The sequence below is a fragment of the Crinia signifera genome, chromosome 2, assembly GCF_055691185.1.
Source record: "Crinia signifera chromosome 2, ASM5569118v1, whole genome shotgun sequence".
Taxonomy (NCBI): domain Eukaryota; kingdom Metazoa; phylum Chordata; class Amphibia; order Anura; family Myobatrachidae; genus Crinia; species Crinia signifera.
Window position 1 is genome coordinate 67,651,722 of NC_139218.1, and position 144,179 is coordinate 67,795,900.

A 144,179-nucleotide genomic window follows, 5' to 3' on the forward strand; every position below is an offset into this window, starting at 1 on the left:
TAATTATAACCTGTCAGTCAGCGCTCAATTACAGAGTCCAGGATACAAAAATCTTAACATATTGCTGTAGAAGCACCTATTTAAATGAGGAATCCCTATTATACCTCGTCTCAGCCTGAGGGACACTGCCCTGACCTCATAAAATTCACCACAACACAGAGCTATTGCCGTGTAATCTGGGACACTCGCTTTTACATTACCAGACAAAAGGAATGTGATTATTGCTTAAATAAAACAGATTCCCTAAATGCCCACCTCTTAATTTGTGTCCATAATGAAATAACATTTATTTATTTACACGGTGAATTATATCATTCCTGCTGTAAATGGGCTGCTCAGTGATGCTGGGGAGAAAAAGACACTTTAAGTCAAATAAATTGTACGGATTCCTTAGAACTTTGAATCAATTCAAATTTGGGGACCAATTTATCAACGTGTGATAAAACTCAATGTAAATGATACTTGTTGCGCATGGTAAATGGTACTCTAGACCAGGGGTGTCAAACTCAAATTCATCGGGGGCCGCATCAGCAGTTTGGTCACCCCCAAAGGGCCGGTTGTATCTGTAGGTCCCCCTGTATAATTATAATGCCATGACACCACAGGCTGCTCCCCCTGTATAATATAAAATGAATGCCATGACACCACAGGCTGCTCCCCCTGTATAATAATAATGCCATGACACCACAGACCGCTCCCCCTGTATAATATAATAAAAGTAATGCCATGACACATAAATGATTATACAGGAGAAGCAGCCTGTGGTGTCATGGCATTATTATTATTATACACGGGGACACCTCAGGAAACAGCAGATATATATATATATTTTTTTTATTGTGAGTGTGATCCTCATCCTCACTTACTGTTTCTCCGTCTGTCCTGCAGCTGCTGCGGCTTCCAGCTTTTCTTCACTGCTTGCTGCGGCCACACTGTCCCCGACTCCCGATTCAGCTTCCCTGCCTGCTCCTACTTCTCTACAGATGCATGGGCGGGCGGCGTCATCATCATGACGTCCCCACCCAGTGTCTGTCACTGCCGGGCATCAGAGGGAACAGGCGGCCGGGCCCTCCTCCACGTAGCCGTGGAGGCCGGCGGCCATGTTTCTGTAGCCGCATACATATGTGCCTACAGGAACATGGCCGCCGACAGTGGAGGAACAGGTAAGGCGGCCGCGGACGTGGACGTGGCCCGCAGCACTCCTGTTTTAGACACACTGCCCCTGCGTGCTATCTCCTCGCGCGGGCCACATGACGAGGTCTGGCGGGCCGGATTTGGCCCGCGGGCCTTGTGTTTGACACCCGTGCTCTAGACAATCAGCTCACAGCTGTAATTTTTTAAATACATGACAGTTAGAAGCAGATTGACTGGGGTAAAATTTATCATATGCAATGAGTTTTAGTATATACACTGAGTTTTAACACTTGTTGATAAATGAGCGCCCTTATCTTCAGAGGTCATTGGGAAATTGTACACTTCAGGTACTGTCTATTGCATGCTTTCTGGTTACCAACTTGGCCAGAGGTGTAGCTATGGTACATGGTTCCCGGACAGGGGTATGTTTCGGCACCCCCACCCCTAGTCATTTTTTCTTCTTATAGTAATTCCCCTTACACATTATGCCACAAAAACTGTAACTGTAACACATTATTCCCATCTGTTGTGCCACTTTAAAAATTAAAAATGGCTAAAATCGCTGAATTTGGATGCTTTTTTTATCCTATGCTATTGTTAACCTCAATAACATAAATTTCCACTCATTTGGTAGCTGGATGACTATGCTAAGGGACACAAGTGGGCTGCACAAACAGGTGGCCCATCTAGGAGTGGCACTGCAGTGGCAGACAGGATGGCAGTTTAAAAAACTAGGCTTAAAAGAGCACATAATGCAAAAAAAAAGAAAAAGTTGTACAAGATGGAATTGTCCCTGGGCCCTCCCACGCAGGGCCAGCGCTACCCGCTCAGCACAGCCTGCAGAGCAGGTAGGCGTCGGCCCTGAGAGGCGCTCTCCCCCAGCCTCTGCCACTATTGCTGCTAGCTGTGGCAGCCTGCACCTGTCACAATGTACCGCACATAGATTGGGCATAATTGTTCCCAATGCTAAAGTGGGTCCAAATGCCGAAGGCCACTCCCAGTATTGAATCACCCTTCTTGAATGACAGACAGGACACCAGAACTAACACACAACGCTCCCGCTTGGACCTGCAGCCTGTCACACATCTGCCTGACTCTCCCTACACAACAGTTGGCAGCTAAACACCAACACTGGCATTGAAGTGGAGGAGGAAGGTCCCGACACAGGGCCCTGTTTGCAGAGCTCGGGTAAGTGCCTAGGTAAATTGGAGTACTCGGAGTGGGAAGCTTCAGTGGTGGGGATTAGAGCTGCCATGAGGCAGAGCTGGGCCTGAGAGTTCTCTGCCACAATTCCCAGCTGCAGGTGCTTCCAGCACAGGGCAGGCCCACATTGTCCTAATTAAAAGCCAGTACTGTGGTCCCCATGTCCCCCAGCAGCCCACTTAACCAGTTCTCTGCAGTATGACTGGCCGTTGTGCACCCTATTATTGACAACCCTCTGTGATATATGCAGGGCCGGTGCTAGGCACCGGAGCGCCCCAGGCGAGAGGGGTGCCGCGGCGCTCAACTGCTGCAGGGGGAGGGGTGCGCGATGTGTCTGCCCGGCCGTGGGGGGGCAGGGGGGGTGTCCGCAATGTGGGGGGGAGGCAGGGGGGGTGCACGTGGTGTGTCTGCAGTCTGTGCGGCCGTGGGGGGGGGTGTCCGCGATGTGGGGGGGGGAGGGGTGCGCGATGTGGCCGCTGTGCTGCTGGGGGTGAGGGAGGGAGTGTTCACTCAACGAACACCTGCTCCTTCCTCCGGCTCTCTCTCCTGCTCCTCTGCTGCTGCTGATGCGGTCGTAGAGCTTTCCAGCTCACTACCGCCCTCCAGTGGCCGGCACCCTAGGCAAATGCCTAGACCTGCCTAGTGGTGGCGCCGGCCCTGGATATATGTACTAATACATACTGGCCCTGATTCGAATTGATTCACTCCCCTGTGCGATTTTTAGAGACTGGCCATGCGCATAAGCATTTATGCACATGTGCAGCCTCTTTGTACGAGTGGGCACAGCTAATTGATTATTCTCCAGATGCTTGCACAAAGCAGTAAATTAGCCAATTCGGCTGATAGTAAATTGGCCGTACAAGTGTTTTTTAGGACCGTATTTGAGATGCGCTATATAAGAAATAGTAAATAAATTAAATAAATAAAACCATCTAACGTGTCCCATATTCCTAGTGACCCAATCTGCCCCGGAATATATGTTTGGCAATACTGGAAGTATTTTTGGGAAATACATAACTAGGGTAACAGTATGTATCTCGTTATTACATCTCTTTCCACCAAACTGTACATGACAGCTATGTATCTTTTTGACTTTGCTATGCAGAGCTAAATATTTATTATGAATATGATTAAATATTTAAGTCTATGAATGGGATATGAAGTGTGTAATTTCCCAGGCAAATAGATGACACAATGTTATGACATTTTAATATTTGCTTTTTATATTGAGGATGGGTTGATATTGCCTATTTGTTTCTGAAGAAGCCATATGGTAGCAATGCTTGTTGGATCGTTACAGCAGTAATGTGTTCTGCTTTAGCACAAGACAAACTGCTCCCCCTGGGCACGCAGAGTCCTACACAAAGAAAAAAGAGAAGTGATCAGCACCTAATGATCTAAAACAGAAACAATTGCAGGTGATTATGAAGAGATGTTCCTTAAAGAGCTCTTTCTCCCTTTCCTAGATGTTTTACCCACCTTTGATGTGAAGTTCAGCCCATTTGCACCCCTCCGGCACTACGCCCCTGATTTATTGGGTTGTTACAGCTTAGACACTGATATTATTTTCCTCTTCAAAGAGCTGGGAAAGGGGACTCTAATATATAGTTGTTCTAGCACTAATTGTATCACTTGATAATACTGTATTTTAGATAATCGGATTGTCTTAAAAATACATTTCCGACCTATGATTTCTTACTCTTAGGTATTTTATTAGGAGAAATTAATTTGTCAGGAAATGCAATTACTTATTTTAATTTAAAACTTTTATTTGAAAACATTGAAGTAAATCAAATGTGCTTGTTTAAAGTGACAGAGAATGCAACTGCTTATTATATTTTTATATATTATAGTTGCTGACTTTTCTGGAGGGGGCCAGGTGGACTATGTAAGGTGCGCGGCTATGTCAAGTGGGAAGTGTGGGTCTTATTCAGACCTGTTCATCTAGCTTAGTGAACCTGTAAGCGCCACCCCGCCGAACATAAGGCCCCCTCCCTGCGCTGCCGAATCTCGCACACATCCCCTCACAAGCAGCCGAAGGAGAGAGAAATAATTTTTTTTCCCTTCGGTAATAGAAGTCAGTCTAAACTAACTTATTTCTGCCGTTGACGAATACAGGGCAGGCACTGACTTTGCAACACTTTACTTTGGGGGCAATGCTGGACTGTTATGTCATAAGACCCCACCCTACAATGGGGAAATGCCCGCGATTTGCGGGTCCGTGGGTAGGAGGTGTGGGCTAAAGGATGTCATTCCTGTCTTTTAGCCCCACCCCTTTGGATTGCTGCAGGGTTTACTCTGCTTTTATCATTATTCTGTCCACTTCTCAAGGAACGGCAAAGAATGTGGGAGAGTCACCTACCCTTCGGTGCTGTATGAGACTACCCTAAAAATTGAGAACCTCCTACTTTTGGGAGGGTAAGCAAATATGCTCTTTAGACTGTATAAGAAGGACCTTATGACCAGGAACTTCTTGCAGATGTATCCTCATATACCCATCATATATCTGCTATACGAATGATCAACTCCAAGAGGTCGCCCTTGATCTTGCATTCCTAGAGGTACTGTTTGGTGCAACTTAAGGCACAGCAGAGGCGGAACTACCATTGGTGCAGCAGGTGCATTGCACCGAGGGCCCTGAGGACTAAGGTGCTCACTGATGTGTGGCATATTGTGAACTTGGGTTGGAGTGGCTAAGGGGGCCTCAAATTACATTTTTGCACCTACAGTAGGCTAACCACTCACAAGTTCCGCCACTGAGGCACAGTGTATAAGAAAACATCTATATTTCTTATTATCCAGTCCTGTTTTATGACTGTTTTGTTCTCAATTACAAAGTGCAGTGGAATAAGGTATGAAAGTAACTGTATTGTAATACGAAACATGATAGGACAATGGAACACAAAAGTTCCACAACATAATGTATATCATATAATCATTTTTGTATATTATATTATTAGGGATTTCTACATAATGGATGCAAGGTTGGACTGGCCAACAAGGGAAACAGGGGAAACTCCCAATGGGCCCTACTGCCTGAGGGGCCCACCTCATCCTTTTGGGAATCAGGTTCCAGCCTGTGCACTTTAAATATAAGTTTTTTTTGTACAGTACATTGCTGTTATTAATCAGGGAAATTATAATGCATGTACTAGCATATTTAATATATATATATTTATCAAAGGGCACAGACCATGCATTCCTTATCAAAGAGTACAGACCATTCAGTCTGTAATGGTTAGCCAAGGCTGTAAACATAGGCCCCTGCCACTGTATTCCCCCAGTGGACCCTTCCTGCTCCAGTCTGACACCGAATGGATGTAGTTTACATAAAGTACACCTCCCGGCCCAATTAAAAAATGCTAAAATCTGCCCTGCCCCTATGTTGGCACCTCCCTAACATAGCCTGCTGGTGCTCGCCCACCTGCCAGCTGCAGTGTCCCAAGGGGGGGGGGGGGGTTGCTTTAGAGTTGCAGGAAAATTGTCACCTATAGGTGAATAGATATCATGAGTGCTAACAATGCCCTCTACACTGATGAAGAGGCGATACATTTCAAGGAAATGCCCCCTTTTTGTGCCCACATCCCCTTTTTGGGCACCTCAGAGGAGTCCGAATAGTGCCCTGCTAATGGCAAAGCTTCCTGCCTCACTGAGACCATGTTCAAAACACTACTGTACCTGTATAACCTGAAACAATTGACACCCACATTCTGTGGAAATATTGTGACTAGTTCACGTAGTTGCTTTTGTATTGGTGATGTAGTAAACATGACAGGCACATATCATAGCATACAGTATATTTTAACTAATGCTAATTTTTGTGTTAGGCTGTGAAATGGGATAAAAGACATTTCAGGAATACTAATGTAAATTAATCAAATTAATCTTAGGTGTAAAATACTGTATAGGACACAATTACATACTTTAATTTGTCTCAGAGTCAGACGTTGAAGGTAGGCACACGGAAATTGGCATGTCATTGGGCAACAATTAGCTTCGGGACTTAAAAACAACATTTTATAGCAGGCTTGTAACATCGTGACTAGAATTGTCATAAGGCGGCAACATTTCTGTATACAGTATGTAGTGTAAATCCTGAAGCTATGTTCTTGCGTGCCTATGACTGATTGTGATCATTTGCTTCAGTTGAAGGATCTGAGGAAAACGCTGTTGCAGTACATTTGATAAATGTGGTGCACAAGAACAACCTAAATTGAACACCTACTTCACACATCTTTTACGAAACTTGTACAAGCATACTATACCATATTTCATATTTAATATACTGTTTTACGTTGTATTCTCAAATAAAAGGTGATAACAAAATATACAAATAATTTGTATTTACATGATTACCACTATTCTGTATAATATATTAACAGTTTTTTTTAATTCAACTTTATATTTGACATTTTTATCATATCTGGCAATTCATTTTTACAAATGTTATAACTATGAATTTTTTACATCAGATTTGATTTGATATTTGTGTAAAAAAAACCTCAGATAACATGGAGGTGTAATGTCATTGTTATTAGATTGTAATAAACAAGCATTTGAAGGCAGTATATTAGCAATGCGGTTTCATTCCTTGGCTTGCTCTTCCATGTTTCAGCGTTTTTAATGGTTAAATAAAATATGAGCTAATTTTGCAAGGTTCATTAACATATACGTTTTCCATCTTTTTGTGCACAGAAATTACATATCTAGTTTAATTTATCAAATTTATTTTGTATATAAAATAAAGATATTTATCAAATGTAATTCTACCACAAAAGTATTTCAACAACACAAAATTGATTTTCTAACACATTAATTTTGAAATATATATGTTTTTTTGTGCCAAGCTCTATATGTAACTCTGGGGCAGATTTATTAAGCTCGGTGAAGTGATAAAGTGTCTGGTTTTTATCACCGGCCAATCAGCTCCAAACTGTGAAGTAACAGGCTTGGTTTGAAAAATGACAGGTAGGAGCTGATTGGCTGGTGATAAAAACCAGACACCTTATCACTTCACAGAGCTTAATAAATCTACCCCTCAGAACCCAGCAGAATAGGAAATTAAGGATAGGCCCTAAGATGCTACTTATATTTGTCAGTTAAAAACCATTGCAGCTGAGTATATCAATGAACCGGTTAGCCACCCATTTAATCCCCTGCACCCTCACACTACATATATCTTCTCGGTTCAGAGTAATGGGAATGACTGCACTATAATAGATCATGGGTTCAAGTCAAAGCTAAGACATTGTTTTGAAATGAGTGCCTTAAATAAAGGATAATGTGAATGGAGGTGCTTTTGGAAACAAGACAGAAGATCCCAGGGATCAACAAGAAACCTACATGTGATTAAATTAAACAAAAAATTGACAGGAACCACCTAAAACCCTCTGTCTTGCTGCACTCTAGTTATGGCCCAACCCAAGACTGAAGTATAGGCCGAGCTCAAGCTTTCAAACTCAATAAATAAATAAATGCTAGCACTATGGGGTCTGATTCTGAGATAGGCGCAGCAGGGGCACAATAATGTTCTGTACTGAATTAGGTCAATAGTCCTAGATTTTACTGCATGTACAAACCACAGGGGTGGTTGATAATGACCCAGGGGAGCATGAAAACAATATAAGGGTTATTCAGAGCTGATCACTCTTGTGCAAATTTGGTGATCAATTATCGAACGACATGCATACAGATCGTAGCGCACATGCGTGAGGCCAAGCAGCGCCAAAAGTCAGTGATTATTTTTTTAGCAATGCCCTTGACTAAAAGTCAGCCGGAGTTTATGGGTGTCACCCGGCCCTTTTCAGGGAGTGCCAGGAAAAACACAGGCGTGCCCAGGTGTTTTCAGGGAGGTCTGTGTCAGCTCCGGCCTCGATCAGCCTGATTCTGTCGCACAGTTGTGTAGGGGCCGAGTTATGCACACCTGTACAGGCTGGTAAAATCATTTGATGGTGAGTGAGTTGCGTATGGATTTGCAGCTGGTTGGTGATCAGCGATCCATTGGTAAGCCTTTCACAGACTTGCACAGGGTGGCTTTTCACTCTGGTCAGCGACTATTGCATCAATCGCAGGCCTCTGCAAATTCTGGTAGCAATAAGTAAAAAAGGAAGCAAGTTTCTGCGCTTAACCTTCACCGCTGAATGTATGGATAAATCAGTGGCGTATCTACGTTTTGGGCGCCCCCCCGCCGTTAGGGGGGGGGGCGCCCATACCCACCCCCCGCCGCCGCTCCGTCAAGCACCCCCCCGCCGCCTATGCTAACCCCCTCTCCCGCAGTCTTACCTATCGCGCTGGTCCCGGCGGCTCCGTCCGTTCATCTGCTGAGGACCACCACAAATGGCCGCCCCCGTACAGCAGACAGTTTCAGAGAACTGTTTGCTATATGGGGGGCGGCCATTTTGTTGTGGTCCTCATCAACAGAATGGAGCCACCGGGACCAGCAAGATACGTAAGTCTGCGGGGGGATTGGGGGGTAGGTAACTATAGCACCGCAGCCCCCGGCGCCCCCACATGCGTGCCCAGGTGTTTTCAGGGAGGTCTGTGTCAGCTCCGGCCTCGATCAGCCTGATTCTGTCGCACAGTTGTGTAGGGGCCGAGTTATGCACACCTGTACAGGCTGGTAAAATCATTTGATGGTGAGTGAGTTGCGTATGGATTTGCAGCTGGTCGGTGATCAGCGATCCATTGGTAAGCCTTTCACAGACTTGCACAGGGTGGCTTTTCACTCTGGTCAGCGACTATTGCATCAATCGCAGGCCTCTGCAAATTCTGGTAGCAATAAGTAAAAAAGGAAGCAAGTTTCTGCGCTTAACCTTCACCGCTGAATGTATGGATAAATCAGTGGCGTATCTACGTTTTGGGCGCCCCCCCGCCGTTAGGGGGGGGGGCGCCCATACCCACCCCCCGCCGCCGCTCCGTCAAGCACCCCCCCGCCGCCTATGCTAACCCCCTCTCCCGCAGTCTTACCTATCGCGCTGGTCCCGGCGGCTCCGTCCGTTCATCTGCTGAGGACCACCACAAATGGCCGCCCCCGTACAGCAGACAGTTTCAGAGAACTGTTTGCTATATGGGGGGCGGCCATTTTGTTGTGGTCCTCATCAACAGAATGGAGCCACCGGGACCAGCAAGATACGTAAGTCTGCGGGGGGATTGGGGGGTAGGTAACTATAGCACCGCAGCCCCCGGCGCCCCCACATGCGTGCCCAGGTGTTTTCAGGGAGGTCTGTGTCAGCTCCGGCCTCGATCAGCCTGATTCTGTCGCACAGTTGTGTAGGGGCCGAGTTATGCACACCTGTACAGGCTGGTAAAATCATTTGATGGTGAGTGAGTTGCGTATGGATTTGCAGCTGGTCGGTGATCAGCGATCCATTGGTAAGCCTTTCACAGACTTGCACAGGGTGGCTTTTCACTCTGGTCAGCGACTATTGCATCAATCGCAGGCCTCTGCAAATTCTGGTAGCAATAAGTAAAAAAGGAAGCAAGTTTCTGTGCTTAACCTTCACCGCTGAATGTATGGATAAATCAGTGGCGTATCTACGTTTTGGGCGCCCCCCCGCCGTTAGGGGGGGGGGGGCGCCCATACCCACCCCCCGCCGCCGCCCCGTCAAGCACCCCCCCGCCCCGCCGCCTATGCTAACCCCCTACCCCGCAGTCTTACCTATCGCGCTGGTCCCGGCGGCTCCGTCCGTTCATCTGCTGAGGACCACCACAAAATGGCCGCCCCCGTACAGCAGACAGTTTCAGAGAACTGTTTGCTATATGGGGGGCGGCCATTTTGTTGTGGTCCTCATCAACAGAATGGAGCCACCGGGACCAGCAAGATACGTAAGTCTGCGGGGGATTGGGGGGTAGGTAACTATAGCACCGCAGCCCCCGGCGCCCCCACATGCATGCCCAGGTGTTTTCAGGGAGGTCTGTGTCAGCTCCGGCCTCGATCAGCCTGATTCTGTCGCACAGTTGTGTAGGGGCCGAGTTATGCACACCTGTACAGGCTGGTAAAATCATTTGATGGTGAGTGAGTTGCGTATGGATTTGCAGCTGGTCGGTGATCAGCGATCCATTGGTAAGCCTTTCACAGACTTGCACAGGGTGGCTTTTCACTCTGGTCAGCGACTATTGCATCAATCGCAGGCCTCTGCAAATTCTGGTAGCAATAAGTAAAAAAGGAAGCAAGTTTCTGCGCTTAACCTTCACCGCTGAATGTATGGATAAATCAGTGGCGTATCTACGTTTTGGGCGCCCCCCCGCCGTTAGGGGGGGGGCGCCCATACCCACCCCCCGCCGCCGCCCCGTCAAGCACCCCCCCGCCCCGCCGCCTATGCTAACCCCCTACCCCGCAGTCTTACCTATCGCGCTGGTCCCGGCGGCTCCGTCCGTTCATCTGCTGAGGACCACCACAAAATGGCCGCCCCCGTACAGCAGACAGTTTCAGAGAACTGTTTGCTATATGGGGGAGGCCATTTTGTTGTGGTCCTCATCAACAGAATGGAGCCGCCGGGACCAGCAAGATACGTAAGTCTGCGGGGGATTGGGGGGTAGGTAACTATAGCACCGCAGCCCCCGGCGCCCCCACATGCGTGCTATAGTTACGCCCCTGGGATAAATCAATCAATATATGCACTTATATGCAAAACAAATATATATTTATTGAAGAAGATCATATAAAAAAAGGCATAACCTTGAATGATGTTTGAAAAATAGTGACAGTGCTAAAAAGGATTACCTAATACCGGTATAACATGACAAACAAACACATATTGTATACAGTAAAAAAGAACAAATTTGGTCGGGGAAGATGGGTATAAAACACTGAGGTAAAAGTTCCGGGTTAATACCCCAAAAACCTTTGAAATAATGTTGAATTCCTGATGAAGCCTGTTACACAGGTGAAACGCGTTTATACGCAGAAGCCACCGACACAGCGCAGTCTTCCCCTTTTTTGCTATATCTCTGCAAATTTTTAAAGCAGCAATCAGGTCACATAAACATCCAATCGCATGTCAGTGGGAACCTTCCACATCTTTCCATGATCGCCGACCGACGAAAGATGTGGAAGGTGCATGCATATGTAAGGTTGCTCTGAGCAACCTTACATATGCATGCACGTTCAGGAGGAAGTGTGTTGTTGTTGTCAGCTGCCAACCCCTGCATGTCCATCATGGCTGCATTAGCATGATAACGCCCAGCGTTCTCATGTTAACCAAGGGTGTTCCCTTATGCTAATGAGCAAGCCTGCCGCCCCGCCCTGCAAACAGTTTGTTCACCATGAGCGCACGCACATGCTCAGAAATGCGCAAAGTAAAAACATCGGCCCCATGCGAACGGACCAGAATAAGGACCTATGTGTGTGCTATATACAGTACATAACTGTTAATAAATAATAACGCTTTCTCCAACACCTCTCCCCATTATCATGCGACAGATGCATATCAATGTGTATATAATGGATTACCATATCACTGATAGAGATGACAGAAGAGCAATCACTGATAACATTGCTATCTGATAATATCGCTATGCTGTCACATGTTTGTATGATTGCAAGCTGTGTCTACACAGGGTACAGATTTTCCCTATGCCACAGAGGTGTGAATTGCTTTGCCTGCTCTGTGAATGTATGCATTATGGGCCCCTCTGGCAGTACAAGTTTGAAGGTGATCAGCCAGAATAGATTAAGAGGAAATACCTGTAATTTGTTGTAAGAGGAGAAAATACATGTGCTGTATAATTTTGCAGATCAGTATGTCAGAGTACTAACTACAGGCATTTGCATGTTTTCTATGATCTTTTTTAAAACTATCAAACCAAGCCCTGTCTACCTGGAGGCAGGTAATAAAAGTTAGGTACTAGGTACCTGTTATAGGTATAATAAAACAAGTAGACAAGTAGTACTTACATTGTAGGCTGCCCGTGTAGGGAGTGACTTTGAGAGGGAGTGGAGGGCCCAAACACAAGATCTTTAAAAGCTGAGCTGGAAGAGAAATCCAAGTTAAACTAATCTCAAGGCTGGAGCTGAGCAGTGAGGACAGCTGCAATGAGTCTCATTGAGTCAGACTTCTCAGAAGATGAGCAAGAGATGGAAGATGGGACAGACGAGAGAAGTCTGGGGGAATTTGACAGACTTGAAAGTGAGAGTGAGGTTGAAGAGGCCAAGCCCAAGAAGAGGACCAGGCCAGTGAGGTCCAAGGCCAGACGAGTAGCAGCCAATGTCAGAGAAAGGAAGAGGATCCTGGACTACAACCAGGCATTCAATGCCCTCCGAATGACCCTTAAACATGATTTGAGTGGCAAGCGGCTATCCAAGATAGCAACACTCAAGAGAGCCATCAATAGAATATCTACGCTATCCATGTTCCTGCACTCAAACTCTTCACAGAAATGGACATGCAGTCACACTGAGTGCCACAGTCAGCATGATGGGCACAGGCAGCCAGAGGTCAGTGACAGCAATCCCCAGGCCTACTCAGTGCCAGCACAGACTCCTCAAGATGTACCTTTAAATCCCAGCTATGGGGCAGCTGCACATCTTCAGCTTGGTCACTCTCCTTACTACACTAGACAGTCACCAGATGCTCCCCATTTGCAGTGCCAATATGGAAGTCCAGCAGAGGACAATTCAGTGCCAGGCACACCTTATTACAGACATGGGAGTTACAGCATTGGTGTCAGGAGCACCTGCTATCCCAATCACATGGACAATCTTACAGAGCATGCTCATGGACCATTCACTTGGCAGTTTGGATGTTTACAGGGATCAAGCTACCAACAATCACTTTCCATGCACTAGCTGCACAGAGCTTCCTACAATATGGTTCCATGGGCAGGTTGGCAGACACAAAAGTACTGTCCTGTAGAACCAGTAGGATCTAACAGACACAGACTGATCTAAGGTTTTAAATACAAATGTATCATGTGACTGTGTACTCTACGGCGTCTGTACTAGAGTGAGAACATTTGCTGAACTGGTAAATCTCAGGGGCTAATAGGTTATTGTGCATTCTTTTTGCATTGTGGACATTTTTCAAAAGAAGTACAGCAGGATAAAGTAAACCATGAAGAGAGATAAAATATCAATCAGCTCTTAACTGTCATGTTTCATACACAGCTTGTAACATGGTGCTGATTTGTTTGTACTTAGTATCTCTGTCCACTTTATCTCTCACCAAATTTTTATAAATCTCATGCATGCTTGGAAAGGCTGTTCCAGCAGTGTCATTAAATACATAAGTATTTTTCCAAATTGGTCACCATGTTTTTTGTTATTGTTTTTGTTGTTGTTGTTGTTTGTCTGCTTTTAATCTAAAGCCAACCACTGGAAAAAGTATTATAGTAAGCAGTACTGAATTCTAAAATATGCCTAATACATTGGGTAGAATATTCCAATATTATCTACAGTATGGAAGTTTTGAAAGTCCACATTTAACTCGTGCATATGCAGAATGGGACTACTGGCTTTCAGTCAATGTTGTATCTTATCATATTCATAAAACAGAAACTGTCAGCTCTTCTTCCCAGGAGCACGTATAGAGACTGAGTAGTGTGTTTTGTTCTAATAAAATAGTTACATAATTTCCTCTTTTCAGAATTAATTGTATTATGTATGAATCTACATGTCAGTCATGTGAGCAATAGTTCACTATCAGTATTAAGCCAATTGTTCCGTTACAAAACTGCAGGGTTATCTTTCTATTTACAAATGGAAGAAATCTATTAAATTAGGATTACACAGCCTGTGCATGGTTGTTGCATTACTGTTGTGCATACTTGAATTTGTAGTTCAGTGTAAACTATGTATTACTGTATATTCACTCATATATATATTTATCACCTTATAGTTATACCTACTTTTCTTTATCAAAGCTCTACAGCTGAGTTCCCCATAGGTACTGAGCTGTCAGATTTCTATTACAATACACACTAACACTGCCATCTGCTGGCAGAAAGTGAAACTACATCTCTTTCTCACACATGCACAAACACAGAAGGTAGCAGACTAGCTTTCAAAGCTTTTGCTTACTAGTCAGAGTATATCATCTGTGCTAGTTTGTCATTCTACAAAGGTAAGATAGATCAGTATTACATGTTAGTTGACTAAATCTGAACTGCAAGTACACACAATACACATGATGGTGTTATATGCATGTGTTTTGCTGCACTGCATGTGCTATATTCTAAAGTGCAATACATTTCTCAAAAGCTATGTGTGTGTCCTCATCAACACACTTTCTGGGCCTCAGACATATTCCGGAAATGAAAATAAATACATGTGAAATTACATTGTTATTGGAAATAAATATTTTATATTCTGTACACTTTTGTTTCATATTTGACATCTATCTATCTATCTATCTATCTATCTATCTATCTATCTATCTATCTATCTATCTATCTATCTATCTATCTCTGTAATGGTATACCCAGGGCTATTTTTCAGTAGGCTCCAGCAGGAACTGAGGCCCTTATTCTAGTTCACTCTTTCTGACAAAATATTTCTTAGATAGACAAAACCATGTGCACTGCAGGCGAGGCAGGTGTAAAACCCCACCCAAATCTAATTATCTCTGCACAAGTAACACCTGCCTCACCTGCAGTGCACATGGTTTTGTCCATCTAAGAAATATTTTGTCAGAAAGATTGAACAAGAGTAAGGGCCTCAGTTCCTGCTGGAGCCTGCTGAAAAATAGCCCTGGGTATACCTATAATGGGTACAAGGTGTTTGGTGCACATGGGTCCCTGGGTCAAGGAAGGGGGCACACACACCCAGCGCTGGCTACGGATTCAGTATGAAATCCCGGCGGTCGGGATCCCGGCGTTCAAAATCCCAACGCCGGAACCCCGACTGCCGAAATCCCGACAAGGGGGGGACCTGGATCGCCCCCCCTTGTGGGCTCGCTGCGCTCACCACGCAGCGGGCCCGGTGCCTCGCTACGCTCGGCACGCTAATTTATTCTCCCTCCAGGGATGTCGTGGACACCCACGGAGGGAGAAACTGTCGGGATTTCGGCGGTCGGGATTCCGGCGTTGGGATTCTGAACGCCGGGATCCCGACCGCCGGGATTTAAACTGCATCCCCTGGCTACAGAGCAGCAAATATCACTGGGGAAAATGTCCATCGGGGCCATTTTCCAGTAATTTGCACATGCAGACTAATTATTACTTATATAACACTATTATATTCTGTTGTGCTTTACAGTTGGGACCAAATCAGCAATAAAACAAGATTTGTTAATAACAGACAGACAGAGGCACAGTAAGAGGGACCTGCTTGCAGCATTACAATCTATAAGACAAAACACAGCCCTCACAGCACCCTACTGGTCCAGGTTGTAAGTATAGCCATGCTTGGCCACAGGGGACATAATTATACCCCTTTTACACTGCCGCAAAAACCCAGGTTTTTACCTTGTGGACCCAGGTCAGTGGCAATGTAAAAGGGGTTAACCCGTGTCCCATTACACGTGGACTTCTACCCAGGTCCTGACCAGGGTAGAACAGGGGCAGGACCTGGGTAGAGGGAAGTGTAAACCGGTACGCTGGGTCCTCTGACCCAGCTCCCATTTACATCAATGGGGGAAGCCCAATCTCTGGACCGCAGCGTCCGCAGGTTGAACGGAGGGGCGCACACAGCCTCCACTGCTGTCTGCTGTACTCTGCAGACAGCAGTGGAGGTAGGGAGGAGGTGAATGGATGCCTGTGTGTGGCATCCATTCACCTCACGGACGGGGCTGGGGGGTGCACGGGCGCTGGGGCAGCCCAGCAGCTTAGGCACCGCAGTGCAAATGGTGCAAATCCCGGATCCGACCTGGCTTGGATCCGTGTTACAAATGCTAGGTTGGATCCGGGATTTGGGTGTAAAAGGGTTATTAGTACCTCAGTCAATTTTATTTAGCCATCTTTGCTGAACCATGGATATACTAAAAACCTGGACTGAGGGTGCCTTAAAGGCCGAGTTTGTGAACCTCTGCTGTAGGGTAATAGGCAGGGGCGGATTGGCCCACTGGGACGCTGGGATGGTTTGCCAGTTGGCGGGTCCCGTAGACCTTTCTACCAGTCCGGACAGACCCATAGGGCGGAATGTATTAATATACATCGCCGCCCTTCGCCGCCCTCCCGCCACGATGCCAGCGCATATGTACTAACATATTCGGCTGGCATCGCGGTGCGGTGACAGAGACCCCCCGCGATACCTGTACTGTGGTGTGCGGGGGGTCTCCGTCTCCTCCCTGCCGCCTCCTGCTGCCTTCACGCCGGGGACAGCTAAGCAGGCTGTCCCCGGTACCGCCTCCTCCCCCTGCAGTCGGAAGGACGTTGCTAGGGGGAGGAAGGGCTTACCTTCCGGGGTCCAGGAGGACCTGCAAGAAGGTAAGCCCAAGGGAGGGGGAAAGGGGGGTCAGCTAGGCGGCGAAAAGAAGTCCATAGGCTTCTACAGGGTATCGCCACCCAAAGGGTGGCGATAACCTTGCCTGCGAAATCGGTGCGGCCGGGTAATAGTACATATGAAAATGGGGTTTTACTGCATTTTCATTTTGATACATCTCGCCCATAGTCCCCTCACACTAATAATTGCACACCCAGCTCAAACTGCTCTCCTCCAGCTGAAAGTAATCTTATGCTCTGGGCAGCGCACACTTCTTGCTGCAGCCACTCAGCATAACTCGGGCAGGAGAGAGCGAGAACAAATAGGCAGGGGCCACAAGTGTCTCCTGGCAATGGGCGAGATGTATCAAAATGAAAATGTGGTAAAACCCCCGTTTTTACAGCATTTTCATATGTACTATTACCTGGCCGTACCGATTTCGCCAGCCAGGGTATCGCCACCTGCCGCAACTCTGCCGACCCCCTCGGCAGAGTTGCAGCAGGTGGCGATACTAGGTGCTTCTTTTCGCCACCTGCCGCAACTCTGCCGACTCCCCCTCCCTTGGGCTTACCTTCTTGCAGGTCCTCCTGGACCCCAGAAGGTAAGCCCTTTCTCCCCCTAGCAACGCAGCCGGACATCCTTCCGGTGGCAGGGGGGAGAAGGAGGAGCCGGGGACAGCCTGCTTAGCTGTCCCCAGCGTGAAGGCAGCAGGATGCGGCAGGGAGGAGACGGAGACCCCCAGCACACCACAGTACAGGTATCGCGGGGGGTCTCCGTTACCGCACCGCGATGCCAGCCGCATATGTTAGTACATATGTGCTGGCATCGTGGCGATCGGGCGGCGATGTATATTAATACATCCCGCCCAATAAGAGTAATTTAGAAGATGCTAAAAGCACAAAAACTTAAAATATCTGTAGTCTGCATTGTCTGGTGGAGATATTAGCTAAATAGTGCAATACTTGCCAGTGCTAGTTAGGCAGATACGGGCAAGTCGGTCTACATCTAAATGAACAAGTAAGGGGGGGTGGCGGTCTTAGCACAGGGCCCAGCATGATGGGTACTACCCCCCACTAACATGTGTGCACTTTGCTATACAGGGTAGCCTCCTGGCTGTGTAGCATAGCTGCAAAGCCAGTTGATGAGCCGCTATCTTTTGGGTTGTAGCAGCTGCGTGTGACATCATGCAGCCACTGCGGCCTGCCATGATAATTGTCCAGACATGCCTGCTTTGTCCAGTCTTCGCCCTGCAACACTGAAGTGATATCCCCCAGCCGACACTACAACAGCAGTTTGATGTCATACTGCAGTTTCATGGAATATACAGAGCTGTCACGGATGATGACACGATGGCAGCAAGCCTAACATTTTGCTTGAATTTCTGGGTTTACGACCCACCATCTACCGCATGGCTTGTTGCATATGCGAAGCATGGCCAAACCTCCAAAAACTACATTTTTGAAGGTTTGGTCGCTTTTTTTAAAGTTTGCAGCATCTCGTCCAGTAGCTTAGAGTGGCACAGCTATACACATTTGTGACAACGATTATATTTCTCAAGCATAGTCTCCCATTACAGACACTTACTGTCCACAGGAAGGAGAAAGGAGATGCACGATAATAGCATATGTGCACTGTAGGTGTGTTGGGGTCAGAGGCTAAGGGCCAGATGTATCAAGCTTCAAAAAGTGATAAACAGCCAGCCAATTAGCTTTTAGTTGCCATGTTACTATGTTACTATGTTTGAAAAATGACAGAAAGGAGCTGATTGGCTGGCTATTTATCACTCTCCACTTTATCACTTTTTGAAGCTTGATACAATCTGGCCCTAAGTACTGTATGTGCAGTAGTATACATCCATTACTATGGGAACTCAGGTCCTATGTAGAGACAGTTCAGAGCGCTCTCCTTAACAAAAAGCAGCAAACAGTTGACCTCAGGGTTATTCTTTCTCCTGGTTATCATCACACCCAGTAACTACATTTAAGTGTAATCGTCTTAAACACACCTATAGAAGCATTTACGATATGTGGAAGGTCAACCTACAGTAGTCTGGAGACAACACTATGCTATTCATAGAGGTTACTAAGCACATCCGGATGGGGAAGACAGTCATGTGGCTCTGGGCATATAGTCTGCATAAAGCTAAAGGTGAGTCAGTGCAGTTGGGTAATAAGCCTGTGCTGTCTGCAAGTTTTTAAATACAGACAGGGAGTATGGCAAGTATTGGAAACTTATATGAGTACTTGCCTATATTAGAATTTCTCTCTCTAGAACACGGGTGTCAAACACAAGGCCCGCGGGCCAAATCCGGCCCGCCAGACCTCGTCATGTGGCCCGCGCTGCGCAGCAGTGGCATCAGTTGGTTCAGTATATTTACTGTAAGTTCGGCAGTGGGGTGGGCACAGTTGTGTTGTCTCTTGTTGTCCAGACCAGTCTGTCCAGTCCAGAGTCCGTGGCTGGGCAGGCAGAGAGCCAGGCCAGCAGCACACAGCCGCAGCCTGAGCCCACAAATCTGCAGTGCGGCTGCCTGTGTCCAGGGTTATTATCATTATCTGTCCCACTGTCACCACCAGTCCAGAACTCTAGCGAGAGTCCTGCGAACTCAGAGGCCCAGGTCACCTGCTGGGCGATCTGACGTCACGTCACTGTGCCCTGTCCCAGGCCCCCAGCCAATCTCCCTGCTAGTTATTACTTATATTATTACAAAAAACAGTAATAATTGAATGCAGTGACAATAATTTATGATAATAAAGAGTGGACACATAGTCAGATACAACCGGCCCTTTGAGGGAGACCAAACTGCTGATGCGGCCCCCGATGAATTTGAGTTTGACACCCCTGCTCTAGAAGGAGATGCAGTTGCCCATTTGTGGGACAGGGGTGGTTTTTTCACGCCTTAGGCCCTGCCCTTGTCACCCCAAATTGCCGCAAAATGTGGGTCTGTGGGGAAAACCTGTTATGGGTATTCTTACAGGTATTTTAACTACCCCCAACAAAAATAGGGTATCTCCCATGCCTTCCGGGAGAGTGCTGAGGCTGGTTATACTTGGGGGAGACCCCACCCCGTTATTTTTTATTTTAACTTTTAACTTTTACCCACTATTTTGGACAGAACAATACATAGATCTCACTGAGCTGTGCATGGTTCTGTCAAACTTGCTTGCACGAAGCAGGTCTATTTTTCTTGGAATTTTTTGGGAATGTTTAGGGTGCGACTTGAAAAATCACACCCTATTACATTTGCGATTTTGATGTTTTTAATGAGAAAACAACTGGATGGGATTTTTTTGGTCACAGCAAAACATGCGATTTTTACTGCAAATCACACACTGTTACATGTGCGATTTGTAGTAAACGTACATTTTTGGATGTTTTTTCATATGGAAAGGAGAGAGAACAACTAGACCTTTTTTTGTGAACAACTTAACTAAAATGACTCAAACATATCCCATAACTACAATATCAGTCAAGAGAAGATACAATTCCTTGATATAGAGTTTTATGTTGAAGATGGAAGTACAAATGCTGAAGCAAACCCACAGAGGCAAACAACACAATTGTAAAGCGCAACAGAATCTGCTGCGCTATTTGAGAAACTGTAAATAAACTACAAAGCAACCAACAGCGAGCACCACATGAACTGGATTAACAGTGTCCCAAAAAGTCAACTGCTTAAACCAGTAATTCCCAATTTGTGCGCCTATGGCCTTAGCAAGGAAGCTTGGTAGCTGGGTCCCTGGCACGGAGGTCAGCAGGGTCTCTACTCTCTGGGAGGTGCCTGGCTGCAGACCGATGACAGAAATAGAGGTGGCTGCTGGACGGTTCCGGGTCCTTCCTCCTCCGGCCGGCGGGGAGATACAGCCCAGAGTGTGGGCACAGGACTCGCACAAACCAGTGTGACAGGGATGCTGCAGCACTGGCAGTGTCCTCTGTGCCACATACTGAGGGGATGAGCTGGGCACAGATGCAGCCGTTGGGGAGCAGATGAGGATACTCCGGGCTGTAGTTACAGAATACACCTGGCAATCCTGCTCCATGCCAGCAGTGTGCAGACATATGGGCACAGCACCGGGCACACTGGCACCTTTACACAACACGGGGCACATTGGCAGCTGTACACACCCCTATACACAGAGACAGCACCGGGCACACATGTAAAGAGACAGCCCTAGGCACATGGCACCTATACACAAAGACAGCATTGGGCACACTGAGGGGGGGTGCTCTAACATCCGCGCCCCCTTACCGCCCCCCTATCGACAGCTACCGCATACATAATTATTGCATATGCTATAACATATGCGATAATTATTGCGTTAAGAGCTGTCCTTTGCGTTGAGTCAGCGGGTTCCATCGGGACCCGGTGGCTCCCCCCTCCCTGACTTACCCGGCACTATGCTGCTGCTGCGGCGGGGGGGGGGGGGGGGGGGGCTGGCTCTCCTCCTCCCTGCACCCGGAAGAGGATCAGTGCAGGGAGGAGGAGGTCACAGGTCCAGGCAGCACAGCTCTGTGCTGCCCGGACGCAGGTGAGGGGGGTCGGTGCGGGGCGGCAGGGGGTCGCGTTAGAAGCCCATAGGCTTCTATGGGCATCGCCAGATTTTTCTGGCTATGTCCCCCGCCGCGGTAACCTGACAGGGGATGCTTAGAGCATCCCACAATAGGGTAAAAACCCTGATAACGGGTTTTTACCACATTTTTAGTTTAGAGAATCTCCCCTTGTGACCCCCAGTTTTTAGTCCCACGTATTTTTGGAACCAGGATTATTATTAATAATAAATCAGAAAACACACACCCAGCAAGGACCAAGGGTGTAAAGGAATAACATCGGAGATGAAATACACTCAACTAAATATAGGGGGCAACAAATAAGACCTCAAACAGTTCATCACTTGCCACACAATAATATAGAATATATTACTGAATGTGAATGCAATCTCGTGTATATTGGACGCACTAGCACAGCTCTTAAAACATGACTGGATGAAGACATTCACAACAACAAAAAGGGACTCCCCACCTACATACTCCCTATCCAACCATTTCAAGTATGCACATGACTGCTCTACCAAAACAATAAAAAAAATCATAGTATTCGAGAATAAAAGTGACTGGAAAAATAGAGATGAGGAAATGATGCTAACAAAAGCAAATAAGATGGATACACAAATTTAAAACTCTAATTTCAGACAGCCTCAACCAAGACTTAAATAAAATGGTTCCTGAAAGCCGTGTTTCTGTTTTTGTCTTGTCTTTGTTGTTTGTACCAGCATGCCAGGTTTTCTTATGTATCCCTGTTGTGAAAACGTGGACATTGGGGTCCTTTGTCCCCCATCAAGAGGTTATATGTCACCTCTGGCTAATCTGGGTTACTGCAGCCTGATTCCTGTCTGTGTTCTGTGAAATCATGTTCCTCCCTGTGTTCCAGGGGGTGTTCATCGGAGTCCACCCTTAAGGGGCAGGGGGGGGGAGGGGGTAATATTGCATCTCCTATCAGGATTCTGTCTTGGCTGTTGTCAGGCAACAGTTATGTCTGCTGCAATCAGCCTCTGTATGCTTGCTCTGCTCAGCTGGAGTAATCAAGGCTGTGTGTGCGCTCTAGTGCCTCAGCTGTAGTAGACTAGCTTTTTACCTGAGTTTTAGCTGCTCTCTGGTGATTGGCCTTGGCTGTATTCCTTCCCCTCTATATTGGAGTCACCCCAGCCAGGGGCGGGCTGGGCCGGGGGGAAGGATGCCATGTGCCCCCCGGGCCGCTTACCCAGTCACTGCTTGCGGGCCGCACTGGATCCACCTCCTCCAGCCCTCCTGTGCTGGCCGTGGCTTCCAGAACACGGCCGCGGCTACATGAAAATGGCTGCCGGCCCCCTGCACTGAGGACATGTCCTCAGTGCAGGAGGCCGGCGGCCATCTTCCTATAGCCGCGGCCGTGTTCTGGAAGCCGCGGCCAGCGCAGGAGGGCTGAGTGACGGTAGTAGCCTCACCGGTGTGCAGGAGGGGCATGTACTGCACACTCCCCTGCCCCCCCCCCTTCACCCAGCAGCAGCAGCAGATGGAGAGACAGCAACAATGGTGAGTTGCTGGTGGGAAATTCAGGCACTGTGGGGCATATGTGTTTCTGGCACTGTGGGGTCATATCTGGCACTGTGGGGGCATATGTGTCTCTGGCACTGTGAGGGCATATCTGGCACTGTGGGGGCATATGTGTCTCTGGCACTGTGGGGGCATATGTGTATCTGGCACTGTGCGGGAATATCTGGTTTTAATCAGCCACAGAACCTGTGTAATTAATATGTGTCCAGAATTAAAGGGATGAGGAGTTAACCCTACCCATAGTACATGGCTTCTCCTAGTTAATGTTACCCAGAAACATAAAAACCCATAATCCGGGGCTATAAAAAACCAACAAAGATCCTTAGAATTATTAAGACCTTTAGGGCTATTTCACACGCTCCGGCTCCTGCCGGGCAGCAAATCCCCACACGGCCAAGAAGTCATGTCGCACAAGGAAGTTTAGAATGGAGGGGATGGCCACAGCCCGGCAGCCGTCCCTTCTAGTGTTGGGATCTGGCTGCAACCGGGTGGCCGGGCCGTGGCCGTCCCGTGTGAATGGACACAATCGTGTCTATTATTCACTACTGTGTGCGGCACGGCATTTGGCCGTGCGGGGTTTCGCCGCCCTGCAGGAGCCGGAGCATGTGAAACAGCCCTTTGGGGCCATAGTCCACAACCCAGATATCCAAAAATATTTACACCTCAGCAACTCTAGAAACCGGTCACCACATCTAATAGTGCAGCAGACATGATCTATAATCCTGTGCCTTTAATGAGGATAAATTATGAATAGCTTGACCACAATGGCAGCTATTGGTTGAGCACTATGCCCATTAGCAATTGTAGCCCTTATAGCCAATTGCTTGTTGAAGACGCTATCATTCTTTAGTACATAAATCAATTGTATTACGAAATTCGTTTTTTACTTAATTACATGCATATGTGACTTGAGCTATGTAGGAAAGACTGATAGAGGCCTCAAACAGTGCATGTACTAATGGGCAATGTGTTTAGCCAGCAGCCCCCATTTACACTCCTGTAAGCAAATTTGGAGTTTTGTCTAATTAACACATTTGCATTCTGGTGTAATCTTGACAGTGAGATAGCGATAAATTGACTCAGTACCTATCAATCTTTGCACAGATATCATAGACAGCGAGAAATTATAACTCATTTACACACCTTGCACAGATAAGTCATTGCTTGGATAGGAAGATGAGCATGTCTTATGTTTGTCTATAGAAGATTAGCTGCAGGGCAGTGTAATTATAAGTAAGATAGTCGTCTGATACATTTCACGTAACCCTTTCCCTACTAGCAGTGTGATTCTCTATAGTTCTGACTGGCCAGAGGGCTTCACATTAAAACGAATAGCAGCCACCCATTTGCTCGAAGCGAAATAGAAACCAACATTAAACCCTCCTATTCCAGACGACAGCGGAGACAGAGTTCCTGAGCAGCTGCGGAATGACAGGAATGGAAGCCACGCTTCACCTAGAACTAAAACGTTTCAGGCATTTGTATATACTCTCCCCCTCCCCAATTTGGAATACATGTGAGCCTGAGCGCCAGTGTCTTTCTCTCAGTGCAATCTCTTCCCCTTGTGCAGGTAGGAGTCAGATGTACACACAGTGCTAATGTCTGTACAGTTGAGCAATTATTTGTTACTGCCCATGCACAAAAACTCTAGGAAACTTTTACTCCACAAGTGCAAACCAATTAGTGCATTGGTTTATGAATTCTCATATGTCATCGCTGTGACATGAGATGGTATCTGCAATATATGGATATTTCAGAGTAAACAAAGAATAATTAACGGCAGCACCTCTTGTTGCAATGGGAATTTTATGTTTCTCTATGTCTTACATAAAAAATTGCCATAGTGGCATTATATAATGAAGGCACCTCGTATGGAGAAGTTTTGTTAAAAGGTGTTCAAACTTCAAACGACGATACAAAGATTCAGAGACACTGAAAAACATTGCTACGTCCAATTAATAAAAGAAAAGGACTTCAATGAGCCATCAAGCATCGAAACTGGACAATGGAACAATGGAAAAATGTTCTCTGGACTAATAAATCCAAGTTCTAAATATTTGGCTATCAACCAAGAATTTTTGTAAGAGGAAAGAGCTCTGAAAAAATGGTACATCAGTGTGTAGTACCTATTTGTAAACATGGAGGTGGTTCAGTTATAGTGTGGGGTTCTTTCTCTGGCCATGGGACTGCAGATTTGGTGAAAATTAATGGTATCTCTTGTCCAACATCTGCTGGGGACCATAGGACAAAGCTACAAGTGGCATGGGCTTCTCTCGAACAGGATACACTCCATAAACTTATTACAAGAATGCCGCGGTTGGTTGAAATGGTTATCAAAATCATGCTGGATGATGATGAAAAAAAATGTATACATCTCCTTGCAATTCAGTAATACATGCTTTTGTGTATATATATATATATATATATTATATATATATATATACTACACAATAGTGGAGTGGCGCCTTTCACACAAATGTAAGATAGTCCTGATATAATATCCAATTTTCAGATCCAAAGAAGCAAGAAGGGAATTCTTCCAATATTCATTTATTATTCTTCAGTGGATAAGAGTATAAAACAACGAGTAGATAACAACCCAACGCGTTTCGTCTCACAGAGACTTCATCAGGGGAATATGTTGTATCAATCTACAAATGTACATGAAAAAGCTTTGTTTCAATAAAAAATAATTATTGAAATAAAATACACATTTAGTTATTATAAAAAAGATAGATGAAAATAAATGAAATGAAAACAAGGAATAGAGAACAAGGTGGTGGACTGGAAGAGAACAGAAGAGTGGGTATAAAAATAGAAGTATAAAATAGGAACGGACTGTAAGAAGTACCTTCTATAGGTGAATTCTACTGCTTAACTGCGTAACTCCTATTAAAGTATATGATAACGATGGTTTTAAGAGATAATCTCCTTGATCCTAGGTATCAAAAAATGTAAATTAGTATTGCATGGGTCTTAATAGGCCTGGTATCTAATTTGTAGCTACATACCTGTTTAATTTAAGGATTTCCCATATATATTGCAGATACTTTTTAGTTAGAAATGCCTATAGAGAATCAAACATATTATATATTTAAAATTTAATCAATAAAGGAATCAATTGGCTCATGTGACATTAGAAAGTGAATATTATTGGTTGGTTTAGGAGTTCATATTGAACCTATACTTATACAGTGGCTGTATAAGGCTGTGCAACATACCTAAGTGTCCATTGAAAAAAGGAAATTCTGATGGCCTCCCAGGTTGATCAGAAAATAGTGACCTATAAATAAACGAATAATTTTTTTTTTTTATATATAAGTGTCTGTACCTACATACATATATACACACATACAAATATACACCCTTATAGGTGTTTACATTGTGGTGATAATGGATTATGTGTTTAATTCATACCGGATTGTGATAAAATATCTTCCAGAAGAATAGAAATAGAATATGCCCTAAAATGGAAAATATATATATATTACTATACTGATAATAGAATAGTCATTTTAATAGATTACACTAATATATCCAAAAAAGAGGTCTAATCACATAGTGACTTGTGTCTTTAAATCTCACCTCCAGAGAGCTTCCTTTTCCTTCTGAAGAGACCAGCAGAATGAAATTTCTACCTGGCTGTATCTCTATTTATAGGAGGTGAATGATGACATCACTTCCTCCTCTATTCAATTGGATACTACATGGTATATTTAATTATCGCTTTTCTCCTAATCCCAAACATCTAAAAGTGCGTCTAACTAAAGTATAAGTAAATGGAAGAGTAGATAAAAAGAAAAGAAGAAAAAAAGGAAGAAAACTAAAATAAATAAATAAATAGAAAAATAAGAATAATACAATATGGAAAAATAATAATAAAAATAAAAATAAAAAAATAAATAAATAAAAATAAAATAAAAATAAATAAAAATAGAAATAAAAATTAAAATAATAATAAAAAATAATAATAATAAAACATAATAAAAATAAAAATAAATAAAAATAAAATAAAAATAAAAATGATAAAAATAAAAATAAATAAAAATAAAATAAAAATAAAAATAGAAAAATAGAAAGATAGACAAATAGACATATAGAATAAAATTAGGGGGTAGTGCATAGACAAAATACAAAGTTAATACGGCAATGTCAATCAATGCTGATTACATACATAAATAAAAGCCACCAAATAGTTAATTATATTATAGACATAAACATATATTTATATTTGATAAACTTATTGAATAAAATTAACATTATTATTATTAGGCTCCCAGACCTGCTTTAGACTGTTCATCTTCCAGCAATATGAAGCTACAGGTGGGAGAAAAGGGCTATCGTCTACTACAGCAGTACTACCCAGTTGTTAGAATATTCAACTCTATAAGAAGGCTGTCATTTCAATATTTTCATTTAATCCATTAGGTACTTGTGAGTTCAGAGAGAAAATCCAGAATGATTCTCGCCTTGCCAGGGTGAGGTCTCTGTCACCTCCTCTGCTGTCAATCTTTATATGTTCAAGAGCTATAAAGGTTAAACTGCTTACATCCGAGTTATGTTGCTTCATAAAATGACGCGGAACACTGTGATTTTGGATTTTATTCCTAATGTTCCGTAAATGTTCCTGGATGCGCAATTTTAAATTTCTTTTTGTTTTTCCTACATAAATTAGGTTACAGCTACATTTCAACATATAAATAATGTAAGTTGAATCGCACGTGATCACCTCGCTACATCGTGGAAGTTCGGGGAAATTAGTATGGAGCCAACTGTAGTGTTTTCTTTCAATATGCTTACAGCATATACATTTATTACAGGGGTATATTCCTGTATGTTTCTCAAAAAATCTGGGTGGTACTTGTGTATTTTGGCGGCGCCCACGATGAGGATCGGGTCCATCGTGTGTGAAAAATCGGGTCCATCGCGTCCATCGCGTCGCGTCGTGTGCATTAACATGGCACACGACGCGACCGACGCGATGGACCCGATTTCTCCATAGGCTTCAATGTTAAAATATTTTAACATTGAAATCGTGTCGGTCGCGTCGGTCTTGTGCCATTATAATGGCACAAGATAAGATGGACTTGATAAAGTCCATTTTACATGGAATAAAATGGGAAATGGGCCAATATGGCCCATTTTTCATTGTATATGTCCCCGTCATGTCCAAATATAACTGCCCCCCCATTGTGAGCGGCACCCCAGTATTGACGTCAACCCGAAGCGTGGCGAGCGCAGCGAGCCCGCGAGGGGCGGCGGTGCGCGTCCTCCGACCTTTTCATACCCCTACTATCCACGTCGGCGTGGAGTTGAGAATAGAATAGTGTGGCGAGCGCAGCGAGCCACCGAGCCCGAAGCGTGGCGAGCGCAGCGAGCCCCGCGAGGGGACGCGGATACCTTCACAGGTAAACGCGTCCCTTCGCGGACTTCACAGGTGTCCGCGTGGCCACGGACACCTGTGAAGCCCGCGTGGGGACGCGGATACCTGTGAAGGTATCCGCGTCCCCTCGCGGGGCTCGCTGCGCTCGCCACGCTTCGGGCTCGGTGGCTCGCTGCGCTCGCCACACTATTCTATTCTCAACTCCACGCCGGAGTGGATAGTAGGGGTATGAAAAGGTCGGAGGACGCGTACCGCCGCCCCTCGCGGGCTGGCTACGCTCGCCACGCTTCGGGTTGGCGTCAATACTGGGGTGTCGCTGACAATGGGGGGCATTTATATTTGGACATGACGGGGCCATATACAATGAGAAATGGGCCATATTGGCCCATTTCCCATTGTTTTCTATGTTAGATGGATTTTAACAACTACATTTGATCTTGTGCCATTATAATGGCACAAGTCCGAAGCGACCGACAGTATTTCAATGTTAAAAATATTTTAACATTGAAGCCTATGGAGAAATCGTGTCGGTCGCGTCGGTCGCGTCGTGTGCCTCAACTTTAAGGCACAATGTTAAAAATATTTTAACATTGAAGCCTATGGAGAAATCGGGTCCATCGCGTCGCGTCCTGTGCCTTAAAGTTAAGGCACACAATGCCCACGACGGGCGCCGCCAAAATACACAAGTACCATCTGGGTTGTTGAGTAGGAGTGGTAACATTTTTGAGTTTGCTGGGGGCTAGCATGTTCTTCAAGTTGTTAGCTCTTTTGAAGACTACTGGAGGTTTAGCCGGTAATTGAGGCCCAAGAACTGGGTCCTTAAGTAAAAGGTGCCAATGAGCATCTATGCATTTTCTGATTTTTTGGTGTTCTTGGTTGTATTTTGTTACAAATGGTCTTACATCTAAAAGGGGTAAAGTATTCGTCTTCGATTTCTCGGTCAGTAGGGATTCTCTTTGTAGTTCTGACGCTCTCTGTAAATCTTGTTCAATTTTTTCCTTGCAGTAGCCTTTTTCCAAGAATTTGTCTGCCAATGTGGTAGATTGGTCCCAATAATCTTCCATTGTGCTACAATTTTTTCTTAATCGCACGAACTGTGAATATGGTACAGTAGTTTTCCATCTATTTAAATGGCAGCTTTCCATGGGAATAAAGCTATTAGCATCAGTGGGTTTAAAGAAAGTTCTCGAGGAAATGTTTCTATTTGTTCCTGCTTTGAGGATTAAGTCCAAATAGTCAATTTCTTTTTCGTTTTGCTTGAAAGTAAATTTTAGGTTGAATTGGTTCTGCTGAATTCCTTCGATAAAATTCTCTACACTTGTATCGCTCCCATTCCAAATCAGAATTAAATCGTCGATGTAGCGTTTATAGTAGGCAATTTCTGGATGTTTAAAGCCAGTGTCCAAATATATAAACTCTTTCTCCCAACTCTCCATGTAAACATTAGCATACGCCGGGGCAAACTTCGTGCCCATCGCTGTCCCACAGCGTTGCACATAGTAATGACCGTCAAACTCAAAGTAATTGTGGTCCAGTATAAACCGGATCCCCTCTAGTATGAAGATTTGTTCTTCCTTGGAAACTTCAGCATCATTTTTGAGAACTTCACTGATAGCCTTTATTCCTGTCTCGTGCGGGATAGAGGTGTAAAGGGCCTGTACATCGATGGTGACCCATCTGTAAGTAGTTTCCCATTGGAAGTCTTTCAGTTCCCTTAAGAGCTGAGTAGAATCCTTTAGATGAGATCTCTGTATGTTCACATACTTTTGCAGTTTTAAATCTAAATAATGAGATAAATTAGAGGAAAGAGAACTTACGCCGGCCACAATGGGTCTACCGGGAGGTTCTTCCCTATTTTTGTGAACCTTTGGGAGATGGTAGAATACGGGCACTTTTGGATTGGCGATGTAGATGTACATGAACTCCTCTTTACAGATGACATTGCTGGCGTTAGCTTCTTTGAGTAGATTCAATAGTTGATTGTTGTACAGAGTAGTAGAGTCGCTGTCTAACCTCGTATAAGTATCTTCATCATTGATGAGTTTATGGGCCTCTTTAATATATTTCGATTTATCTTGCACTACTACTGCCCCTCCCTTATCAGCCATTTTAATGACTATTGATTCATCCTTTTTTAGGAGTGTGAGATCCTGTTGTTCCTGTGAAGTTAAATTAGTATTTTTGTGTTTCTGAATCTTAATTTTTCGGAAATCTTCTTTGACCGATTCATAGAAAATGTCTATGTGGCTGCCTCTCGATTCGATGGGATAATACTTAGATGGAGGGGCCACAATGGGTTTCTTTCTTGTAGGGTGTGGATTCACATAAGGATGTTTCAAAAAGTGCCTCTTAAGTGTTAGATTACGTACATATTTATTAAGGTCTACAAAGAGATCAAATTTCTCCAGATGTTGGTTCGGAGCGAATTTCAATCCTCTATTCAAAAGTGCTGTTTCTGGCCCAGTAAGTGCCTTCTCGGAAATATTAATGATGTTTGATCCCCTACATCTTTCGGGACTTGACTGGTTCTTTTCTTTTTTGGGGATACTTCTTCCTCCTCGGCATCCTCTTCTCTTATGAATCTTTTCAGGCCTTTTGGAGAATCTAACCTGGTTTGTAGGTGTTCTTTCCCATGTAGGTTCCTGAAATCCACTCTTTTTCTTTCTCCTAAAAAAGGCCGCCCCTGATACGGAGATGGGGACCTATTGAACCTTTGGCGTCTAGGTTGGTAATTCCTGTTGGGGGAAGAATCATAGCCATTTGAAGACAATTTTCTCCTTCTATACTGGGGAGATTGTGCGTGGCGGTTACTTCTTCTGTTGTAATATTCCGCTCCGTTGTTTCTGTACACTGGTTGTTGCGCTCTGGTGAAGACTTCATTCTCAAACTTTCTAGGCTGTCTGTCTCTGTAACCATCTCTATTGTTATAGTGATTACGTTCCTTTTGATCAAACCTCTGTGGTATGCTTGTGGCCCAGTCATGAATTTTTCCATTTAAATAGTCGTTTTTGTCCCTTAGAAATTTCTTCTGTTTCCTTAAAACTATTTAATCTTCTAGTGTGTCTAATTTGGACTGGAGGTCCTTGACATCTCTATGAAACTCATCGCTGTTCTCAAATTTCGTTAGGACTCCTTCCAATGTACTTATTTGTCCGTCCAGAGTGGAAAGTTCTTTTTTTCTTTCTTTGACTAAGAGATTGATTAGTTGAGCCCCACACTCATCCAGTACTTTGTTCCAATTTAATGTGAATTCCTGACTTTGGGAAGCAATTGTGGGCGTTTTATTGAGGCGTAAGCCTCTGGGGACTCTTCCCACTTCTAAGTATTTTTCTAGGGTGACTACATCATACCAACACTTTATTTCCTTGGTCATCAACCTTTCAATACTATTCAGAGTGTTATAGTAATCCACTTCCTCACCACCACCTGATTCTGATAATCCCATATCTTCATCGAAAATCATTCTAAACTTTTGAGAGCGGTTTGCTCTGCTTTTAAATAATGGCATCGTAGCTGCGTAATGGAATGACCCTCAAATGCAACACACAATCCCAATATTCCAACACGCGCTATGCTCAGATATATGACACAAAGTAGAAATGTTAGTAATGACTTGACTTATGGCAGCCTTTCCACTGAATTCCCTGAGGGAAGGGAATAAAACAACCAAGATACTACACAATAGTGGAGTGGCGCCTTTCACACAAATGTAAGATAGTCCTGATATAATATCCAATTTTCAGATCCAAAGAAGCAAGAAGGGAATTCTTCCAATATTCATTTATTATTCTTCAGTGGATAAGAGTATAAAACAACGAGTAGATAACATCCCAACGCGTTTCGTCTCACAGAGACTTCATCAGGGGAATATGTTGTATCAATCTACAAATGTACATGAAAAAGCTTTGTTTCAATAAAAAATAATTATTGAAATAAAATACACATTTAGTTATTATAAAAAAGGTAGATGAAAATAAATGAAATGAAAACAAGGAATAGAGAACAAGGTGGTGGACTGGAAGAGAACAGAAGAGTGGGTATAAAAATAGAAGTATAAAATAGGAACGGACTGTAAGAAGTACCTTCTATAGGTGAATTCTACTGCTTAACTGCGTAACTCCTATTAAAGTATATGATAACGATGGTTTTAAGAGATAATCTTTTTTTATTATTATTATTTTTATTTTTATTTCTATTTTTATTTATTTTTATTTTATTTTTATTTATTTATTTTTTTATTTTTATTCTTATTTTTCCATATTGTATTATTCTTATTTTTCTATTTATTTATTTATTTTAGTTTTCTTCCTTTTTTTCTTCTTTTCTTTTTATCTACTCTTCCATTTACTTATACTTCAGTTAGACGCACTTTTAGATGTTTGGGATTAGGAGAAAAGCGATAATTAAATATACCATGTAGTATCCAATTGAATAGAGGAGGAAGTGATGTCATCATTCACCTCCTATAAATAGAGATCCAGCCAGGTAGAAATTTCATTCTGCTGGTCTCTTCAGAAGGAAAAGGAAGCTCTCTGGAGGTGATATTTAAAGACACAAGTCACTATGTGATTAGACCTCTTTTTTTGGATATATTAGTGTAATCTATTAAAATGACTATTCTATTATCAGTATAGTAATATATATATATATATTCCATTTTAGGGCATATTCTATTTCTATTCTTCTGGAAGATATTTTATCACAATCCGGTATGAATTAAACACATAATCCATTATCATCACAATGTAAACACCTATAAGGGTGTATATTTGTATGTGTGTATGTATGTAGGTACAGACACTTATATATAAAAAAAAAAAAAAATTATTCGTTTATTTATAGGTCACTATTTTCTGATCAACCTGGGAGGCCATCAGAATTTCCTTTTTTCAATGGACACTTAGGTATGTTGCACAGCCTTATACAGCCACTGTATAAGTATAGGTTCAATATGAACTCCTAAACCAACCAATAATATTCACTTTCTAATGTCACATGAGCCAATTGATTCCTTTATTGATTAAATTTTAAATATATAATATGTTTGATTCTCTATAGGCATTTCTAACTAAAAATTATCTGCAATATATATGGGAAATCCTTAAATTAAACAGGTATGTAGCTACAAATTAGATACCAGGCCTATTAAGACCCATGCAATACTAATTTACATTTTTTGATACCTAGGATCAAGGAGATTATCTCTTAAAACCATCGTTATCATATACTTTAATAGGAGTTACGCAGTTAAGCAGTAGAATTCACCTATAGAAGGTACTTCTTACAGTCCGTTCCTATTTTATACTTCTATTTTTATACCCACTCTTCTGTTCTCTTCCAGTCCACCACCTTGTTCTCTATTCCTTGCTTTCATTTCATTTATGTTCATCTACCTTTTTTATAATAACTAAATGTGTATTTTATTTCAATAATTATTTTTTATTGAAACAAAGCTTTTTCATGTACATTTGTAGATTGATACAACATATTCCCCTGATGAAGTCTCTGTGAGACGAAACGCGTTGGGATGTTATCTACTCGTTGTTTTATACTCTTATCCACTGAAGAATAATAAATGAATATTGGAAGAATTCCCTTCTTGCTTCTTTGGATCTGAAAATTGGATATTATATCAGGACTATCTTACATTTGTGTGAAAGGCGCCACTCCACTATTGTGTAGTATCTTGGTTGTTTTATTCCCTTCCCGGCGCAACCAGCTCCTGCTTCATCATGGTGCCGGTTATAGCGTCCTGTGTGCCTGCTTTGTAGTGCCTCAGTCAATGTGTTCCTGGTCCCTGTGCCTTGTTCCAGCCAGCTTGCCTGCCTGCCAGTCTGCTACATATCTCCTGGACCTGGGCTAGTCTACTTTGTTACCATCTCAGATAAGTCAGGAGATACTTTATTTGATTATTCTTTCCAGTATCATCTTGTGCATTGTTGCATTTATTGCTGTTGATTTACACTCACCATCTTGTGTATTGTTAGATATTTAAATATTCATCAGTACCACCTTCTCGCATTGTTGCTGTCCTGGGGGTCCTGTGGAGCTTTGCTCCCAGAGGCCTGTAGACTTTAGGGGTATTCCACTTTATCCTTAGCCATAGTCAGTTTAACCTTTTGTCATCTCTCCGTCTTGGTAGACGCGTTGTCTCACATTAAGACCTGGGGGCATCGGGGTTATAGCAGGCATAACCAGTTCCTTCGAACGCAGCTGCTAAAGGTGAAGCCTAGCACTGCACTTGTCTGCTGACCACGGGGAGAGACAACAGAGTGTAGGGTTCTGGTTTCTGTGGTTACCCCCGAGAGTAACACATGGTCCATGTGGTGAAAGGGTCGAGGATGTTGACACACAGCAGCAGAATACAGTAAAGAGACCCACTACCTTCCCCGCACTGTGCACTGTCCATAATTGTGGATGGGCAGTACAGAAAACCACCTGCTTTTATAGTGAGCCCCGTCACAGGCCCCGTGCACCTGTCTAAGATTTGAGAAATAGGAAGCTAGCAGCCAGTGTCGAAGGTATCTGTCTATATTCATTCACACTAGGGGTCATTAGAACAAAGGAACATCAAGCTTATGTACATGTGTGTTTTGGTGTGTACAGAAATCCTTACTCCATCCTCAGGACCAGCAACAGAAATATTGGGGCCCTGTATATATTTCTGGGGCCCTCCACCTAATTCCAAATCCACACAACCCTCTACTGCACGAGCCTCATTTAACCTTTCATTGCTCCAGATTCTGCATTCAGGTGCGGACTTCTCTCGTTCTCAGTCCTGCTGGCTTGGCTGCTGCTTCCTGCTCGCTTCCGCCTGCTGCTGGCCTGTCATTTTCACAAAAGAACGCCAAGTACTACGAGCAGGCAGGGCATATCATGTGCAGAGCACGGAACAGATGACCCACGCATGCGCAGTAAAAGTACAGCGCCAGATTGGCCGATTTCATCGATCGGATTCGCGCTCCCAATGATCTTTTGCTAAATCTTCTGATCTTCTAAATCATGCTGAATAAAAGATCAGAAGATTTAGCAAAAGATCCATAGGAATGCACACGGGATCTTAAGAGAAATCTTTGGTAAAGATGTGCGCTTGCCTGGAATCTTTTGTCCAGAACAGTCAAAAGAACAGCTGTCCCGTGTCCTGGCCCACAGTGGCACCCACACAAATCCCCCCACCCGGCGCCAGCGGGCAGGCGCGCACAATACCGAGCCTAGGATACAGAGGGGCGCATCGCTCTGCAGGCTGCACTGTGCAGTGAGTGCTCCAAACCCCGAGTCCCGGAGGGAGAAGATGCTGCACCGCCGCCACCGCTGGTAAGTAATAGTAATTGGGGGGGGGGAGGCAGGGTGCCAGCGCACAAGGGGGGGGGGGTGCGGGCGCGCGCAAGGAGGTTTACCGCTGGGGGCCCGGGCTGAAGGTCAGTCCCGGGCCCCAACATTGCTAGTGGCGGCCCTGCCAATCGGACCTTGCTTGTGGTCCGGCAGCCAATTGGAAGCCACCACTGCCATTTCTGATTGGCTGCTGGACCACGGGCTTCAATTAGCTCAAGGACCCGGCAGGCAGCATAGCCGGGACCTCCAGTGCTCTGAATATAGCCAGGCAACCCCCCGCTCTCTGCCCAGCTGTCAATGGCTGTCACTTCTGCCTGGCGGGGCCCCCCCCCCATTGCCACAAGCATGTATTCTCCCTTGGCAATGACCATGTAAACCCCAAGGCACCGAGCATTTAATACCACCTGGCAACGAGCATAGAACCCCTGGCAATGAGCATGTATTCCCACATTGTATAAGAATTATTTTAATTAACCAATAAAAGTAAATTTTTATTGCATTATATTTAATTGAGTGCCCCCCCCCCCCCAAAAAAAAAAGTCTTCTTTTTCTTGCCTTGCTTGCTATTCATAACTGACTCTGGGGAGCACCGACCTTTAACTAATACATACCAATTAGGTGATACATTTATTATACTGGGCCAATAATTAATCTTTTCCCCTTTTTACTATCCTGTCTCTCCATTACGGGAAGTATTAAGGGAAGGATCCAGTGCGGATTCCACCTCCTAACATGTATATTCCTTGTATCCAAAACATGAAAACAATATGACTGTGTAATACCCACATATGTCCACTAGATGGCAAACAATCCGAGCAGGACTGCTTATGTGTTAAACAAACCGCAACACTGTAGTTATATTTTGCTGCAGGCTTTGTTACTCATTGGTGTGAAGGGAACATAATGCTTTCAGAAGCTACAGTACAGTAATTCTGGATTTAGACAAAATGTTAGATTCTGTCAAAAAACTACAGACATCTATATTAATCCCTGATATATCTACTAATCCCAGCATACATTAACCATGTCTAATGAATTTATCTGGAATCAATAACATTGGGCCTTATTCAGTGTTGGACACTATTTATTTATTTATTTATTTATTAACTAACAGTGTCTTATATAGCGCACACATATTCCACAGCACTTTACAGAGTATATTTTAACATTCACATCAGTCTCTGCCCCAGTGGAGCTTACAATCTATATTCCCTACCACATGTACACACACACACAGACATGCTAGGGTTTATTTTGTTGGAAGCCAATTACCTATCTGTATATTTTTGGTTTGTGGGAGGAAACCGGAGTACCCGGAGGAAACCCACGCAAGCACGGGGAGAATACACAAACTCCGCACAGTTAGGGCCATGGTGGGGATCAAACCCATAACATCAGCGCTGTGAGGCAGTAATGCTAACCATTACCCCATCCGTGCTTGGGCAAGCAAACAAGTTAATGCCGCCCCACCGAACGCATGCCCCTGCCGGCCAAGCCCATGTGCAAGGCTACGAAATGATGCAAACTCCGAAGGTGCTCGCAGCTGGCACCTGCACATGTGCATTAGAGACTACGCCCCTACCATCAGAAAAGGGGCCGAACTCAGACCTGTGCCAACAGGATTGAATCTGCCCCTATAGGCCAGCTGCTGTATCTTTGTAGGCTAGAAAACGCAGGCGTACCGGGACCATTTCCTGAGCGTGCCAGAGTCAGCCACTGCAAATTCATATGCGAGAGGCTCTGGCACCTAATTCTGGGCACATACCTACACAATGGAGTGGGCGGCCGCTGATCAATCCAACAGTTTGGTAAGTGTTAGGTGCCCATTCTGTGAGAGTATAGGTCAGTACAGAGGTTTGAACTGTAAAATAAACTGTTTTGATAAAATGTCAATGTTATTTTTTCTATACTTAAAATGGAAGTAGGATTTTATGAAACTAAACAGAAAATATAGATGTTTGCAAAGCATTCAGAAAGATTCATTGCATGACTGAGCAAATATGTCAAATAGTGAGCATGGGCGCTCAATAGAACATCAGGGACACACAATATCTATGCTGATTTAGAGCTGGACCTAGCCATATATGTGTCTGCCTCTATTGGCATTCACCCATTTGCAACTTTATGCAAATGCCACTACAAAGCCCTTCCCTTGTCTGCATCCATGCATCTGAATGTGCAGGGACCAAGATGCCTGCGGTTAGCATCCATAGAAAATTAACTCTTTGAGTGCCAATGTTGCTGTAAGAGGTCATCAAAATATCCAATAAAAATGCCAGTTTCGTTCACAGCGACTGTTCTTTTAGTATAAATAAATACAAACACAGCCAAGTCCATTGATTAAAGTTTAGCTACATATTGCACCTAAAATTAGAACAGTCTCTGTGAGCGATGCATTTTAGGGGATATTTTGAAAAAAAAAAAAAAGAGCTGTGGTAGGTACTGTATGAGTCTAACATACAGAACAAGAGCGGTGGTACTAGGTACTGTATGCATCCAACATACAGAACAAGAGCGGTGGTACTAGGTACTGTATGCATCCAACATACAGAACAAGAGCAGTGGTACTTGGTACTGTATGCATCCAACATACAGAACAAGAGCGGTGGCACTTGGTACTGTATGCATCCAACATACAGAACAAGAGCGGTGGTACTAGGTACTGTATGCATCCAACATACAGAACAAGAGTGGTGGTAGTAGGTACTGTATGCATCCAACATACAAAACAAGATCAGTGGTACTAGGTACTGTTTGCATCCAACATACAGAACAAGAGCAGTGGTACTTGGTACTGTATGCATCCAACATACAGAACAAGAGCAGTGGTACTAGGTACTGTATGAGTCCAACATACAGAACAAGAGCAGTGGTACTTGGTACTGTATGCATCCAACATACAGAACAAGAGCGGTGGTACTAGGTACTGTATGCATCCAACATACAGAACAAGATCAGTGGTACTAGGTACTGTATGCATCCAACATACAGAACAAGAGCGGTGGTACTTGGTACTGTATGCATCCAACATACAGAACAAGAGCAGTGGTACTAGGTACTGTATGCATCCAACATACAGAACAAGAGCAGTGGTACTAGGTACTGTATGCATCCAACATACAGAACAAGAGCATATGTATACACACAGCATCGTACACATATGTATACACACAACTACATATGCACATACATCCACATGTATATATATACACACACCTCTGTAAACACAGCCACATATGCACAATCAGCCCATACATGCACACAAAGCAACACATGTATATAACACAGCCCTATATAGATACACACACAATACACAATAGTTTAACATACACTACAACTGCCCCCTCTCACCTATAAAAGAGGAATCCATCTATTTCATGAGCCAGAAGATCGATGGAGGTGGAGAGCTTGACGGGCTGCAGGGCTGTCAGGAGGAGACAGGGGCTCTCCGTGTGACAGGAAGTCCCGTCTCCTCCTCTCACTGAGCTCCTGGAGCAGCGCTGCTAATCACTGCAGCGCTGCTCTCATCAAGAATTCTTGCTGGCACGCAGGGGCTAGAGTTTACCAGAGGCAATGGATGTCAGGCCGGGGTGTCCCCTTCAAACGTGACGCCCGGCGGCAAATGACTCCATTGCCTCCGGGACTTCCGCCACTGCCTGTTCCACATGAATAGGGAAAGCAGATACATCTTTTCTTCTCTACCCTTATTCACAGAGACCACAGAGGACCCACTCAGTTATCAGATTTCTGCCACCTACATCTAGGTTACAAGCAGCAGCAGTCTGTGTGTATTCACTACCTATCCACCGAATTAGGTACTATACCGCCATTGTACACTTCTGTCTATTTTAGTTTTCCTACTGGCAGTAGGAAATCTGGGATAATTACCGGAGGTTACAGATTTGTTTTGGTGTTGATAAAAATAATATAATTTCTACTGAACAATACATTCTTATCCTCAAACAGCCAAATGGGCTATCAGGTGGTGCTCACCTAACAAAACCTTTGGACATAAGTCTGGGTATAACATTGTGAATGCACCAGTCATTCATCCATGTTAGGTTTTTGTGCAATTGCTGAATTGTTTCAATTATAAATATTTGTGTTCATTTATTACCATTATTTTGTGTCTAAATGTTTTTTTTTTCCGCAAACTGTTGAAACATTATAATACTTGGACGTTGTACCACTATAACATTGTACTATTGTTCTAAAGCAGGGGTGTCCAAACTTTTGGCGACGAGGGCCAGATTTGGTGAAGTGTAAATGTGTGGGGGCCGACCATTCAGCCTGACATTCTTTGAATCATTAATCACATGAGAATGGTCCCTCACCCTGCCCCCATTCACTGTATGTCCCCCAGCCTGCCCCTTCACTGTATTTCCCCCAGCCTGCACCCATTCACTGTATGTCCCCCAGCCTGCCCCTCCTTCACTGTATGTCCCCTATTCATTGTATGTTCCCCACTCTGCACCCATTCGCTCTGTCCCCCAGCCTGCCACCCTTCTCTTAATGTCCATCAGTGCCTCCATTCATTTTATGTCCCCAAGCCTGACCCTCCTTCACTCTATGACTCCTATTTACTGTATGACCCCCATTCACTATGTACACCACTCTGCCCCCATTCACTGTATGTTTCCCAGCCCCTTGTGTGAGCCAGAGGAAGCAGAGGCAAAGCAGGCACTGCAAGGACAGGAGATGCTTGGGCTCCCGCTGCTGCCCTCCTCCGCTCTGCATGTAACGGGAGCAAGCTTCCCCCTTGCTGCCCCCCTCCCCAAACACTGCTGTCACTGTGATTGGGGAGTAGGGTGATATACGGTTGCAGCAGCAGGGGTAGGACGCCAAACACATCTGACTGTGGCGGCCGGCACCTCCTCACTCCAGCACACAGCAGGGTAAGGGCGCGCTCGCCGGGGCCCCACCTTTAGTGTCCTGTGCTGTGCTTCCCACAGCTGATGCTCTGCCCGCTTTCAGCTGGAGGCTGCGGGCCGCTTGAAATGACAGCACGGGCCGCAATTGGCCCCCGGGCCTGACTTTGGGCATGTCTGTTCTAAAGGGTATACATATTTCTCCACTTTTTGTACAATTCCAGTGTCTCAATCTCTTCTACCACTGTCGTATATAATTGGTGGCAATTAATAACACTCCTGAGAAATTCTCAGGCCAATTACATACACTTATTTATGTGTGTGTGGGATTTCTGTGACACCTCATAGTAATTGTATTTGTTCTATGTTTGTGTTTGGTGTTTTTGTGTGATTTATTATTGTATTAAACTATATTAAATGTTACGGTTTAATCATTTCTTAAAGTTGTGCCCCCCCTTCCACCTAACAAAAAGAGTATTCTTCTCTTCTCCTTTAAGTACTGACAATTTATAACCATCATGTATATTAAATTATTTTTTCTATCCTAGACAGGGAACGGTATGCCATTGTTACAGTGGTACACTAGGTCCAAAGCTTTTAGGTGGGTTTAGGTTCAGCAGTCAATATGCCTGGGCAAGAAGCCTGCAGATATGCACAGTGGGCAATAGGCCCAAAGCTAGTGTGTGGATTTCGGTTAGTCAGTGCTAGTCCGCAGTTGCAGTAAGTTTGCACTAGGCCATGGTTACTTAGTATTTGGCGCTAGGTTGAATGCGCTGTCATCAGGTGCCAGGCTCCCTGGAATTCTGGTAAGCAGTCAGGCCCCCATTAAGGTAGGCTCTTGCTGAGGTTCCAGCTGGTGAGTATTGTATGGATTGAATTGTATAATTACATAAGGTTACAAATATTGAACTGTGTTTCCCATTGTATTGCCTGTGTGAATGTGCAGACCGGAGATGTAGGAGAAGGGAGGCAGCACCATGTCAGTGGGCTGCATCTTTATGTTCTTTTACAGGTATCAGAAGGAAGATCAGTCCGGCAGGAGGATAAAATAAAAACTGGTGAGAGTGTCCATGTGTCCTTTGTAATTTGTGTATGTGTGTTGACCCGTCTTTCCATTTCCCTTTGGGCATTTCTTTTCAGGGTCACTCACACCTGGTGCTTTGCCACAAGTGCCAATGATGAGCATTCACTGAGCCCTGAGGAGGTCTCTCCTGCATAGTGTGTTTACTATCCTTTGCAGAACCCCACAGGAAGCAATCGACCTGTGTACCAGGACCAGGAGGTTTGAAGCAACTGACCTGCATACCTGGACCAGGAAGTAGGAAGCAATGGACCTGCATACCTAGGCCAGGAGGTTGGAATCAACTGACCTGTATACCTGGACGAGGAAGTAAGAAGCAAACGACCTGCATACCTGGACCAGGAAGTAACAGACATACATACCTGGGCCAGGAAGTAGGAAGCAAAGGACCTGCATACCTAGGCCAGGAGGTTGGAATCAACTGACCTGCATACCTGGACCAGGAGGTTTAAAGCAACTGACCTGCATACCTGAAACAGGAGGTTGGAATCAACTGACCTGCATACCTGGACCAGGAGGTTGGAATCAACTGACCTGCATACCTGGACCAGGAGGTTGGAATCAACTGACCTGCATACATGGACCAGGAAGTAGGAAGCAGTATACCTGCATACCTGTACCAGGAAATAGGAAGCAACAGACCTGCATACCTGGACCCGGATGTAGGAAGCAAAGGACCTGCATACCTAGGCCAGGAGGTTGGAATCAACTGACCTGCATACAGTACCTGGACCAGGAAATAGGAAGCAACAGACCTGCATACCTGGACCAGGAAGTAGGAAGCAAAGGACCTGCATACCTGGGCCAGGAGCTTGGAATCAACTGACCTGCATACCTGGACCAGGAGGTTGGAATCAACTGACCTGTATACCTGGACCAGGAGGTTGGAATCAACTGATCTGCATACCTGGATCAGGAAGTAGGAAGCAACAGACCTGCATACCTGTACCAGGAAATAGGAAGCAACAGACCTGCATACCTGGACCCGGATGTAGGAAGCAAAGGACCTGCATACCTAGGCCAGGAGGTTGGAATCAACTGACCTGCATACCTGGACCAGGAAATAAGAAGCAATAGACTTGCATACCTGGACCAGGAAATAGGAAGCAACAGACCTGCATACCTGGACCGTTGGAGAAGCAACAATGAAATGAAGGTTAAATAGGTGTGAAGTAGTGCCCAACCATACTTGCACTGCAGCTGGCTTCCGCTCACCTCTCACATTGCCACCATTTCTGGGCTGTGTCTGAGACTGTGACTCAGGAATCTTATTTTCATGGAAATGATTGGTCAAAGACTCTGATTAGGGACATCTCTAATGCTACTACCGATAGCTGTAACATATTTTTGCACGGTCACTGAGTACAGACTGGCAGCTGTAAATGCTTTTCTGTGCATCTCTCCACGAGTCCTCCTTATCCTCTTTACTGTGTTTGTGAACAACTGAAATTTGGGATGAAACCTCAAAATGAGGCAGATAATATTGGGTACAAGTATCCCCAATTCAATGTAGAAAAAAAAGGTACTATAGACAAAAAGGGCGTGGCTTCATGACAATGTCGTGATCGCTATCTATACCCCCATTTCTGGAACTATGGGGGCTTGGCCAACTGTAAGTAGAGCAGCGAGTGACAGGGGTACTCCCAACTGCCCACTTCCTTACCATGGGATCCTACTGCCCACTGGTGAGAAAGTCCCCAAAATCCGGAACTGTCCCGCGTCAATCTGGCAGGTATGTGACAGTACTAATGTATTGCTTATTTAATTTATCAGTGTAATCAGGAGCTGACATACTGCTCTGCAAAGCAATATCTACAGACTACAATCTAATGGAACTACAGTATTTCCCTAGTGTCTACGTTATTATATAGATGGAGGAATACTTGCTAGGCTTTACCAGCAGTAACTCTGCACAAAGCATTTACCAGACTTGTATATTGGGCTACTCAGCAAGAAATTCTGCACAGGACACAATTATTTCTGATATCATTTGCCATATTCTATAATGTAATATAATATTTAATCTAATTTTTAAAGCTTTTTTTTTCCAATTAAGCCCCAATTTGGTAAGCAATAACACAAACCATGAATGATTAATGGCCAGATGTATCAAGCTTCAGAAAGTGATAAAATGGAGAGTGATAAACAGCCAGCCAATCCGCTCCTACCTGCCATGCTACCGGCTTTGAGCCTTATTTAGATCTGATTGCAGTACAAATTTGTTCTCAAAATTGGCAAAACCATGTGCACTGCAGGGGGAGAAGATGTAACATGTGCAGAGAGAGTTTTAGATTTGGGTGAGTTATTTTGTTCCTGTGCAGGGTAAATACTGGTTGCTTTATTCTTACACTGCAATTTAGATTTCAGTTTCAACACACCCCATCCAAATTTAACTCTCTATGCACATGGTACATCTGCCCCACCTGCAGTGCACATGGTCTTGCCCATTTTGAGAACAAATTAGTACTGCGATCAGATCTGAATAAGGGCCTTTGTTTGAAAAACACAAGTAGAAGCTGATTGGCTGCTTGTTTATCACCCTACGTTTATCACGTTTGAAGCTTAATACATCTGGTACCTGGGAAACTTTGGGTGAGATTTATTAGGATGAGAGATTCAGAAAGTGAGAGATTTGGGAAGAAATCTCCAGTTTTTTTAAAGCGGCAATCATTTACACAGAAAAATCAAACTGGTTTTGCAGTGTAAATGATTGCCGCTTTAAAAAACCTGGAGATTTCTTCCCAAATCTCTCACTTTCTGAATCTCTCATCCTATTAAATCTCACCCTTTGGGGGACATTTACTAAAGGAAATTTGTAAAAAATAGGTGTATTTGTATCCAGAAATACACTTATTTTTTACATTTACTATCCCAAAAATACGGCAATTCGTATTCGTATTGATAGCACATCAATACGACTACGAATTGTCGTATTTTCGGGATAGTTAATCTAAAAAATAAGTGTATTTCTGGATACAAATACACCTATTTTTTTACAAATTTCCTTTAGTAAATTTCCCCCTTTATTTCAACTGAAACTCAAAAATGACTTCTGTTTTTCCCTATCAAGTCTAGTTTTTAAACCATCCTTATCTCCAGTTTTGCTCTATTAGATGCTAAAAAATATTTCCAATATTGTACATGAGTTGATATTAGTGTATGTTAGGGGAATTAAACAAAACTGTTTAAGTAACAAAGTATTTTATTCGTACAAGAGGCAAAGAATATGAGGCAGATGTTCAATACATTGTTTGCAGACCCTATTCAGTGCCCAATATTTATCTTGGTCTCCTAGCTTGACCTCAAAATATGCCATATAAGCTTGTGCAACAAAATCAGTGATGTTTTTTTTCGATTTCCAGGTAATGTGTAGTTTCTATTGGCAGAGTATTTGTATGATCGTGCTGTGTGGTTGTTAGACGACAGACTTAGAAGATATAACCAGCTTTAGATTTATTCAAGTGGTAAGCTTGCAGTGTACAACGGTACTTCAGTGGTTAACTTCACATGCAATATAACTGATGCAGGAATCACAGTCACAGGTGTTACTTATCTGATCCGTTCAGCTTGTGCAGGGTTAATGGCAATGACCGGTTTTATGCTGGCGGTATCTCTCCCAGTAACGCTGCTGCTACACAGGATGGATCTACCTGTGTAAGTGACGCGCTGGTAACGGGGAATACAGCGGGGCTTACTATTACACACTCCGGTGCACGTGGAGCGGTAAACCGGCATGGAGGATAGGACACACACGCTATAGCACACACTGTATGGCGCACACTCTGTATGGCGCACACTCTGCTACTTCCTGACAGAGAGGAAACGCTGCCAGCAGGGTCAGGGGACTCTGCCCTGCTATTCGCTACGCAAGCTGTCACTCAGGGTGACACTCTAACTACAGTGGCTGCAGAGGGACAAGGCAGTCTGTAGGCTGCTCACTAACCAGGGATATGGAGACAGACGCGGAGCGCTGCTTTCTAACACTCCCCCTCGCTCAAGGCTGTCTTCGGCTACATGAAAGAACATAATGCAATACTTTGTCCTTTGTTAAACCTGTAACCGAAAAATATGGTTAGAGAGAAAGACACTTAGAACATCAAAAAACTTCAAATCAACATTTTGGATTTAAACAAGTCCACAGTCCTTCACGAACTTAATAAGCAGGTTTGTCGACAGTCCTTTTGTAAGCATGTCAGCAACATTCTCTTCGCTTGCAACATATTTGACATCGATGGACTTGCTCTCCACTAGTTCTCTGATGAAGTGGTGTCTAATCGCGATGTGTTTTGACCGTTCATGGTGCTTGGTACTACAGGAAAGATCTATTGCTCCCCTGTTATCACATGCGATGCTGATAGTCTCTTCTTCATAGAGTAGGCCTAATTCACACAAAGTCTCTTTGATCCAGAGTGCTTCCTTAGATGTCTCTGTAAGAGCCATGTACTCAGCCTCAGTTGTTGACAGAGCAACGGTTGGTTGCTTTCTACTTGCCCAGCTAACTGCTGCTCCAGCCAATGTGAACAGATAACCGGTATGGGAATGTCGATCATCTTCAGCTGCTCCCCAGTCAGCATCACAGAAGACCTTTAAATTTGAGTTGCTTGTCTTTGTGTTTCAAGGAACTTGTACCTTTTAGGTATCTCAGAATCCTCTTCACTGCGATCCAGTGTTGCCTTACAGGATTTATTGCAAATTGGCTCACCCGACTGACTGCATGAGTGATGTCTGGACGGGTTCCAATATTTGCATACATAAGACTTCCAACCACATTCTTGTAAGGAACATCTTGCATTTCCTCTACCTCTTCTTGTGTGGTTGGTGACATACCTTTTGTCATCTTGATACTTTTGTCAATTGGTGTATTTACTGACTTGGAGTCTGCCATCCCATACTTCAAAATTGTTGCCTCGATGTACATTTGTTGGTCGACTGTGACTGTTCCCTTTTGTAAGTCTTGAACAATTCTCATTCCCAATAAATGATTGGCTGGGCCTAGGTTTTTCAACTTGAATCTCTGTTTCAGTTGATCCCTCACACCTGCGATGTGATCTTCATGACCTGCTATAAGTATATCATCCACATAGACTGCTATGATGAACAACTTTTCTCCCAGAGTTTTGTGATAGAGGCAGTGGTCAGTCTCTGATCTAACAAAATTCATTTCAAGTAGTGCTGCATCCAATTTTATGTACCAGCAACGACCACTCTGTTTTAGGCCGTATATAGATTTCTTCAGAAGACACACCTTCTCTGTCTGAAGCTCATCCTCATTGTAATGATCTGGCGATTCCATATAGATTTCTTCAGCCAGTTCTCCATTCAGGAATGCTGAATCGAAGTCTAGTTGGTATAGCAGTAAGTTATGTAAGGTGGCGACTGCAATTACTAATCTAAGAGTGTTATAGCTTGCAACTGGTGAGTATATCTCCCCATAGTCAATTCCGGATCTCTGTGTGTATCCCTTAGCAACAAGGCGGGCTTTGTAACGGGCAACTTCTCCATCCGAATTTAACTTCCTGCAGAAGACCCACTTGTTCTTGACTGTCTTGCGGTTGCTTGGCCTATTTACTATGGTCCAAGTGTTGTTCTCTTTTAGTGCTGATAGCTCTGTGTCTATTGCAGATTTCCATTTCGCCCAATCACTGCACGCTTTCGCTTCTCGAATACTCTGAGGTTCACTGAAAACAATGTTCGCATACTCTTCATCATACCTTCTGGCTGGTATGCCCTTGTTGCTTCTTACGGAAGCCCTGTTTGTTGGTTCGCTTACCTCCTCGGTATTTTCCTTTTCAGGCATGCTTTCTATTTCGCACACCTCTACTAGTGCTTGCTTTTCTTGCTCTTCTGCTTTTGTGAGTGGTGCTGTTTCTTGAAATATCACATCTCTTGATTTCAGAAGACGTCTGTTCTCTGCATCTCAGAGCCTGTACCCTTTGCTCTCCTCACAATAGCCTAGCAGTATGCACTGTTTTGATTTTGGGTCAAGTTTCTTTCTCTTCTCCTTTGGTATATGTGCATAAGCTCTGCTCCCAAAGACACAGAGATGACTGATGTCTGGCTTCTTCCCAGACCAGGCCTCTAAGGGGGTCTTTCCCTTCACGGCCACTGTAGGTGTTCTGTTTTTCAGGTATACTGCAGTAGATACAGCTTCTGCCCAAAAACTCTTCTCCAGGCCAGCATCGTTTACCATTGCTCGTGCTCTTTCGACAATTGTTCTGTTCGCCCTTTCACTTACGCCATTCTGTTCAGGAGTATAGGCCATCGTCAGCTGATGCTTTAAGCCATGCTTTTTGAGAAAGTCAGTTAGTGCTTCATTTTCGTACTCTCCCCCATTGTCGGATCTCAGGGCTTTTAGCTTTAGGCCCGTTTGAGGTTCCACTAGGTTCTTGTACTCCACAATTTTCTCGACTACTTCACTTTTCTTCTTTATGAAGTATGCATGTGTCATCCTTGTGGCATCATCGATGAGAGTCATGAAGTACTTGTAACCACTGGTTGACTCCTCTTCCATCGGTCCGCACACATCTGTGTGCACCAGAGCTAACTGTGATTCTGCTCTACCTGCTGACTTGGGAAATGGGTTGCGGGTCTGCTTGCCTTTTATGCAACTCTCGCACACAGGTCTTTCGGTGTCTTTCACTGTGATCCCTGTTGCCATCCCATCAGCTAATTTCTGGACATTGTCATATCCTAAGTGTCCCAAACGTCTGTGCCAGAGTTCCATCGACTCACTTTCACCAGAGGCTGCCAAAGCTACACATTCATCTGTGTCTAGGACGTATAGTTGGTTGCATCGGGTTGCTGAAGCAATTACAGTCCCTCTTTCATTATGCACCATACACCTGCCCTTTGCAAACTGGACTCTGTAGCCTTTTGCCTCGAGTACGCTGATAGCGATGAGGTTACTTCCCAATTCTGGTACGTACAGGACGTCTTGGATATCTGTGACTACTGTCTGTCCCTCAATTCTTAGTCTCACCGTGATTGTCCCAACACTCGATGCAGTAAGGACCTTTTCACCAATCCCTGTAACTGTTGTGGGTGTACACTGTGTTAAAGAATTAAACCACTTCTTGTTGCAGCTGAAGTGTCTAGAGGCTCCCGAGTCCATGTACCAGCAATCCCTCCTTGGCTTGTCTGCTACATTTAGGCCCTTATTCAGATCTGTGCGGCCGGAGCCGCATACGTTGCTCCGGCCGCACAAATCAATCCCCGCCTACAATACGGATCGCCACGGCCGTCCGTACGCGGACGGCTGGCGATCCGCATGAAAAATGGTGGGGCGTACGCCTCCACCATGGTGGGAGCTGCCCCCTGCATTCGATGGTCGGCGACCATCGAAGGCAGGGCCGCACGCTCCACCAGCTCACGCAAGCTGAGACCACACGGACACTTGTCCGTGTGAAAGCTTGTTTGGGGGCGGAGAGCTGACATCCGGCGATGTCAGCTTTCCGCCCCCATCACTGGCGTCATAGCCTCATTACCATGCATACGCCCCGCGTTTGCATGGGAACGCCCATGAAACGCTGGGCGTATACATAGGTAAATGAGGCTATCAAGCCCCTCACGCCCCTATACGCCCCCTTTGCGGCGTATAATTTTTGTGTGCGGCGATTTCGCCTGCACATGCGCAGAGTGACCTCTGCGCATGTGCAGAGTGAAAACATCGGCGGTACGGCCGCACGCGGGCCGTACCGCACAGATTAGAATAAGGGCCTTAGTGCTGACTCGTTCTTCTTGTCATGTCGCTTGTGTGTACCACTAGTGTTCTTCATCCTGCATTCTGAAGCCTTGTGCCCTACTTTGTGGCACACATAACATTTGAATGTGAATTTCTTGGGTTTTGCACCCTTTGCTACTAAGGCAGAACCGTCAGCTATGGCGTCCTTGTGAATTCTTTCTTGGAACTGAAGTAGCTTAGCCCTCACAACTTCTGTTGTAAGCTTGGTTTCATTTGACTCTAGTGCGACAACTAGGAAGTCAAATTCTTTTGTCAAGTTCTGCAGCATTACCATCGCCACTTCTTCCTCATCCACTCTTGCTCCTACACATGCCAATTGCTGAGCTATCGATAGTATTTTATCGATGTAATCGTTCATGTCCTTGCATGCATTCAACTTTGTTCCATATAGTGTGCGTCTCAGGCTTATCCTTCTCATCAGGCCTTTATTCTCATAAGCACCTTGTAGAGTTGTCCACATGTCCTTAGCGGACTCTTTCCCACAGATTGTAGAATAAACATGCTGCTCCACAGCCAGGCCTATCGTGCCGATGGCCCTGTCTACCTCTTCTGGGTTTGGACTATCTCCTGGGGCTATTGTGACCTTCCATAGCTTCTCCCTTTTAAGCTGCATTTCCATAGCGAACTTCCATGTAGTGTTATTCTCTGAGCCTTTGAGTTTAGGAAAGTTCATGCTATGCCCTGTGCTGTTAATTCTCGTTAACTCTTTCACAAATGTCAATTCAGAAATATTTTTTTGTGTTCTTTTATGTACTGCGCTAGCACTTGGTCTTTAGGGGGTTAATCTTCGCGCACGTGACGTGCTGGGCCCATAACCTATTGGCAGAGTATTGGTATGATCGTGCTGTGTGGTTGTTAGACGACACACTTAGAAGATATAACCAGCTTTAGATTTATTCAAGTGGTAAGCTTGCAGTGTACAACGGTACTTCAGTGGTTAACTTAACATGCAATATAACTGATGCAGGAATCACAGTCACAGGTGTTACTTATCTGATCCGTTCAGCTTGTGCAGGGTTAATGGCAATGACCGGTTTTACGCTGGCGGTATCTCTCCCAGTAACGCTGCTGCTACACAGGATGGATCTCCCTGTGTAAGTGACGCGCTGGTAACGGGGAATACAGCGGGGCTTACTATTACACAATCCGGTGCACATGGAGCGGTAAACCGGCATGGAGGATAGGACACACATGCTATAGCACACACTGTATGGCGCACACTCTGTATGGCTCACACTCTGCTACTTCCTGACCAAGAGAGGAAACGCTGCCAGCAGGGTCAGGGGACTCTGCCCTGCTATTCGCTACGCAAGCTGTCACTCAGGGTGACACTCTAACTACAGTGGCTGCAGAGGGACAAGGCAGTCTGTAGGCTGCTCACTAACCAGGGATATGGAGACAGACGCGGAGCGCTGCTTTCTAACAGTTTCCACAAACATAACAAAAGAAATCTGTAGAATGAGTGCAACACCTTCTTGAAGAGGACATCTTGCTCAATTTATATAGCATAGTTCACCAGTATTGTGTAAAAGGAAAAAAATTGTTGATGAGTGTAGTGAACAAACCCACATACATAGTGTATATGATATGTATAAACATACGGACTTTCATGCACACACACACACTTCTGTACATATGAACTTTGACTAAAACCTTAGATATTACATAGGGATGTTCAATAACTTAAAAACTAGACTTGGCAAAATGAAGTTTAATTTCAGATTCAGGAGACCAAATTCATATAGGAATGAAGTTTATTTCTGAGACACCAAAATCTTTGTTGACCAGTGTAATATAATTCTGCTACTGTTTCCTGGCAATGATAGGCATTGTGATTTGTGATGCTAATGAGGAGGTACTGAGACAACCCTACAGTTATTGTAAAAAGGGCCAACATAGCAGGAGGGAGGATTTCAGGTAAAGAACCGGATTGTAACGCAATGCTGATGTTCCCAAAGTTGAGCATTTATTTGTTACTGCGCATGCAGGCAGGCGTCAGGGGGGGTCAAGGGGGAGAAGTGTGATGGGCCCCGGCGATCTGAAGGGCCCCAGAGCTTGGCCCGGCTGCGGCCTGCCTGTATTTGCTTTGAGTCAGTGACTGTGTCACCCCTGTGGCCCAGTCATCTACTGTACCATCTGCCCGTCTGTGTGTGGAAACCCAGCACTGAGTCTCACTCTGTGTGTGCTGCCGTCGCGACTCTCCTGTGTGTGTGCCGTGCGGGACACAGCCGCATAGCGTTTGGAAACTGAGTCTCGGCTGTCTCCTGCCTGCAATGCGCAGGGGCGGCCGTACCCACACGCTTACTGCGCATGCGCGTAACCCCTGGTCATTGTTCCCTTCTGCGCTCTGAGGCTGCCACCTGCCTGCCCTTCCTCCTCGCTGCAGCAGCCAACAGAACAGTCAGAAAACAGAAATGAAGTCCCCGACTGAAAGCAGGGCCCTGGAGCCATTGAAAGTGTAGGTGAGGACAGGTCAAGGAGCTCATCTCTGCAGTGAGAGCCAGTGTTATTGTCATATACATTTATTGGTATATGCAGAAGAGAGTTGTGTGGCTTTGGGATTACGTGAGGGGCCGGGGGGGCCCAGAAATATCAGTGTACAGGACCCCAAGATTTATATTGCTGGCCCTGTGTGCATGTACACACAGTGGAACAGCTGCCTTTGAGATGCATTGTATCAGAAATGTACTGGAAATGTGCTTGGTGTTCATGGATGGTGGCTGTTCAGATACATGAAAATTGCCCATATTATGACCATGTTATGGGAGTGTCACTGATGTATACATGCGCTTAACTGCTTGCATTGGGGACCGGACCACAGATGAAAAATCCGCACCTACCATAAGGTTGGTGCAAGTTTTGTTGGTGTAGCTGATGGTTGCTCACTGAGTGGTAGATTTATTATTTATTATTTATAGATTTATTAAGTGTCTGGTTTTTATCACCGGCCAATCAGCTCCTACCTGTCATTTTTCAAACCAAGCCTGTAACTTCACAGGTAGGAGCTGATTGGCCGGTGATAAAAACCAGACACTTTATCACTTCACCGAGCTTAATAAATCTGCCCCTGAGGGCCAGATGTATCAAACTTCAAAAAGTGATAAAGTGGAAAGTGATAAACAGTCAGCCACTTGGCTCCGAACGGTCATGATGAAATCTAGCATGTAGCATGGCAGTTAGAAGCTGATTGGCAGGTTATTAATCAATCTCCATTTTTGGAACCTTAATACATCTGACCCTAAGCGGTATTACAGCTTCTTAAGGTAAGAGGCTTCTTAAGGTAAGAGGGTGTCTCAGTGGAATATGAGTGGAGAAGAGAGCCAGTGCAAAAGTTACCCATGGCAACCAACCAGCTTCTATGTGTCATTTTATAGAATACACTTGATAAAAGCTACTTAAAAGCTAATTGATTTCACCACTGGCACATCTCCACTCTTCATACATTTCCCCTCAGTTTTACCCTAATAAATGATGGGAGATATCTGCTGTGATCCACCATTTCCGACAGCAGCTAAAGCTTCCATAGTTTGATCCATGCAGCTAGCATCAACTGGAGATGGTGTTGTGCTGCTGCAGCAGAGTTATCCGCCAGTGGACCGCACAAGCACGGGAGTCCAATTAGTCACTGAGGGCACATCACAGTGACAGGTTCCTTTCAGAGCCATGTCCATACCAGTGCTCTGATACATGCTGCCAGTATAATCCTATACTGCATGGTATACGGATGATAGGTCCCCTCTAATTAGACCTACAGTCAATAGGTCAACCCCATATGGTTTTACATGTTGACCTATTGACATTGTCAATAAATCATAATGAGTTGTGTAAGGGCACCCAGGCAGCAGCTCTCCGGGCCTTCGCTTGATTTGGAAGGCGAGTTTTGGTTTTTCTGTGATGTCAGTATACAATGGAAAAAAGATATCATAAAAATGATTTTTGTACGTAGAAATTCTCTCTCAGACCAGAGAACTTCATGTCAGGATCCTCGTGATGAAGAACAGTGATGGAAGGAACGGATTTTGCCTTCTGAATTATGGCCTGGGACATGGTAAAGCATTCTGAGATTTGCAGACAATGGTCCTGGAACAGAACTAGTCACCATGCCGGGGGGACGCGGTGCACTTTTTAGTGTCCACTGTGTCGACATTCGGGACAAAAACAAAAGTGAAAAACTTGTGTTGACATTTTTGGCCTAAAGCTTGTATCAACCTGTAGACCCTGTCAACTATGAGTATGTTGACCATTCGTAGGTGATGACCTACTCACTGTCGACCATAGGGTGTCGACCTAATGAATGTCGATATAGACATGGTCGACCCATGTAGATTGCCCTAATACATTGTGCAGTGCATGGCGGAGCTCTGACTGTTGAGCAGTCTCTCCCAACCTTCATGTCCGCTGGTCAGCTGCAGTATTCTGCAATTTGTGGTCAGTTTCCATGTACTAGTTATTTACCATGTAACCTGGTATTTCCTTCTGATCCTCTTATCTGCTAAAATGGGCAGAGACCTTTTGGCAGAGGGCCCGATTCACACCAATTTGAAGGGCTGCAATCACATTAGTAGCATGCATAGGGGTGGGTTTAGATTAGCAGCTCACTCTGAATTCAGGACTGAATCAGGCCCAATGTTCTGGCAGTTAAAAGGTAAAATAGTAAAATTGACACCTATAAAAGGTCGACATGGACTATAGGTCGAAAGGATTTTTTTTGTGTCTATATCGAATTGTGCTGACATGGACACCCTATAACTGTACGGTGTCCCCTCACATGGCTCACTTCGCGCACCATGCTTCGGGCACAGCTTAATAGATTATAGGGTATGAAAACCCGACCTATGGCGTGTCTACCCAATGTATATCAACCGGATATAATTTAAACCAACACCTGTATCCTGTTGAATGAGCAGCCAAGATAGCTGAATGTTCAAATGAATAGGCTGCCGGTAATTGGCTGAGAGAGAGCTCTTCTTAGTCAATCAGCAGCCGCCCATTGATTGGGATTATTGGTAGTGGCAGGCGGGCAAGAGATTTCAAATCTCCCATTGAAATGAGTAGGTGGCCACTGATTGGCTGAGAGAGCTGCCCGCTGGCTGCTTCCACAGCCTTTTCCCCGGAGGATACAGAGCGGGGAGATGGCCTCTCCTGCCTGGCGCTTTCCTGCTCTGCAGACTATAGGTGGCACCGCTGGCACACACCCTAATCGGATGTGATACATCAAGGGTGCTAAAAAGCACTTGCTATATACTGCTGATGGGTCCGATTCTGATGAAAAGAGGCCAAATCGCACAGGTGTATGGGGGCCTTAAGACTTCATAGGAGGATATGGTACTGCACAATCATTGCTGACAGCAGAGCCCTACCTTCTAGTTTCCTATCTACCATATACAGGTATGCGTTTCTCTGTATACGTATTACCTAACCACAGTGAGCTGGTTATGTGACAAGTTGCAGACACAAATATAAACCTCTGCTCTCTGCTAGGGAGTGTTGGCAATGTGCTGCCGGAAACAGACTTTGTGAACATTCAGATTTTTCTACTTTGTATTAATCATTTGCATCTCGGCCTTATGCAAATCTGTATTTTCATGTACATTTCAATATGTGTATCTAGAATATTAACAGACTAATGATTTACATAAAATGTACAGCAACACATACATTATGTGCTGAAAATATTAATAAATAGGTTCATATGAAGGAAAAAGTGCAATATAAAATGCTAGGGGCAGGATGCACTAAAGGAAGAACACGGTAAAAACCTCGTTATCGGGGTTATCAGCATTTTGGGATGCAGGAAAACCCACACTCTGGGTTTTCACTGCTGGGGGAATCGCCAGCAAAAGCTAGCGATACCGCATAGAAGCCTATGGGCTTCTTACCGTGACCCACGCCGCCCCTCACGGACCCCCGCCTCCCTGCACGGAACCCTGCTGACCCCCCCTCACCTGTGTCCGGGCAGCACATTGCTCTGCTGCCCGGACCAGTGACCTCCTCCTCCCTAGCCCTGCACATCCCCTTCCGGTTGCAGCAGCCAGCAGCCGGTTAGGAGGAGCTGCCGGAAACCCGATCACCCTCCGTCGGCTGTTTCGCAGAGGGGAGCTCTTGCGATAAGTGCTGCCCTTTGCTATACTGATCGCATATGTTAGAGCATATGTGTTTAGTATCACTACAGTAGCCAGCGGAGGGGGGGGGGGTGGCGGGAACTGGCGGCGGAGGATAGTGCATCCCGCCCTAGGAATATTAACCTCATGATATACTACAGCAGTGTTTTCCAACAAAGACATACAAACAGTCCAGGTTTAGCGATATCCAAGCCTGAGTACATATGGTTACATTAAAATGGAGGTACTAATTAAGTCTCATGTTTTCCAGGTATGGCTAAAACCTGGACAGCTAGTGTACATTAACCCCTTCCCGACACAGCCTGTTTTTGCCTTCCTGACAGAGGCCTTTTTTTCAAATCTGACAGGTATCACTTAAGTGGGGATAACTTTTTTTTGCTTTTACTTATCCCAGTGATTTTGAGATTGTTTTCCAGTGACACATTGTACTTTAAATTAGTGGTAAATTTTGGTCGATACAATTTTTTTTTTTTTGTGAAAAATACCAAAATGTCGTAAAAAAATGGAACATTTTGCTATTTGCAAAATGTTACATTTTCTGCTTGTGAGACAAATAATCATACCACTCAAAATAGTTAATAACTAACAAAGACCATATCTATACTTTATTAAAAAATCATTATTTTAACCTCCTTTATTTTTTTGGGACACTAGGGGGCAGCAGAGTCTAAATTTTACACTATACGCAGTTTAACGCTAGTTTTGGCTGTTCACTTTTGAACAGCCAATAGCAGCGATCGCCCAAGACGGGGGGTATCGCTACCCCCCCTGGGCAATGAGGGAGGATGTCTGCTGTCAGGGACAGCAGACATCATCCCTCTGTCACCGCGTCTCTGGACGCGGTGACCGTTTAAAGCCATGACGTATATATACGTCATGTGTCGGGAAGTACATCCCGGCCATGACGTATATATACGTCAAATGTCGGGAAGGGGTTAAGAAAACCTGTACTACAGGAATTGTAAAGAAAAATAGAAAAACAGAGCTTTAGGAATGGGTCATTTAATATTATACATCACACTGGGCGGGATTCACCAATAATCCCCGGTGCACATCGCCGGCATTCGCATAGTTAATAATCGCATATGCAGTAACATATGCGATTATTATCGCAAAAGCGATGCCCGGCAATGTGCACCGGGTCCCCCCCTCCCTGCCGGAACCCTTACACAGCTGTAAGAGCTCCGGTTCCTCCTCCCTGCACTCAGAAGTGGTGCAGGCAGGAGGAAATCACTGGTCCGGGCAGCACAGCAGGAGGCTGCCCGGACACAGGTGAGGGGGGTGCGGCGCAGATTGGCGCGGGGCGCGCGGGGCGGCGGGGGACGCAAAGGGTAGCCCATAGGCTTCCATGGGGTTACGCCAAATAGGAACTGGCGTAACCCCCCGCAGCGAAGCCCCAGCAATGGGGCTTTGCTGCATATGAAAATGCGGTAACAAACCCCGAAAACTGGGTTTTTACGGCATTTTTAGCTTGCTGAATCTCGCCCACAATCACAATACATGTAAGACATATACAATGGACGGTATTCTCTATACACATAATTTTTCAGTGCAGCCAAGTAAGGTGTTAATAGTAATTTCACCCATTAAAGCACAACAATACAAAACTGCAAAGACAGCCAGTTCCTTTATATTGGCCAATTGCTCTTTCATTTATCAATTATTTTGAAACTCGTGTTGCAAACAGGCACAGTAGGCGGGATTCTCTCATCTAAATATGCGGTAAAACCCACAATATGATATGCAGCAAAACCCGCATGGCGGGTTTTCAGTGCGGGGGGTATCGCCAGCAAAAAACGATGCGCTTCTTAACGCATCCAGGCCACCCCGAACGGACCCCCGCCACCTTTTCCGGGTGCAGGGAGGAAGAGGAGAGCCCGCCCACCCACAGAAGCAGCAAAATAGCTGGGTAAGGGAGGGAGGGGGAGCCGCCGGGACCCGCTGCGCATAGCTGGATCACCGCAAAGGACAGCTCTTAACGCAAGAGCTGTCCTTTGCCATAATTATAGAATATGTTAGAGCATATGCGATAATTATGTCAGCGGTAGCCGGCGATGTGCGGTGGACGCAGGGCGCGGATTTTAGAGCATCCCGCCCCATGTTTTATTTGAATCTAAATAGAGACACAGGGGTTGATTGCTGTTGTACGAATTCACAGGCCTAGTGATTATGAAATGACTGGCAAACAGTGACAAAAATAAGCATCTAATTGTAATCCCCTTGCAATTTGACTGACAGGAAGGCAGTATTTATTAATTTACTCCATTTTGAAATAGTTTACATTGATGGAAGATATATTTTTTGTTTATATGGTTATTACAATCTCACTTTCCCATAAGCAGCCACTTTGTTCATATCCTTATTTGATTGCTTATGGGAAAGTGAGATTGTAATAACCATATAAACAAAAAATATATCTTCCCTCAATGTAGTAAACTATTTCAAAATGGAGTAAATTAATAAACACCGCCTTCCTGTCAGTCGAATTGATAATGCAACCATTATATATATATTATATTATATAACCATTATATATATACATATATATATATATAACCAGGCAATGAACGGGCACTCAGGGACTCCAGTATGCAGGTGAAAAAAGACCAAATTTATTCCATGAGTGGTCTCACAAGCATCATCGTTTCGGGGGCCGGACCCCCGTCGTCAGGACAAGTGTCCTGACGACGGGGGTCCGGCGCCCCACGAAACGTTAACGCTTGTGAGACCACTCATGGAATAAATTTGGTCTTTTTTCACCTGCATACTGGAGTCCCTGAGTGCCCGTTCATTGCCTGGTTATACACTGTGGGCAGAACCACTGCTGCCTTCTGTTAGTTGGCACCGGGGCAAGATATTCATCCCAGCAGCTCACATCAGTCCTGAGTGACGGCCCTCTCACTCTGCTATATATATATATATATATATATATATATATATATATATATGCTGCTCAAAAAAACTAACTAATTTAGCGCCCCCCCCCCCCCGCCGCACGTTTATTCGGCGCCCCCCCCCCACACACCTAACCTGCCCCCCCTTCTTACCCGCGGTCTGCGTCTCTCCCGCCTCTCTGTCGGGACCTGCCTGACCGTCACGGCATTTTCTAATTGTCAGTTTTCATTGCAGCAGGAGCCGGTCGGGACCGTGACGGTCAGGCAGGTCCCGGCAGATAGCCGGGCGAGACGCAGACCGCGGGTAACTATAGCCCCGCAGCCCCCCCGGCGGCGCCCCCAATTTCTCTGCGCCCCCCGCCACCGCGGGGGCTGCGGAGCTATAGTTACGCCACTGCCTAGATCTGAATGAAATATTCGTATACCCCTTTCACGCGCACTTGTTAAATGGTATATTGCCATTTTTTTCCCATTTCCAAATGTTTAAGGCTGCAGTGGGAAAGTGCCAGAGTTGATTTACCGGTTAAAGATAACCGGTATTTCCAAACGTTTAAAAAGCAGAGTCCTACACGTTTCAGAGCAGTTTTTTATGCAGTGAGAATGGCTCTGAAACGGTGTTTAGTAAAAACAACCAATTACAGACCTGTGATAGGCTGTCCCCTGCATTCTGCCTTGAAACGTGTTCAGGGGATTAAACGGGTTAACTGATGTGAATGGTACTTAAATGGTATTTAAAACGGTAATCTACTGCAATGTGTTTTCTGCTAAATAATAGAGGGAGCAAATTATAGAGAGCTCAATCAGTGGGACTCAGAACCTATTCTATAAGCAAATCGGGGTGTATCAGAATAGAACACAATTATAGTAAAGTGTTCCAAGAAATACGATCATTAATGCCCTTGATTGACAGTGTCCAATTTCTGGATCCCCATGGCTTTCAGTCTCAAAAGTGCTACTGCGCGGTCACCTCCTCTTCTTTTTTCAGGCACTTGGTCTATTATGATGTATCAGAGAGAGGACATAGGATGTTGGAGTTCTTTAAAATGCACCGCTACTGGTCGCTGGATTTACCCTGGAGTGCACCTTTAATTGAGGAGCGGTGCATGGCCATACGCTCCTTAAACTGCCAGGTGGTCTTTCCAATGTCGTATAAGCCACAAGGGCAGATGATAGTATACACTACATAAAGCTACAGGTCACCACGTATTTAATCTTGTACGTCTTCTCAGAGCGGGGATGTTGAAAAGTAGTACTCTTGATCAAGTATTGACAGGTTGTACAGTTGGGGCATCGATAACAACCAGGGGCCTTTTTATGTGCCAAATAAATATGTACAAATATAAGATTATAAACTGTATGTGCTATGTGATGGATTATGTGTAGTTTCTCCCTTTCATAATAATAAATTCATTGTTATAAACAAAACAGTTTAATATATACTGTATGACAACGAGGACATACACATTTTTTATTTTGATTTATATACAGTATGTATAGAATTTATTGAGGCGGTGCCAAAATACCGACCGAGTAATTGCAGATAAAGGGCCTGAATTAGACCTGACCGCTGCTGTGCGAATTCACCAGTGGCGCAAGTAGGAATTATTTCTTCGTGGTACTATAAGGCCCTTATTAAGATCTGATCGCAGTACAAAATTGTTATCAAAATGGGAAAAAACATGTGCACTACAGGTGGGGCAGATGTAACGTGCAGAGAGAGTTACATTTGGGTGGGGTGTGTTGAAACTGAAATCTAATGTGTAAATCTAAAGTGTAAATATAATGCAGCCAGTATTTACCCTGCACAGAAACAAAATAACCCACACAAATCTAACTTTGCACATGTTACATCTGCCTCCCTGCAGTGCACATGGCTTTGCCCATTTTGAGAACAAATTTGTACTGCGAACAGATCTGAATAAGGGCCTAAGGGCACGCGCCAAAAGTGGGCATGGCCATGTGTCATGAGGGGGAGTGGTCATATTACACATATACACACCGTATTGAATCTTACAAATTATACCACACACTGTAATGCCCATTACACATTATATCCCACACCGTAATGCATATTACATATTGTCACACACCGTAATTCAGATTACATATTATGTCACACACCGTAATGCATATTACATATCATGTCACACACCGTAAATGCATATTACATATTATGTCACATAAGTGCTGCTTACCCACATGCTAGTTGCCAGGAGCTGTGTGCTCGATGCCAGGAGTTTTGTGCTTGTTGGCAAAGGGGATTTCATGCTTGTTGCCATGGGGGGTTCCATGCTTGTTGCTATGGGGTGATTACATGCTCATTACCCAGGGGATGGGAATGGTTTACATGCTTATTGCCCAAAGGGGTATTACATGCTTGTTGCCCAGGGGGCTCCCTCCAACCATGCCGGCTCATGCCCCTCTCCCCACACAGCAGCACTGTCATGTGCAGGTCCCACTGGCAGTGACTCCCGGGATCCGACCCCAGAATGCAGCTCACCCCTCCGGCGGCTCTCGACAGTTTGTGGTCCGGAAGCCAATCACGTGGCTGCTTGTACGCGAGCTCTGATTGGCTCAGGAGCATTTTACAGGAGGGTTTGTGATATCAGCTCCAGTCCCGATAAGGCTGATTACATTGCAGCTGCCGAAAAAGTCCAGGGCTACTCTGAGCCTGCAATGAGTGGTGACCAGTGGAAAAATAATTTGATGGTGAGTTTCTTACGAATGGATTTTGACATATTCTCTCGGCTGCGAAGCCATACACATTTATTCACACCGCAAGCACATTAATTCGCAGGGATTTCACTATAATGGGGTGGCCTCTACCTGATTGCTGGTTGCTGCTAATTCGCTCAGCAGCAATCAGGTTGGAATCAGGCCCAAAGTGTCACATTCAAAAGTGAGCCTTGCAACGCTGTGAAACATATAGGACCCTGAATGCGCATACATTCCATTGACAGGAATCTCCATGAGGTCACACCTTTATATTAAGTTCCACACCCTTTTCGGTTGGCCATGTCTGCAGAAGGCGTGGAAGTACAGTATGTTAAGGGCCACCAGGTGTCACCAGATCTCTGTGTCCGTATAAGAATTTAAAACTAAAGAATGTAATTTAACATCTTTTCCATGGTGAATATGTCCCTTAAAGATAGTAGTTTCAGGATATTATTATTTTTTAGACAAACCAGCACCAAAGTGTTTTTTTTTAATTCTCTGCCAACAGTTAACATATATAACAGCTCCTCAATATATAAATGAAAAGGCAGATGCTGTTAATCTGCTCTAACCAGCTCCGGAGTGGTACCACTTCATGCAGAAAAATTATATTCTAGTGAAAACTAGATTGGAAAGGAAGTCTCACAATTGTGAAAAAAAATTTTTTGGGGTGGATTAAATCAGGTTGTAAAAAATAGTGATGATCATATGGGCAGTTCTTAGGACCATAATCCTTTGGACAAAATTTCAGAAACAGCCAATCAGGCGGTGGATAAGCCTGCTTAGTTATATTCGGTGAATGACCTTTAAAAGCACAAAACCGGCAATACCTCAGTTCGAATATGTCCGTATTTTAACCGCAGCCACACGATAATGTAATGGATGCGGCTCCAGCTACACCCGCTCAGCGGTCTGCAAAATGCCGGCAGGCCGCTGTAGATGATTTAGCAGGGAGCGAGCCACAAACGCTTGTGCAGGCGTGTAAACTTGCAAGCTCCAGACGGTAGCAGGTGGATGATGAGTGTTGGCAATACGGGGTTGATGGCGGGAGGTGCCGGGTAGTGATGAGATGGTGGTAAGAAGTCCGGGCAGGTAATATTGGGAGGTTAGTTATCTCCAATCTTATCCTTACGTACGTACACACGCATGTACAGCATGTACAGGTGTGCTGACAGCAGGCTCATCATGAGCGTCTCACTGACAGTGTGAGAGCTCATGCTGAAGGGGAGGGAATATAATAACACTCCCCCCTCAACTTTAGAGGGTTTTTTCACTGTCACCGCAATAATTTTTTGGCGAGTGGCCATGTCTCCCGCAATTAGGCCACACCCACAATTTTACCAGGGCGCGGCATTCCTCACACTGCCCTGCTCAACACACTGTGATTTTGGACTGAAAGCAGCTCACTTTTACCGTTCCCGCATCATCGCCGCCCGCTGCCGCTCACCTGCTGGTATTATTCCGCCCCCAAGAAAATCAATTGGATGGGCAAATATCGCTCAATGTGTATGCACTGAGCAATTTTCAGCACAGCAATTTTCATCACTCTGCATACACGCTGGGCAAAAATGCCCTATGCGTAATTATGCACCTTTAGATACTTTGGGGGAAATGTAATAGGATGAGAGATTTAGAAAGTGAGAGATTTGGTAAGAAATCTCCAGGTTTTTTTAAAGGGGCAATCATTTACACTGCTAAACCAGTTTGATTTTGAAGTGTAATTGATACTGCTTCGAAAATACTGGAGACTTCTTACCAAATCTCTCACTTTCTGAATCTTTCATCCTATTACATTTCACCCTTTCAGGCCTGGCCAACCTGTGGCTCTCCAGATGTTGTCAAACTACATATCCCATCATGCCTTGCCACAGTTTTGCTATAAGGGAGTGTTAAATCTGTGGCAAGGACTAGAGGACAACCAATATCCAGTTCCATATTACTTGCCACTACTCCATTGACTTGGGTCCGGACCAGTCTCCATATTCAGAGTTTTCTGATCAGCAGTCAATTTCTGGCTTCATCTATTCGGGGCCCATTTAAGCCCTAACCCAGACGGAGGTGACACACAAAACGGGAGAGTGTTACAAGAAGTACCTACCGCAGACCTTTTGGACATTTGGGATACAAATGACACCTATGCTATGCCTATTGCCAGCTGACAACAAGGAGATACCATAGGAACGGATCCATATAATTAGTGGACACTTAAAATACGGTACCATATGAACTGGACCATACTCATTATTTCCTCTACCTCACTGCCTAATACTTTTTTAATATGGTATGTCATGTTATATGTTTTTAATAAATAATCATTTAATTTTACCTCCAATTGGCACTTTTATAATTGTTCAATAATTTCATTGCATAGCGCAGTGTACCCCTCTTTTTTTTTCATGCAGATTCCTTGCTGCTGCAATCAAATTTCTGATGAGAGGTCACAAGTCCCACAAGTTATGTCCATGGGCGCTGCCATTTTTCTTCTGGTCATCTTATGCCACCTGAACCAATCGTATGATACAGCAGGTTAGTTGCACTACCAATCGCAATAAAGCACCTGAATGTCCTTCCAATATTGTCCTAAGCTCCAGTATTGCTCTCAGTGCAGTCCTGTCAGACTGTGTGTTCAGATACTGCCTTCTTCTCCAGTCCTTCTGTACAGTTACTGGACTGGTCCATTCCTTCACCATTGTCAGGCATTCCAGGTGTATCCTACTGTATTTGCTGAGTATAGCTCTGTGCACCAAGCACTCCTAGTGTATTCTGCTTGCTCGGTTTAGCTCGGAAGTGCGGCTTCGGGTAGCGCTGGCGTGCTGTTTAAAAGGATGTGGGACGGATATTAGACAGCACTTACATAGACAGCCATTACATCGACACCATTAGTTCGACAGCTCAATAGGTCGACATGGTTTTAGGTCGACATACCATTAGGTCGACATCTCATTAGGTCGACAGCTCATTAGGTCGACATGTTTTCAGGTCGACACTGCCATTAGGTCGACAGTGTCTATGTCGACAGTCAAAAGGTCGACATGGGTTTTTTCACTGTTTTTTGGCCAGAATGTCGACACAGTCGACATGGACACAGTCTGAAGTGAACCGCAGCCGCTCGCTATGCTTCGGGCACGGTGCCTCGCTGCGCTCGGCACACTATTTTATTCTCCCACCACGCCCTAGTGGATAGTAGGGCATGAAATACCGCCTGTCGGCACATGTCGGCTCAAAAAACAGTGAAAAAAACCATGTCGACCTTTTGACTGTCGACATAGACACTGTCGACCTAATGGCAGTGTCGACCTAAAAACATGTCGACCTAATGAGCTGTCGACCTAATGAGCTGTCGACCTAATGACATGTCGACCTAATGGTATGTCGACCTAAAACCATGTCGACCTATTGAGCTGTCGAACTAATGGTGTCGATGTAATGACTGTCTATGTAAGTGCTGTCTAACAATAGTCCGGCTACCGTTTAAAAGGAACCCCTAGGCAACGAGTATTTACCTAGGGTTGCCGAGAGGGGGGGGGGGGTTATAGTTTACCTGCGGAGGCCGCCGGCGGGAGCGTGGGTGGCCCTGCACCAGGCAGGTACAAGGAACTGTTCATGCTGCATGTAGTGAGGGGGCCCTGGAGGAGCTCATGGAGGTTGAGCTCAAGCTGACCCTGCTAGGAAAAACTGCCTGTACTGTAAGTACATTGTTCTGCCTAGACTTTTACATGGTGTGTATGTGTATATATGTATATATATATATATATATATATATATATATATATATATATATCTATTGGTAATGAACAAACAGTGCCACTCCATGGGTTAAAGCAGGCAAATATATGTTTATTGGGCATTACGGTGTGTGGCATTATGTGTGATGGGTATTACGGTGTGTGGCAATATGTGTAATGGGCATTGCGATGTTGGCATTATGTGTAATGGGCATTGATTAATTGGCATTATGCTTAATGGGCATTGCGTTGTTGGCTTTATGTGGAATGGGCATTACGGTGTGTGGCATTATGTGTAATGGGCATTGTTTAATTGGCATTACGGTGTGCAGCAATATGTGTAATGGGCATATCGGTGTTGGCATTATGTGTAATGGGCATTGTTTAATTGGCATTATGTTTAATGGGCATTGCGGTGTTGGCTTTATGTGGAATGGGCATTACGGTGTGTGGCATTATGTGTAATGGGCATTACAGTGTAAAATTTTGCGGCGCGCCTCCGGCGCACGTTGTCCCTATTTCGGGGGGGGGGGTGTGTAGGGGAATGATTGTTTAATAATTGCTGCATACTACATAGAGGAGAGAGGGTAGGGTGGTGAAAAGATGGTGATGGTGGTGGGCCACTTGCTTGTGTTGCCCCCCCCCCAGGCTGAAAGTTGCCAGCCAGCCCCTGGCTGTGTACACACAGACAGCATTTTAATCAAATTTGCCGATAATGACCATTAGTTACAACAAATTCTTAAAATCGTTCAGTATGTACGCATTAGGGGCCTGATTCAGATTCAGTTGTAGTTTAGCGCGGATTTGCTAAACCACAACTAGTCCATTCGGGTTAATGCTCTGGCTGGGGGAACTCATATAAAAAGTTCCCCCTGGCTGTGGCATTAGCCTGCTGACTGTTTGGCCTGGTGCTGGTTATCAAAATATAGAGGACCCCTACTCTGTCCGTATGTTGGGAAACAGGACTGGCCCATGAGCCTGGTGCTGGTTATAGAAATTTGGGGGGGGCGCCAACTTTATTTCCCCCAGTATTTCTACAACCAGGACCAGCTCAATGAGCCCAGGGCTGGTTATTGTAGGGCAGGGGGGACCCCACAACATTTATTTAGTTAATTTACACAAGGCAGCACTGCACAGATCTGACTGATCCGTGTGATACTGCCGCATCGTACTTATTTGGCGGCCATTAAATACGAACGGCTACGACATTGGAAACTACAAATCAGTTTAATACGACAAATTAGTAAATTTGCCCTATTTTTTTTTTAATATTAAATTTTTATTGATTTTACAAATTCAAATAAAGAGTACAAATCAAACAACAAAAACAAAGGAAAAAGAAAAGAAATAATTGCATAAAAAAAATAAAAAAAATAAAAAATAAAAATAAAAATAAAATAATATATAAATATATATATATACATATACATATGCACATAGGTGTTACGACATAACAGGTATCAACTGTAGACTAGGGCATGTCAGGTTGACTAGAGTATACTGAATAAAGGCGAAGAATAAGTAAAGGGACTCTATTATAGGACACAGGTTATGCAGAAAATAGGGAAAGGACCGGTTCGGGTTGCTCACAGCAATTAATGATCAGAACTGGGATTTTGCCCAGGCGAATCCAGTATAGATAGGTCTATAAGGGCATTACGGGTACATGGCTGGCCTGTTCTTTCCCTGTATTCCCTCCAACTGTAAATTTGCCCTATTGACGGGTCATATTTTCCCCAGAATACGATGCCAGTTGTATCCATTCGGAAAAGGGATCAGCCATATTCCAACATGTTAGTAAATTTCCCCCAGTATCTGATTGGTTGCCCATAGCATCTTCTCATGTGAAATAGACCTCCCATTTTAGTAATTTTCCCCTCCCCATTAGTGCATAATCCAAACCTTCCTACAATCACAACCTACCCCCCCCCCCCTTTTTAATGCATAACCCTACCTCCCTGCAGCTGAAGCCTAACTTTCTCCCCCTCTCCCGCACCCAGGGACGGGCTGGGCCGAGGGGCAGGGTACCACATGCCCCCCGGGCCAGTATCTACTGGCTCGAGCTGGGCCGTCTGTGTGCATCTTGCACACCCCTGCTGCCGCAACCGCCGCCACCTCCGGGTCCAGCCGGCCTGCAGACAGCCTTCTGTAAGATAACGGCCCCTCCAAAAATGGCCACCGCCTTGGAGGAGACAGACACTAGAGGTACTGCCATACCTCTTGTGTCTGTCAGTACAGCCAGCATCGGGTGTGAGCAGCAGGACGTGTCTCGCTTTAGCTGAGGTGAGGACTATCCCGGAGGAGCCCAATGAGTGGCAAACAGCCTGCAGCCTCCGACAGGTGAGTGCCAGCTCTGCCAGGGTGGTGGTTCCCTGCTGTAGTGTCCTCTCCCTGCAGTGAAATAATTTTTGTTTTGTTCTCTTGCAAATACCAATGGCTGCATTGTTTAATATTTGAATGTATGTATCACTTTTATTTGTCTTTGGTCTATTTAATGTAAAATATTTAATATGCTGCATTAGCTCTGCAGAAATAAATGTGGGTATTCTTATATCTGAGAGATATAACAATATTTTTGCATGCCAAAGCGAAACAATTATCTCAACCCCTGGCAATAAGCATGTAACCCCTGGCAATGAGCAATATACCTCTGACAGTGAGCATGTAGGTAAGCAGCAGTTATGTGGTATAATATGTAATAGGCATTATTATGTTATGGTGTGTGGCATTATGTTTATTGAGCATTACGTTGTTGGCGTTATGTGTAATGGGCATTAGGGTGTGTGGCATTATGTGTAATGGGCATTAGGGTGTGTGGCATTATGTGTAATGGGCATTACGGTGTGGCATTATGTTTATTGGGTATTGCGTTGTTGGGGTTATGTGTAATGGGCATTACGGTGTGTGGCATTATGTTTAATTGGCATTACGGTGTGTGGCATTATGTGTAATGGGCATTACAGTGTTGGCATTATGTTTATTGGGCATTACGTTGTTAGCGTTATGTTTATTGGGCATTACGTTGTTAGCGTTATGTGTAATGGGCATTATGGTGTTGGCGTTATGTGTAATGGGCATTACGGTGTGTAGCATTATGTTTAATGGGCATTACGGTGTTGGCTTTATGTGTAATGGGCATTATGGTGTGTGGCATTATGTGTAATGGGCATTATGGTGTTTGCATTATGTGTAATGGGCATTACGGTATGGCATGTGTAATGGGCATTATGGTGTGGCATTATGTTTGATGGGCATTACGGTGCGTGGCATTATGTTTAATGGGCATTACGGTGTGTTGCATTATGTTTGATGGGCATTATGGTGTTGGCTTTATGTGTAATGGGCATTACGGTGTCTGGCATAATGTAATGGGCATTACAGTGTAAATTTTTGCCGCGCACCTTCGGCACGCACTGTCCCCGTTTCTGGTGTATGTGTGTGTGAAGGAATGATTTTTTAATCCTTGCTGCATACTAGAGGGGAGAAGGGAGAGGGTAGGGTGCTGAAACGATGGCGATGGTGGTGGGCCACTTGCTTGTGTTGCCCCCCAGGCTGAAAGTTGCCAGCCAGCCCCTGCCCGCACCCTAACCCAGGCCTTGTGCCTAAACCTAACTCTCTCCATAACCTAAACATAATCCGCCCCAGGATACTTGTGATCGGGATTCAAGGGCCAGTCTTCTGTGAGTCGGTATTCCAGTATCCTTTGTTAAGTATTGCTAGTAAATAGAATTGATCTTCCTCCTATAAATCCAGTCCTGCTCTGCATCCCCATCTCCAAGAACAATACAAACGTAGAACCTGACAGCTGCATCATACTGCATTGGTGGGTGTGATTAAAATGGTATTTATACTTATTATATGGTGCTAATATTGTCTTGTTTAAATAGTTTTATTTATTACTGTAATCTATTGAGAATAACAGGGTTCTCACAAACCAGTGTTCTGCTGAATAGCCAGCGTGCCACTTAATATAAGGCTACGGTAAAGCATTCATTGCTGGGTACAGTGTATTTACTCTCTTGCTGAGAATCACAAACAGAAGGGGAGGAATTTAGCAGTTGTTTCATTAACTCAATTACTGCCACAGTTTTCAGTGTGCTGCTGCATTAACTCAATCAGTGCCTAAAACATAAGTGTAAAGCACCAGTAACTCAATTCAGAGCTGTTTTTAGGCTTTTGGGAACCAATCACTATGCAGGGGCATGATAGGAACTTAAATGGCTTTGAACAAAATTCTTAATTTTGATTTTTATAGGTGGGATTAAACCTACCCTACAACATGACCCATTCCATTAAGTACGCATTGATCTGCTCCTGGACTTCCCACTTACTGTAAGACTGTCATCACCTGTGTTGAAACACCCTTCTCATCAAATAACTAGTGCAACACAGGTGTGGGTAATCGTTCATTAAGAGTGAAGTCCAGAAGCAGAGCATTTTGTACCTAATGGAATGGGTCATGTTTGAAGGTATGGATTAAATCATTTGAATGTTGGTCCATGTTAGGAGAGCATCATACAGATGTCTGATTCTGCATTGCAAGTAGGGATGCCAATCACATGGTATTTTTGTCAATACAATTATGAACTTTACTCCCCCCCCCCCCCCCCCCCCCCCCTCAAAGCTGGGTGCCATGCAGAGTCTGGGCGATGGTGTAGCCAAGCAGTGGTGCGGAGATTGGAAGCCGGGTGGTGGTGTAGCGGTTGGGAGCTGGCGGTCAAGAGCCAGTCGGTGGTGCGGCGATGACAAGCCGGTGGTGGGGTGGCTAGGGTTAGCTTGGCATTATTGCAGTTTGCAGGAGCCGGTCGATGGTGCAGAAGTAACCGTGCGGTGGGTTGGTGGGAATGGAACAGCGAGTTTGCTGCGCAGCATGACCTCCGACATAACGTCACACTGTGCACTGCCTCAGAGCTACACAGCCAGTGTCAGGAGCAGCCGGGCAGCATCTGAGCGGGTGCTCGGCACTGCAGGGCATAACATTTTGGGCATGCGCACTCCAATCCTGGAATACCTGGATATGTAGGGCCAAATCATGGGATCCTGTCTAATTGAAGGCACAGACTGCATCTAGCTTCACACAGTGGCTGATTTTACCTGGGGGGCTGCAGCCCATAGGTAAAAACTGCCACTGTATAAGAGCAACCTTAATGCAAGGACATCTAAGTGCTATTGAAGCTATGATTGGCAGCAGTAGAGAAATGATGGGCAAATTGATTAAGCCTGATGAAGTGATAAGTGGCCAGTGATAACACACCAGCCAGCTCCCAATTGTCATTTTTCAAACCCAGCATGTAACTTGACAGTTAGAAGCTGAATGGCTGGTGTGTCATCACCAGCCACTTTATCACATCCCCAGGCAAATAGGTGGGGGCCCATGTTGTATTTGGGTTGCATTGGAAGGGGTGTCTGCCACGACTAGAGTGCCGGATACAGACAGAGAAGGGGGCCCACCCCCTGCACTTGTGTATCATTGGGGCACTGGGGTTGAAATGGGGGTGTGGCCTCATTGAAAGTCCCACAATTACATCACTATAGCCTTGTGGAAAGACCCTGCTGAGTTTACATTATTCAAGGGAGACTGTCTCCCTTCTAGAGCTATTGCAAGGATTATTATTACTAGTGCAGAATCAGAGAAGTTTGGGTATCAGAGACAGGTGAGAGCAGCACCTGTTAAGGTTCATACACAATGTACAATTTTTTTGACCAATTTCATTGAAAGACATTTCCCTTGAACCCAGTGCCCTGAACGAAAGATGTTGATGAAAGATATTGACGACAGACGAAAGACGAAAGATCTAGCTACAGTTTATAGGCTATTTTTGAAAGATATCCAAATTGAGCTACATGCACAGTTGACGAACAACCTTGATGAACTGGCGGGTATGCGCATCATCATTTGTCTTTTGTCACAAACGCACTGAAAGATATTTTAACCAATTTCGTTCAGAATGGCCGAAATGAACGAAATTGGTCAAAAAATTTGGTCAAAAAAAATGTACAGTGTGTATGCACCTTTACCTTGGGACACACTATACACTCCCCAATCACCCCTCCATGTGCCCTACACCTGCAACATACTCTACTAGCAGGGTTGTTACATGCCATGTGTCATTCATGTATCTCCATTGCATGTCATGCATGTGTATGCCCTGGTACATATCATGCATGTGTCTGCATTACATATCACGCATACAGTATGTATGCCCTGGTACATGTAATGTGTGTGTCTCCATTTCACGTCATGCATTCTTCTCCCCGGGAGTTAGAGTCCCTTCTTATTTTTCCAGTCCAGGGCCCCACAATTTCTGATGACAGCCCTGATTACCACGCCTATAATCTGTATCTGTAACAGTAAATTGGCACAAAATGCGTGAGAATAGAAGTAACTGTATCGATGAGTTTGGGGTGAGTGTTAAACATTTCTAAAAATAGTGACAGTAAACCATGTTTTTCTTACTGACTGAAAATAGATTAAACTGCCTGAAAATATATAATCGCATCACATCAAACATATATATATATATATATATATATATATATATATATATATATATATATATATATAAAACAGACTATTTCAAATAGTAACCAAAGCAGATCTTATAATGAAAGTCTCTTCATGCAATTAGGAGCATTTAAGGAGAGAGAGCATCATAATGTCAGGAATAGGAGATTGTGATGAATATTTACATGAAGATACTGAAAGATTCAAAATAAAAGCCTGTGCAAATGCATGGCTGGAGGGGGAGATCTCAGGAATTCCGCTGCTAACACCCAGGAGAATCCTGTGATGCTGCTCAGTGTGAGAACTGCTAGAATCTGTGTGTTATCAGACCAGCATCTGAGTTGGTTCGTCCTGAGAGGACGATTCCACTTGAGAAGCCTTTAGCAGAGGCTGGGGCAGGGCAGCACCAGTCTGCAGCAAATATACCAAAGAGCTAGAGCTTGGAACAGAATCCTTACACCACCCAACTCTCCATTCAGCCCTTACCTGACACATAACAGCTCCCATTTTCCACAAGAAAGAAAAAAAGGTTGACTGCTTTGCAAGAGCTTGTGTTGTTATTGCCTCCATGGGATTTTAGCAGATCTGAAAGAGAAGTTTACTACTTATTTTTTTTTTCTTTTTTAAACACTGCATTAGGCAGTCTTTTGGAGAAGACTTATCACTGTCATGGCTATTAACACAGATGCCCAGTATGAGAAGGCACTGGGGGGGTCAGGTAACCCCTTACCTGCAGATGCTCATGAGACTGAGAAACTCCTGACTTCTGGCTCTGAGGCAAAGGAAGAGAATGGGATGAAGAAGTCTTTCTCGGTGACCATGTCCAGTGAGAAGTCTATAGGGGACTTGGACCAGAACGGCCACAGCTTGCCCTACAAGTCAGTGTCTGCCGGTCAGCTGGAGTCTGCTCCCCTCTCACCCTCCCGGGCCAGCCTTGCCAGGGCTTCGTCTACAGCCACTACCACCGCCCAGGAGCAGGGCAGGCCCACTGATTATCTGATCCTGGCCATCTTCTCCTGCTTCTGTCCAGTCTGGCCAGTCAACATAGTGGCATTGGTCTTCTCCATCATGGTGAGTAATGTCCCAGCTGGGAATTGCTGCTGTTCTCACATCTCACTCTGTAATAGAGTTATACTGATCTGTCAGGGAAATCTCAAAGTGATACTACTGTGTTTCCAATCCTAAAGAAAAGTAGCATCATAATGCAAACTAATGCCCCACCTAGCAGGGTTACATAATTGCATAGAACCAGAAACACATAGTGTAACACTAATATATATGTATTTATTATGTGTGTGTCGCTATGTTTATTTAATATGCACAGCACACATGTAGTATGTAATTTTAATATATGTTGTTAATCTGTTGACTTTCTCCTGCAATTACTACTGCTGTACTGGTAAAGGTTGGGTTTGGCAGTATGCCCCCTGTGCTTTGCTTGAGAGCATGTGCTGCTTGCTGGACCATATTACAAATGCTACCTCTTAATGGATATGGCAAGGTGCAGGCTCCTCCCTGCTGGCTTCCCGCATCCAATATCATTTTGACCATCTCAGCAGTTGAATATTGAACCTGTCCTATTAATCAGTGAATCACCCTGAGAAACAGGGAGGGAGAGCCCCTGACATGCATGGGGAGAGATTTATGTGCCATTGTTAGCAGGTTTTCATCATTTAACCCACACTCATGTCACATGTGCAAGAACTTCCCTATTGTTTAGGGAAATGTCAAAATTACACGGCCACAGATAATATGATATAGATATGGTCATTTCAGCTGCCCAGGATATGTGTGATGCCTGTGTCAGCTGCTTGGAATACACCTTAGGGAAAACAGGATACGGATCACACTAATGAAAATAATGCAGGAGAGCCTATAGAGATGGGAATAATGCTTGTGTGTGCAAGATACTCACTACTTTATACAGTCGCTCATGTTAATCTTTTGTTAATGAGAGTGTTAGGACCTTGTTTGTAATATTAGATACATTATTTATTGAGAAAAAATATTGACTTTTTTTCATGAATCATGTAAATGATATACTATATTTTCAAATAATGTTGAGATATGACATTATTACTTTGCATTGTCTAGAAATGTAAAGAGTCCCCCCTTTTGTGTAGATGACAATAACCCCACTTGTAAAGAAATTGCAATTCATGTAATCTAGGGTTTGTCACATACATTGAGAGGTCACATGAATTGGCTGTTTAACCAATATAGAGGTCTGGTCTAGAGCCTGCAGAAAAAAGCCCTTTAATGCCCTCATAAAACACTGCTATCGATTCTCAGATCGAGGTGGATCAATACACAGCTCTGGGATTTACATCAGCCCTGCAGCCTTGGTTGGGTTGCATTTTCACTTCCATTCATCTGTATTTCAGCGGTGTGAGAAATATATGTATATATAAAAGCACATCCTTAAACAGTAATGTCCCAGACCCAAATCTCAAGCAGTGAAAGCAATCTATCACTTATAGTGACAGCTGCTGCAGTATCTCCATTTCTTACCCTCTCTCTCCCTCTCTCTCTCTCTTTCTCTCACTCTCTCACACTATTATCTTTCACTCTCTCTCTCATCGTTTCTCTGTCATCATCCCTCCCTTCACTCCTAGGCTTGCTGGATAGATTACACCCCTACAGTAGCATACTGTAAATCAGGAGCTCTCCATGGTTTTACTTAATATAATTTGTTCTGTTATTGAATACTAGGGTAACCTTGGTAGAATTGATGAGTGGCTCCTGACTAGGCTGCTTGCAGTTCACTGCACATACTTCACACTTCAAATCATTTTGAATTCATCAAAATAAAAACAGAGCACAATTGAATGCGCCGTCACACTAGCCTGCACAGCCTGTGCTTCTGCACAAACTGGGGAAAACATTACAAGGAGCTGCAATTGTTTATGCTGCTGACTGGCATCCGCCCATGTTGCTGGCCAGCATAAAGGTGGCATACAGTAGGTGTCAGTAATTAGGAACAGAATTAATATCTTTACTACTGCACAGTATCCTGCATAGAAAATAGCTGACTGCATTTTTAAACAGCATATTCACAAAATCCCTCTTTAAGGATCTTATTACCTGATCATTCAGTTATGCTGTTTTTTTTTTTTTTTTAATTCGCATGCTTTTAGACTTTTATTTATGTCGCTACTAGTATATAACTAAGCATGTACTGTATATGACACTTGGGTTAGAAGAGAGAAGAATCCTGGAGAACTGAAAGGATAAAATGTTTAGACTCAGCTGTCAATACAGGATAGGAAATGATCCATCAAGTCGGGGTAGGGATTTGCAGCATACAGTATATTGAAGGTATTATATGAGTTCGCTTTCACCATAACCCCATTAAATAATGACTATCCCTAAATGCATTCTCTCTGTAGCATTTGCAGCTATCATTTACATTTATGCGTACAATACTTTTTTTTAAGAGCCTGTCAACGTTTAAGTTATTTGATTAAGGTTTTTAATCATAGGGCGGGCATTTTTCCTGTGGACTGGCATAGCAGCCAGCATACCTGAGCCTAAAATGAATGGTAGGACAGTAACTTGCTATAAGATAGCTAACAATATAAAAAATCATGTATAGGTAGAGATATTATGAATGTCACAAAAAAAAAAAAAACATTTACTTCTCCTTTTGTCATTGAATCCACTTCTATTTATACTATTACATCATAACCCTGTAGTCAGCTGCTGTGAACGTCTTGATTTGCTGAATTTGTAACTTGTTATTTTTTACATGAACGTTTCGGCTAGTCAATAGTACAATACAGAGATTTTAGGGACTGCCATCACATTCCTGCTATGCACTTGCTGCACTCATCATATAACCAGCATATCATAAATTATAACTTAATCCATAATCAGCATTATGCAGTACTTGTACGAGGGAGCACACACAGATAGTGTTGTTTCAATTCAAAGCGTCCATGAACTCTCTGAAATTCTTAGTCATTTTTGGATGTCAGTCTGTTTCCCCATTCTCCTAAGATTCTGCTCTTAGTAGCACAAAGTCATATATTTGATTATTATGATCATTTGAGCATTGATAGTGTAATTTTCCTACATCAGGATTGATAATGCTCCCCCCCCCTCACACACACACACATACACACACACACACACACCTTGACACAGATAGTGTCACAATGTTTTTTTTCTGCTGATATGTACTGTATGGTCTAGTGCTATTTTTAAAGATGCTATACTATTGAAATGAATGGGTTTTGCCTAGGGGGTGTCACATGAGCAGATATTTTACATTAACAGCTGTGGGCCAGCAGCAAATAAAATGCTTCCTAGAAATCTGTTACTTCTCCAACAAATGTCATAGGAATGCCTAAATAATCCTATATAATACAAGGCTTATGATGCTCCTCACCACTATATGGTGGATTGGATGGCACTCGGAAGAGCAATTCAAGTGTTGCTCGGTTTAGGCGTGCACAGCAGCCCTAGCTGACATTGCTGTTAAGTTGTTCTGCTATTTTGTCTGGCTGGTAGCTAGCTGACTATACATTGCTTGGTATTATAGAGGATCTTCAGGTACTGCTTCACCTAGCTGGTTTTCTGCTGAGTGAAATGGTCTAGTATGACACCACCCTAAGTCATGCATTAAACCAAGGGTGGTGTCACATGCACATTTTCATATAGTAGCTAGCACTAGTATTCCACCTAAAAAAAATACTAGCATTCACTCTTATGATGACACGATAAAGTAAAAGGGAAATACTGCTATACTGTCACACAAAAGTATTCAGTCTCTGATGTACTGTAGCTGCAGGCCATGTTTTCTGGTTTCTCTATGATGTATTATTTGCAGAACTGTAGCAGCAGCAGCACCCATAATCCGAGGTCTTGGAAAATGTAATTATCAACAAATTATTCAATATTATTAGAAATAATATCAAAGCGATACTCCTGCGAATATGAAGTGTTATAAAGAAACATGACTATATATACTAATCTGATTATTATGCACTTTAAAAGATACTAAGGGCGAGATGTACTAAGCCCTAAAAAGTGATCAAATGGAGAGTGATAAGCCACCAACCAATCAGCTCCTGTCTGCCATTTTTCAAACCCAGCCTGTGACATGGCAGGTAAGAGCTGATTGGCTGGTTGTTTATCACTCTCCATTTTATCACTTTTTAAGCTTAGTACATCTGGCCCTAAGAGCACACAGTCGTAACCGTGTATCCCATGACTATTGTAAACCCCTCTAAAATATTGATAATAGGAAATGTGGGTATAGCACAGATAAAATGAAAAAAAGAAATGTAAATGTGCAGTGATAAGATCTGATGTAACAAATGTACGAAATATATTTGCAATGAGCAGGGCCGGCGCTGCCCACTCAGCAGCTCCTGCAATGCAGGGAGGCGCCATGCTGAAAAGGCGCTGTCTCCCTCCCTGATCTGCTAAATCTGACTCAGCCCTCACTGTCACTGCCTCCTGCACGCCGCCCGCAGCGCCTGTCTGACAGTGGGCAGGCGGCAGTATAAAGAGCTGCTCCCTGCACCGCAAGTGCATACAGCCTGCACGCCGCCCGCAGTGCCTGTCTGACAGCGGGCGGCAGATTGGAGAGGCTGAGCAGCTCCCTGCATTGCACACACTGTGTTCCTCCTGCTATCTGCCCCCCCTCTTTCTCACGGACACTTGCGCTGAGGCATGTAGCGCTGTCTGTGAATGCCTGGATGACATGTCATGTCCGGATCCGCCCCCTACCCATTGCTCCCTGCACCTGTCAGCTGTCCGTCAAATGACGAACAGGCAGCAGCACCGCCTCCCCTTCCTTCCCTCTTCTCAGTGTGCTGCACCAGTGCCACTGTCAGTCCTCAACACTCCGCCCCCTCTATCTCCTCCCCTCTTCTTCCATCTCTCCCCTCCTTTACCCCTCAGTCACGAGAGGGGTGGCCATACATGCTGCAATAGCAGCGTGCAATGCGATGTGCACTCCTGCGGGCATCGCACAGTACAAAAAGTATGTGCTGCACATACTTTTTGTACTACTTTCGGATCGCATTGCACACACATTGCATGCATGCCGTGCGATGCGATCTAGCCCATAACGTATGCGATTCTCGCAGCATGTATGGGCACCTTTAGCGCCTGCAACATTTTGCGGACACAGCACTGAGATGGTGTATGCATACATGTACATGCCGTGGAGATCCTCCATAGGATCGCATGTTGCATACGCTCCCACAATCGGGCTGCAGCTTGTTGCAATGGCAATGTGAAAGGGCGCAAAATTTATAGTTTGCAGGAGGGCGCCGGACACCCTAGCACCGGCCCTGGCAATGAGCATAGTTTATCTTCATTTCTATTCTTAAAACATGTGAGCAACATTCTATTTAGGACAGAATGAAGCCCGTTTCTCGATGGCTGGGCTCTGTCTGGGCTCTGTTGCTTACAAACAAGCATTCCCAGCATTGTTGAATAGGGCCCACCCTTTCTGCCCTCACTTTCTGTAGTGCTAAGGTCATCTATATGTTTATGTAATGCAGAATCATATTGAGAGATGTGGAAAACCATTTCAGCATAAATTACTCATAGTAGCACAGAACTGTGGTTTTCTTGCTGGTCCATTACTGCCTAAGTATTGCTGCAGATTTATCTTTGCCAGCCTGAGAAAGCTACTGACTCATCTGTGTTCAAGTAGGAATATCCCCAATATCCTCTAAGGACCCATTTGTACTTGCGCTCTCCTTTCATGGTATGTATATTAGCTCTAAGTACAGTTCATAGTCAATTTACCCTGGGATTTATAAACTCTTACTGTAATAATAATCTAACCTCATGCATTGTATATGTGCCCATAATGATGAATACACAATGCAGAGGCTATACTGTGTAGGACGCAGGAACACCGTAGCTGGCTGTAGAGAGGAGGGGAGGCAGGGCCGGGGCTGTCATTAGTTGGAAAGCCAGCTTGTGTTCTTTGCAAATTAATGCAGTAGAAAAGTGCTGCTGTGTGCTGGCAGCATTTCCCTACGTCTACAAGTAACTGGCAACAAACAATACGTTGAGATTTACAAGTCAGCTTATTTCCATGTTCCACATCTAATTGTTATTTTGTTCATGGCCAGGAACCTGTCAATACAGTCTCCACAAATTTGCTTATACTGATGAATTCACGATTAAATTTATATTGGTTTACTGGACGGATGTGGGACCATCTGATTGGTTTCCGTTAATGTAACCCAATATATATAATTTGGTACTTTTCAAAATAAAGTAAACTGTCGCTATGCTGTCACAGTTTTTTTTTGTCACTACATACCAAGTATATATACACTGTATATATATATATAGAGAGAGAGAGAGAGAGACAAGTACACACAATTATATCAGTGGCATTACCAAAACAGCACTGATCAAAGCTCAGAATAGGCCATTTTGTCTCAGCCACAGGCTCTTGTGGCCTTCACTCATACTTCTACTGTATATAGTCAGGGCTTAAATGGTCCTGGAGAGGTGGGGGGACTCATTTCAATCTGCTACATAATAACCCACCTCCCCATCCCCAGTTAGGCAGAGCTAGGCCAAGTAGTATGCTTTTCTCTAAAGGCCCCCATGCACTATGTGATTTGGCCCCGATTTCACCCGATTCCGGAGGATCGGGCCGAGAAATCGTGTGAAATAGGGCCAAATTGGGTAGTGTATGACATCTGATCTGATCCGATGCGCGGTCCTGTGCAGATCGGACTCAGTGGTCGGATGGTCGGCACATAAAATAAATCTTATGTGCAATCGTCAATGCAGCAGAGAAAAAGTGGGGTCCGAGGTGCAGGGCTCTGGTCCGGGACAGCAGGGACCGGAGAGCTGGGTCCGGGGTAACGGCAGGAGAACAGGGTCTGGGGTAGTGTCAGGCGGCGAGCAGCGGGAGAATAGAAAAAACCTATTCAAAAGAGTGGGCGGCCACTGATTGGCTGGGAGATCAGCCAATCAGCAGCCGCACAGTCTTTAGAGAAGAACCGCTACTCTGGACCCTGCTCTCCGATCCCTGCCTGCAGCTCCCCGGGTTACATGTGATAAATCGCATCCGATTTAAAAAAAAAAAAAGCACATTAAGTGCTAAATCCTTGAGCTAGAGCTCAGGGGAAGTTGGGGCTGAATTGTCCTTAGGACAAGTCATTGTAATGTATGGGGAATTAATGTATTAATGGAAATATGGGAATGTATGGGGAATACGAAATGTATTAAGAATTACTCTGCAGGGCCAAGATGGAGGTTGACCTAGGTCACTCACTATTATAGGTGGTGGAACTCGGTTCCAACCACCCCCCCCCCCTCCTCCCCCAGAAATGTAATTTAAATACCTATTTGTGCAGATTTAGAACCAAGTGGAGATCTTGCTGAGCTGCTTTGCACTGTGAATGCGTCGCAGGTCTGTGAAAATGTTTTTCTGTGTCTTAAGGTGCCCATACACTAGTAAGATTTATCTTCAGATCTGGCTGGTTGGAACATAAACATGGTTATGGATGAGTGACAGTTTGTCAGTTTTCCAGCATTTCCAAGCAAATGGTCAACTGTCATTTGCTCTCATCCATAACCATGTTTTTGTTCCAAACAGTAAGATCTGAAGATAATTACGCGAACAGAGAGTGAAAGACCCGCACCATATATATTGCGCTTGGTATATTTAATTTATGCAAATATGAATGGAGATATACCCACCTGTGGGAAGTTATTATATATAAATCTTCCCTACTAGGTTGAGGGTGCTGTCAACTGATTATTAAACATAGAATATACAAAGAAGAGAAAGCAAATCAGTTCAATGAGACGCACTCCTCATTCATAATGTCCAAAGTGACTAAAATTGTGTTATACCTTTATTAAGTGTTTCTAATTTTTGTATTTTATGTTTTATAACTTGTATCACTTACAGGTCATCATTAGTTATAGTGGTAATCTTAAATTTTTATTATTAGATAATGCTTGACCCGATGATATGTTTCCCTGTATCAGGGATTGTGGTGGCGAAAATATTAAAATAAGAAAGATATTAGATATAGAGAAAAAGAAATTTTAGAATGATTAAAATGACTCTCTGTTAACCGTTGGTATAGGGTGTTATAAAGTGGATCCTGCTTGCAATGCAGGTAAGTACAGTACGTTATATAAGTACAAATGTAAACAATAAATGGGTTTTATTCCCTAATTTGGTGGTCCAATGTCTTCTCGTATTGTGTGTTTTATTTATGTTTTCGTTCGATAGTCTCCTCTCCTATGGGGAGTTGTAGTTTATAGTAATCACACATTCACTATCATGCTGCAGCAATTAGATATATGTTGCAGTTCATAGGATATGTTGTGATTGAACACATCAATATCTGACAATCTTATTGCTATGTGTAGCGTAGGTGTGCTGTTCCTAGCACGTGCACAATTTATAAACACACAAATGGGCTGTTCACGCAATCTATCATGTGTGTAGGGAAGTTACTACTAATCATCCCTTATTTGGGGATTATTTCCACTATTCACCTGTATTCCTGTATTATATTGCACAGCGTGCCCCTGGGATATGTGAGTATGAATAGGAGAAGGGTAGTGGCCTGCCGTATAGCCTGGTGAACTACCTCTAGATACAAATCCTATATATTGGATACATAATCACATCCACAATTGTGCTGGTTGATACAATCCTCGCAGTGTGTGTACAGATGATCGTGCATATACTTGCTTCTCAGACATATTGTATACAGATTACTTGCTTCTCAGGCATATCATACATGAATTATTAGTTACACAGTTGACACTTTTACTGATACTTTGTGTCACTACTGGTGATTTAACCTTTGTGCAAGTTCTGCAGCAAACAGCGCTGTCAGACTTTCTTAACAGTGCATATTATGAAGTTGTACAGGTGGGTGCTACTATACTATTGTAACTGTTTGCCAGATAGATGCGTTCTCAGGGATCTATATCCCCCTTCTCCTGTGCGTGTATTGATACAGTTTATTAGTAAATTCCTCAGTCTGCGTTTAATAACGTCAGAATATGGTGAGCAAAAATCAATTTATTATACATGTGCGCTGGTCCATTATTCCAGCGTTCCTAAGAACTGAGGTATCATGCATACACTTAAATCACGTCTAGGATAAAGTATACAGGCGCTGCAGCGCTGCGGGAGATATGACCGGCTGACAGCCCATGCTGTTAAGGATTTAGTCACTGAGCTGTGCCTGCGTCTCAGCGTCTCAAGTGCACGCTGATGTCCCTTACATGTACACACAATTCGCGAGTATTATATTACGCTACACATTGGCTTCATTGGCACGGATACATTTCAATACATTTGACTAATGAGACAACGGTTAAATCAGAGCAAACCGCCGATGCGCATTTCGCCTGTGTCAGCTTTTTCAAGGCTAACCTAGGTGACCTAATAATTCATGTATGATATGCCTGAGAAGCAAGTAATCTGTATACAATATGTCTGAGAAGCAAGTATATGCACGATCATCTGTACACACACTGCGAGGATTGTATCAACCAGCACAATTGTGGATGTGATTATGTATCCAATATATAGGATTTGTATCTAGAGGTAGTTCACCAGGCTATACGGCAGGCCACTACCCTTCTCCTATTCTTACTCACATATCCCAGGGGCACGCTGTGCAATATAATACAGGAATACAGGTGAATAGTGGAAATAATCCCCAAATAAGGGATGATTAGTACTAACTTCCCTACACACATGCTAGATTGTGTGAACAGCCCATTTGTGTGTTTATAAATTGTGCACGTGCTAGGAACAGCACACCTACGCTACACATAGCAATAAGATTGTCAGATATTGATGTGTTCAATCACAACATATCCTATAAACTGCAACATATATCTAATTGCTGCAGCATGATAGTGAATGTGTGATTACTATAAACTACAACTCCCCATAGGAGAGGAGACTATCGAACGAAAACATAAATAAAACACACAATACGAGAAGACATTGGACCACCAAATTAGGGAATAAAACCCATTTATTGTTTACATTTGTACTAATATAACGTACTGTACTTACCTGCATTGCAAGCAGGATCCACTTTATAACACCCTATACCAGCGGTTAACAGAGAGTCATTTTAATCTTTCTAAAATTTATTTTTCTCTATATCTAATATCTTTCTTATTTTAATATTTTCACCACCACAATCCCTGATACAGGGAAACATATCATCGGGTCAAGCATTATCTAATAATAAAAATTTAAGATTACTACTATAACTAATGATGACCTGTAAGTGATACAAGTTATAAAACATAAAATACAAAAATTAGAAACACTTAATAAAGGTATAACACAATTTTAGTCACTTTGGACATTATGAATGAGGAGTGCGTCTCATTGAACTGATTTGCTTTCTCTTCTTTGTATAAGATCTGAAGATAAATCTGCGTGTGTATGGCCACCTTTAGACACATGTGTAATTTGAAATAAAGCAGGTGCTTTGCATGCAGTAATAAATTGGGGCAGAGCTGTATTCAGATTATATCATATAAATATACTAGTATTTTATACCTGAAATGTGCTAAAAAAGGCATGAAAAATGTGAATACGTGTCCATATGCATGAGATGTCATTGGTGATTAAAGCAATCACTTGGGTCAGTCTCTACATAAGCCATTATTTGGCCATGTGGTTTCACCAAAATGCCTCTTGGATGTTCCCCACCTTAACACTGTTTGTCGATTGATTCTAAAGGTGCCCATACACTAGTAAGATTTATCTTTCAGATCTGGCTGGTTGGTACAAAAACATGGTTATGGATGAGTGACAGTTTGTCAGTTTTCTAGCATTTCCAAGCAAATGGTCAACTGTCATTTGCTCTCATCCATAACCATGTTTTTGTTCCAACCGGCCAGATCTGAAGATAAATCTGCGTGTGTATGGCCACCTTAAGATAAGAAAATACTGAAAAACACTTTTAATAGCAGCTACATTAAAGTTACTGACAGTTGGTCTGACTCCCCAGAGTCTGACTTTATGTGTATGCTTTGTATAATTTTGCCCTGCGATATGTCCACTGACCAGGTGGCGGATTGAGATGAAAAACCAATCCAGGACATTTCTGGAAGCAGACCTCATGGAGGCGGGATTTGTTGAGGGGTTGAGGTCTGTTGTAGGGGCAGGATCCCTCTTCATCAAGCATGAATCTGAGTTGTATGCAGTTGCTGCAGCCCTTGTGTCTTTTCCTGCAGTGTCTGTGACTTTATACTAACTCTATTACAATACCCTTCTCTGGTGTCATGGGTGGATTGAGAATTTAAAGTGGCCCTGGAAAAATGTTCAAAATGTAGACCCCTTTACATGCCTACATCGCCAGCCTGCCACCTTCTACCCCCAGAAACACACAACAACATACCACCCTCTACCCCCACATCTTCCCTGTGGCTTCTACTGCCAATCCGACCCTGCCACTGACACACTGGACACAATACTGCTAAATAGATCAAGTAGACCACACGTGGCAACATTGAGGCTAACTGATTTCATTCTATGGTACAGCTTAAACCAGAGGCTGCGGCATTGCCAGACCCAGGTACTCAGAGGGGGCGTGGCAAACTTATGAAGATGTTGCCAGCACCCCACTTTCCTAAATATATATTTGAATGTTTCTGTGTAGCTGCACACACTGCACACTGGAGGGATGCACTGAATGAAGAGCAGCAGATGGGCGGAACAGCTGCTGAGAGCGGGTGACAAATGCAATTGCTTCCCCCCCCCACCGCACCGCACATTATGCAAAGAGAGAGAGAAGACACTACTTTGGTGGCTGTCTCTTTCCCCAGCAAAGCACAGAGAGCCATATTTCAAGGTACCCTAATAGTCCAGGATGTAAGTACTTTGTATCAGGGGTGCCATTTTATCTTTTTGCTGGTGGGTGCTCAAGGGGGTGTGTCCTTTAGGGAAGGGGTGTGACTCCCCCCCAGTCCAGGACAGAGGAAAGCGGGGATCCAGGCAGTGCCACAGCAGGGTCCCTGCAGCACTGGGGAGGCAGCTGGGTACCAGCAGCGGATAGGCAGTCACCGCTGACTTCCCAGCCGCTTCAGGGACCCCGCCGCTGACTGTGTTTTCAGGCTCAGCATCACAGGTTGGCAGCGAGCAGCAGGTGAGCTCCAGACGTAGCCTGTGGGTGCTCATCATTTTCCATGGGTGCTCAGGCCCCAGAGCACCCACGGTTTCGGTACTTATGCTTTGTATACATGGCTCAGCAGAAATTGACTTAGGTATTAATTAAGTCACCTGTGGCTAAGTATTGTTATACTTAAAAGTTAAAACGTAGATCGTTAGGGTGCCTGAGGGCCGTGAGGAGGAACCTCTGGCTTGCGCTATAATTGTTCAGCTTGCTGCTTGTGTTTCTCTAATTGCTGTTCATATACATATTACACTGCTACACTACATGGGACATATACTTTACACCAGTTTTTAATACAGTTTGGGTAATAATTCTATAAGCCAGCAGTATGAAAACAAACAAGCACATTGTGATGGGGAAAACTTCCAAATATACTTAAAAACCCTAGAAAGTATGATGTCTGTGGAAAATAGGAACATATGGCAAATAAGCCATGTGTAACATGCAGGGTCGGCTTGCCCATAGAACTCACAAGGAAGTTTCCTGTTATACAGCGCACTTGTGAGACCAGTTGTCAGCTAGTTAGTAATTTCGGGGGTGTTTGAGTTGTGCCCCCTCCTGTCCAAGACACAACATAGCATTTCACAGAGCAGAGTACCGGACGATACAAATACGATACAAAGGACATGACTCGAGTGGGTATTATCAGGGGGTATAACAATTTCTGGGGTGTTTCTGGGCTCCACTGGGGGAGCGGTGACAATATGTGTGATATTTGGGGGTTATGATGAGTTGTTTGTTTGCTTGATGGAGGTTTTGGGGCTTGTGCCCAGTGGGGGGGGGGTATTATTTAATATGGGGAGGTTTGTGTTTTGTCACAGCAGCTTAAAGGTCTGGGGTAGCTAGACTGCCAACAGCTTCCACACAGGTGCAGTGAAATATTAATCCCGCCTGTTTTGGAGTTGGTCCCACATACATTTGATTTGGTGCCGCATATTTATATTTATGTCAGTTGTTCTAAATCAATGTTTCTAAAACTCAGACCCTAAACTGCTCATGTTTTTCATGTCACCAAACAGGTGCACAGGTGTACTCATTACTCACTGACACATTCTTAAAAATCCACTGATGGAGCTAATTTCCCATTTTTACTTGCGATTCTGTGTGGAACCCGGAAACATAAACAGTAATTAAGTAGCCTTTAGCAAACCTCCTCCCACCCAGCGGTGTTGGCTTGCACTGTGTCTCTTCCCCACCCTATGGCTGTGGTTGCACTGTGTCTACACCTTCCCCAGTATATCCTACTGGCACTTCTAGCACAGATCTGCTGTTCTGCTAGCCACCTGTGTAATTAGAGGACAGCAGTGCTACCCGCCAGAAGGTCTGATTCTGCATGGCTGTACCCTGACTGTATGCCCTCATACTGGGCACCTGCTGCCCCTCATACTTGCCAACTATTTGTGGGGCTGGCTGAATGCATGTTCCTGCATCTTATATGCTGTGGTTTCCCCTCCTCTCCTACTACCACATTTGCTGCCACCCACTTGTTGCTCCCCTCTTCATCTCTCCTTGGATCGGTGCCTCCACGGGCAGGCAGGCACCTATACAAGGCTCAGTGACCAGTGACCATCTTATTGTGACAGACAGCTCCTTCCTCAGCTGAGTTACAGCAGCTACTGGTAACAGCAGATTGCACAGTTACTTTTTACTTCCTGTCTCACGGCCTAGTTTGCTTCACCATCTCAATCTGCCCTTTCCCTGTCATCTTAAGGATATGCCCCTTTTAGGTGACTACGCCGCGTTTCCAGCTCTTGCAACAATAGACATTAGAATGAACATTGTCTGTAGTGTTACGTGGAAAACAGTATGCAGACACAGTATTAATGTTAAGTAAAGCATTATAACCAGTGGCGGCTCCTACCTCTTTCAGGGAGGGGGGCTGCCTCTGGCAGCAGGCACCCTCCTTCCCCTGTCGACGCCGCTGCTGCCTTCCTGTACCCGGCACCTGTCCTATGATGACTGGCGCCGGGACTGGCGCATGCGCAGTACAAACATATATACTGTGCATATGGCCAGCTTCTATGGGCTGCTTACGCAGCAGCCTATAGAAGTAATCATGGTCCCAGCGCCTGTACAATATAAGTTAGTGTCAACAAATTACAAGGCTTTAACTCACATTAGTAAAGTGTTGACATGTTGTGCTCATCATTACGATCCACAAAGGGGATGATACTGAGCATTAGTTACTAATGAACTAATATGCTAATTGTGAGAAGCTGTAGGGTTAATGCTGGCGCTTGTGCATCTGCAAACAGAAATTCATGCCACCTATTGATTTTACACTAGCCGCTTCCATCTTTAGTATCGGCATTTGCACAGCACCCTATTAGTTGCTACATACCCATACCTCCCAACTGTCACGATTCCGTCGGGACAGTCCCGATTTTCGGGTCCTGTCCCGACGTCCCACCCGCGGCAGGCATTGTCCCGCTGCGGGGGGTGGCAGTTGGGAGACCCCCCAATCTAGTAGAATAGACGCTGTGCGCACAGCGTCTATTCTCGTATGAAAATGAGGTCGCGGCTAATTAGCATAAGCCACGCCCTCATTTGCATACGTCCCGCCCCCTTTTCGGGCGATCGCGCGGCGAGTGTCCCTATTTCACCCGGACACAAGTTGGGAGGTATGCATACCTGTAAGAAATCTGCTTTTATTCCTGTACCCACAACTTGATTGGAGCATTAGACACATGCCTGTGATAATCGCATGCAGCATTGTTCCTGCCAAGTTGCCAAGTTATTTCATAGAAAGTCAGTTTCAACCAATGGCAGCTAATTATCTGTCTGGCTAAGGAGCTGCGGACCTCTCCTCCTTCCTCGCTATCTGGTAGGGCTGACATTATAGCAGTGGGGCGGCTTCCCATGAGAAGCACTCTGTTATCGCAGGCAGACTAGGGGTAAATTTACTAAGATGGGAGTTCTATTGAAGATGGGATGTTGCCCATAGCAACCAAACAGATTCTATCTATTATCTTCTAGAGCAGTGGTTCACGTTTTCCAAGTCACCCACTCATTACTCACTGACACATTTTAAAAGATCCACAGGTGGAACTAATTATTTCACTTGGAATTCTGTGTGAAGGCATGGAAAATGTGCACTGTGTGGGGGTCCTGCGGACCGAGGTTGAGAACCTCTGTAGGATCTGACTGGGTGCTATGGTCAACTTTTCACCTTCAATAGAAATCCCATGTTAGTAAATTTCACCCTAGCAGTCCCAGGGGAAGAAAATACATCCCCTGGGATTACCTGTCTGGCTGTAACTATCAGAGAACACTTCCTATGGAAGATTTTCCTGTGGGGGTTGGGTAATGGTATTACATTTTTATATTGAACCCGATCTCCCAAATGACAAGAGATCATGCAATTCATATCATACATACAATTGATCTATGTTTTTTTTGCATATTTCATGCTCACGATGGTCAGGTGTAACCCACGCATTTGCACATTTTAGCTGAAAAACAATTGTTTGTTTCCATGCATTGAGTACAGGTGCTGCTTACACACTGGACAATGTATGCACTGAAAGACATTTATGACCAATTTCCCATAAACTTCATAGGCGCGAAACCGTGGGTGCTCCGTAGGGTGACCAACTCATCCCTTTAATCCGGGACACATATTAATTACACAGGTTCTGTGGCAGTTTAAAACCAGGTGAAATGGAGTCTTGAGGAGTAGCAGTTTAAAACCAGGTGAAAGCCAGCCACAGAACCTGTGTAATTAATATGTGTCCCGGATTAAAGGGATGAGTTGGTCACCCTAGTGCTCCGGGGCCCGAGCACCCACGGAAAGCGAGGAGCACCCACGGGCCATGGCAGCGGGGTCCCAGCAGCGGATATGCTGTCAGCAGCGGGGGTCCCTGCGGCGGATGGGAACTAATACTGCTGCTAGTTCCCATATTCCACAGGGACCCTGCTGCTGACGGCATATCCGCTGCTGGGACCCCGCTGCGGCGCTGCCGCTGCCAGGATCCAAGACGGCGAGCAGCAGGTGAGTCCCGGGGAGGGGGGGTAGTCTGTGCGTGTGTGTGTGTGGGGGGGTCTGTGGGAGCTTGTGTACTGCAGGTGGGGCTGATGTAACATGTGCAGAGAGAGTAAGGTTTAGGTGTTATATTATTTCTGTGCAGGGTAAATACTGCATACTTGCCTACCTGACTCTCTCTATGCGGGAGAAAATTCTCTGTGGTGAAACACCTTTACCTAGCTCCCCACAGGTGATGGCAATCATACATTACCAGGGAAGTCCAGAACCAGAGCATTTTCTCCCGCATGGAGAGGGTCAGGTAGGCAAGTATGAAATTCTGGGGCAGATGTATTAAGCCTTAACAAGAGATAAATGCAAGGGTGATAGAGAGAGATAAACGTCCAGCCAATCAGCTCCTTACTGACTTTTTTCAAACACAGCCTTTAACATGGCAGTTAGCAGGTGATTGGCTGGACGTTTATCTCTCCTTATCACACTTGGATTTATCTCTTGTTAAAGCTTAATACATCTGCCCCACTGTCTGCTTTATTTTTACACTGCAATATAGAGATCAGTTTGAAGTACACCCCCACCCAAATCTAACTCTTTCTGCACGTTACATCAGCCCCACCTGCAGTGCATATGGTTTTGTCCATTAGAGAGTTGATTGTGCCTTTCCGAGTGAATCAGAATAACCCCCAGTGTGTGTACCCACCTTATGCTGTCACTTTAAACCTTGTTGGTACTATTATCTGTCAAATATACTGTATATTGTAGCATATACACATATGTGGGTGTGATTTATATAACAGATTTTTACAGGGTTGTTTTTTAAATAATTTGTTTTTAGCTCACCAGATTGTCACACAACTGCTCTTGATTTAGTAATTACTGCAGTAGTTGTTGTTCCAATTTATCAGAATACAGTTTTTTTTACACTGCTAGAAAATTGCTAGGTAAATAACTGCCTCTCTTTCTGTTATTAAAATAATTACTGGGTAATACAGGTTGAGTATCCTATATCCGAATATCCAAAAACCTAAATATTCCAAAAATATTTTCAGAATATTTAGTTTTTTTTGTCGTCCCCCCCGCCCCTTTTTTGATACTTACCCCGCCCACAGGCGTCAATGGCGGGCTTCAGGATCATCTTCAGCGGCATCTCAGGTCCCAGGGGTGCATTGTGAGAGTGTGCGGGTCTAAACTTGCGCAATGCACCCCTGGGACCGCTGAAGAGGATCCTGAAGCCCGCCGTGGACGCCGGGGGACCATCGGAGCGCCACCAGAGGACCAGGTAAGTATGTTAAGCATTTCGGATAAGGGACACTCAACCTGTACTATATTACAATTAGAAAATATATATTTTTTATATAAATATTTTCTAAATCTTTGTGGATCAAACTTGTTAATATATAATTATCTTGTAGTGAGAGAAAATGTCATAGGTGTATTTCCCTGAAATAAAAACTGCAACAATTGTGGCTATAGATAATGTCATATATAATGTATTTAACCATCTGAAATATTTTTGTTTAGCAAGTGTTTTTATTCATTTTATTTTTTTAAATAAAAAGATACATTTCATGGTGACAGCAAAATACAACCACCTCAAATACAACATTCCCAAAAATATATGAATATAAACACGGGATGTATAGGAGAGGCATGATGATGATGGACTGACAGATATTTATGACAGCGAAGAACAAAACAGAGCTAGTGATTTGTCTGTTAGTTTACACAGATGTTCATATGTTTTTGTTCTCTCAAACAAATGTAGTAGTATGTGTGGTTTATCTTGTCACGATAGTCACGATAGTTTAGGGTTAACTGAAATACTGAAATACTGAAATACAGTAGCTGTGGTCAAATTATTTTAACAAACTTTTCCTTAAATGGGTATATGTTCAGAGCCAGTTCTACGTTTAGGCAGCTGCATAGGGGACCCAGGATCTGGTGGGGCGCCCTTGGATATCAGTGGCAAATGCAATCCAAAGTCTCCCACTCTGCAGCACATTAGAGTAAGTACAGGAGTCAGGGGGAGTGGTAACAGCCAATAAATTAGTCTTTATACACTGGATAATGTATGGAATACAGTATTAATATTTAACAGTACAGATGGTCTATAGTATAGGCTGTTTCAAACATTTAAATAAGATAAGTGGCCAGGAAAAGGTTAAACATATGATAAATAAATACACAAACATACTAGAACCAGTACTGCACTTTCTAAGATCACATTCTCCCACCTCATTCAAAGGCTCCTGTCTCTTCCTCCTGGCAGCTACTTTCTGGTCTATTACGATGTTTGAGTGCTCAAATCCACACACACAGCAAACTTGGTAGAAGAATCTCCTCCCACAGGGCATGTGCAGCAGCTCTGCTCTGTCCCTTACACCAGGGGTTCCCAAACTTTTTGGAATCATGGCACCCCGAAGCATCAGAATTATTTTGCGGCACCCCTAGGCTACAGGTTTCTCATTGAGAAAGTTAAAAACAAATATTAAGTTAAATATATTGTGTTTATATCTCATCCTTAGGATCAGTAATGTGGTAATAGACAGTATTCACTTCTGTTTGTGCACAATTTGACTATAATGTTAGACATAAATAACTCGAATTGATCCTGGACCACCAACCCAGGGCACCCCTGCAAGTCCTCCAAGGCACCCCAGGGTGCCACGGCACACAGTTTGGGAACCCCTGCCTTACACCCATGTGGTGGCAGCTCTATTGATCATACTATATACCAGTGCTATTGTTGTAATAATTTAAGGCACTTGCTAAGAGGAGGGGGGGTTCTGTGCCCAGCCAGATAAAAATTTGGACAGGCCCGCCGGGAAATGGCCCGGTGTCCCGGCGGGCCAATCCGCCCCTGGAGGCTAGTCAGTTTACTTTAAATGTGACACAGGTATTAACCAGATATTAAGCTTCCTTTCAAAAGACCCAGCTATGGTTCAAATTAGAGTCGGGGCACCTAAGACAGGGAGCGAGCCCCTCCCCCATATCAGCACCACCCTTTGACTGTGCCTCCACCCGTTGCACCTCCATATGGTCAGCAGGTTGAAAATAAATAGGTTGACGGGGAATAGGTCAACCACTATTGGTCGACAGGCCATATGTCAACATATTAAAAATGATGACATGGTCAAAAGGTCAACACATATTGATTTAATAATTGGTCGATTTAAAAAGTTTGACATGAGTTTTCAAAAATTTTTCCCCAGAACAGATATTTTTTTATACGTTACTATCCAAATGTACATAGAGGGAGAATATAATAGTGTGCCAAGTGTAGCAAAGCACCATGCCCAAAACATGGCGAGTGAAGCTGTACACTTATAAGGTGTCCATGTCCACATAAGTCATCATATACACCAAATAATCCATCAATAACTCATGTCAACCTTTTTAATTTCGACCTTACCCATGTCCACCTATTACATGTGTTGTCTGTTCAATCTTTTTAATGTGCCAATTTATGGCTGTCCACCAAAATTGGTTGACCTAATGACTGTCGACCTTAATATAGTCTACCCCATGACCCTTATCCCACCGCACCCATACCCCACCTCTACGAGATGTAGCCCCTTAATCCGGTACTCAGAGGCAGAACTCTGGGAGGCAATGGAGTCATCTGCTGCTGGGCTCCTGCTCCCACGGGGGCACCTCTCCTCCCCTGTGAGTTTGAATCAGTTAACTGAAAGCCGTTGATATCGCTTCTGTGGCTGACTCCTCCTCCTTACAGGACCATAAATGTCACACTATTTATTCTAAACATAATATCCATAACATACATACATGCATACATATATTTATATAAGATGGTGTGTGTGTTGGGGGTGCACCAATATTTATCTTGCCTTCGGGCAACTGGGACGAACTTACGCCACTGCCGGCACTGGTTCAATATCTTTATCCATATTATTGTAATTGAATCAATAAGTAAACTATACTAAAACTTTTTAATTCTTGGAAATAGCATTAACTCTTATTTAAATGACTGCAATGTGCATTATTTTGTCTCTTTTTTACTGAAAGACATAGTCCATAGGTGTGGCTATATTATATTATATTATACCAAATGCATATAGAAAAATAAATGTATTCCAATTATATGTTTCACTAACATGTCATACATACAACCAAAGCATGTGGGGTTACAATAGTTGTATTATACTCAAAATATTCACCATAATAAAATTTGAGCTATAAACTGTTCAATAAACGAAGGCATAGGCGAATCTAGAATTATGGTAATGGGTGGTCCCAGATCTAGACACAACAGCAGGGGGACCTTTGCACGGCATAGCCGCGCTTCAAAAGGGGGGGCGTGGCCTCATGGGAAGGAGGCGTGGCATCACAAAAAGGGGTGTGGTATTACTCTTTAGACCATACACCGTAATGCCTATTACACATTTTAGCAAACTCCGTAATACTCCGTAATACCCATTACACCAATACCCATAAAGCCACACGCCGTAATGCCAATTACACATAAGGCCACACGCCGTAATGCCAATTACACATAAGGCCACACACCATAATGCCCATTACACATTGTGCCACACATCATGATGCCCATTACATATTTGCCACATAAGTGCTGCTTACCTACGTGCTCATTGCTAGGGGGTTCTTGCTTGATGGCACCATAGTACCCATTACACATGATGCCGCACACCATAGTACCCATTACACATGATGCTGCACACATAATGTCCCTTACACATGATACTGCACACATAATGCCTCTTACACATGATGCTGCACACATAATGCCCCACATGATGCTGCACACCATAATGCCCATTACACATTAAGCCACACATCATGCGTAATGCCCCCACATACCGCCACTTGTAGCGTCCCTTAAGTAATGCCCCCAAAAGTGCCACACTGTAAATTTTTATATGAGCCTTCGCTGCTGCTGCAGGGAGAGATGGAGAGCAATGCAGCTGGTTCTATGGGGAGAGGAGCAGAGCGCAGCGCAGAGCATGCTCCCACTCCTCTCCTGGTGTCCCCTCTAGCCAAGTGTATATTTGAAATATTGTGCGCGCTGTTGTTGTGCGTGGCATCGGGGGAGTACGCCAGGCGCCGGCACCACATGATTAAAGGGGGGGCGGGCTGAGGTGAAAACTGGGAGAAGAATTGGAGCGGAAGCTGCAGGGGTGACAGTCATTGACAGCTGGACAGAGAGCAGGGGGCTGCCCGGCTGTATTCAGAGCACTGCAGGTCACGGCTATTTGAAATAATACCCCTTTCACAACAGAAAATGCAGGGATTTACCCGGGAATATGGTCCCAGGATCATGCAGGGACATTCCCAGGCTGACCTCTTATACACCAGCCTAGTACCTTCATTTTCTGGTGTGAGAGGGAGAGACAACCACTCCCCTCTCCCTACCCCCCTTTAACCAACCAGCTATATCTTCTGAACCAACTGACCCATTTACATGAGACCAGTATCATATTGAAGAGCTTTTCAGTTGGCTTCGAATGATTTTGGTCCCGTGAAACTGGGCTGTTTGGTTCCAGAGAAATCTGCCCTCAAAGAACATAAACAGTCATGAAATTACATTTAAGAAATGAAAAAAAAAAAGGTTTAACCTCAATATCCCTGGAACCAATTAACCCATATGGATCCAGCCTGGTATCAGATTGAAGGCCCAGCGATTTGGGTTCGACTGAGATCAACCTCGAGCTTCAACCTCGAACTGGCAGCCGTTGAACTGGGTGGGGGTCGGAATTAGCGGGTCCCATGTTATCCTATAGGGAAAACGTTCCAGCTTTGCCTGGCAGTATCCCCGGTTCGGTGTTCCCCCGGACCACCCCCTAGATTCGCCTATGAACGAAGGGACTGATTCTGGTTGACTTCCGGTAAGCTGCGAAGATCGCAGCTTACCAAGTCCCAGAGTGCCCACCCCGGCGAAAAAGCTCAGCCGCACGGCCCCGGCACACTTCAACCCACCCACATTTGCATGATAACACCCAGTGTTTTCATGAGGACGCCCATGAAACGCTGGGCATTCCCTTGTCCCAGTGCCACCCCCATCCCACCCACCTCCCTCCCTGCTGCGAACAGCCCGGGGACAATGTAAATCGCCGAGGCCGCACGCAGTCAGGGTTTGCGCAAATCCCGACCATTGGGGCAGTCGCTGATTTTGGTTCACTATGAGTGAACCAGAACCGTCCCCTAGGTATGTAGGTAATTCACCAAATTTGTCAATTGTCAAAATAATACATGCACATTTAAGTAAAATCTGGCAAATGTTTGTAGCTTTTTAATGTATCCAAAGTAATGTCAATGAATGTATTGTAAATGTGCTTGTAGGGGAACAGAGATCCTCCAAACAATGATAGAGTGTGACGTGTCTGGGGTGGGTGCCCTGGTGAAGGTCACTGACTATAACTTGAGCTCTTTGCTTTCCGGGAGATAATTTAAGAACAGGAGTAGAACATCCTTTAAGTGTTATCTAAAAGGTCTTTCATGGAAACTGGTTCCTTTATCAATATGGTGGGGCTGCTGAATGTACAATGCTGGGGAAGACCTTATCATGCCTAGGTCAATGGCATTGCAGAAAGGCAGTTTGTACTGTCAGAGAGGGATAACTGAAAAGTAGGTACAGCAATGGGACACATTTTAAGAAACAGTGTATCACAAAGTTTCCTTTGCCAAGCAATTTTTGTAATCCAATAAAAGTGGGTGTATTTTTAGGATTGTACATTCTCATTTATAGGGGGTCATTGAAAATTTTTACTACACAAATGCAGTTTTGCTCCATTTCAAAGGTAGCAGTCTTCTGTTCTCCCCCTCTGGTTCAGATTAAGGGCCACTTTGGCCTGTGCCTGAAAATGTTCAAGGGCCTATACTGAGAAAGGGAGGCGCTGTGACCACTGCTGTGGGTGTGGTGAAAGCCACATGGGGGTATACTCCCCATACATGGGTGTGTATGACCCATTGTCTTTCTACATATGTAAAAATAAAAAATTGCATAATTTTGAGAGAAAACTAGAAAAAAAAATATTTGAATACTTATGACGATGAGTCTATTTTTTTATGTGTAGGCCTCAATCTGTAGCTCTAACCACCCATTGTTAATGTGGCCCAGCTCCCCCTTTAATGGGTCACATGATGCATTTGAGCAGAAATGCATATTCATGAGCAATATTATGTTTAAGACACGCACAGTAGCCTCATGTCATAAATACAGTCTACCTGTCCCGTCACTGAGAGGTAAACAATAATTGAGAGGAAAATCATTAAAGATTATTTAGTCATAGTTTCGGTATAATATGGTCAGGGGATGGAGGTGTTTATAGTTTTACTAGAGGGCTTGTTAAAAGAAAAAAGTTATTTAAAAAAGCCCTCTAGTAGGGCGAAACGCGTTTGAAATTTGGACCCAGCCATCCACTAAAAGCCATATCAAAGCCCAAGACCGCAGATATTCCTTGGATACAACGTCACCATCCACACTGTCCAACATCCCGCACACGGTGCCTCCAATCTAAGCCATCACAGCCGCAGCTCAAGCCACTTCACTTTGGAGAATGCTGGGAGGAGGAGGAGATACGGCAGGTGTGAGCGTGAGACACACAGCCGTCAGCGTCTGACCACCAGCCAGCAGCAGCGCGGGTGAGATACCAATTCCCTAAGAGAGACTCTTTATTTGTGATTACGAACATCTGGCATTATAGCGGGCAAAAGCCGGCTCCCTTTATTTCTAAGGATATATATATATATATATATATATATATATATATATATATATATATATATATATATATATATATATAGGGCAGTATTCAATGTGAATACTGGCGACATGCAGCGAATCCTGTTTAGGATTCGCTGCACATTCGCCACTGCTCGCTGTGTTCCGGAGCCTCGCCGGCTCCGGTATTCAACGAGTCAGGGGCTCGCTGCCCCTGACCGGCGAATTTGAGCTCCTGCGGCGGGCGCCGCAGGGAGCCTGAGGACGGTGGCAGGCAGGGAGATGGAAGTCTCCCTGCCTGCCCCAGAACGTTTGTGGGGGGGAGGTGGGCTCCCCGGGTGCCAGGCAGCACAGGCTGCCCCCCGGGGTCGCCAGCAGGGGACCGGGTATATTCACTACACCCGATCATGCATATGTAATGATCGGGTTAAGTGAATATATGAATATCTAATGAGCGTCTCGGCTCCGGCCCCCTGCTGGCTGGTCTGTGAAAAAAAAAATATTTTTATTAAATATATATTCATGTGCTTACAGCACATGAATAAAAATAGAATGCCCCTCCTCAGAATAAAATTCCTGATTTTTTTACACCAATTGTAAAAACCAAAACACTTTATTTTAAAAGTTCACATTCCACTTCACCATAAAAAGATAGCGATTGCTACTCGGTGAATCATGGCGAAAAAAACCTTGAATTGTATACGCCATCTGGTCATTGAATAGGGTGATTCACCGTTTTAGTCAGAAATTCGCCTTACAGCACAAAATCGCCATAAAAACCTGGCGAATCAGCCTCATTGAATACCGCCCATAGTGTAGTCGTAACTTAGTACAAACAAACACCGGCACTCAGTGGGTTTTTCAAAAAGGTGTATATAATATCTAACGTTTCGGGGACTAGCCCCTTTGTCAAGGTGCAGGAACAACAAGTGATAAAACAACATGCCAAACTTAAATAGGGTGAGCGTACCGTAAGGCGTCTTCAGAACACCGTCGGGACGCCCGCTGCCGGAACCCGCTGCTGCCGAGGGGCGGAAGTAGAGGGGCAGAGGTAAGGAAACTGGGAGTCACGTCACGCTCTGATGTGCGTATCTTCGCATCGCTGACACGCACATCAGAGCATGATGTGACTCCCAGTTTCCTTACCTCCGCCCCTCTACTTCCGCCCCTCGGCAGCAGCGGGTTCCGGCAGCGGGCGTCCCGACGGTTTTCTGAAGACGCCTTGTGGTAAGCTCACCCTATTTAAGTTTGGCATGTTGTTTTATCACTTGTTGTTCCTGCACCTTGACAAAGGGGCTAGTCCCCGAAACGTTGGATATTATATACACCTTTTTGAAAAACCCACTGAGTGCCGCTGTTTGTTTGTACTAAGTTACAACTACACTACCTACCGCATCCGGAGGGCACCTGGGAATTTGTGCCTGAATGTTGGAGTGCCGAGCCTCTACACACTTCTATATATATATATATATATATATATATATATATATATATATATATATATATTTGTAGAGGGCGGACTGGCACTCCAACTGTGGGGGGGCAAATACCTGGGTGCCTTCTGGAAACAATTTGTAGACAGACAAGAGACAGGCAGCGGCACTCCAAGGATTTTTCAAGTGGTATATTTCAAAATTCCTGACCTTTTGAAATATACCACTTGAAAAATCCTTGGAGTGCCGCTGCCTGTCTCATATCTGGACATTGTATCCTTTTCGGAAATGCGATATCAATAACCCCGGGGTTATTGATATCGCATTTCCAAAAATGATACAATGTCCAGATGTGATTCTTGAAATAAAGCATTCTGGTTTTAAGAATACACATTGTATTGGGTTACTGTATTGTACATGACTGTGACTGGTGGAAGTTCTATTAGGTGGTAAAAGCGCTCTCTATACCTCTTGTTTCCATTTCCATTATTGCCTCCCACTAACAGGGGGGGTGTTTAGAGTAGCTTCTCACACTTTAAGGGCGCACGTGGGGTCATTCTTTGGATATATATATATGTATAAAGTGTGGAATCTTATATACCCCATTGGAAGTCTTGTGGCTTAAACTATTATTCAAAGTATTGCATTTTATTCATTTATTTAAAGTTGGAATGTGTATGTTGATGTGATGTACTAGTACATTATTTGTCATAGGTTGCCGCCTATTTTTGTTTTTACTTATCTTTATATTTATAAAATAAATTGCAAAATATTGCATTTAAAACTAAAACAGTCTCCATTATTTTGAGCATGCATGGTGTAAAGGTGCCCATACACGCTACAATTATTGTATACAATATTGTATACAATATCGCATCTCATCGCATATCGGTTTTGCGATGAGATCAGATGAGATGAGATCTAGTACAAAAAGTATGTGCTGCACATACTTTTTTCTAGATCTTATCTCATCTCATCTTATCGCAAAACTGAGATGCAATGAGATGCGATATTGTATACAATATTGTATACAATAATTGTAACGTGTATGGGTACCTCAAGAGAGGAAATTTTATCTATTAGCGCAGTCCTCTATTCCTTTCAGGAATCAAGTATACTTTCTGTATATACTCAAAGCCAGGTTTAAAAACCTGGTTTATGAGGAAATACAGTCAATTTGTACAGACACAAGTACAATTTTTTGAGAACTGCAGCTTGGTAATATATAGTAAAATATATTTTTCTAATATATTTTGAAAAAATCTTTTACTCTTTGGTTTATTAGCACCCAATCAACCCCTGTTTCTCAGAGGTTATATGGTGTCCAGGCATAGGTAACGATTCTGTGGGTGCTTAAGGGCACACGGAAATTGATGAGCACTCAGGGGCCCGAGTCCCGCTGCTGGGCCGCCTGGCTAATTTGTGGCTGCAGCACCCACATTGCCGGACCCGCTACCTGGGAAACAGTATGCCAGGAAGAGAGTATTCTGTCCGCTGAGTACCTGCACTGTGGGGGCATTTATGTACCTGCACTGTGGGGGCATTTATGTATGTGGAACTCTGTTGCCATAATTTGAATATTGGAGACAACTGTGCTCCATAATATAAATTGGTATTATTTTGTGCCCACACCCCTTCCCCATGAAGCCACTATTTTTGGCCTGAGCACCCACCAGCAAAAACATAAATCGGCACCTATGTGTCCAGGAATGCCTAGAGATGAATAATATAATCAGTGGTAATCAACATAGATTTGTGAAGAACCATTCATGCCAAACGAACCTAATAAGTTTTTATGCAGAAGTTAGCACAAATCTAGACATTGGCAATGCTGTAGATGTGGTTTTCCTGAATTTTGCAAAGGCATTTGAAACTGTGCCACATAAGAGGCTGGTTAAAAAAATAGTATTTGAGACTAGGGGTTAAAATTTGTAGATGGGTAGAATACACGATGGAGAAACACGATCCCCCGCCGGGCGAGTCCGAGGCTTTTGCCAATTCCTTCACTATATAATAAAAATTATAAAAGTCGAAATGCACCCACAGATAGCTGCAAAATTTTATAATCATATATTTTTTTATTGAAAGTGTGGGATCCATGGTATTCTTCAAGAAGCCTCCCTCTTAATGGACTAGCTTGAGCCTAACTGTATGTTCACCTTCCACTGTTCGTCTAGTTCCCCGCCATCCCGACCGTACTCATTTCTCTTAGGATCATTTTAAATCCATACAATACAACCCTTACATCATATTCTCATCCCTTGCATCTCCCAACACTCCCCCTTCCTTCATCCCCGCATGACCTATCTGTTATTTTATTTTTGTTCTCCTTCCTTTTTCTTTATCCTCCCTTTTTATTTTATTCCCTGTACAAATCTCCCTGGGCCTCTACTCTCTGGTTAACTTGTTACACTATCCACGGAGAAGGAAGCTTCTTGAAGAATACCATGGATCCCATACTTTGTGGAACCTCTCAACACTTTCAATAAAAAAAATATATGATTATAAAATTTGTAGATGGGTAGAAATAGATAGAGAAATACGATCCCCCGCCGGGCGAGTCTGAGGCTTGTGCCGATTCCTTCACTATATAATAAAAATTATGAAAGTCCAACCTCACCCACAGATAGCTACTCCGTGCCTACTCTGGGTTACCACCCCCACCAAATACACCAATACAAATAAAATGAATCAAGAAGCACTATCCTAAATAAGGTAAGGAACTGGTATCCTCCACCAGTATTGTTTCCTTTTGTCTGGGATGATCTAAATCTCAGAATAAAGAACAGATAAAAAAATCCTATTAATTGTGGTACATCGTAAGTTAAGTAATTCAAGGTGTAGACTCTCAGAACTGAACTTTGGGCAAAGCCCTATGTTCATATATCAGGTCTAGATGAGATTCACTCAAGGGTTCTGTTGGAACTAAAGGAGGAGATAGCAAATCCTCTGCATTACATTTTTTGATAAATCTTATTCATCCAGTACAGTGCCAAATGACTGGAGAATTGCGGACGTAGTACCGATATTTAAAAAAGGGAAAAGAGGACCCAGCTAATTTTAGACCTGTGAGCATAACGTCGAAGCATATGAATATCCTTACAAAGAAATAAGGATTAAAAGGGTTGAGATTACCTGAAGGGTAAAAAAAGGGGCAGACTGGTTCTTATCTGCCATCAAATTCTATGTTTCTATATAAAGGTACAGTATATTTTATAGCTGTGTCTCCCTTATGCCTCTTGACACTCCCTGGATAGAAGGTCTTTACAATGGGAATCCTTTTCCCTTTTAAGGTGCCCACACACGCACCGATCCTGGCGTGCGTTCTGTGCTTAACTAGCACACATAGCATCGCATCGTATGCCTTGTGCATGCGATGTGCATGCGATGCTATGCGATAAAAAGCTAGTACAAAAAGTATGTGCAGCACATACTTTTTGTACTGTGCGATGAGGTGCCGCAGGAGCGCGCACCCCATCGCATAGCATTGCACCGCCGGGATCGGTGCGCGTGTGGGCACCGTTAGACAGACACTCACCTTAATTGAAGGCCCACCACTGTGGCAGGATCTGCACTGTAATATTATGTGCAGCACCTGGCTACTGACAATGAGTCGGAACTGTGGTGTCACCCGTTGGGTGCAGTACGCACACCCCTAGTGGCACCACTGTGCTTTTTTCCCCCACTTTACTTACAAATCATAATCAGGCCCACTGTGATCACGTATATACAGTATCTCTGAATTATTACATACACCAAACTTTCCATGCGGCAGACCAGGGCTAAAAGTGGTCCTTTAGATGTGGATGTGGGGGAACTCCCTTCCATCTGCCACCTAATTGCCACCCCCCTCCCCCCACTAGACAGAGCCAGGGGCAGGGTTTTTGGTACCCCCATGCAAACTATAATGCTTTTCTGCTAGAATTACTGTGCCAGGGCCAATGCAGAGCTGAACTTGTTCCATCTCACCATTAGAGGTGGTGGAACTCAGTTCCACCCTGTTCCCCTCCCACTTTAACCCCTGCAGCAGACTACAGCTTGTTAAGTGCCCTGGTCTCATTTATTCTAAAATCAAGCATTTAGAAACCACCCTCTCTAAAAATTCTGCATTTGCTCCTGTGTTCCTGACATAACTGAATGCTGAAATACATGGAATATATAGAATTGCACATTTTGCCACAGTCTGTTTGCACAGTCAGCTGCAGACAAATAATATAATGCTGTTATATTAAAAGTGTGTGAACATTGGGTACTCTCTGGCAATTACAGAAGAACATTGGCCACTTGAGGGTTTGGGAACGAGCAAGAGCCTTTGCCGCAGGGATCAATGATCCCTCATACAATTGTATTTTTACAAGCTGAATTAAGGAGCATGGATTGCTCAAGTTATCAGCATTCTGATATAAGCACACATTCAAGATGTCACCGAGAATAACTCGATTTACGGTAGTTTTTAGTGTATGAAAGGCAATTTTTTTTGTTTTGTTTGTAGATATTATTAAACATATTTTTAACTATTTATTTTATTGTATAGGCCAGTGGTTCCCAAACTTTTTTGAATCACAGCACCCTAGAGCATCAGATTTTTTTCACGGCACCCATAGGCTAAATTTTCGATACCAAGGTACTTCCGAAATGTTTTATAAATTAAATAAGTTGCACTTATATAGCATCCTTAGGTCCAGTTATGTGGTGAGGAACATGATTCACTTTTGTTTATCCACATATTTTATAATTGGAAGTCACAAACTGATGTTCCTTATTACATTGACCCAGGGCCGCACTGACCATCTGGCACTTCTGGCAAATGCCAGAAGGGTCGATGGCCATGTGGGCTGTTTTTGTGCTTTAAATCCTACTCTAAACACACGGCACCTCCAAGGTGTTGAGCGCACGGGCACCCGGTGATGTCACTCCGGGAAAGCCGCAATCTCGCGAGACCAGCAACCAGGAAGTCACGTCCCGGCATCAGTGCCAGTGGAGCCAGACACACTTCCAGCAGCTGAGAATGGCGCACCTCAGCAACACTATATGGCACACCAGACGCCGCAAGACTCTACAAAGGAAAGGGTAAGCAGCAGGCTAGCGGGACGCTGCTCCCTTCTGACACTTTTCCGATTTCTTCCCCACTTTACTATGAATTGACTTTCAGTTTGGACACTCCAGCAGCATTTATGCTGATTTAGCAGAGACTACCCTGAACTTTAGCCCATTCCCAATCCCCACATTCTGGCCCCATTGAGACTACCTTAGTCATCTGGCAGGGACATGGGTCCCAGGTGAGGGTACTATGGTAAAAAGGGGTCCCTAAAATATAACCACATACCCTAGCCAAGGGCCCTGTCAGAGTGATACTGCATAGGTCCAACCTGTTAAGACCTATTTCACACAAAAGCTTCTACAAGCACTTTTTCATTTCATTTGTTTATTTGTCATTGATTTAAATACAATACACTCTGTTATATATATTTTGTTCATCCTTTAACACTTACTACATAAGCTTCACATAGAGATGAGCGCTGGGATCTACTGTATATCCAGCAGGAATATTTTCCATGGCCCATAATAATGTGTAATGGGCATAAAGATTGTGTCATATTCTGTAATGGGTGTTACAGTGTGTGTCATAATGTGTAATGGGCATAACGGATTGTGTCATATTCTGTAATGGGCATTACGGTGTGTTCCATAATGTGTAATGCCTCCTTTTTCTGATGCCACGCCTCATTTCCATGAGGCCACGCCCCCTTTTCCCACCACGCGGCTTCGCCGCGCAAAGGTCCCGCCTGCTTCGGGTAAGCCTGTTTGCTCAAAATGCCAGGGCTGATTTCCGGTCCCAGTCTGGCCCTGCATTGATCATATATCATTTGAATGTGCCCTGGACCACCAACCCAGGGCACCCCTGCAAGTGCTCCGCAGCACCCCTGGGAGCCACGGCACACAGTTTGGGAACCACTGGAATAGGCTTTATATACGTTTGAACATTAACCCTTTGAGTGCCAAGTGAATTTGTCAAAATAGGTGTGAAAATTGGCAAGCAAAGATTTTTATTCATCATGACCTGTAATGTGTAATTTATATAGGAAATAGAATATTTTTTAATACAACATTTTTTATTTGAATTTATATAACAAATGTGAGCGACGCTGGCATTTTTAGCAGATATTTTCTCACAAAATGTTGGCGGTCAAAGGGTTAAAGAATTGGATTTTTGACAGGATGTAAATAGGTGTTGGACAGTTGAATATCAGTTAAACCTGATAAGGGCTAAGGGGGGTTTTTATCCCAAGCCGCATCCCACATGCAGATGTGATGTGATAAAATTGTCCTAATCCGCAATGCGATAATTGATTACATTGCATGGATGAATCAATTGTTGCCTACAGGGCCAAAGCTTGCAAGTACGTTCTGGCACTGCGATTTCACTCCGCAGCCTTTTGGGGGCTATTATTCATGAAAAATACCCAGAGTATGTGTTGGGCATGTGCCAACAGGTCTCCCCATCTCCATGTCAACTTCAGTTGCATTATCCTCTATTTATAATCACACGTTTATTAGCATCATTTAAAACTCTGTCATAGTTAGGAATTGATCTTCACTGGAGATATTGTAGGAAGACACATGACTGATGGATGTATTTTGCATAGGAATCCTATATGAAGCTAATTAATAATGTTCAGTTCAAAACCATTGCAATTAATCAGATCTTTGTAGTGTATGGTCACACATCCCCTACAGCCACACATGTCATAGATCTACTCAGGCACAATGCTGATTATCACAGGTTCTCAAATTTGGTCCCCACATGTTTGAGAACCACTACTGATTTTTCTGACAATGACAAGTACAGTAGGTTCATTTAGTTGGAATTTTCATGCTTCCTTTGCAGGTGCAAATAGCACTGTCATTACGGTGTCTGCCTCCAGTGTAACAAGTGATGGGTTTGAATCCTGGGTGTGACAGAATTTAAAATAGTATGTCTTAAATACAGAGAATGAGGCCAAAGGTTCAGGGGGCACCTGTGTACAGGATCACAATTAGCAGCTGATAAACGCCTGTAAAATGGTCCTGACATACCGGCATTTCTACCTCACACAGGACAATAGCTCTTGCAAATTTATCCTCACTGTGATCATAATCTCAAATTAATCTCTGGGCGTGGACATTGCTGCAGTATCGCATGTGCAGACCAACGATAATCGCTCAGCTGTGTGAACATCAGAATAGCACTGTGCAACTACAATGTGAATCAGGCCCAGTGATATTTAAATGTTTCCACCTTCATGTTACTTTGTGCTCTTTTCTATAGGACTTTCTGCAACCTTGATTAAACCCATTGCTTTATCTTAATGGATTGTATCTCTGATTTTGTTTCTACTGTCGTCTTTGGATAAAATCCAGACATTATCTGTGTACTGGATATAATTTCTGAGAAATATATACACGCATAGATTGTATAAATGTGTAGTTTGCAAATGCAGTTAATAAAGTTGCAATGTCATGAAAATGAAAGGGAATATAAAATGCACATTATTGGCAGGTTTTTATTTTGTTGTTTTATGTAAATTCATGCTGAATAAAAGGGGTTTGTGTCACTCTTTGTTTCCATATGATTAGTCACGGAACAGCTTGCAGCAGGGAGATGTGGATGGAGCCCGGAGATTAGGACGCTTGGCCAGGCTTTTGAGTGTTGTTTCCATTCTGTTGGGGATTGTCATCATCGTTCTCTGTGTCCTCAGTCTCACAGGTATGTACTATAACTAAGAACTCTGTCAGGGACCCCAACTGATTCATGCAGCTACAGTATTACACCAGTACAGAGAGAAAATCCTCCTGCTGAGCAGATCACATGCTAAGTAGGATCACATAGCAGTGTTCCCTCTAAGCTGTGCGCACGTGCGCGCGCACACAACTCGACGAGCGTGCGCACAGACATTACAACAGAGCGTACAAAGCAGCAGTGGTCCCTTTTTGCAGTTGCGGACTCAATTAATGTGTGTTTCACCCATTAACTACATTGTGTGCTGTGTTTTGAATGTTTAAATGTTTAATATAATTTTGAAGTAAAGTTAACACAAATGCTGAACTTCATTTTCCAGTTATATATATAAGTGACGTACAAAAATTTTAATTTCCTTCCAAAGTTGCACAGCCAAAATCTTTTGCCGCACACAGCCTTCGTAAAATTAGAGGGAACATTGGTCTACGTTACTGTGATGTCAGGGACATTGTATTCCTGAGCATATGCTCGTGTTCAATGATATGATAAAAATAAGGATTGCCCCCCATCACCACCACCACCTCCAAATGTATCCATCTATTCGTTGATCAGTAGAAGCATCTATACAACGCATTGCAACATCATAAATGGGAGTGTTCAAGATAAAGGGTCTGTCCGGAAAGTAATGAGACTAAATCCGGAAATTTTTTATCGAACTTTCTGTATATAGGGTTAATAATCTTCAAAGAATGACCCTTGAGCATCAATACACCATTGCCAGTGTGTCTGCCAAGCTTGGTACGCTTCCTGGAAGGCAATAACTGGAACGTTGTTGATTGTCCTTGTAACGGGCACTTCCACTTTATCTACGGTCTCAAAAGAGTGTCCGTTTTAGGTCGCATTTGATCCGGGGGAACAAAAAGATGTCAGCAGGGGCCAGTTCCGGTCTGTAGGGTGGTTGAGGCAGCGATGTCACGTAAAGCTTGGCCAAAAACTCTCACTTGCAGTGATGTGTGACTTGGCACATTGTTGTGAGGGAGGACCTGGGTAGTGGAAATCTTCTTGCAGATGATGAGGACCCGTTATCTGAGGCGACTGAGCACTCCCGTGTAAAATTCTTAATTTGGCCGGTAGGTAGAAATTCCTAGTTAACCACATGCTTCGAGTCGGCAAAGACAGTGAGCATGGATTGGTCTTTGATTTGCTCATTCGGCCATTTGTGAGGTGAGGTGATGATGCTGTGTTGCTGCGTGCCACTCTGCACTTTGTGTTTTTGTCTCCAGATTGTACTCAAGGATCCAAGTTTCGTCACCTGTCACTCTGTCAAATTAGGCTCACTTTGCAAATGCTCCAAATGTTTGTGGGAAATTGCCACAAGCTTGTCTCTTTGATCATGAGTCATAACCTTGGAAACCAATCAGGCACTCACCTTTGCATCGCTAATTTGTTTGTCCCGATCTCTTGCACAGTTTTTGGAAGTCCTAACCTTTCTGCTACCATTCTAACACTCAAACGATGGTCAGTGTTCAAAACATCAAGCGCTTTGTCCACATACCACTTTGTCCATGTACCTGCTCTGTGTGGCGTGAAAATATCTCGTTACTTTCCAGACAGACCCTGTATTACGTTGACACCATGTCATAATGTCGTTATGGTGACATAACGCAACTTCTAACACTACCTTAAAAATAACCCTAATACTAATGTTGACATTTTTACTACAGTATGCTTACATGTCATATGTCAACATCTTGAAAAGAAAAGCCCTAAAGATGGGCACTTTACAAATTTAGCCAGCTATGATGTAAACAAAAAAAATTATAATTGAAACTTGAACATACACAGTAGTAAAGCTAATAGTACATTAATTAAAATTCCATTTGACCTCCAATTTCAGTCACAGTAACATCAAGAGGCTCTATTCCTATTTTTTATTTTTTTTTTCATTTGGATTTGTCTAAATAACATATTAAGAAATAAATATATAAACTATGAAACTACTAGGCCTGCTGGCAAAGCATACAATGTGCTAGAAACTCATTGTTTTATCTATCATATAAATCCCTTTCTTCATCTGAAGGCAGGACCAGACTGGGACTAAAAATAAGCCCTGGGGCGAAATGTAATAGGGTGCGATTTTTTAGACATGTGCGATTTTTGGTCAAAAACGGCCGAAATCGCACATTTTCCGAAAATCGCACATTTAATAGGTTGAAAATCGCGGTAAAAAATCGCACTTTTTACCGCGAAATCGCACTTTTAGAAGTGCGATTTTTAGTCACATTTCAATTCGCATCCAGATGTTTTCCCATTATAAAGTATACAACTCGCAAATGTAATAGGGTGCGATTTTTGGTCAATGTTACCAAAAATCGCAAAAAAAATAGACCAGGTTCTGACAGGCGAATTTGACAGAACCATGCACAGATCATTGAGATCTGTGCATGGTTCTGTTAATAAAAATGTGTAAAAGTGTTTTTATAAAAAAAAAAACGGCGTGGGGTCCCCCCTCCTAAGCATAACCAGCCCCGGGCTCATTGAGCCGGACCTGGTTCCAAAAATACGGGGGAACAAAAAGCATAGGGGTCCCCCGTATTTCTGAAACCAGCCCCGGACTCTTGGACCGGTCCTGGTTCCAAAAATACGGGGGACAAAAAATCTGGGGGTCCCCCGTATTTTGAAACCAGCACCGGGCTCCAACAGCCCGCGGTGTCATGCCACAGCCGGGGGACACTTTTTATACAAGGTCCCCCGGCCAAAACATGAGCACCATGGCTGGTGAGCCTTGGACGGGGTACCTGGAGGAGTGGGGACCCCCCCAATAAAGGGGTCCCCCCCCCCAGGCTTCACCCGTCCAGGGCTGAAGCCCGGGGCTGTCACCGGCGTCCGTGGCCAGTGGACGCCGGCCTGATAGGGTTAAATCCATCATACATATCATTACATTGCTTTTTACCGGCGAACTACAAGTGCCAGCAGACCTCCCCCGCATGCTGGGACTTGGAGAACCACAAGTCCCAGCATGCAGGGCATTAATGGGCCCGCTGGGACTTGTAGTCCACCTGTAAAAAGAATGTTTATAAAAAACACACACACAGAGAAGTACAAGTTTATTACACACACACACCTCAATTTTACACCAGCATACTTACCATTCCTGGATCCAGCGCTGGTCTGGCTGCTTTACAGCCGCCTCCCCCCGCACTGACAGGCAGCGGGGAGAATCGGCTTTCTCCGTTGCCTGTCACCGGCTTTCTCCGTAGCTTCTGTAGCTCTGTCCCAGTGCTACAGAGGCTGAGAGCGTGATTGGCTGAGCTACAGTATGCGTCTCCATGGAGACGCATAGCTCAGCCAATCAGGACTGAGCTATGCGTCTCCATGGAGACGCATACTGTAGCTCAGCCAATCACGCTCTCAGCCTCTGTAGCACTGGGACAGAGCTACAGAAGCTACGGAGAAAGCCGGTGACAGGCAACGGAGAAAGCCGATTCTCCCCGCTGCCTGTCAGTGCGGGGGGAGGCGGCTGTAAAGCAGCCAGACCAGCGCTGGATCCAGGAATGGTAAGTATGCTGGTGTAAAATTGAGGTGTGTGTGTGTAATAAACTTGTACTTCTCTGTGTGTGTGTTTTTTATAAACATTCTTTTTACAGGTGGACTACAAGTCCCAGCGGGCCCATTAATGCCCTGCATGCTGGGACTTGTGGTTCTCCAAGTCCCAGCATGCGGGGGAGGTCTGCTGGCACTTGTAGTTCGCCGGTAAAAAGCAATGTAATGATATGTATGATGGATTTAACCCTATCAGGCCGGCGTCCACTGGCCACGGACGCCGGTGACAGCCCCGGGCTTCAGCCCTGGACGGGTGAAGCCTGGGGGGGGGGGACCCCTTTATTGGGGGGGTCCCCACTCCTCCAGGTACCCCGTCCAAGGCTGACCAGCCACGGTGCTCATGTTTTGGCCGGGGGACCTTGTATAAAAAGTGTCCCCCGGCTGTGGCATGACACCGCGGGCTGTTGGAGCCCGGTGCTGGTTTCAAAATACGGGGGACCCCCAGATTTTTTGTCCCCCGTATTTTTGGAACCAGGACCGGTCCAAGAGTCCGGGGCTGGTTTCAGAAATACGGGGGACCCCTATGCTTTTTGTCCCCCCGTATTTTTGGAACCAGGTCCGGCTCAATGAGCCCGGGGCTGGTTATGCTTAGGAGGGGGGACCCCACGCCGTTTTTTTTTTAACTTTTTTTTTTTTTGCACAAAAGCGCATTTATAAAAATGCGCACATTTTCATGACTGAAAATGCGCACATTTTCATGACTAAAAATCGCGGCAAATCGCGGCAAATCGCATTTTTTTGCCGCTAATTCGCATCTCATTACATATGCGAATTCGCGGCAAAAAACGCGATTTTTAAAGGTGCGATTTGGTGCGATTTTTTTTTAGTCTAAAAAATCGCACCCTATTACATTTCGCCCCTGGTATTTAAAGCCTGGTATTTTTAGGGCAGGACTGTTGAACATAGAGGAGGACACATCTGTGTACACCAAACGAGAGCCCTAAGCACCATTTCAGTGCCCTTTGTATATAAAAAAGAATTGGTTTCTACCTACACAGTTTAAAGTAGGAAGGTGGCCACACAGTAGCATCCCCTATTTATTTTTAGTCACATTACACCACAAAGTATTGCCCCTTATTCGCGTTACACCGAATGTATGTATGTAGGAGATATGTACACTGTTCATCATACATGTATGTATGTAAGGAGGTGACATGCACACTGTACATAGTGGACCTCATTCTGGTTGACTCTGTAAGCTGCGAAGCTCGCAGCTTACTGAATCCCAGAGGTCACGCCCACCACCCTTCCCCACATGGAGACACATTCCCCCCGCATATCCCGCTGGCGGAGAAATCCTTCGATGGTCGCCGACCATTGAATGATTTCTACAGGCCACTCAAATATATGTCAATGGAGACTGACTTATATTTGCGGCCATTCTGCTGAAGACAGCCTCCCACCCCAGGCACACCTCCTCCCATCCGCATTCCTATGGACAAAACACTGGGCATTCTGCCCGCCGCCCCACGCCCGCACTTCCCTGTGCCGTTCGCACAGTGGACTTGCACATGCGCACAAAAGACTGTGCACATGCGGAGTCCATCAACCATTGAATGGAGCAGAATGACCCACTATATGTATGTTTGCAGATGACATGTACACTGTATATCATTTGTATGTATGCAGGTGACATGTATACTGTGCATCTGATACTATTACCTAATATAACTTTTTTTAGTTACATTGCAAAATATCTTCTGAGCTAGCAAACAGGACCACAATCTACAATTATAACACATCTAACTCTCTCTCTGCACATGTTACATTTGCCCCACCTGCAGTGCAGCATAGTTTTACCGTTTTAAATACAGATTTGTCCTGTGATCAGGTCTGAATTAGACCTATAATTGCTTTGTTGCTCATGAGAACCAACAGTCTAATCTGTGCAACATAAAGTTGCAGTAAGTAAGTAAGTACTAAGATCTGACATCTCGCAACCAATATAAAGATTCCCATATTCAGGATGTATTGTGAATCTTCCTTGTCGTCATAACGAGGACAAACTAGAAGGGGTTAGATACAGGATCCTGGCACCTACCTGTAGTGCCACATAGAAAAATATTGTATTGTATAAAAAGCACATACTGTATAATATTACCTTTTCACCCCTTATTGCATTCATATAGTAGATCCAAAGCAATCCTCTTTCTTCTGCATTTTGTTTAAAGCAAAAGGAAATAAAACATATTAGTGATGCAGAACTGAGCCCCAGCATGAAAGACAGGCATGAAGACTTTTCCACCACTAACCAATACAGAGCATCTTTGCTCTGATTGCTTAGGGCATGAGAAAGTCAATATGATTGGGAACTGCAGCTACGCAACATATATATATATATATATATATTTATATATATATATATATATATATATATATATATATATATATACACATACACTGGTTTTGTGACACTTCAATAAAATAAAACAGGAAATAAGAAGTGACACAGGTAATATAGACAGGCATACACTGTAACTCAGGTCATGCCCTCCTTGCATTCTCTAGAATTTGTCCCTACACCTACTCATATCTTGCCCCTCGGGCAGCCACCCTCTTCTCCCCCATAACTTACTCCACCTCTCTTGTGCCCCCACTTTCTTGACCTTCCTACCCATCACCCGCAGGGTTGCCGAATTTAATATTCTCCTCTCCAGGAGAAGCCCGGAGTGGAGAGTTTCAGCAGCTGCTCTGGGGCGGGGCTTGAGCATGACATCGCTAAGCTCCACCCCATAATGTTAAACAGGGGAATTCGCGAATCTCCGTGATGGGGCGGGGCTAAAATGACGCGATTTTGCCGTTTTAGCTCCGCCCCCTCCTCTGAGACCCGCGGATTGCGGAATTTAAATGCCGCGATCGGGGGCGCAGCGGGGGTCCCCCCTGAATCCGGGAGGGTTGCCCACCCTTCCGGGGGGCCGGGAGGGGGACCCGATTTTCGGGAGACTCCCAGCCATTCCGGGAGGGTAGGCAACCCTGCACCCGTATTTCTGACAGTGTAACTGCATAGTCATCTTTCTCACTTTCCCCTAAAGACCACTAAGTCCCACCTCCACCTAATGTTATTACCCTTCCTACTACATTTTAAGTTTTTACAGGCAGGTTCCTCAATAATATAATTTATCTATATAAAACGGATGACAAAGTTACAAGCAAATGTTGTTATACTATATGGATGAAGGGGGCAAAGTATTGTCTTTTCTTTGCCAGGGGAACCCAGACCACTTGGTATGGTCTTTGAACACATAAATTAAAGTAACCAATCAGTAGTATAGTGGAAAAACTTTATGTGGTCCTAAAGTGCTCATAGGTTATTAGACATTAAAGTGACTCTTTCCGTCATGTGCAGCTTGAAATACGCTAAACAGATAAGTAAGAACATGTCCCATACATAATAAGTGTAGGTCATACTTACCTACATTGTATACCCCCTATCCAGGAGAAGCCCAGAGAGGAGCGGGAATGGGCTCTCACATCATTAGGCCCCACCCTCGCATTTGCATAATGTTTTGATTCACAGTTACTTGGCGAAGGGGTGGTTCTAAAATTACCTGAGTTTAGGTCAGTTAGTCCTACCTCCTTTATATGTAACTACAATTCCAAGTATGATCTCCCCATATGGGGGATTTAGCCAATCTGCTGGGGACTACCTGAAAAACCACAAGGTTTCTGGAATTTATGGGAGAATATGCAAATATTGCATAGTTCTGCTGTTCACAAATCACCGTACTTCTGTACTTTCATTCTACGATTTAAGCAGATACTGTTTATATAGGGCTCTTATATAAGTAATTTACTAAACATACAGCATGTGACTGTGCAGCATATTTCGTTTTGCATAACTGTATATTTTATCACCTTGCACAAGAGTAAAAATGTCACATTCTGCCTGCTGTTACTGTAGAACTGTTTCTTTATTTAGTTAATATTTTCAAAACTTTTATTAATATACTTTTCATTCAGGCCTCATCCATTTAAGAAATAATAAAACACAACCCTTTCTTCATTCCCTGGATGGGCTGTAATGAAGTCCGTGTTCTGCTGAAGTTGGAAGGTTTTTAAAGGGGCAATCATTTAAAAGTCACGGTTTTGTCCTGTACATGATTGCCCTTTAAATAATGTCCACTTTCGGGCAGCAACCCGCACGTCCGACAAACTCGGGCTTCGTTACATCCCACACAAGCCCCCAGCGAAACACGTGTCTTGACACACCCCCCTCCCCACACAGCTGGCCAAGCATGGGAATCCCTCCGACCGGCGTTTTCAACACTACCAGAACTTCTCATTGTCAGTGTGTATATCCGGAATCAATGGTGAAAGATAACAGGCTTAGCCCGCACCAGCCTGCCTCCTCCAGCGGCTCTACCTGCACCTCATGCCTCCTCTCCCCGCTGCTTCATTGGGACCCAGAGATACTGATCCCCACGATCTAACAGGTGGGATTAGCCCACTATTTCTGCCAATGGAATTAAGTGGGACCAATCAGTCATTTAGCTAATATTAACAGCATTAAATGCCAGGGGAGAGGCTCTATTATCATTGATATGCGTGTTGAAGAGGATAACCTTTTGCCACCCTCATCATCTACCTGATACTGTCATAACATGTTTTAGTGACATCAGTATCTGTTAGGTATTTGTATCACAGTATCACCACCATTGCTTATCAACCTCGGTGTGGACCAGTTCATATCAATACTGTCACCTAGGACATTATCCCTGATTTTGGACCGTGGGTACATTCCTACACAATCGGAAAACGTATATCCAGCCCTGGCTACAGACCATTCTTGTTTTCCTCATTTCTCCATTTCAGGGGAATTGTGCAGTGTCCCCTCACTCTCATCCACCATCCTATACCCAGTATGATGGTGGACAGTAGAAGTGGGGTCACTATATGTTAATTTCCTGCCTCCACCACTATAGTATCATCTGTCTTTGCGGCTCTCTCATTTGCTGAACTGTGGCTGCGACTCTCACTGCAATACCCCAAGGGCAACAGGGACAGCACACACAGCCTAGGTAAACAGCAGAAGCCTCTGCTTACCGCCCCCCGCGGTGTCCTCTCATCAGACAGGACTCCTACAGCCATACTTTATTGGATCGCCTGAAACCATCAGAACTCAGAAGCTAAGCAGTGACGGGCAGAATTAGTACCTATTTGGGAGACCAATAGGGAACCATCGGTGCTGTAGTCAACCTGGATAGCAGAAACACCGCTGTATAGTGGGTTTTCTTTCTGATCCCTCATGTGCTATACTTACCAACTACACCCGACATGTTGGTGTAACCAGATATTATCAAATATAATATACAGTATGTGGGTCTTTCAAGGGGCTGTGTCCTGTGTTGTACAGTCTGATATCTCCTCCACCACTTGTGCAATTAATTGATATGTAAAGTTTATGAGTTATCACTTATCTTGAGGTTTACTCCAATTAAGAAAGGAGAATCAGCTGCCTTACTAATTTTTCGCCTAAGATTTATTAAATATTCTTTGAGTATCAAGGATCTGACCTTTTTTCATTCTAAATTGAATATGTTTATGTGTATTTTGTATTGTTAATAAAACAGGGGTAAGGATATATTCAAGCGCTGTCTGTATGTGTTTTCTTCACTTCTCCCGTTCTCATGGGTCGATATGCGGAAATAAAGAAAAAAGAACACAATGTGTGGGACTGTATTTTTATTTTTTAAAACATACAGAGAGAACAGAAGTGGAACGTACCACACTCACAAAAGGAGTGTGTATTTCAAATACGAAAAGGTATCTTTTTTTTTTGGTGATAGTATAGCCTTCACCAAATCCACCCTGGTGTCCAATAGAATTAGATTGAGCATACGTTTTCACTCACACGATCAAGGTGTTACAATACATATAATGGTTTCTTTTAAGAGCAAGCGTACCAATAACTCACAATTGGCAGGAATTTTCAAAGCACATCTGGGTTTCTTTAGCTTGAAAAAATTGTTTTTATTGTCAAACACAAAAATTAAAATACACTCTGACCATAGGTACACTTTGTTTCAATGTCCAGCATAAACACAGAATGGTCCAAAGTTTAAAAGAGGTTGTGCAGATCCAGAAAGCCAGTCAACGCGTTTCGATTTAAAATCTTAATAAAGAGCCTTGAAAAAGATTTTAAATCGAAACGCGTTGGCTGGCTTTCTGGATCTGCACAACCTCTTTTAAACTTTGGACCATTCTGTGTTTATGCTGGACATTGAAACAAAGTGTATCTATGGTCAGAGTGTATTTTAATTTTTGTGTTTGACAATAAAAACAATTTTTTCAAGCTAAAGAAACCCAGATGTGCTTTGAAAATTCCTGCCAATTGTGAGTTATTGGTACGCTTGCTCTTAAAAGAAACCATTATATGTATTGTAACACCTTGATCGTGTGAGTGAAAACGTACGCTCAATCTAATTCTATTGGACACCAGGGTGGATTTGGTGAAGGCTATACTATCACCAAAAAAAAAGATACCTTTTCGTATTTGAAATACACACTCCTTTTGTGAGTGTGGTACGTTCCACTTCTGTTCCCTCTGTATGTTTTAAAAAATAAAAATACAGTCCCACACATTGTGTTCTTTTTTCTTTATTTCCGCATATCGACCCATGAGAACGGGAGAAGTGAAGAAAACACATACAGACAGCGCTTGAATATATCCTTACCCCTGTTTTATTTACTATTGTCTTACTTGTTTTGGTTGAACAAGTTTTTTGGTTATATTGAGCTGCTCTTCTGTTTCTTTTGCGCCTTGGAAACCTCCAGTATTTTATACTACATATTTTGTATTGTTCACTAGCCAATTATAGGCACCAAGTATATTTTAGACGTAAAATTAAAAGTTAGTTTTTAATCTTTGCCATACTGTATATCATCTGTCTATATTCTAAAAAATGAGCCCCAAATCCCGTCTGTTCTCTTTAAGTCACCTCTGACTTTTAACCGCAGTTACGCTAATGAACTGTCCTTTGGGAGCACCACCAACCACACACTGCTAATAAATATACTTACAACTAGCAGTTTACACGTTGGTTCTCTGTATGAATTTTCTGTTGTTCCAATCAAGGTCCAACCTGTGCCAACCCACCCCCACCCTCCAGAATATCCCACACAATTTGTCACTTTTTTTTTACTACTGTACATGTATAGAATTCTATAGGTCAACACAGACAACCCATTGACATAGCCAAAAAAGCTCATCACGTGCAAAAGGTCGACATGAATCAGATCGACATGAAACAAGTCGGCACATTAAAAGATTGACATGAGTTTGACACTATTTTTTTTCTTCCTTTTTTTGACTTTTTTCATTCTTTACCATCCACGTGAACTACAACTGAGAATGCTAAAGTGTCGCGAGTGCAGAGACTCCGAGGCACAAAGCCCAAAGCATGGCGAGTGAAGGGAGCCAGGCGAGGGTACTCATAAACTAATTGGGGGTCCATGCCCAATTGACACCAAAATGAGAAAAACCCAATGTCGACATTTTCATGCGTCAACCCATTTTCATACTAACCTTTTGCTTGTGTCAACATTTTCACCATATTGTCCTATTGCATGCCAACCTTGTGCCAATGCCGACCTGCATATCTACCTTTTTCATTTGTCAAACTTTTGTCTGTCTACCAATATTGGTCAAGCTATTGACTGTCTATCTAGACACAGTCTATCTAATAATCCACACCCGTAGAAGTTTATCGGACCCACATCCATTCACCTACTACAACTGTAAAAATCAAATCATTTTTTTTGAGGGTACTTGACAATTATAGTTGATGGGATGAAATGTTTTTGAATGAGTGGCTTATTGAACGGTCCACCAGCTGTTTTCTGACCTCTGTTGTTTTTACCCCTTCTAGTTTTCCACTAGGTGTGCCGATGATCTGGAGCTCAGAGGGAGATCCGGACGCAGCCTGCCTTTCCTTCGCACTTTTTTATCCTCCTCACTGCAAGACAACCTTCCATCTTGGAGAGTGCCCGGAGGAAGGAGCAGGTCCATTTCTTCCCAAAGCTCAAGGGATTGCATGCAGCACTTAAAACGCCCTTGAGAATTGTGGGAGATGCAGGAGTAGAGCACACAAAGAGAGGGACTTGCAAAAAGGGATACAGAGAGATGCCTTAAGAAACAGAAAATCCTATACATGAACAATGTGTGGAAGGGCATCTGGGGACTGGCATTCAGGTGATGGCACAAATCCTTTTTTTATTTCCAGCTTTTGTATCAAAGGAATGAAAGCTATTGTCTGTATTAAATAATAAAGCTATAAACTGCCATATATAGGGTAGTATTTAGGAGAAAACGTCACGTTGCGCCAAGTGGTGCGACCTCCCCCTGTTTTGGATGATGCTGCTTCCTCGCTGACAAAATGGAACAAGACTTTTAATCTCTTTTTTAGTATTTTTGATGGGTTATTTAAAAAAATACAACAAACACTGAAACAACTAAAAAAACTTTTGGACCATATGCATGTCATTACCGCTATAAGCACCTCTTCTCCTTTGCTTCAGGCTGGTGCTGAAAATACGTAGTAATCAGGGGGTTACTGACACGGGTTTGTGTCTGCAAGGAGACCACTGAGCACCCATTATGGTATAACTAGGGGACACATAGGATATATATATATATATATATATATATATATATATATATACGTGTGTGTGTTGGCATTAAACATCCAAACTTTGTTAGGATCACAGACCAGAGGGACATTATCACATATCACATGTGTGTGTGTATATTTTTTATTTTAAATTGTCAGAATTTGTTACTATTTCAATGTATGCAATGTTTTTTGCACGGTTCATTAAACCAAACGCCACAAGGGATCACTGGAATGACATATCATAATTTGCTGATATAATTATATTTTAACATATATCTAGAGAGAGTTAAAAAAAAAACAGACAAATGAAACTTTATACTTGGTTATATATTGCAAAGGTGTCCTAGATTGCTTAAGCCAAAAATGAGTATCTATCCGCTTGATGAGTATAGAAATGAATTACTTGAGCTTTAAATGCAGATTTGAGCCTGAGCTTTCAAGCAGATTTTTCAAAAATATCCATTATACTAATCCTGAAGTACATTACATACCCAATAATTAAGTACATAATGCACAACTACTTGTGTGTCAATATAGTATCTCCATGTGTCAGCTTTCATATAACCCACTTGCTTTGTGCATTAGGATAGTAAATGCAGGTAGCTAATTAATAGTTGTTGCCAGGAGCATCAAGAAGGAAGTGGATACAGATTACGGTATTCAGAAACAGACCTGTCCAATTATCCAGGCGTCCAAAGAGATGCTGCCATGTAGATAAGATGTCAAAACCACACCCCTTTTGGTGGTTGGTGCATCTTGTAGCGAAGACCGTTTTTTGACAATGGGTGTGGCCACGCAACAACTTGTTTGGCCCTGCCCTCTAGTACTGGGGCCCAATTGATCTCCTGACAGCCCATATAAGTGCAGATAGTTTTTTCTGGAAAAAAGTACTCAACATCGGCTAGCCTTCTGTTTCACCAAACTTTTTACGTGTACAGTAATTTCACAGTTTCCAATTTTCACAATTTGAAGTTGGCAAGAGTATAACATCCTCACATAAAAAGTGCATTGGCAGATTAGATTCTGGATTTTGGTTGTGCAGTTAATGTGTATGGCTACCATTACCCAATTATATTGGTGCATCAAGACCAAACACTTCCACTGTACATCTTTTTTAATGACTTACGCTAATTAATTATGAATTAAAAAGTGTAATAAAATGTCTGCAGTATCCGCTACAAAAATTGCAACAACATTTAAAACTAATGCAACAGCATTAAAATAAATGCTTACATTGTCTGTATTAATTGTAGTTTTGGATGAAAGCATTTATCACATAAAAAAATAAGTAATCATTTAAAAAAAATTATATCAAAAGAGTAAAAAGTGACCATTAGGGGTAAGTCCATTTTATTTCTGCCATGCACAATATAAGTGTTTACTTTTATCATTATTATTGGATGGTGTTGTGAATTTAATCATTGTGCCAATACACATTAGACAAAGAAACATTTAAGCACTGTCCTTCCAGACATATTTTAGTATTTTAGGATTAATCTTCTCTGTCTAAAACAAAAAAAAACAGGATGCATAATTTATAATATTATATTTTTGTGTGAGAATCACTTAGAAAATACACAAACTTGATAAAGCTAACACTACGAGTAAAATATTTATGCCTAATAGCTTAATGCATTTTTCTAGTTTACCCACAATGCACGTTGGCTTCAACCTATTTGACACTGTCGATTTTCTGTGTTGATCTCTTAAATGAAATTGTAACTACAGTAGGTTTTAAAATAGAAAAACAGAATTAATGAGCAGGTACATAAAATGGAGATGGCTGTAATATAATTGCTCTATTATAATATTTATTAGGGACTCACAGAAATGTTAATCAGATTATCTTTATTATCACGTATTCCTTTTCTTCATATAGAGCAAGATATGCACAGCTTGAAAAGTAATAAAATGGAGAATGATAAAGTACCAGCCAATCAGCTCGTAACTGCCGTGTTCCAGACTGGGTTTGAAAAATGTCAGTCAGTAGCTGATTGGTTGGTGGTTTATCACTCTCCATTTTATCACTTTTCAAGCTTAGTACATCTAGCCCTTAAAGCATATAGGGATAGATCTACTTAAGAACTTAATAAAAAGGACAAGTCTTGAAATTACCCATAACACTTAGTCAACTTGCTATTGTAACCCAGTACATTCTATAAAACGATAGGTGGAACTGGAATGGGCAATTTTTCAACTTAATCTTTTTGATACATCTGCCCTACAGTAGGTTGGTCTAAGGGGCTTATACATACGATAGGGACACTTTGAGCTTTTTGAGTTTTTTTTTCTTGGTGTGTTTTGTAAAATAATAGTGTTGTATAATATAATATTCGGACTATACTATGGGGCTTGGTGTTTCTTTTTATAAAAAAATATGTCAAAGTAAAAGAGGTCTGGATCAAAGAATTATGAATGTGTCACAGTGATGGCCTGTGGCTTCAGAGCAACCCACGCCCATTGCTGGTCACAATGGGCCACTGTTAGCTTAAAGGGCAAAGGTTGCCTACCTCTGCTATAGTCTCTGTCTAACCACTCATTTACCTTGTCATGTCTATGTTGATGCAATACTTTGTAACTTAAATTATCTGTACAATGTTTTTGTTATATAATATACGTTACAGTTACTATTCAATTTTTCTATAATAGGAATAGCAGAGACACAAACACAGAGAATACAAAATACAAGCTGTTAGAGGACTATAGACGCAATATGGCATTCTGTAACTCCTGCATCTCCGTAGGAGCTTAGTCTTTGCCATTGAGAAATGATATATTATGAAGAGACAGCAGGAATGTATGCCAAAATGAGGTGCAATGCAGGCAGGGCAGGATGCCATTATACATGAAGCTACATGGCTGTGGTCCAACCCTTGCTAAACATTGGCATGGTCGTTACACTTGAATTCTCCTGTAGCATATGCAACTGACCTTCCCTCCGGACAGTGAGGTCCTTCCTAGACTCTTATATCACTCAGTCAAGCAAACAGTAGCATGCAGAAATCTCCCACTGACTCCCACTTGCCAAACACAAGGGCATGTTATTAGGATGGATGATATATATATAAATATGAAAAATTAGTGGAGCAGGTGCGAGATTGAATGCATTCCATTTTGTATTTTTGGCATGAAAGAAATAAAGTTTGACAATGCATGGGCAAATTGTCTTCGGTCTGATCTTTTACTTGCCTCTAGGGTGACAGCGGTAAGGAGCTGGGACTTAGCCTTTATTTACTAGATATTTCTGCATGACTGTTTTGGCAGCTTTACCAAGGTGAGAATGTTCAACTAGATGGAACAGTCTGGAACACGGCCAGCTTTGCTATATATCAATGGTGAAAAATGAACTGTAACGAGAAGCAGGTTGTGCTCACAGAAGGAGAAGCTCCAGCAAGCTGAGTTTCCTGAGCATTAATCTTTGCACTACAGGTAGCCAAGCTTGGCAGGTGCCGTGCAATGCAGGGGGAGTGATGAAGACAGAAGCATCCTGTTATAGGCAATCCCAAGGACACTTCTATCACTAAAGCAAAGCAAATATCAAACAAAAACCTTATGTGTTAATTAAAAGCCAAAGTAAACATAAACCCTAAATGATTAAAAGTTTATTAAAAGGTATAGAAAACTATGTATATTAAAATAATACACTTTGTGTCATATTTTTTCATTTATGTATTACCAATTATTTATATAGTGCACACATATTCCACAGCCCTTTACAGACATTGGGGGTTATTCTGGTCCGTTCACAAGGACGGTAGGTTCGCAAGGGAACCGAAGTTTTGCATATGTGCATGCGCAGCCGCATTTATGAGCATTTGCATACACTGAGTGCGTGCAGGCATGGCGAACAGAATCTTCGCTAGGTGCACGCACCCAAGGCTGTGGTCGGGGGGGCATGGGGTGGCGGCGGATAGTCACGCCCATGGGAATGCCCAGCGTTTCATGAGTGTTACCATGAAAATGCTGGGCGTTCCCATGGAAATCGCCGAGTGAGATGGGCGCTGGGGGCAAGCAGCTGACATCACTGGATGTCAGCTGCCCATCAACTTCCTTCTGAATGCCTGTGCACATCTAAGGTTACCTCAGAGTAACCTTAGATGTATGTGCATGTGCCTTCCACATCATTCGATGGTTGGCGACCATCGAATGATGTGGGTGTTCCCCCACAGCCTGCAAAGGATGTTTATGTTAAACATCCATTTGCAGCTTGTGCATTCGAACAGGGGTGGCATGCGTATGGCATTTGCAGGACAGCGTCTGGTCGGCTCGCAAGGCTGCAAATTTGCAGCCTTGCGAATCAACCAGAATAAGGTTCAATATACGGCCATTCACATCAGCCCCTGCTCCAGTCCAGTTTACAATGGAGTATCGCTTACAATGTATATTCCCTACCACATGTATATGCACACCCATCACAGTAGGGTTCATTTTGTTGGGAGCTAATTTACCTATCAGTGGGAGGAAACCGGAGTACCCAGAGGGAACCCATGCAAGCACAGGGAGAATATACAAACTCCGCACAGTTAGAGCCACAGTGAGGCAGTAATGCTAACCATTTTACTGTCCATGCAGATGGAATAATCATCTGTAAGAAACAATAGTATTTGATTGGTCGATGTGGATTAGTGCAGCTACTGAGCTTACTAAATTTCCCCCATTTCCTTTTAGAAGGAAATTAGAATTGGGTTTACCTATATGTGGGTATTCTGGATGTGAAAGGGTTTATCTTGCATGAGAAGTGAAGGCCATGCCGCTCTCACACACTGAGGATTACAATTTCAGAAGTCAAATACAGTGTACACATGAGTTGTGTCTACATATAGAGCATGACAGTTCCATTTCACAGAATACACTCTATCCAGCTATTTGTCCTAGAAAATACAAACATGCATTACAATTAGGACATTCCCAGAAGACAGCTGTCATAATAATGGAGACACATGAATTGTTCCTTCTGCTCAATGTCACTATGAGGTAACTCTCAGGGAAACAATGCATTGTTGCCTCAGTGTATTAAAGAGGGAGATTCCTGTATCACCTGCTATGGTTATATAGAATACATATATTTATAGTCTAGATACACGCACAGATAGATAGATAGATAGATAGATAGATAGATAGATAGATGCTGTTCACATAACCAATAATCATTTCATTCTAACATAGCACCTGTGTTTATATCAGTAGGAAAAATGATCCTTTCACTTCTATACCAGTGCTGACCTTTTCCACATGCACCTGAAGGTAAGTCTGCCTGTGTAAGCTATTTCTGCCTATGTCCATATCTGAATACATTCTGGCACACCAAGATTCCTTATTGTATTGCGGCTATGATGAATGTTTATTATCAGGGACATAAATAATAGATATGCCCCATAGAAGCTGTCAAAATTGCTGAACTGGCTAACCATTGTACCATTGTACCGTGAGGAGAGGTTCACATAACCAATGGACAAAATTGGATCTGATTGGATTGGATTTGACCAGAAATAATAGTAAAAGTAATTTCAAAATTGCACCCTGTCAGTGAATGGTGAGTTATCATTGGCGGTAATATGCAGGAGCACATGTTGTATTACAATCTGGTTGTGTAGGTTCTATACACAACAATTTGAGCACATACTTATTATATGATTAAATGATTCACTTATCAAGCTTGTGCCAAACATTCAGATGTGTGATACAATCGTACAGGTCTGAGCTATTTTCCCAAATACTTTCCTTCTCTTATATTCCCTCTGTTTGTTTGGTTCTATTCCCTGTTTTCCCTTCCCCTTTTCTTTGTCCTTTCTCTTCCACCATACATTGTTCCCTCCTTCTTACGGTGACATCCCATTATGTTTGTCATCCTAATATAATTAAAACCTCTTTCCATCTCTACCAGTTCATAATGTATTTTCCTGCTTTGTAGATCTTCCTCTTCTACTTATATCTCCCTTTTTTCATTCCTAGGATATCTTACATCGATCAGTCGGATTATTCCTATCTATGAGATGAATAACCATCCTTTTTGTACCCTCCCACTCAGTGGCGTAAGTGCGCCTCAGTTGCCCGGAGGCAAGATAAATATTGGTGCCCCCCCCCCCCTCCCCCTCACATACACAGCACCTTATACTGTATGTATTTATTTATTTACCGTTTCTTATATAGCGCAGCAGATTCCGTTGCTCTTTACAATGGTAGACAGTGATAATACAAACTGGGTAACCACAGACATACATGGAGGTAGGAGAGCCCTGCTGCAAGCTTACAATCTATAGGGATATAGGAGGGAAACACAAGGACAGGCACCAGTAATAGCATAGCAGTCCCACCAAGTTACAAGTCCAGAAGGGAAGCTGTATAATACATAAGTGCCTCAGAGGTTATGCATGTAGAACTTAAATATGATAGGCTTGTCTGAAGAGGTGAGTTTTCAGGGAACACTTGAAAGTTTGGAGGTTAGTGGAGAGTCTTATTGTGCGTGGAAGGGCATTCAATAGGATGGGAGCAGCCCGATGAAAGTCCTGTGATAGTGAATGGGAGCTGGTGATCCGTGCAGAACAGAGACACAGAGCTTGTGCAGAGCGGAGTGGTCAAGATGGGAGATATTTTGTGATAAGTAAAGATATATATGCTGGTGCAGTAATAGCTTTATATGCGAGTAGAAGTGTTTTATATTGAATACGGTAAGATATATAGATATATAAATATATGTATGCATGTGTGTAAGTATGTATGTATGTTATGTTTAAAATATTGATGTCTATGGTCCTACTAGGAGGTGGAGTCAGCCACAGAAGCGATATTGAAGGCTTTCAATTAACTGATTTAAATTTGCAGGGGAGGAGAGGTGCCCCTGGGGAGCAGGAGCCCTGCGACAGATGACTCCATTGCCTCCCAGAGTTATGCCTCTGTTAATTATCATTTTCTTTCACTCATCTATTTATCGCGCTACTCCCAATTATTTTATTCACGCTTCTGTTGCCCTTTATTTCCCTTTTCTCTGTTCCACTCTTACTTTCTCTTAAAGTGCCTTCTATATTTTTTTTTTATCACAACCCACATTTTATGTACAGTAGATGTAAAAATGTATTTATCAAATCTCTGAGAGAGAGATAAACTGGAGAAGTTGCTCATAACAACCAATCACTTTCTGTCGTTTTTCTAGAGCAGCCTATAAAATGACAGTTAAGAATAGAATAGAATAGAATAGAATCTTTATTTATCATAAAACGTCCACATACAATGAACATTAAACGAAAATAAATTGTAAACAGTACAAATACAGAAACATTAAAAAAGAGGTACACTTGACTACAGGATTGTGCGTAGATCATAAATAACCCTAAGCATTTAAAATATTTAAAGTATTTAAAGTGCGGATTGCTACTGGAAAAAAACTCTCCCTATATCGTTTGGTTTTACATAAGACTGAACGGTATCGTTTATTTGATGCAAGTAAGGAGAAGAGATCACTATTTGGGTGGGTGGGATCCCTCAGGATACTATTAGTCTTAGAGAGAAGTCGCTTTTTAAAAATATCTTGTAAACTTGGTAAGACTACCCCAATCGTCTTACCTGCAGTAACCCACCGGGCACCCACTGCTGTGATGGCAATTGGGGCGATATATGAGAAAATAGGGCAGATGTATTAAGCCTTAAAAAAGAGATAAACGTGAGGGTGATAAAGAGTGATAAATGTTCAGCCAGTCCGCTCATAACTGTCATTTTTCAAACACCGCCTATAACCTGACACATTTGCTTTTTGCACTACAGGTAGCCAAGCTTGGCAGGTGCCGTGCAATGCAGGGGGAGTGATGGAGACAGCAGCATCCTGTTATAGGCAAGCCCAAGGACACTTCTATCACTAAAGCAAAGCAAATATCAAACAAAAATCTTATGTATTAATTAAAAGCCAAAGTTAACATAAACCCTATATGACTAAAACTTTATTAAAAGGTATAGAAAACTATATATGTTAAAATAATACACTTTGTGTCATATTTTTTCATTTATGTATTACCAATTATTTATATAGTGCACACATATTCCACAGCCCTTTGCAGACATTGGGGGTTATTCTGGTCCGTTCACAAGAACGGTACGTTCGCACGGGAACCGAAGTTTTGCATATGTGCATGCGCAGCCGCATTTATGGCCATTTGCATACACTGAGTGCGTGCAGGCATGGCGAACAGAATCTTCGCTAGGTGCACGCACCCAAGGCTGTGGCCGGGGGGCATGGGGTGGCGGTGCATAGTTGCGCCCATGGAAATCGCCCACCGGATGTCAGCTGCCCATCAACTTCCTTCTGAATGCCGATGCACATGTAAGGTTACCTCAGAGTAACCTTAGATGTGCATGTGCCTTCCACATCATTCGATGGTTGTCGACCATCAAATGATGTGGGTGTTCCCCCGCAGCCTGCGGCCTATCTCTTTTAAAGGCTTAAAGATCTGCCCCAATGTCTCTAGGACCCAATTGCATGTACATACTGGAAAGATTTAATGAAGGATGGAACGATTACTCATTCATTTGCGTAGCATGTTACTAGCGGCGAACATCTGGTTGGCCATGCAGCAGGGTCAACGAACGGCCACCACTTACAACTTTAGGTCCTAACGAAGGAATACATTTTACTTGCTTTAGTTTAGTGAGCCTGATAGGTTGAATCTATATTAATATCTCAGCCGCTCTGCAATTACTAAATTAACTAACAATAATAAACAGTGGAGATTTAGTTCATGTATTGATCAATGCATTTAAGCCTGAAGCCCCCTTCACGGGACCCCACTTTACTGCAGGTCCTACTCTATTGCTCAAGATAATAGACTGCAGGCATGCTATATGGTCTAAAGCTCACAGCAACTTTACTTTTTAAAGGTGAAGCAATTACCAACACGCCTGTTGCAAAGCACCTAGGGAAATACTTTGCACAGGCTATGACTTTGCCTACATAGTTGATAACTAGGCCCACATCTTCAAGAGTGTTTATCGCCAGTGATAATTCTAGTAACATATAGAGAAAAGAGTGAACAAAAATAACAGTTCAGCAACCGCAACTAGGTGACCCTATCCGGTGGGTCACAAACACTAGAGTTGAAGTCCAGAGTACCTCTTCAGGCCAACTCTTAAACCTCTCGCTACTGTGAGGCCTTGGAGTGGTTGGCATGTGCTGGCCTGGGGGTTCTCATGCTCTGGTCGTGGACCTTAATGTTAGGAACACCAAGTTGCAGTTTATACCTTGGCTTCAATTGCATGCTCTTGGAGTTTCAGGTTCTGGGTGACTTGGCTGGTTGCTGGTGACACATTTTGCACAAAATGTGCATCTTATTTGCATAAATAAAACAATTGGTATTGACCAACTTACTTTGCACTCATTCATGTGGTGTGCAACATTTGTTTTGTATGAAGAAGCTGCAAAATGTAAATGTACATCCTGTGCTACAGTATATTGCTTTTAACGCTTGGTGCATGAGGACAACGCTTTACCTTTTAAATATAGGTCACTGTTAATGGGCCAGTGCCGTGTGCTTATCCCACAGGCTAAAATATACAGCCATCTTGGCCACTATATTTCAAATTTCGTAAGTAGGGCTATACAGGTGTGTAGCACATGGCATCATGGCTAGTCAAATCGAAAGTAAATCACATTGAAGAAATGATGGTATAGCTGTGTACCCAGCATTATAGTGCAGTATTTACAGGATATCTAAAACTGACCTAATAACACCTGGGTTTTATATACAGAATCTGTTCCAGGGAAGGCAGTACATGGTGATTCAAGAGACCACATTTTCAGGACATCTGTATATAAGTTATTTCATTTTTCATATGAGAGACTATAGTTACCATTATTAATAATATAGGGCCTTATTTTGGTTCATTCTTTCTGACAAAATCCTTCTTAGATGGGCAAAACCATGTGCACTGCAGGTGGTGCAGATGTAACATGTGCAGAGAGAATTAGATTTGGGTGGGGTTTTACGTCAAAGTGAGATCTATATTGCAGTGTAAAAATAAAGCAGTCAGTATTTACCCTGCACAGAAACAAAATAACTCACTCAAATCTAATTCTCTCTGCACATGTTACATCTGCCCCCCCCCCCCCTGCAGTGCACATGGTTTTGTCCATCTAAGAAGGATTTTGTCAGAAAAAATGAACCAAAATAAGGCCCATAGTCACAAAAGGTAGAAATTTCTTGGGTCCAAAAATTATTTGACAAATCTTTTATTACCACAAGGAAGTGTCTCCCAAGAAAATACGGCTTTAAATCTTACCTGAAAGTATCTACATTTTAGACTTGTAAGGCTACCTCATATCCTCAATGCTGAATATTAATATATTTTTCCTCCAAGTGTAAGGTAAACTGTCAGGGGAATAAATGCTTCATGAGTTTCACCTTTCCCCGTATGCTTACTGGACAGCCCTCTGAGAAAGTCTGTTCAACTCAAATACTGGTTTAGTTTAAGTATATAAACAGCCATGTTAGCAGCTTTGCAGCCACTCAACTCTAACCGACATGTTACAGGCTGCATCTGAAAATTGACAGGAGCTGGTTGATTGGTTGGTAGCTTATAATTCTCCAGTTTATCACTTTTCAGGGATTAGTACATTTAGACAGTTTTTTTATGGTTTGCACTAACATTTTTAAATAACTTGCACATCACTTGCAAAGACAACAGATGCAAATCAATAATACTATTAAGCTCAATGAGGCAGATTCAATTGTTTTGTTCAAAACTTTTTTGTGCCCATTGGGGCTATTTACTTGTTGCCCCCATTGGGCACACATGTCACGTATATGTACGCCCACTAGCAGTGGTTTTAATCGTGTGCTACAATTGTATTGCTACATTGGGCACCATTTAGTGGCAGCTGGGACAAAGAACAATTGAATCAGTCCCAGGGTCTTTCACATACAGTGCAAAATTTAGTTGTGGGTCATTTGGCACTGGCAGTCAATGTACTATTTCTTAGAGTGCAGTGCAACCACCATATATGGCAGGGCCCTCCTGCTGTTGTTGAACTACACATCCCAACACGCCCTGCAACAGTTTTAGTAAGGCCAAATAGCAATACTGTAGTAGGGCATGCTGGGATGTGCAATTCAACAACAGCTGGAGGGCCGAAGATTCCCCATCCCTGATATAGAGTTAGCACAGGCTAATCCACTTCTCTTTCCATCTTCAGGCTCTCTTCCACACCAGCTACAGTATGCGGCTAGTTACTATAGGTTGGCCCCTCCTCTGGGACCAGTGCTGCACACTTCTCACCTCCCACTTCATATATTCCTCCCTTCATCAGATAAGTGGCGTGGTGCATAACTCCAGCTGCCCCCGAGGGAGTGCCATTCAGTGATTTAGGGGCAACAATATCAAATCATACTTTGCCCCCAACCTTCAAACATTGTGGTGCCCCTGATTTCAAGCATTGGAGTGACCTGCTCAGTCAATAGAGATGTGTGTAGACCCCAATGCTTTATTTTAATTCTAATTCATCATTATGTTTCGGATTTGGTTTTGGTAAAAACACCTTCAAGTGTTTCAGTTGAGATTTGAATTTCAGTTTTCCAATCATTTTTAAAAAGAAAATGATAATCATTGATAAAAATCTTTAAAAAAAAAGCAAAAATCAAGTAATTTTTGTCAATCCAAAACCTGAATAGAGATTTAAATTCTGAATTCTAAACAGCAGGAAGATTCGAACTGGGACTCATTTCAGGTCAGAATTCATTGAGGGATCCAAATCGGATCCGTAAAATTAGGGTGTATTCAGATTTCTGGACAACTGAACAGCACAATTCTATCTGGCACTGCAGATTATTGTAGATTTATTATACCTAACTGTAACCTACATAAGACCTCTTATATAACTAAAGCAATCATATAACCAGTACCTAGTATGTTTTCTGCATAAAAACAGGGCAGATCTTAGTTTGCGATGAGGTGTGCCATCAAATCATTCAATTTGGCAGGTCAAATGAAATTACTTTCTAGCTATACTTGATATTGTATATCATGACCTTTCCCTGCGGACATTCCATAAGTTGATTTTGAAAATAGAACTATAATGCTATTTGCCAACATGTACGCCTAGCACTTTTACAAGAAGCAACACAACTGAAGCATAATTTACGGTCACTTAAGGTTCTGTCCGATGGTCCTCAAGAGAAACCTGCCTTCTAGTGACATGTGACTCACTTTTGGAAATGTTCCATAATGAAATACATAACTGTCAGGAAAAGATTATTTTTGGTACTTGTTTCCTAGCACGGCCACACCGATTTACATCGGGGTGGTCGTGTCGGAAAAATCGGGTCGATCGCATCGCATGCGATTTGGTCGCATGCGATGCGATCGACGCGACCGACCGATTTTGGACCCGATTTTTTTTTTAATGAAATGTAAATCGGGTCCCTGGGACCCGATTTTACATTGGATTCAATGTAAAATATTCCCAACCCCCCCAAATGTCACGGCGTACACCCCACGCCACGATAGACGCCAACCCGAAGCGTGGCGAGCGCAGCGAGCCCGCGAGGGGCGGCGGTGCGCGTCCTCCGACCTTTTCATTCCCCTACTATCCACGTCGGCGTGGAGTTGAGAATAGAATAGTGTGGCGAGCCCGAAGCGTGGCGAGCGCACGCGTATACCTGTGAAGTTATACGCGTCCGCTCGCCACGCTTCGGGCTCGGTGGCTCGCTGCGCTCGCCACACTATTCTATTCTCAACTCCACGCCGACGTGGATAGTAGGGTAATGAAAAGGTCGGAGGAAGCGCACCGCCGCCCCTCGCGGGCTCGCTGCGCACGCCACGCGTTCGGGTTGGCGTCTATCGTGGGGTGACGACGGGGACATCTATAATGTGAAATGGGTCATATTGGCCCATTTCACATTTTTCACATTTTTTCAGGATTTCAATGTTAAAAAATCTTTTAACATTGAAGCCTATGGAAAAATCGGGGGCATCGCGTCGGGACCATTGTTAATGGTCCCGACCGACGCGATGCCCCCGATATTTTACCTTTCCCGACACGATTTCAATGTTAAAATATTTTTTAACATTGAAGCCTATGGGGAAATCGCGGGCATCGCGTCGGTCGCGTCGGGACCATTGTTAACGGTCCCGACCGATATTTTGTCCTAGCCGGCCAAATGGACCTGATTTCAAAGGAAATCGGGTCCATCGTATGGATCGTGTACCTTAACTTAAAGGTACACGATCCATACGATTGTGGCCGTGCTAGGAAACAAGTACCTTATTTTTCAATAATAAAGTAACCAATTAATGAATTGAAATGATCTTTATAGATGTTTACAACAATATAAATTGGTTCCACAACTTCTCTTCCATCTTCACATCCCATTTCACAAAGGGGGGATTTATCGAAGATTGGAGAGAAATAAAATAGGCAGATTAAGTTATTTTTCTGACTGGAAAATGACAAATGGAAGCTGGATGGTTAATACTTTATTTCTCTCCACTTTATCTATCTCTCATCTTTTCTAATACGCCTCCCATTTTTTGTTTTGTGATGAGAATCTACATGAAAGTGTCTATGCGATGTATGACATGCAGAAAGCAGCTACTCTGTAGGCCGCATTTTTCACCAGCACAACGTCCCAGCTCCTGATCAGGATTGGCGTCTGATTTTCCTAGACACACGCTGCACTGTGTGCCCTGTTTCATGTAAAACTTCTAATGCTGCTTTCAGACCACAAAACTGGCTTTGACCAGGTATTTTAAAACGTTTCCAAAAATGGGTCTGCCAGCTAAAACCCCTTTCACACCGCATGTCTTTAAACGGTATTTCTGTGCAGTTTTTGTCCTTAAACGGTATTTCAATGCAGTTTTTGTTCCTTCACAACTCTGAACCCATTTTAACCAATAGAAAACAGTGGATGAAAAAAAAAACGGGTCTGAAACGGGTAGGACCCTGCTTTATTACCATTTAGAAATACCAGTTCAATAGAACCGGTAAATTTACTCTGCACCTTTCAGACTGCACAAATTACCATTTTAAAACGGTAAAAAAACTGCAAAATACCAGGTAAAAAGTGTGGTCTGAAAGGGGCATTAATCTGTTTTCCTAAGGACTTAAGTGTATTAGCATTACTTCCTCTTTTTCTTTCTCATATTAATTAATAATCACCATACTACCTTGAACCCCATGGGGTTCAATGCAATTATATGCGACTGCCAAGCCCTACAATGTCACCTTATGAATTTATAATTGAATCCATGATGAGTTTCATCTTGATATGTGTCAGGAGATTGCATGCAGATGTATCTAGCAAGCTGAGGCTGTGCTGTGGATACTCAGGTAACTGTTGTGAACTGTGACAACCAATTAGGTTTCACTGAAGTGAAGCACTTAAACTAATTGGTTGAATGTAACTGCAGCAGCATCAGATGAATGTGATCATCACCTGGAATAACTACAGTGACAGCATCAGGAGGTGCTGAGGTGCAAATGGCCTCTGCCTTAAGCCTATATGGAGAATGGGAAAATGGCTGGACCCTTTTCTGACAGTAACAGATTAGTTGTACAGTACTCAGGGCCGCCGAGAGGGGGGTACTAATTACCTGGGCCCAGGCTTACTGGAGGGGCCCAGTGGGGGCGCTGGTCCGACCCTTCCCCATAATAGCATGTGCTGCAGACAGATCTCATGCTGAGCCTGCTGTCAACACAGCACATGCTGTAGGTGTGTGCTGCTGCTGCTGCTGAAGAGGGGGTGGATGTGAGGGATGACTATAGAGTGTTTTTTCACCCACCTTAAACGTTTTGGGTGCATGGCCTTATCACTGGTGGTGGCCACGCCTCCCAAGATTAGGCCCTGCCCCCCAAATTTTAAAGGGGCCTCTCGGCTGCCCTGACAGTACTCTATACTGGAAAGAGGTGTAGGTAAATGCCTCTGCAGCTGGGAACTTTTACACAGCAGTCATGTGGAAATATGCAAAGATGCAACCATCGGATGCATATCGGGAGAACATCGGCCATCTGAGTTACCCAATGGTTGTGCAGCAAAGCCATTTGTGCTATCTATGTGATCAGAGTCGTCAACATACACCTGTGTTTGGGTCACCACTCTCATGTCACCTCCTGACTGTCACATTGTAAAAAAATACTCTTTGAGACGTTGTCACAAAATCTTAGGCACAAGCGTGGTGGCAAGACATCACTCCACTGAGCACAAATCTACATTGCACCCATCTCTGAATCAAGCACAGTGGCCATTGTATAGCACAGATATTTCCCCACTGTTACTATATAGGATAGCTTCTTTCAACTTGTCCAATATATTATACCACACTCCTTCACATAGCTAATTGCTGGTTCACAGTATCAACAATGACCATAATAAATACACACTGGACAATAGTGCTTGTACTACAATATACTGTAGATTACTATTAGATAATACACCCATCCCATAATAGAGATGTGCACTTCAGCACATGAAATTCTGCACTGACATAGCATGGAACCCATGTGAGCGCCTGTGTTTCTTGGCCATAGGACTGTGCCACTTCATTGGTGTCTCCTGACCTGTATATTAAAAGTATGTGGTTAGGACCAGTGGGAAACCATGCAACAGTGAGTACCCTTTGTTCTAAAGCAGTGGTGTCAAACTCATGGCCCTACATCTTTTGGTAAATTTCAGCCGGGGGTCAAGCACAAGCAAGTGGCCCCCATTTCTTTATCAGTACACATATCCTGTAGATATGTGAAAAAATTATAAGCAGGGCCGTTTCTAGACAATTTAGCTCCCAGGGCGAAGAAATAAAAATGCGCCCCCCCCCCCCAATACATAGCATGGTATTATAGTAATTTCGCGCGCCGAAGGCGCGCGCCGAAATAGGGGGTGTGGCTTGATATTAAAAGGGGTGTGGCTTAATGTAAGGCGTGGTCTAGCAGGAAAACAATTACCTTATATCACACTTTTGCAACCTGCAAGACCAGACATTGGTTGCTGCAGGAATTGTTATTGTCCTCCCGCACTTAAGTTGGCTGGCTGAAGGCCACACAATGACCTAGTACGCCTCACAATGACAGGCTACTTAAATCATTATACACTATTTATCTGTGATGCCAATTACACATTACGCCGTACACTGTGATGACGATTACATATTACGCCGCACACCGTGATGACAATTACACATTACACCGCACACCAAGATGCCCATTAGACCACACACTGTGATGGCAATTACACAATACTCCCCACATCGTAATGCCCATTACACATTATGCCCCATGTGCCGCTGCCGCACAACCGATGCTGTTTACTAATATGCCCCCACAGTGCCAGATATGCCCCCACAGCGCCACAAATATATACCCCACAGTGCCACATATATGCCCCCACAGTGCCACACATATGCCCCCACAGTGACACAAATATATGCCCCCACAGTGACACAAATATATGCCCCCACAGTCCCACAAATATATGCCCCCACAGTGCCACACATATGCCCCCAGTGCCACAAATATATGCCCCCACAGTGCCACAATTATGCCCCACAGTGCCACACATATGCCCCACAGTGCCACAGATATATGCCCCCAGTGCCACAGATATATGCCCCCAGTGCCACAGATATATGCCCCCAGTGCCACAGATATATGCCCCCCAGTGCCACAGATATATGCCCCCCAGTGTCACAAACATATGCCCCCAGTGCCACAGATATATGCCCCCAGTGCCACAGATATATGCCCCCAGTGCCACAGATATATGCCCCCAGTGCCACAGATATATGCCCCCCAGTGCCACAGATATATGCCCCCCAGGGTCACAAACATATGCCCCCAGTGCCACAGATATATGCCCCCAGTGCCACAGATATATGCCCACAGTGCCACAGATATATGCCCCCCAGTGCCACAGATATATGCCCCCCAGTGTCACAAACATATGCCCCCAGTGCCACAGATATATGCCCCCAGTGCCACAGATATATGCCCCCAGTGCCACAGATATATGCCCCCCAGTGCCACAGATATATGCCCCCCAGTGTCACAAACATATGCCCCCAGTAACAAACTTACTTGGAGAGGGGAGGGGAGCGCATCGTGCTTCTCTCCTATCCCGCGCCCGAGCTCCTATTGGCTGACAGCGGCAGCCCAGTGACGTGGGCGAGGGGACGGAGAAACGCACGATGCGTTCCCCTCCCCTCTCCAGCGTGGAGTCGGGCGGCCGGGGAGACAGCGGCAGCGGCTGCGGCTGCGGCTGCGGCTGCGGGCGGGGGGGTTAGACTGCCGGGCGCCCTGGCTGTTTCAGAGGCGGACAAGCCGTGCGGCGCCCCGGGCTGCTGCACGGCTTGTCCGCCTCTAGAAACGGCCCTGATTATAAGCAGCTAATGTGTGTTTATCATTTTGTGATCAATCTGAATTATTTTTCATTGCCATATAATAGTATGGTGATGGCAAAATGGTTATATTTTTGCAGATACCACAGAGAAAAGTCATTTTCCTCTTTTAACTGATTTCATTAAGGCCGAGGATTGTTGTAAGTCAATAGTGCTAGTTATAGCACATCTGACACTTATGACCTCCCCCACATCCCACTATTATGCCATCAGACTCCTTCACATGCCACTATCATGCCAACAGACTCCACTACATGCCACTATTACGCCATCAGACTCCTCCACATACCACAATTATGCCATCAGACTCCTCCACATGCCACTATTACACCATCAGACTCCTCCACATTCCACTATTACGCCATCAGACTCCTCCAAATGCCACTAGTATGCCATCAGACTCCTCCACATGCCACTACTATGCCATAAGACTCCTTCAAGTGCCAATATCACACCAACAGACTCCTCCACATGCCACTATTATGCCATCAGACTCCAATGGTCCACTGCAGCTAAAAAAAAATATCATACAACAAATTAAATTAAAAACAAACTAAAAAATGTTGTAAAGGCATCTAACAACTTCTGCCCTCACCTGACATCGCATCCTGGCCCTTAATGCGAAGTCACAACTGGTTGAATAGCGGGGTGAAGTGGGAAGGTAGACACATACACAGGGTAAGGAGATGACGCAGGGTTTAAACCACTGTCGCTGGGTGGGAGAGTGTTTTTAAATTTAAAAAAAAAATCTTCCTGTGGTAGCAACTGCTGGAGTAGAGCTGCACGCTCATTATCGCTGACAGACCACCTCTTTCCAAGGCAGCAGCAGCATTGATAAGCTGTATTGGCATCAGCTCCTCATGGCCCTAGTACTGCATAATTGCACTAGCACGAGGTGCGGTGTGAAAGCCCCAAAGCTTATAACCCGGGTTGACCAACCCAGCAATTCGACCTGGGTTATAAGAAGGGTTAAACCCAGGTCACCCTCTGGGTTTAACGTGAAAGAGCTGGACCCGGGCTGGTGCCAGGTCGGGCCTGACCATTGCTTGCAATGTGAAAGGGGTATTAGATGTCTTGTTTACTCCTCACAAATGTAACAACAGCACATTTGTATACACTAGATGGTTTCCTGACCCTGGCCATGCCCACCAGCCTCAGCTATCCTCTGGCTGCTAGCATTGGAGGTTATGTTGAATGGAACCCACAATACTTTTATACTACACTCACACTGCAGAACAATCACACCCAGGTAGTACAGCTACTGGGCGGTATTCAATTAGGCTGATTCGCCAGGTTTTTATGGCGATTTTGTGCTGTAAGGCGAATTTCTGGCTAAAACGATGAATCACCCTATTCAATGACCAGATGGCGAATACATTTCAAGGTTTTTTTCGCCATGATTCACCGAGTAGCAATCGCTATCTTTTTATGGTGAAGTGGAAGGTGAACTTTTAAAATAAAGTGTTTTGTTTTTTACAATTGGTGTAAAAAAATCTGGAATTTTATTATGAGGAGGGGCATGCTATTTTTATTCATGTGCTGTAAGCACATGAATATATATTTAATTTAAAAAAAAATATATATATTTTTTTTACACAGACCAGCCAGCAGGGGGCCGGAGCCGAGAAGCTCATTAGATATTCATATATTCACTTCACCCGATCATTACATATGCATGATCGGGTGTAGTGAATATACCCGGTCCCCTGCTGGCACCCCCGGGGGGCAGCCTGTGCTGCCTGGCACCCGGGGAGCCCACCTCCCCCCACAAACGTTCTGGGGCAGGCAGGGAGACTTCCATCTCCCTGCCTGCCACCGTCCTCAGGCTCCCTGCGGCGTCCGCCGCAGGAGCTCAAATTCACCAGTCAGGGGCAGCGAGCCCCTGACTCGTTGAATACCGGAGCCGGCGTGGCTCCGGAACGCAGCGAGCAGTGGCGAATGTGCAGCGAATCCTAAACAGGATTCGCTGCACGTCGCCAGTATTCACATTGAATACCGCCCACTGTATGTGCAAGACCTTTCATGCATGAAACAACAGGACTGTAGCATGTGTGCATGTGTGTCTGTGTGCATGCCATTAAGATGCATAGATGTTAGGTTTAGGCTGTGTGTGGGAAGTTAGGGTCAATAGGGAGAGTTACAGTATGGGGCATACACACAGAGTATTTAAAGCCCCATTTCTAATACCCCTTTCACACCAGGAATGCAGAGACAAACCCGGGAATTAAATTCCAGGGACATTCCCAGGTTGGGACCCATTCACACATGCTTTTGAAGCAGGGACAACCCGGGTCGGCACCTTTCACACTGAACCCGGGATGACCCTGCATTTGTATGAGAATAGCATTGAAAATTGCCTTTTTTAGGCTCACATTAGATTATTGATTATTAATAATTAAGACACAAAACATTTGTAGTGTTTCAGCTTTTGTTTACTTGTATAAAACAAATTAAAAGGCATATGAAAGCATCTTCCCCTCTAATGATTAATAGCTCTCTCCCCTCCTCATTTGTCCAAGACATGGCACACATTGCAGGCTTTCAAGGGTTAAAATGAACTTCTGGGGTCTGTGGTGCCACAGAACATATACGCTGTATGCTGTCTCTGGGCGAGTCTGTGAGTGTCCACCACAACAGGAAGTTGCCCTGCTAGTAAATCAGCACTAGCAGAGGCAACACGGGAAGCAGGGACATTTTTCCTGCACCTTTCACACCAGCGAGTAACCCTGGAAGGACTCGGGAGCAACCCTGCTAGCAGGGTTGAATTGCCGGCAAATTAACCCGGGAATTTGTCCCTGGAACCTTTCACACCAGAGCTAGTCCTGGGTTGTTCCCGGACCCAACCTGGGAATTTAGGCTGGTGTGAAAGGGGTATTAGTCATCTGACTAGATCACATAGAAATGAAGCAGGGATCACTCCTGTGGCTATCGCCTGGCTAGATTTATAATGCCCTGCTTTCCCTTGTATTGTGTGTGATGATGAAGCATGCTATAGTGAATTTGTTTACAGTGGTGGATAATTCCCAACAGCCGCTGCAGCTGCACAACAAGTCAGTAGCATGTCACATGACCAGTGTCAGAAGGAGAGTGAGCAGCAGTTGGGCAGTGCAGTCTGTGAGGAGAGGTCTGGGGAGCAAGAGTGTGGCAGACAGAGGGAGCATGGAGGATGCTTATACTTACTGGGGGCATGTGGAGACGGCTCATTGGTGGCAGGGATTGCCTCTCTACCCCACCCCTCAAGTTTGCTGCCTAGGGGTCTCACCCTTGACTTTGAATTGTCCTTCATTCCCCACATTCAGTCTGTTTCAAAATTATGTTACATGCATCTAAAAACATATCCAAGATACAACCATATTTTACACATGACACTGCTAAAACGCTTATCCATGCACTCATTATCTCTCGCATTGATTATTGCAATATTCTCCTTATTGGTCTTCCCAAGAACAGAATCATGCCACTGCAATCTATGAAAGAGGTGTTCTCCTATTTACCTACACAGCTGTATACTGTTTAAAGACATTTTACCTCAGAAATGGACATTTCACCTCAGAAAAGGACAATTTACCTCATAGAACTAAAGTCAGCTATATTTCTGCACAGCCACAGACAGAAAAAATACATTTTACCTCAGAAAGGCTGCAGTAAGCTATGGTTATACACAGTCACAGACAGAAAATAAACATTTTACCTCATTTTACCTTCGGGCTCCCCCCTGCAGCCAGAAGGACCTCTGGCTGTGACCTGTTGCTAGGGGGAGGAGGAGTTTCACGGAGGATGGAGCCAGGGGGAGGGGGTCGGCACCTGCGGTTTGCAAGGGTGGCGATACCCTGCCCGGCGAAGACAGGGTGGCCTGGTCTTAGTACATTTGAAAATGTGATAAACCCCTGAAGATAGGGGGTTTACCGCATTTTTCCCTTAGTACATCCTGCCCAAAGGATGTCAGCAAATATTACCTGATTCACTTTCACTTGTGGATTACAAATAAGCATCAGGATACTCGTGCGGAACTCCAATCTACGAAACAAAAATAGACGCTTTGGTTATAGTGACTACTACCTAATAAAGAGAGAGACTAAGTAAAAGTTTACAGCTGCAGCAGGTATATTATTGCACAATAATAAATAAGTATTTAGCATATAATAGTGATAATATTGTCATTTTTATGTAATGTGAAAATGGTAACAGTAGATCTATGTTGAACATATATATATATATATATATATATATATATATATATATATGTCAGTATACCTTTTAATGTTTTAACTTGTAAAAGAAAGTACCTGATATTCAAAAGAAAGAAACATTAGGTACTTCCTCATCTTTGCGGCCACAGCTTACGGCAGTTACGTTAGCCGCTTTCAGAATAGCACCATTGTCCCATCGCGGGCTCGCTGCACTCGCCACGCTTCGGGCTCGATGTCTTGCTCCACGTCGCTCGCGAATGTATTAAAATTGCTGTGGACATTCCTACTGTTAATATATTTACCTGCTAGAAGAAAGGAAAGGGGAATTAATTAATATACTTTCCTGTTCATTACAGATATATACTGCATGCAGTATAAATCTAGTCAATGGCCAGTGTTCTCTCTCCAGAGATCTGTGCTGACAGATCTGTGCTGAGAGCAGGGTTTAAAGTGGTTATGTAGAGGTGGGGGAACTCATTTCTCTATGCCACCTAATTACTCACCCTCTCCTCCCCCCATAAAGCAGAGACAGGGCAAACGGTAGGGTTTTTTGCCATGCCCCAGCAAACTAGAATGCTATTCTGGGCGGGATGTATTAAAATACATCTCCGCCCTTCGCCGCGATGCTGCCGCATATGTACAAACATATGCGGCTGGCATCGCGGTGTGGTGACGGAGGCCCCCCGCGATACCTGTACACTGGTGTGCGGGGGGTCTCCGTCACCTCCCTGCCGCCACGCTCTCCCCTCACGCAGGGGACAGCTATGCATGCTGTCCCCGGCGCTTCCTCCTACCCCCTGCAGCCGGAAGGATGTCCGGCTGCTTCACTAGGGGGAGGCAGGGCTTACCTTCCGGGGTCCAGGAGGACCCTTCAGGAAGGTAAGCCAGAGGGGGGGTCGGCGAGGCGGCGGGTTTGCGTCGGCGGGCGGCGAAAAGAAGCCCATAGGCTTCTATAGGGTATCGCCACCCAAAGGTGGCGATACCCTTCAGTGCGGTATCATTTTTGATACATTGGAAAATGCGGTAAAACCGGGGTTTTACCGCATTTTCCATTTGATACATCTCGCCCTCTGTGAGAATAAACCTGCAGGGCCAATGTGGAGGTTACAATGTTCCACCTCACCATTAGAGGTGGTGGAACTCAGTTCCACCCCATTCCCCCTCACTTTAAGCCCTTGCTGAGCGACACTGAATAACTCAGCACGGAGGCTCACTCGTTCCATGTGTACAGGGCATAAGGGATGGGAATTTGTGTAGTGAAAAATACACTGGACGATCTAGGTTTTCCTCAAGGGCCTGGTCTGTCCTTTTTTCCCCAAAAAACAGGGCTGATAAATACCGCAGCACCAGGTCAATCATGCTGTCGTTTAGGGGACACTGCAACCTCTTAAGAAACAGATCTGCACATGTGTGGTACAAATCCCTCACATGCGTAGATCACCCAATTTTAGAGATGTACATAAGCAAATGAGTAACTACATTTGTGAATCAGGCCTTTATCTGAATGGATTGGGCAATTAAAGTGGCTCTTCAATATATTTTCTGGACCATGCACAGAATGACTGCTGTCAAGATAGATAGATAGAGAGATAGACAGATAGATAGAGATAGATAGATAGATAGATAGATAGATAGATAGATAGATAGATAGATAGATAGATAGAATTTGCTAAATAAAATCATTTGCATTGGAAGCGGGTGGTAAACATTACTTATTAATGCAGAGCATTATATGGCAGTCATAAGAAATAGGAAACAAGATAACATCTGATCAAAGGCATATGAAGCTACAACTAGAACTGCAGGAAATCTGAAGCTTTCCATGGTGGCAGACCGGCAAACAATGCGAATGACAGTACTTCCCCATGTTGTGCATGAAGGGAAAGAACGAAGCAGCCAGAGCTTTGGCCTAATGAATAATTGATCCAGCAGACTGATGTGTTGATGAATAATACATGGGTGGGAAATGGCACTTGGTTCTCCTTCCTCCATCCAAGCATCATCCATTTACCCAGCACAGAACAGGAACATATTTCATTTGTTTTTCATGACTATCCTGTTTGGCAGTGCATTATATGTTTATCTTGCTATTGTATAAGTGCTTTATACAACAAATATTTGCTTATTGGGTATTTATTGCGTCGCGAAATAATCAGAAATTCAAAGCAGGTAGGGTACAGTTCTATAAGGAGTGCAACATGCATAGGCAAATGCGTGGGAATTATATATGTGCTTAAATCATCATAATAAGATCATAAATACTGAACTGGCTGTATAGAAACCAAGAAAAGCTGTACATTGAGAGTATAAGAAATAAATGACATAAAAGTAGAAGCATTGCCAGCCCATGTGTCAGTATAAAAGCAGCTTTTATGGCATTTCTGTTCATCAAGGTCCCCTGCTGCTAGCAATTCCTGTCCTGAACTATCTACATCAACTGACAACTGTACCTGGTCTTTCTCCTGGTGCTGGAGAAGGATGTAGCGGTTGTGCAGCATTGGCACTATATTGTTTAGTCGTCAGCAGGGAACTGTTGTATACTCAATAGCTTTGCTTGGTAGACTGCTGGACACTGCTGGTTCCCCATGTTTGCAGAATTTGGGGTGGTAGCTAGACTGCGGAGATCCTCAAAGGAGAAGCTGAAGTGACAGCAATTAAGTTTAAACAGTTGATCATATAATACCGCTTTCACACCGCACAAATAACCCGGATCCGACCCGGGTTATTGCCGGGTCGACCTGGGTCACTGTGCGGTGTGAAATGGCCTTTGAAAAATATCAGGTCCAGCAACCCGGCAATCTGACCTGGGTTAAAAGGAGGGTTCTACGGATAACTCGGAAATTCTAAGGAGGAGGCAGCAGCGTCTCCTTAGTGCTGCCACCTCCCCCACCTGACTCCAACCCCCCGGATGATGTCAGCGACCCGGCAATAAGCCGGGCTGCTGTGAGCCCCAGTCAGCGCAAATTCTAGGTTGCTCCCGAGATGACCCGGCATTTGCTATGTGAAAGCAGCATAAACCAGGCATTGCTGTTGACATCCCCTGGCAAGTGTGTCACCTTGTGGCAGTTTTCAGTGGCACCTGTGATTGTAGGACCCTTTCCTTCTGCATCCTCTCATGCTCCACCTGCTTTCCACATGGTCATCCAGCTATAATTGAAATGCATTTCATTGGAAGAAATGGGAGTTTTCAAAAATGGTATGCAGTTAACATCCTGACAGTCAGAATACCGCCACTAGCATGCCAACTTGCGCCAACAAGAGTGACCTGTTTACATACAGAATGGTGATGCTGGCACTGGGGGGTCATTGGAGTCTGGTGAGTCACATGAGACACAGGGCTAGATTCTCTAAGCTTCAAAAGTGATACAATGGAGAGTGATAAACAGCCAGCCAATCAGCTACCTACCTGCCATGTCACAGACTGTGTTTGAAAAATGTCAGACAGGAGCTGATTGGCTGGCTGTTTATCACTCTCCATTGTATCACTTTTGAAGCTTAGAGAATCTGGCCCACAGAGAGCCTGCGGTTATGAGGCACAATATAGATAAATTGTGTCGGCGATGTACACAGAAAGGTCAGATAAACTGAGTCATTGATACAGTATGAAGTGACACATTCCCCACAGCATAATCACTCCAAAAAATAATTTTAGAACATAGCAAAATAGTGATAATATAATTTCCAAGGATAATGGCTATGGATGAAATGGAAAAATTTAACAACATATAAACAGAAAGTAACAAGATGATTTTTTTTATTTTGCTTATCCTCAGGAGGATGAAGGGCAATTTTTTTTGTATTGTATTTATTGGTAGTTCACAATAAACATCAAAGACCCATACATCATGATTAAGACCAACAGAAATATTATAGTTATGAATGAGTCATTATTCAACATGCAAATGCAATCCATTTTAAACATAATGTAAAAAAGATTTAAAAAAAAGAGAGACAGAGGAGATGGAACTATAAGTCCAGTATATTTAATTATAAATTGGACCAACGATTATTAAAAGTTGAAGAAGAAGAAGACATAAAGAACTAAATGGAAGAGAAAGGGGTTAAGAGAATAGCATCAGAAGGAAGGAGAAGAAGTAGAAAGAGAGAAAGAAAGGGTGGCTCTTCTGCAAAAGTCCCAGTGTATAACTAGGAAACAATATGAAGTAGTAGGTACAGATCTCACATGGTGAAGGGAGAGGAGGTTTGTTGATGAGACATCAATGGGTTCCACATTTTAGTAAATGATTTAGAAGAATTTTTAAGAATAATTGTCATCTTTTCCATACGATATACGTACCAAATGCGGGACAATATAGTTTTCAGAGAGGGAGCAGTTGATGGCTTGCAGCGGTTAATTGGCAAGTAGTCGCTGAAATCAGGTGACGCATCAATTTAGTTTGGTGTCTGGACAGAGATGGGAGGTCTAGGGGAAGGAGATAATATGTATGATCATAAGGAATAGGAATATTACGTCATTTGTTTTAAAGTTGATAACTTTCTTCCAGAGGCCAAATTATTTAGGGCATGAGCACCATATATAAAGGAAGGAACCTTCAGCATCCCCTTCATCCATAAGAGGAGACAGGATATATTTTATTTTAACGGGAGGAAACATGGTGCCTAATTCAGATCTGTTCACTAGGCTGTTTATGTCGAAGCCTAACAAACCGTTAAACGCCGCCCGGCCGAATGCCTGACTCCCCCTCCCCCCCCCCCCTCCTCCGTGAATCTCCTCTCTAACATGCGAGGGGAGGGGTTCGCTAACATGTCTAGCCATAGGAGATCGGGTTATCACTTTAACTCAGTGGTTCCCAAACTGTGTGCCGTGGCTCCCTGGGGTGCCTCAGGAGACTTGCAGGGGTGCCCTGGGTTGGTGGTCCAGGACAAGTTAAAATTATTTATAATCAATTTAACAGGCAATCCCAGTGCTTGTGGCTGCCAAACATAACATGTGTGGACAAAAAGTAGCAAGTCCTGTCCCTCACAGCATAAATGACCCTGAGGGTGATATATAAAAACTATTTACTTAATTTAATATTGTTTTTTGAATTTCTCAATGAACAAAACATTTGCCTTGGGGTACCGTGAACATTTTTTGATGCTCTAGGGCGCCGTAATTCAAAAAAGTTTGGAAACCACTGCTTTAACTCCTTGTAGAAGTTTACTAGAGTTGCCCATCCTGTCGATCCCACTTTTTACACAGGCGTTAGATCTCTATAAGTGGTAACAGTGAGACTTTCAGCCTATTTTTGTAGGTAAAAGTTTTA

At 43.8% G+C, this 144,179-nt stretch overlaps 2 protein-coding genes across 2 annotated transcripts; both read left to right on the plus strand.

Moving 5' to 3' along the window:
* The first annotated feature begins 12,370 nt into the window (after positions 1 to 12,370).
* Positions 12,371 to 13,123, plus strand: BHLHA9 (basic helix-loop-helix family member a9). The gene has a single exon (XM_083170985.1). It carries the CDS (start codon positions 12,371 to 12,373, stop codon positions 13,121 to 13,123), a length of 753 nt encoding a protein of 250 aa, XP_083027111.1.
* A 58,343-nt stretch (positions 13,124 to 71,466) lies between these two features.
* Positions 71,467 to 120,520, plus strand: TRARG1 (trafficking regulator of GLUT4 (SLC2A4) 1). The gene is made up of 3 exons (XM_083172291.1): positions 71,467 to 72,217; positions 105,041 to 105,170; positions 116,615 to 120,520. The coding sequence occupies exons 1-3, from the start codon at positions 71,816 to 71,818 to the stop codon at positions 116,623 to 116,625; spliced, it is 543 nt and encodes a 180-aa protein (XP_083028417.1). The 5' UTR covers positions 71,467 to 71,815; the 3' UTR covers positions 116,626 to 120,520.
* The last annotated feature ends 23,659 nt before the right edge of the window (positions 120,521 to 144,179 follow it).

Bases quoted from the DNA above. Each gene is read 5' to 3' on its own strand.
- BHLHA9 (XM_083170985.1), top strand. From the start codon at position 12,371: ATGAGTCTCATTGAGTCAGACTTCTCAGAAGATGAGCAAGAGATGGAA.
- TRARG1 (XM_083172291.1), top strand. From the start codon at position 71,816: ATGGCTATTAACACAGATGCCCAGTATGAGAAGGCACTGGGGGGGTCA. The intron at 72,218-105,040 runs GTGAGTAATGTC...CCATATGATTAG, and splicing joins CATTGGTCTTCTCCATCATG to TCACGGAACAGCTTGCAGCA.